At 42.9% G+C, this 117549-nt stretch overlaps 3 protein-coding genes across 6 annotated transcripts; 1 reads left to right on the plus strand and 2 right to left on the minus strand.

The window, feature by feature from the left end:
* Positions 1-456: 456 nt before the first annotated feature.
* Positions 457-64757, minus strand: KDM3B (lysine demethylase 3B). Of its 2 annotated transcripts, XM_074604490.1 has the most exons (24): positions 64461-64757; positions 45720-45887; positions 44045-44158; positions 43484-43589; positions 41791-41915; positions 40181-40249; positions 38750-39328; positions 35024-36269; positions 34469-34670; positions 32894-33108; positions 31653-31805; positions 29855-29962; positions 26062-26189; positions 25136-25415; positions 23862-24118; positions 20542-20808; positions 12405-12576; positions 9213-9303; positions 8997-9127; positions 5634-5753; positions 4991-5130; positions 4490-4666; positions 3791-3925; positions 457-1810 (listed from the first exon to the last, which is right to left on the minus strand). In XM_074604490.1, exons 1-24 carry the CDS (start codon positions 64629-64631, stop codon positions 1730-1732), a joined length of 5235 nt encoding a protein of 1744 aa, XP_074460591.1. In that variant the 5' UTR covers positions 64632-64757; the 3' UTR covers positions 457-1729. The 2 variants fall into 2 exon arrangements, 1 of the variants encoding a protein (XP_074460591.1); XR_012589548.1 differs by lacking the exon at positions 12405-12576 and having other exon boundaries at positions 464-1810.
* An 836-nt stretch (positions 64758-65593) lies between these two features.
* On the minus strand, positions 65594-78861 carry LOC141750048 (C-terminal-binding protein 2-like). Of its 3 annotated transcripts, XM_074604494.1 has the most exons (10): positions 78660-78836; positions 77905-78059; positions 77723-77812; positions 77496-77586; positions 75004-75210; positions 74161-74375; positions 73250-73380; positions 72952-73079; positions 72277-72397; positions 67788-71202 (listed from the first exon to the last, which is right to left on the minus strand). In XM_074604494.1, the coding sequence occupies exons 1-10, from the start codon at positions 78706-78708 to the stop codon at positions 71031-71033; spliced, it is 1359 nt and encodes a 452-aa protein (XP_074460595.1). In that variant the 5' UTR covers positions 78709-78836; the 3' UTR covers positions 67788-71030. The 3 variants fall into 3 exon arrangements, with proteins under 3 accessions (XP_074460592.1, XP_074460593.1, XP_074460595.1); XM_074604491.1 differs by lacking the exons at positions 67788-71202; positions 77496-77586 and adding an exon at positions 65594-67573 and having other exon boundaries at positions 77668-77812; positions 78660-78861; XM_074604492.1 differs by lacking the exon at positions 77496-77586 and having other exon boundaries at positions 67679-71202; positions 77668-77812; positions 78660-78860.
* An 11510-nt stretch (positions 78862-90371) lies between these two features.
* GFRA3 (GDNF family receptor alpha 3) lies at positions 90372-98919 on the plus strand. The gene is made up of 8 exons (XM_074604396.1): positions 90372-90499; positions 93498-93773; positions 94479-94571; positions 94982-95327; positions 95406-95515; positions 96554-96688; positions 97640-97770; positions 98061-98919. The coding sequence occupies exons 1-8, from the start codon at positions 90457-90459 to the stop codon at positions 98193-98195; spliced, it is 1269 nt and encodes a 422-aa protein (XP_074460497.1). The 5' UTR covers positions 90372-90456; the 3' UTR covers positions 98196-98919.
* Positions 98920-117549: the final 18630 nt, after the last annotated feature.

A 117549-nucleotide genomic window follows, 5' to 3' on the forward strand; every position in this document is an offset into this window, starting at 1 on the left:
GCTACGGAGGCAGCCAAAGCCTGGGAGGACACCACTCGTGTGCAGTCACCAACCCCAGCAGCTGCCGGCACCGCACGTGTCAGCGAACAGAACCCGCTGCCACCAGAGCTCCCGGGTCAGAACCAGGGAGCCTTCACCACCCCGTCCGCATCTCCCGTGGAGGGGGCAGCTCTGAACCCAGCCTGTTCAGAGGATGGTGAGATGTGGGGAGCACAGTAGAAGAGATGTTGTTTATGACAAGACGGATCCTCTACCCAAACTATCTCTGAGAACCAAGAATCTGCAGGTAGCTCAGTATGCTCCCAGCACGTACTCAGGACACCAGGCATAAAACACCCAAACCTTCTGGTCAGACACAGGGCAAGAAATCAAGAGGTGGCCTAAACTACCAGAGGGAGAAGCTGAGACAAACTCGAAGCAGGGAGATCAGTGTACAAATCTGAAAGAAACTGCCCAGGCTGTTACAGTAAATGACTTTTATTTTTAAAAAAATGAAATAACCGTGAACATATTAACAGGCCTGCAGGTGGCACTACAGTACAGCTGGATATAAGGTAGATACATTTCCCCATGTACCCGGACAATGAAAACCATTGCATCAATGCTGACATTAGTAAATTCTGAATACAGTTCTATCAAGCAGGAACATTTTACTTAAAATAGTTCTGGACAAAGTTGACACTGAAAGTTAACTTTTCCTTCACTTTGGAAAGGATAGATGTTTTCAGCTAGCACTGGTATTGGGTGAACTATTGCCTGCGGTCACCAGTGCAGGGAGAGATGTACAACATCTCCACATGAGAACAGAGTTTATACTCCTTTTTATTTCTCCTTCTGAGGAAGCAGGGTGGCGTAGGGTGAGGGGGGGAGATGGGCGAGGAATATGGGCAAGGGAGGTGGGGTGTCAATTTCTATTCACTCTCCTTTGGCTGTTTTTGTGCTATTTTGGACTGCTTTCTAAAAATCTCTTCTTGATTTTATTGAAAGGAAGACTAAATGTAATGCGCCTTTCCTTGAAAATCCAGGAACAGTTGTGGTACTTCAAAAATACTAAAAATATCTACTTTCATGAAATATTAACTGTTTCACTACAAACCTAGTTTTTCACTAAATACACAATTCTCCTATTTCTGGAGTCTCCTGGGGAAAAAAAGTGGGTTCTCCCTTTATTTCTGCGACTCTACAGTGTATAGAGAAACGGCTACAAGAAGGGGAGTGCAGAGAATAGCTTTATTCTTTTCCTTGGCCTGTATCTCGCATGGGAAGTTCGCTTAAATTTCTGCAGTTGGGCTACTGTTGGTCACACTCCTTCAGCAGCTATCAACTAAGTCTGCAGCAGGACAACCCACCTCCAGCACATTCCTTCTAACTTCGTGGAGACTAACTAGGCATGAGGAAAAAAAACACATCCACACTCTTTATACCATTTCTAATCATAATATGCAGGAACACCAAGTGGTTTCCATGTTCTTCCAATTTGCAAAAGGCCACAGGAAAGGGACATGGCACCTTTCGTTAGAATCTGGAATTCGGCGTGTAACAGTGCGACCTTCCACTAGACCTTCAGTGTTGAGGCAGCGTAGAAAACAGTGGCTGAAGAGTGTGTGTAATACTGACCACACCAGCTCTTAGTGAGAAGCCTCCGCTCCTGCAGAGGCAGTCATGTGCAGTCCCTGTATATGCTGTGAGCAAGAGGCTGACTTCACAGGGCAGTTGGAATTAGCAATTCCTACGATCTGGCTAGTTTGGATTCATGAGCTTTCAGTGTGCCAACAGCATCTTTCACTGCATGGTAGATAATGTTCTTCACCTGTAACAGGAAAAAAAAAATAAATAAACTTCTACAGACTAACAAGGACAGCCTTAGATACCTATGCAATCAATTTTGACAGATGAATTCCTAATAGCTGGCAAGTATACACAAAATATATACTATTGCTGCTTCAGGATATCAACAGCACAAATTTTATCTGTCACGGTTACACGACAAATATTTTAAGACACCAGCATTGATTTATTAACTCATTTTCTGGTAACCCAACAACATATATTTACTCATGTTATTTTAAGATAAAGTCTCTTTTGTGAGAGGCAAGAGGAAGTACACTATGAAGTCCCTGTGATGTGAGCCACTTACACATTCACATGAATCAAACCCAAAAGGAGCAAGAAAATCATATGGTTTAACTCTATGTAAATTAAGATAATGCAACAAATCATCATCCTGTTGTCTTTGTATGGAGGTTAGAAATTCTTATAACTTGTGCATCTTCCAGAAAGGTGAGCAAGATCAGAGATGAAAAATCCACTAGTACTTACTCACAGCAGTCTGTTCCACACTTAGCTATTTAACAAAGCTCTATCTTGTTGCAGATTTTTCTGATCTGAATTATTTGTATTCAGTTTCTAGGTACTGAATGGAACAGTTTCACCTCTACGTGAGTAGCTTAATTGCACTTGCTCAACTAACTGCCAAACACCATCATTTTTTCCTGATGTACATGTGATCTCAGTCTTTTGTGTAACTTATGTGTGACAGTTAGTCTCTGTGTATTTTTTTAATATATGTAGAGACAAATGTTTCTATAAATACTATAAAAATTACATGAAAAATTACAAAGAAAACCACTAAAGTTTGGCTGCAAGGTACAAATACAGCCAGTAATCCTTTCCACAGGAGCACTGAGTTCCACTTTGCTAGCAGTTACTTTTTTCTTCCTTTTTTTTTTTTAATAATAAGCATTATTCATTTACAACCTATTTATTTACAGAAACACTTCCACATCTGTATCAGTACAGCTGAAGAGGTACAGTGTTAGAAGCTGGATCCCCACAATGAGAGCTGATCCTACTTCTTTAAAGTCATGTGCAAATCCATATAGAAATTTATAGCAACTTTTCACTGAATTGTTTAAGAGACCTAACATGGTAAGTTCTGACATTCTTGGGTGACATACTGAAGAATGGCTGTATGCTGAGTACTCACTTTTGCAAGAACAATCATTGTGTGGATCTCCACCCTCCTTCCTTTTACATGGATGAGATTACCAATACACAAAAAATGCTGGCAACAAGATTTAACTAGATACTAACTTTTCAGAAGCGTACATAGGTGAAATCAAAAAAGGTCTCCTACAGTACTCTCTCTGTAGAACTTACTGTCTTATACATAATGTACTACTTCAGTGCATAGTATGTTCTGTGTATAATTATTAGTTTAAGCAGTCACACTTCTTCAAACCAAAACACATTTAATTTTCCTGTTTGAGACTAATTTAGAATCGTAGAATTGTTTAGGTTGGAAAAAATCATCAAGTCCAACCGTAAACCTAACACTGCCAAGTCCACCGCTGAACCATATCCCGGATTTAAATAAGCACTTTCAGAGCAGTTTTCCTTTAAGCAATAAAGAAAAAAATACAAGCGTCCTTGGTCAAATAAACATCTCTTCAAAACAAAGCACTGCTTTCTCCTTTTTAATATTTTTTTTTTTCTGCTATGCTTCACTGTCATTCAGGATTCGGCCATTTAAAAACTTAATACTGACACATGCACTAGTCCATTAGTGGGAAAGTTCTCTGGAAATTCAAAAGTTTATTACTAATTTTTGTTTACGTAATACTGCAGACATAGGTGCATTCATTATTTTTTAAATACTTATCAAATAAGAACCTCCGAAGTTGGAGAAAGTTGTTACTTTTTCTTAAATCATTGGCCACATGTTTCTAGTGCTGAACAAAGCTGGCAAAGCACAGGATATATTTAGTGGCTACTGTCATAAAATGCTTACCTGCAGTTTGTCCTCATGGTTTGTATGAGTGTTAGACAGATGCCTGAACTCCTGGGTCAGACGGAAGCAGTGCTTCACATGTTCTGGCGATACAAAATCTTCTGCCACTTTAATGCAGCTGTACAAATTATGGACCTAAAAAACCCCCACATCAAACAATAAATACATCAAGATCGAATGAACCATACAAAACCAAAAAAAGAACCCCAAAAACCCATGCCACCACATATGTTGGGTTCTTCCACATTTACTGTACAGAAATAGGAACTTAAGCCTGTTTGATCTCACACAGAATTGTGTCCAACACTAAAACCAGAACAAAATGTGTGGTATCTCACGTTCCCTATTCTCCCACATACATTAGTGTTCCCTAAAGAAAGTTCTCTACTGTTCTCCACACTTTTTTGGAATTCTGTTCCCTTGGCTGAAGTTTTACTACACAGAAGTGTTTTCTCACCATTCCCCCTATTTTTTTTTTCTTAATTCCACCACAGTACTGTACATGTCATTCAGGTATTTATGTATTTTTTACTAATATAATGACTATGATCCAATTCAAATAGTTTCTGTAAGAACTGCATACATAGAAAAAAGAATCTAAGTCAGCAATATTAACTAAGAGTTATTCTGAAATCGCAGTTCTGTTGTGCCTCAAATTCAATTCTATTTGTTAATCCAGCCTAGAGTTGCCATACTTACCTGATGGGGAGCACCTGCAGGAATGAACACAGCGTCTCCAAGAAACTGCACTATTGCCCAGCCTTGTACACCATACTCATCATAGAGTCGCTTACGTAAGGTCTGGTCCAAGTACCAACTTTGGTCATGAATGGGGTCATGATCTGGGGGATTTTCTTGGCCTTGCTCTTCTCCAACCTAGGGCCAAGAGATAGGGTCGGGGTGAAGCCATGATACAGCACCTTGATATTGCTGGCTCACAGACACACAAACATAAACTATTTCAAGGTAGGACATTACTTTCATTAAGCTCATTTAGGTCTTAACTAGTGACATGTGCATTACTATGAAGATTCTGGACCAGGCTGAAAAATCTGGGAACATAATAACTATTAATGTCCTCAAAGACAGCATCGGAATACCTATGCAGCTGATGTTGGTAGCAATTCGTATCATTCAGCTGCTGTAAGCAAGCTAGCCAAAGAATTCTGTAGGCTCAAGCCTCCTTTGTAACCAACATACCTTCCGGAGAAGTTCCCGTATCTTTTCAGCATCCTTAGCAGCATAGATGTGCCACAATGCTCCTGGTTTCTCTCTTCCTTCATGGATTCGCTGCTTTGTTACATCGTCAGCATCTCCCTCATCAATTGTTTTCAGAACCTCTGAAAGGGGAATGCACATAAAAGTGATACGATTACAAAGCTTCTGATTTTTGACACATAAAAGAAGGAGAAGCATTTTGAATCGCTAAATCCAGTCACATTGCTACTGCAACTGCTGCATCACACAGTACCCTTTCTACACACGTCAAGCTTCACCTTAACAAAATTCAGGAAGTGTGTCAACCGAGAGCTAATGACAAAGCTCAGTCATGAACTCAAACTGAACTAACTACAATTATTCAAATACAAGGAGAAGAAAGAGTAACTTATCACCTTTTCTCCTCCTTTCTTCAGGGAGGTATCTAATTTCTAGCAAAACTCTGTTGCTTCCACAGTTGGGAACCAATGAAGCATTACTGCACTTCTAAATATGTGTTGCAGATGTCGCAAACTGCCTTGTATGTTTGGGTTACGACAAGCTTAAACAATAAAAGGTACAGTCTTCTTTCTCACACACACAATTGATTTTTAATGGACAGAAAACAGCCTTCCTCAAACATTACCATCATCATGGGTCCCTTCCCCAATGGGAATCCCAACGTACACCATGACATTAACAGCATCAGATACATCCAAGTGCAGGTTTGTGGTGCCAACTCGTCTGTCTTCTGCAGTAATTAAGCCTATAATAGAGTGTAAAATAAAATCAAATTCTATTTAAGCTCTTTTAGAAATAACCTGCCTGAAAAATCTTTCTAGAATGCTAGATTTACACAGCAATGAGAGCAGAAACCAATGTCAAAGGGCAGCTGAAGTAGCTATTTTCATGTCATGTGTGGCATAAGTAAAAAACTTACTGATAACAAAACAAGCATTTTAAAACCAAAGCCTGAACACGTAGTTTACAATTTTGTCTCTCTGAGGGTCATTTATACAGTCATAGTACGGAACTTAGCTTTCATAGTACAAGTTAGTAGTCATTCTTTGGCACTGTTTTCCTTTGCTTGGAAGTACAAGAGAAACCCCGACTGCTGTAAGTGGCTTCAGCATCATGCCGCGTGCAGCAAGTCACTGGACTGTTACACGCATAACCCTCCAGCAGTTCATTATTTTCACATACTCAGCTGTAAAATTCATATGATCAGTTGAATTCACAGCAGTTACTGTCCAACTCATCATTAACAACGGAGTTACAACTGAGTAAGGAAAAACACCTGCAGACTCTCAATTGCTTATACCTTTGTACATTGGATGATCTTACCCCTCTCAAGTGGCTATGAGTAATGGAGAAAGATTTCAAACGTTTGCTGCTTAATTCTTTCACTTTCTCACATAACACATTCTTCTCTCTTCCTCTGACCCTTCAATAGCTCTCTCTCTCTCTCTACTTTTGCTTTACCATCTCCTCTAGCAAGTAACATGGGGAAAAAAGATTAAAATATTAAAAAAAATCTTTGTATCACCAAACACTAACATAAGTATGACCACAAGACTACTGGTTATATTTTAGGATCACCATCATATTTATCTCTTTTCTATTTAAAATACAAGCTTCTGGGGACAGGAACCCAACTCACTGCACAGTACCTGTCGTTAACAGACCCAGAACAGGAGCTAATTTAGACAGTTTGTAACATGAACTTTAAGAAAGCACAACTGAAATACAAACTTGGATAAACATAATATATAGGTTCAAAAAACAAATTCACAAAAGATTGGTTAATTACTGCCCTCAAGTAAGGGACCTCCACTTTAAAACTGTGCTTTGCCAGATGCAGCAGGATATAATTTAACAACCGTCATTCTTTTTTAATTATTTGCTAGTGGTCTAAGTCACACCGAATATGCTGCGAAACACAAATACAACATCAACGGCAAGTCTTATGTTAAACAGTTCAGGTATTTATATATAAAAATTGGTCAATATTTAAGGGTCCTTTACACACAAAACCTGTTGAAAGGAATGAGATTTCTTCCCAGTTAACTTCTGCAAACAGTCTTTTTATTTAGGTAACGGAATATCACATTAAGAATCAAGCCTCAGTCACAATTTTTCATTCTTAATGCTTTAAAATGCTAAGCACGTAAAAGACTTTACCTTGCTATTGAGAACTCTTTGCCACCACACACTCAGAAAACAAAGCCATATATTTACAAACAAAATACATTTAACAGCTAGAAAAGTTACTCTTCCGCACGACAGACAGAATTACTGTTTTTATATCCAGGTTCGCTCTTTAATTTGTCTGTAAAGCAGCTAAGAGCAAAAAGATACAAAACTCTTTTTGAAGACAGACCAACCTGCATTTTTTTCTTGAAACTTTTAACTTGAAAGTAAACAAAGTGTAATACTTTCTCTCTTTAGATCAAGACCTATACATCTAAGAAGGATCAAATAACAGAGGGTTACATTCTATGCTAAAAAAATACCATCAACACTCCCTCCACAAACTCTAGTACAAAGGAAAATAAAACTTTGACATTTAAGATAAATTCAACAAAATCAATCCATTCCTTCCATTGCTACCAGCCAGCAATACACAAAGACAAGTTCGCCATCACCGATTACCTTGCTTCTTGCTGCACTCATACGTGTATTGCTTGATTACATCATAAGCTCTTTGGTGTACAGCCTTCTTCACTCAACTTACGTGTCAAGTAATACATAAACCAGAACACTGAACACCATTAAATACTGAATAAGCTCAATTCGCCTAAGTTCACAACCCCCCCCCTTTTTTTTTTTTAACTCTTATTTGTGATATCGTACTGCTAAAAACCCTAAAATAACCCCACAAACACTTTCTCAGAACTGCAATATGTTGGTTCATGACTTAAGTCTAATCCACTGAGCTAAAACATTTAAAAAAAAAACAGAGACAAAACAATGAAAAATCTTTCATGTCCTCATGCGAGTAGTTACTGTAGGGGTCTCTATAATTGGAATGCAAAACCTTAAAACCCCCGCACGCCCATCTCATCAACATTCAAAGAGAACTACCGAAGTGACATTAGGGTAAGTTTGCTTCCACATACTTGCTTTGCAAAATGGCTGCAACTTTTTCCTTATCAGTATCACTTGACATTTTTCAGTATATACAAAGAGCAACTACTTTAATTGTTATTTATCTTACTCTAAAATTGCAGAAGTATGTACTTCCAAATCAACTGGTTATTTAAAACTATCCTGGAGCTTTAACAATCATTTGTTTTAAATTAAAAGTCTCCAAAACCTGCTTTTAGCCATGACCTCAAAGTCAGTACATTCAGGAACTGAAATCGTGCAAGTTGATAGGACATGCGTTATTTGTTCATATATCCCCGCCGCTCTGCTATATTGACAATCATTTGAAATTTCATGCTTCATGGCCCCGTGCAGGGTATGTGTTCAGACAAAGGCTTCCTCCATTTCTGTGCTATTTACCTACTACATAATTACAGTCTTAAGGGAACAAAACTATCCAATTCAGGTAGCTGAACATGGTGACGGTTTTGTCTTGCATGTTGTCTGTGGTCTGTGTTGTTAGTCAAGGATGAAGACAATTACAGCTCTAGTTGGAAACATGAACGCACAGATGGAAGCACCCAGAAGCTGGCTAATTTTCCTCTCAAATGCATCAACTGGTCTCAAAAAATAGTAACTTCTCCATGAACCCTGTATGGCTATTATGGTTACTATTTGTATTAAATAATACTTTTTGCAAACTTAACTTACCATACGTACATCTCTTGGAAACCACAAGGCAAAAAGGGCACATCTGACAGAGAAAGGACTAGCATAGAAACAGATCGCAGGACCAATTAAAAAAAATGATAGCGTGCTCTAGGATAAACACTGAGTTCTGATTAATGCCACTGCCTTGCATATGGCCTAGGTATAATAAAGAGTTGCAAAAATGAACATCTGCAAAACTATTCCCACATACCATAGGCATTGTACATTTTGGGACCCAAGTCAGGACGGACAAAGTAGCTTGGCAGCCTAGAAGCCAAATTCAGTCTGCCATCCCTCTTGGTATATTCAGGAAGAGGAAGATTTTCCATTAAGTCCTCAAACCTAGAGAGCAAAAAGAACAAAGGCATGTTTTCCTCCTGTAGTGCCTACAGCAATCCTGTAGGCATTGATACTGAGGTTTACTGACCTTGTAGGCATCATATCTCTAAAGTCCTCCCCTGGAGGCCAATCCTTTAACTTTAGTACCATTGGCTGACCATCATCTGACCTGAGCCGTTCTGCAAGAGACAAATTAAGATTTCTTTATGTAATATCTTTTTACCACAGCCCATTACCTTATTTAAGCTGGAAGTCTTTTGTAGCAAGATCTCTTACATTGCGCAGTAAAAAGGATACTGATTTTAGTTTAGGCTTCCAAGCCTTATCATAGTATGACCAAACAACGCTTTAACAATTAGATATAGATATCATTACCTACAGCAGAAGTCTGACAGATTTTGCACAGCTGCCAAGTTTTAGAATAGTTTGTATTCAACTTTGAAAATAAGCCTTTCCAAAGCATTCTGCCTTACTACTTTTACTAAAGTCTAGAGGAGTTTTGTCTTTCATTTCAAGAGTGGTGCTTCTATAAAATTAAAGTTATTGGTTCATGCTCTGAAATCAACCCTAACTTCAGTATAAAGCAAGAAACCATGGCATACCACACTGAAAAAAGCTAAAAGGTTACTGAGGAAGACAGCCTTTAGTTTTTTAAATTCCTCTTTGCTGAAGGCACTCAAATTAGCTGGGTGCTGAATTCAAACGTTTGTTCCCCACTTCAAGAGTTGTACGCGAGTCCTGAGTGGTAACAGAGAAAGCTGGTAGCACAGAAAGACATTATGTACACAACAGTGGATGTACAATATGACAGCACTGACCACATCAACTGCTGTTTTGCCTCAGATGTTTCAACGGCTGAGAGACTCTATCTGGAGGGGTACGTGCAGCAGCTTAGACAACTCAGCGTTAACATTTAGAGAGAAACAAAGTTCACTCTTCTACCAGACTCTTCACAACTCTACATGAAGCCACCAGTTGGAAAACAGGGTGTGCTGCAGTCTGACACCCTCACATCCCCTTTTCCTCAGAAAGTAACACCCTTCACCACTTCCTACCTTACATTGTTAGCCAAACAAAAAGCAACCGACCTTACCCAGACCCAGCAGAGCTGCTGACAGCACCAGAAGAGAAAGCGTATCTAAAACTAGGACTTGGAGACCTGTGAACCACATCTGTGTTATATATCAACAGGCTACAGAAGACAGCCTTAGTTCGCAATATAAAAATTATTTTATTGACATTAAAAGGAATTAAGAACTGCAGCTATGTAAACCAAACTAACTGATTTTAAGAAAACATATTTTGATGAGCTACGGATTTTAGAGAGGCAAGTGAAATGAAAAGCTCAAGGACTTGAATTTAAAGATGTTTCAGAACTTCCCTTATCAAGATTTTGAACTCATCAAGGATCTTTGTTCCAAACAAGGAGAAGAAACTTGTAGGAAGGCTGTTCACAAAGGATAGAGTGAAGAGCTACCTGGAGAAAAACACACGGATCTGACAAATTACACGAAACTGGACAAAACCCAGAAAACATCTGATCAGCAAAGAAATGCAGGTCTAAGAAGGATCAAAACAAAAAGTTAGATCTGCCAAAAGTCCACTTAGAAATCAAAGATATTAAAAGTCAACAGCTCAAGTTAAAATTAACGAAAATAAAGTATCATACGGAATAATTATGGGATTATCTCAATAACACCTCCAAATCAGTGGCTGTTCTACATCTCTTCAGTAAATGCATGGGTGGGGTGCGTGTGTGTGAACCAGCCACATATTTGAGGAATCTAAAATTCATGTAATGCAGAGAAGTCAGAGTCATTATATCATTTGCAGTTTTCGTATAAATTAGTGTGTGAAATCTCTGGACTAGTAGCAAACAATACTCTTCTGAACTGGGGATTGCACATGGCTGAAAAGCAGTAAATAAAATGTATTTAAAAGAAACTAGCAGAAGTGATCAGATTTTCCAACCCAGATCACTAACATGTCTCATACAACGTATGGTAAAGGCATTGTCTAAAAGAAAGTCAGCAGCCGATTTTGCTGAAAGAAGCATATCCGCCTGGAGACAAACTACACGTAACATTTCTCAAAGATAACTTGACCCATAGACATTTACTATTTTCATGAATGACCCTAGCACAAAAGTGAAGAGTTTGTGAAGTTTACCATTTACCGTTATACACAGGAAGACCACACTGTTATATCCTTCTAGGCTATTTATTTCTGAATAGCAACAGAAATAGTATGAAATTTAACAGTACAAAATACAAGACCCTGTACCTGGAATCATATAAAAACAAGTCAAAAGTTGGGAGCTCTTTGATTAGAAAATGACTAGGGAAGGGAATATTCTTGGTCTACAAATCTATCATTTTGTTTGCTGTTGAACAAACATTCCACTAAGTCATCCAATAGTTCACCATTTCTGCTATGTGCACAAAGCAATAAATACAGAAAACATTTTTATATACAACGCTAAGAATCAGCAGCATTGCAATGAACCATTACACCTCTAACATCTGTAAATATAAGAACACTCTGATCTAGGTATATCCAATCTAAAAAAGAGCACTCTGCTTTTAAGAAGCTCTTGAATCTGACCAGTTGTACCACCAGGAATTTTAACTGGTTAGCTTCCACACCCACGCTTGACAGAAGGTGTTCCCAAAGAAGAACTCAAGCAGTAAGTAATGTGTTACCGTATGAGGTACGCATACAGCATTGCTATTCATAATACACATAAACTTGTGTTTGTACTTGCAGGTGATCTACTATAATGATGATTTGCCATGTTAAGTTTACTTAGTTGATTTATTCAACCAAGTCTGAGTTTTGGCATCAAAAGCCTCAGTCTGTTTTAGCTCTGCAGGTTCCCTTTAGTTTTACAATAAATCTTGAGGTTGGACAGAGAGTAAGGGTAGTCAGTTTACTTACTGTCTTAATAACGGTAAATGATGATTAATTTCAGTGAGGAAAGTTAAAAAAAAAAAAAGTAGTTTCCCACAAAATGGATCATCTTTTGACACACGAAACTACCACACCAACAAGCTGTAGTACAGATGAAATTTTCTTGGGCAGCCCTGCTTTAATCTTCACCAGTAAAGTATTTTCTAGGGTGCGCTACATCTAAGGAGCAATGGCTTCTTTGCATGAGACTGGCAGCTATTTGGATATTTTTTTTAATTATTATTTTTTGAGAAAATAGGTGGAAAAGGAGGAGTTGAAGGTAGCAAGACAAACTGCTCAATTAAACTAGTCAGCCATAGATATTACTTACTAGATATTATCTCAAAGCCATCCCAGAAGTCACGCACTTTCACGTCTGAAATTATGGCACAGTTCCTGCAGTTCACCAAATCTACATCTTGATCTCCAAATTCCAGGCTGAAAGCTTCTGGTTTCCAAAGCTCTGACTTCAACTTCTTATGGACACCAGATACCAGCACGGGCTGAGAATACAAAGATGAATGCTTACTCCACCATAACCAAATTTCTTACACATGCAGCCAAACTTTCTTAAGAGCTGAGACTCCTGGCTACCACCATACAAAAAATACCACAAATCTATTTTCACCCATGTCTGATTTTTGTGCATCAAACAAATAACCAGAGTCAAAACAAACTTCAGTTCCAGTCCACGTGCAGTTGCCTTAGAAGCAGTATTGTATTATTAGACTTACTAAGGCAAGTGTACTAGGTCTACATGGCAAGGTGCTGGCAGCAGGGGTGGGCTCTGTGAGATGAGGCTGGGAGCTGCCCCGTGCTAGACACAGATGGTTCCACCTGGCTCCAAGAGATGCATCGCTGGCCAAAGCTGAGCCCATAATTGACATGGTGGCACTTCTGCGATAAGAAAGTGTAAAAAATGCTCCACCGCTGCCGGAGGGGTTAGACAGGGGAGAGGGAAATGTGAGGAACAACTCTGCAGGCACCAAGGTCAGTGAAGAAGGAGGGGTAGGAGGTGCTCCAGAAACTCCCTTGCAGCCCATGGAAGATACCATGGTGAAGGAGGTTGCCCTCCTGCAGCCTGTGGAGCACCATCGTGGAGCAGATATCCCTACTGCAGCTGGTGGAGGACCCCACACTGCAGCAGAGGGAGATGCCCTGAAGGAAGCTGCAGCCCATGGAGAGCCCACGTTGGAACTGCGGCTCGTGCAAAGAAGCCCATGCGGGAGCAAGATTTCTGGCAGAAACTGTGGCCTGTTGGGGACCCACACTGGAGCAGTCTATTCCTGAAGGACTGCAGCCTCTGGAGAGGGCCCGTGCTGGAGCAGTTCATGAAGGATGGTATCCTGCGGGAAGGACTCCACACTGGAGCAGGGGGGAAGTGTGAGGAGGAAGGAGCAGCAGAGATGAAGTGTTACGAACTGACCACAACCCCCATTATTCTCCATCCCCCCTGTGCTGGGCTGGGGGGCAAGGAGGTAGAAGAGTCAGTGATGAAGAAGTAAAGTTGAGCCTTTAGGAAGAAGGAGGTGTGGGCAGAGGTAAGGTTATTTTAGCTTTGTTTTTGTTCCCCACCATCCTACTCCATTTTTAATTGGCAATAAATTAAATTACTTTTTCATAAGTTCAATCTGTTTTGTCCGTGACAGCAATCGCTAAGTGACCTCCCTGTCTTTATCCTGACCCACCAACTTTTCCACCTTATTTCCTCCCCCTGTCCTGTTGAGAAGGGAGGGGCGAGAGAGTGGCTGCGTAGGGGTCTGGCAGCCAGCAAAAGTCAATCCGCCTGTGGAAGTACAGAGGGTGTTGAGTCCCACCACCTCTCCTTTTTTTATGGACAAATGCAACTACCACTAGAAACAGACTTTGTACTAAAGCCTTCTCATGTGAAATATTCATATTCTGGTAAGGATTTTTTAACTTTTTCACTCATTCTTTATGCATAATCGTGGATCATCGTTAATACCCTAGTACAAAACCAGGTAGCGTAAAAGTGGCTATTCACTTACAAAAGGGGTTTTAAGATGTTTAGGCTAACCACGTATACATACATGTCACTCTGAGATTTGAGTGGCCTCTCCCTATAAATGCTTAAGGCATTTGCTAAACTAACAATACTAGGAAAAGGTATACCAGACAATCCTCCCAATACTGGCCAAGACCTTGTCAGTTCCTCCCACCCTGCAATCTCTAGAGTTACAAGACTTAGAGAAAAGGAAAAGAGGGTATGAAGTGAACTTGCACATGGACTACCCCACCTGAATAACTCTCAGGTTTAGTAACTGCTACCTATGCTCAGATGACAGTTCACATGTCTGTGCAAGTTCGAATCAATTCCAAGCTGTGCCCTATTCATTAACAATGATCTGAAGGTGTTGGGTTTACTCACATGAAGAGCTCAGGACAACCCTGAGGAGCACAGATGCCCCAAAATGTTCTAGTAGTATTGGCACATTAGGCAGATATACCTACAGAGCTACAGACCAGCAACTCCAAAGTTATGTTGTTTAAAAACACTCTAGTAACTAACCACTGCTTCACCTGGATTGCCCAACGGCCTCTAGCAGGACTAGTATCTATTTTAGTCCCTAAGTGAGGACAACTATTCATTCATAAATGAATGGAGGAAAAAACTCAACTTAGGGAATAACAAAAATGGCCTTGGTTTTCAAATATAACACAACATAGTCCTTAAGTTCTAGAAAGCAGCTCAACTCCAGAAGAGTGAGGTTTAAGAAAACAAAAAAGGGGTTAACTTTACTGCTGTCGACTTCAGGAAAAAAAAAAAAGGCAAAAAACCCCACGGAACCACAGAAACAGTCAGTGGTTGGAAGGGACCACCCTCACACTAAAAAAAGTGTTTTCTTGCATTCAGGTTGAACTTAATTGATTTTAATTTGTGCCCATTGCCTCCTGTCCTGTCAGTGGACACTGCTGAGAAGAACCTTGCTTCCTGTTCCTCATTCCCTCTCATCAGGTATTTATACACATTGGTAAAATTTCCTCTCCACACTCCCCCAAGCTTTCTGTTCTCTAGGCTGAACAGTCCCAGCTCTCTCAGCCTCTCTTCATGTGAAAAATGCTCCAGTCCTTTAATCATCTTTGTGGCCCTTTGCTGGACTTGCTCCACTAGTCCACGCCTATCTTGTATCAGGGAGCCCAGCACTGGACACAGCATTCCAGGTGAGGCCTCTACCAGTGAGGAGTAGAGGGCAAGGATTACTTCCCTTAACCTGCTGACAACACTCTTCCTAAGGCAGCCCAGCATGCTGCTGCCCTTCTTTGTTGCGAGGATGCATCCTTGGCTCACAGGCACCTCCTTGTCCACTGGGACACCAATGTCCTTCCAGGGAAAGGACCCTCCAGGTCCTTTCCAGTCAGCTGCCCTGCAGCATGTACTGCTGCAGACTGTTATTCCTCCTGAGGTGCAGGACTTTACGTTCTCCCTTGCTGAACATCACGAGAATCCTCTTGGTCCAGTTCTCCAGCCTGTCCAGGTCCCCCTGAATAGCAGCACCATCATCTGGTGTATCAGCCATTCCTCTCAGTTTTGTATCATCTGCAAGCTTGTTGATGGTATATGAACTCTGTCCCATCTGGGTCATTAATGAGGATGTTAAATAGTACTCAACCCCATGCAGACCTAGAGTACACCACTAGCGACTGCAATCACAACCCTCTGAGCATGGCACTTCGGTCAGTTTTAAATCCACCACACTGTCCACTTATCTAGTCCGTACTTCATCAGTTTGTGTGATGACATTATGATAGTAGCAAAAGACTTAATAAAGTTAAGATAAAAGCCATCCAGTGCTCTCCCCTTATCCACTAAGCCAGTTGTCTCATCACAGAAGGCTATGAGGCAGGTTAAGCATGATTCAACCAGCATTCCTCAGACCCTCTTCTCTTCAGGACCATATTCCATGGGATTCTTCCAAGCAGGTACCTGAAAAGGTGAAGTCTGCTCTCCTGAAGCCCAGGCTTGTGATCTTGCTTTTTTGCTTTGCTCCCTCCTCTCACAATCTTGAACCATACCTTATCATCTGATAGTCACTGCAGCCAAAGCTGCCCCTTACCTTCACATCAACAAGCAGTTCTTCCTTGTGTTTAAGCATGAGGTCCAGCAGAGCGCCCTTCCCTAAGTGGCTCCTTGTCAGGACGTTGCCATCAATGCACTCCAGAAAACTTCAGGAGCGCCCGTGACCTGTTGTGTTGTTCCTCCAGCAGATATCATGGTGGCTCCATGAGGCCCAGGAAATGTGAACATAGGGCTTCCTCCAGTTGTCTGAAGAAAGCCTTATTGCTTTTTCTTGATCAGGTGGTCTGCAGCAGATACTCACCACAACATTGCCCATGTTAGTCTGCTCACTGATCCTGGCCCACAAGCTCTCAAATGGCTCATCATCTGTTCCTACGTATTTTCATGCATTCCAGCTACTCCCTCACATAAACAGCAATGCTCCTTCCTCATCTTCCTGACCTGTCCTTCCTGAAATGGCCTTCCTGAACAGCCTGTACCTATCTCTTGCTTTGCTACAGTTGCATGAGCTATCCCACCACTTCATCGTACCAATGAGATTGTGGACATGCAACTGCATGCTTACATCTTCCTGTTTGTTCCTTGTGCTGTCTGCACTAATGTACAGGCACTTCAGAAAGACACCTAGTCATGCTCATTTCCCAGAAACGGTACAAGAGCTTTCCTCACAATGCTGTGATGTACACAGTTCCTTACTTGTGTGTGTTTGAGGTGGACATCTTTCATCCCTGTTTCCTTGAGTCTGAGATTTCTCCTGTTCACATCACTCCACATTGGTTGCCTGCCAACCCAATCAACTAATCCCTTTTTTGATCACTGGTTATACTCTCCCTCCCTTGTCGTTCCTGGCTTATAGCTCTCCTAATCAGGTTGGCCAGCCTGTTGGCAAAGATGCTTTTGCCCAAGATGCTTTTGCCCCCCTTAGATGGATCCCATCTCTTCAAAGCAGTCCTCAATCCTCAAAGAGGTTCCCGTAACCATAAAATCGCAAATTCTGTTGTCAAAAGCAGATGTGCAAACAATGGCTGACACTGCAGGACTGGTACACCTCTCTGCCCCTCACCAGCAGGATTAAAAAAAAAAACCAAACACCTGGTCTCTGTGGCCTTGACCACTACTCCCAGAGCCATACAGTCACTCTTGATCCTGTCTGGGTCTCCCCAGTAATATTGTTCATGCCAATATGGAAGAGCAGCAGAAGGTAAATGTCTGAGGGACAGACAAGATTTGGCAGTCTTTCCACTATGTCCCAAATCTGAGGCCCTGACAAGCAGCAAACCTCCCTAAGATGACAGAGCAGATACACTGATCCCAAGTTTAAATATATTCCATGATCCCAGCTGGAATCATAACATTAAGGCAACGGAAAGGTTTTTATCATATTCTACAAAAACCTAGGGATCATGGATGAGGAGTAAAATAACAGTACCTTTAATAGGATGGGCGGAAACTGTTGCCAGGTAGACTTAAGCTGATGGATAAACCAGTCTTCTTCAGTCCAGGAAAATAATGACAAATTGTGATCCCTGCTGTATTCACTTGACCACTTGAATATAACAATTAAAAAATAATAATAATATAAAAATCTACTCAACCTAGTGGAACGCTTCCAGCTATTCGGCAGAGAACTTCTCGTGGAAGAAAGAAAATGTTCTCTCCGGTGAAGAACACAGCTAGGGTTGCAAGATAAAAGGACAGCGGATTTGGCTGGTAAACACTTCCTGCCAGATCTGCTCTCAGACTACAAGGAGAAAACAAATAAAAATCTCTCACACCACCCCAAACCTTCAGTACCTCAAAAAAGAGAAAGCCTCGCATGAAAATTCAGAAAAGAACAGGCTGCTATAGGATGAGAATCCTGACAGTATCCCCTGAAGAACAACCACCGTGTTCAGGAGAGTAAAATGCACTCTAAGAACGGCTTCATCAAGAATTAATGCTATGGTCTCCTTGTGAATTCTGGGATCAGACAGAGTTTAAATTATTTCTGACAATTTGCAAGACAAAGGAGTTAGAAAATGTTGCTCTTCTGCATGACGCTGCAAGAGTGCCATTCGTTATCCAAACATTAAGGGAAAAGAATTTTCTCTTTTAACAATTTGGGAGGCTACCAAGGCTAAGGTCTTCATGTGGCTCAGATCTAGTGTCCAGTGTGCATTTATTGTGCTGGGAGGGTAGCTAAGGGGTTTTTTTCCAAATAGCCTTTTCAAGCCCACAAAATGGGAAGGGGAACGTGATTTGGGGGATAATGGCAATGTTCTCAACTTTTAAAGGTACTGCTGGGATCTACAGGAGGATGTCAGCCAAGAGAGAACTGTGACAGAGCAGAGTTTGTTGAGAGAATCTCTGCTTGAAGAAATTCTGTTTAGAATAGCCTTATTAAGACAGCGATGCCTGCGTGGGTCACCTGTGCAGGAATGAAAGATTCAGTTAGGCTGCTTTCCACATTTCAGCAGGAAACTCATGTGTGCGCAACACCACTGGAGAATCCTTGAAGGAGCAAGGGACTTGTTTAGTCTGTTGCTATACAAGGGGTCCTCTGAATGATAAAGTCATCCAAAAGCATCAATAAGCAGATCTTGGGGCAAAGCCTAAAATAGAGGGCCACAAGTAGTACATGAGCGTGACAACTGTGGCCAGAGCCTCAGAGCGTGCACCAACTTGGAAGGCGATGCACACTGCAAGCTACGCAGCTGAAAGAAGGTCAGTAATCACATCTCTAGACTCCATAAGGAGTCTCTCGGGATTCGTTAACAACCAAGAACCCCACAGCCAAGGGCAGCATCTTGCATCTGGTGATTAACCAGTTTCATTTGCAGAGAGACTGACAAGCACATCTTTTGTAAGTAGCTTCCAAAATACTTAGGATCCTCCTCAAAGAGACAGTATTATTTGCTGAGAGAGAGGGTTGGGAAAATAATTAGAGTATACTGACCAGAAACTAAGGTCAAGGCAGGCAGATGACTGACACTACAGCACTGCAAAAGAATGATCCAAAATCCTTTATAAATCAGAAAGATGCAAGAGGTTCAAAAAAAGAAGAGACCCTTGCATACTACAAAAGAAAAAACATCAAGACAAAAAGATAACTGCAGCTAGGAGGAAAGCTGGCAATACCAGCAGCAAGCCAAGTTTCTAGTCAGACAAGCGAGGGTATGCTGCACGGTATCCTCTTCCACATATTAGGAGCTAGCTAGAGGAGTCAGAAACAAGAACTGGTAACTCTCTGGTTAGTGGTGCCACGATCCTCTCCGCAGTTCTCATGACTAGTTATGCTTGTGCCCAGGCAACTCAGAGAATGTGCAGTCCCGTGGGACAGGCTAAGCAACCGAGAAGTACTCTACTTCTGGCAGGAATGGACCCTGAATGCCAGAAGAGGAACATGCAGCCTGATCTGTTCCTCTGCCATAGCTCAGCAGTCTGTATGTCTTGTGAGCAACCACAAATAAGTACAGAATGCGAGCACTAAAAGCATTAGCACAATAACAACAGAACAGCTGACAAAAAGGACTTCTCCAGAAAAGATGATAATGGACGTAACTGTGTAGCACCAATGGTCCCAATTCCGAGTAGTCTGCAAAGGTAACGGTGTCAGAGGTAGCTGCAGAACAAAGTGCCAAGAACACAGTTTGAACACTGATGGACATCACATTCTGTTAGAGCTATGGGTACACTTCCTCTGCAACAGCAGCTACTCACCCATTTCTTAAGATTCAGCTTGTTTGACCAGGCCAATCTTTATGACTCTCTGGAGAAGTCTAAGCTGTAGCACTATGGATTGAGATCTGAAAAAGTGGCTATGCCGGCAGCAGCTCTAAGGTCCAGTCTCTTGACTGAAGGCCTAACTGGTTGATGACCCTTCAGACAATCCAGGAGAGTGCTCAATAAACGAGATGCTGAGTTCAAAACAACACTTGGATTCGCACAGGCTGTAGGCTCAGGATGAGACACTGCATCAAGTACACCAAAAATCTCAGGAGAAATTCAGCAGAAATTACTGCTTGCAGCACTTTTATTCTTGTACATTCTGCAGCTGGAAGGAATGGACCTTTCCCTGAGGCTATAAAGCATCAAGTATGGGGTAGATGCTAGGATGCATGGAAGAAATCATAGTGGACTCATTGCTGGGCTGTAGTAGAGTAGGTGTCGCATAAATCGCACAACGAAAAAGGCTGTCACAGCAAACACCCTCATACTGGTAAGCTGAGAAAAGGTCAATGTGCAAGGGCACATGGGCTCGAGTCAGTACAGCACGGAGCGGAGAGGGCTGCTGCGTCCCCTGTGTCTAGCGCTACAGGTGAAATCCGCATTCATCATATTCACTCAAGAGCAACGGTAAAGTTTGAACGGACTCATCAATAACCAAGGTACAGGTTAAAATCTCAGGATATTTATAAGCAGTAAGGGTTGGCTATTTGTCATCACCCACCTGGCCTTGTTTCCAGCACTCCCTGAAGATCTTCCAGTTGTTTTTGTTGCTGGGATCATGAAGGCAAAGCAGTCTACCATCACACAGCCAAGAGTGGGAAGTGTGTGGATCCAGTACATTTAAGCCCATTACCATTTCCTTCACCTCTCTCTGTGTGTCAGCTAAATTACTAGCTCGTTTTGCAGCATCAGATGTCTTCTTATTTTCCACCACAGAAGCAATGATATGGTCTAAGAAATTAGGCAGGCTGGCTTTACCTTTGGCCCCCTAGAAGACGTAAATCCAAAAGTTAAGTTTAGTCTTGCAACAACATACGTATTAATGCATATCTGCTCTCATTCAGATTTTAGTCACGGACATCTTGCTATTAGAAAAACATGCAACAGTAAACAAATCAGCTCATAGACAGGCAAGTATCCAGAAAGAACAGAAGCAGCTATGGCCCTGTTTTATAGTAGTAAAATTTAAAATAACCTGCTACAGGCTATCTAGAAAAATATTACTCCAAACAATCATGGAGTAGGGAACTTAAGTGATTTAAGCTTTGCTACTTTAATGGTAAAAATTATTTATATTTTTCTTAACTTCATTAATATCTCAACTGTATTTCCCCACTTTCCTCATTCCATGACTAAGTGAAGTCAATCCTGGCACAGGTAAATTGACAAATACAGGAACGTTAAGTAAACAGCGACAGACAGAGAGGAGAAAGTGCTTCCTGTAAGTATAACCTTAATAGAAACATTAGCAGACAGCCTCTCTGGTTGTGGCGTCTATGCTCCTCAAGGCACATTTAAAACTCCTCAAGGGATGTTTAAAATTCAAGAGAGATTAACGACACTATCTTAAATTGTGTTCTTAACTTAAAAAAAAAAAAGCCTGCCTATAGGCCTTGGCTATAGCAAGATACTTAAGACACTAAATGTATTTCATATATTCGACAGAAGAGAAACACTAACTGGATCATTATTCACAAGACATCTATGGGCAGGGGCAAAGAGCTTCTCATTCTAGCCAAAAAAGCCAACCAACACTTCCCCCATAAAAAAAAAAAACCCACACCAAAACACAAAAAAGACAGTGACTGGTGGCTGAGTGAACAGTAACAGCAAAACACTATTACTTGGGACAATTTTGCCATCTTTAAAATAAAAGTTCAATAGACAGAAAATTTACCATAGGCAAAAGCTATCAATCTAAAAACATAACAGTATTCATAACTGAAGATATTCATTCAGTAAATAACATTTATGGAATTATAGAAGAGCCTAGGCCAGAATGAAGACCTAGAGATCACATGGTATAATTTTCTGTTGAAATCAGGTTAAGTTACCCTGGGCTGGGTCAAGTCAAGCCTTAACTTCTCAGAGAAGGGGATTACATCACTTCTCAGGGCAGCCTATTCCACTGCTTGAATGTGAAGTGGGATTTTTTTTCTTCTATTGAGATAGAATTTCCCCTGAAGCAACTTGTGTCCGTTGCCTCTTGCCCTGTTATCATGCATCCTTGTGAAAGGAGTACCTCCATATTCTCTACAACTACCTTTTAGATATAAGATCGATCAGATCCCCAAAGCATTCTCTTTTCTAGGATGAGGAGAACGAGTTTCATCAACGTTTCTTCATGTGTCAAGCTCTCCACATTTTAACCATTCTTCATGCCTCCCCACTGGACCCCCTCCAATTTTTCGGTGTTGTTCTTCAACTGGGGAGACCAAAACTGGAAACAGTGATCCAGGTGTGGCCTAACAAGTGCTGAGCGGAATGATCATGTTTCCCAATGCGCTCCAACTGTACGGTTCCTGAGGAGCCCAGGACAGCTTGCGCCTGCAGGTGCGAGGGCGCAGCGCTGGCTCCAGTTCCGTCCGCTCCCCCCAAGGACCCTGGGCTCCTTTCAGAAGGGCTCTGCGCCTGTGAGGCAGACCCCGGCCTGTTCTGCTGCCTGGGATTGTATCAGTTTTCTACAGCCTGTCTTATGCATCATCCGCTTAGGATGGTCTTAAAAGCATACCTTTACGCTGACTCTCTAGAGGGCATGAAATAAATAAAATGCAGTTTAACGATTACAGTCAATGCTAACTACTCTTCACAACAGGACATCAATGCTCCAGAAACACCGAGATGATTCTCTTCATGAGTAGCAGTTTATTATTCCGCTCTATTTGACCGACACAACTGTTGTTTCTCAGGTATGTTTTGTTCATGTATATTCTATATGAAGCATACACGCATTCAAGTGGGGGGTTGGAATAGAGTTCCCTACAGTTTCTTTCAAATCTAAATTATTCTGTGAAGACCAGAAGTCAAGAAAGTGAAAAAAGACATTACACGATTGATCTGATTCAACGTGGTGAGAGAATTCTTGGAGTTGCACGGATAGGGATGCAGGTTGAGAAAGGCTCTCCCTTCTCAACCCTTGAAGGAATAATTTGCTTTAAAACAAGTGATCACAATTTCTTCACCTGTACTCAGTGATGAGAGGGGACAGGGGTGGAAGTATTATTGGATTCACTTTCCTGTAGCAGTGACATATTTTCCTGTACAGCCGTACAGTTCCCTCTACCAAAACCAAACAACATGAACTATTATTATGGTCCTATCCTTTCTCCTGTCACAGAGGAAAAAAAATTCTGCTACGAGACAAGCCATTTCATCATCTTCCCCACATTCTACATGCCTAAGCTTTTGGAGAAAGTATTCTCCAAGAAGAGCTAAGCCTTGATAAATTCCACAGAATTTGTCTTTCTCTTAAACTAAATGCTTTTAACCATTTCAAATATCATTGATTTTTTCAGTCTTTTTGAAGGTTATTTCCTCCAAAATGGATTAAAGAGAAACAAAGTATCCTTATTCCAGAATAAGCATCCAGGAATAGCAACTACACCTTAAATTCTTAAATTCATATTTTATCTTAAATGCCTTTCAAGTGTACATAAGTTTTTTCCAGGAACTGGTTTGCTCACAGGTTTTTGTCTTTTTCTGTGGTAAGCTTTTGCAATATTTTTAAAGATGTGGAATTTAAAGTGAGCTTTTATAGGGATGCCTATTATCATTTAAACAACTTAAAGACTGCATTTAACTCACTTTCTTGGTATCTTGCAAGGAATAGCTTCTCCACACCAGTAGTAAACCAAACCACAAACTAACAATTAGCATCACAATTCTCTACAACTTTGTGGGGTGGTGAGTTTTGATGAGATATTGCATTTGTTTCAACATTTAGGAATAATATACTATAAAAACATTTAGATGAAAACTGTTAAATCACCATGAAATTCTTTCCTAGAACAGATATCATTGAAGGAAGAGAAAATTCTTTACCGTAGAAGCTGCAGAGAAGACTGGAGGAAAGGGGATTCCCGTGTCTAAAGGGACCTGAGGAAGCTTTCCTGGTCCTGTGTGTAGCAGATCTCTGAGGCTGGAGCCTTCAGTTTTGTTGCTAGATGTCACGGGGCCCAACAAGAGGCTATTGAACAGCTTTGGGGTTAGTGGGGAAACCTTTGTGCTAGAGTTGAAGGAATCCAATCCAAAGGGTGAATGGGATTCTTTATTAAGCACTGACCTCAGTGATCCTGATTCTGCAAGGTAAACATAAACATTTAAAAAAAAGAAAAAAAAAAACACGAAAGAAAAGAAAAAAAGGCAAAGTTCAAATGACCACAAAGTTCTCTGAAATTATTTGCTCTTGCATTAAATACGATATTGACAGAATCTTGTGGTAAATTATCACTGCAACAGTGAATGAGGCACCCTAAAAAGAATCAAAGACATCATATACTTCATATAGATTTTACCCTTAGTATGCTGTTAAGGTTTTGAATAGCACAGTAGATCTAATCTGAACATGTTTGATACACAAGAAACCACAACTTTGTAACAGACTCAATTAAAAAAAACATTTCCTTGACTTTCTGAATTAATGTTTCAATATGAAATATTTCAGATTTTAAGCGTAGTCAAAATATTACAGTGACTAAGCCTTGAAAACTAGTGGAAGCATCATGAACATTTAACAGCGACATATAAAGTAGTTCATGCTAGACGTAAGGACAAGAAAAAATCCCGTGTTAGTCATGCTACCTCTGACAACTGGGAAGTGTATTCTGTAAACAGTTATTTCATATTGAGAATGACACTCAAACTACTGAATATTAAAGAAGTTCCAAGCTTTCATCTGACCCTCCAAAGTGGACTCTTCTCTCTCAATTCTTTGGAAATGCACTCTTCCCATAGCATACAAAACATCTTTATTTACTTCCATAGTTATAAAGTGACAAAGCTGCATCTGAAATTACTTACTATCATTTTACATCAAGATACCAGCTGCTTATTACTTAGAAAATAAATACAAGAACTGGCACTGAAATAAACTGGGAGCGCCAAGACAGTATTTTTATCTTCAGCTGTATCATCATCTTTCCAACTTTGCGTATTTCTAAGCCCGTAAAAGAAAACTGGTTCTAAGAGGCAAAGGAAGAAAACCAACCGTGTTCTTTTCTACTTAGGGCTAGGCACTCCCACAAAGAACAGCAACCAAGCAGTACATTATCATTTATCTTTTAATTCCAACCCCAGAGGGCATGTCTTCTGCTCACCTTTTGTTTCTTCTTTTGCTTTTTGCGTTGCTAAATCTGCAAGCCAGTGTAAGGCTGACGATGGAGCTGTTTCTGGACAGAGTGGTCTGTTAGTCTTTATTTCACCAGTGTTATTGGTTGGTAATGTCTCTGTTTTTGTGGATTCTTCTATCCTACTATCAGCTGCTTCGGATTTTGGAACAGTGTCCGTTTCTAGTTGCCCCACTCCTGCTGTCCCTGCTCCAGTGGAAAAGGTGCTCTCGTTTCCAGAGGCTGATGCGCTAGGATTTACAGTTGGAAGCTAAAACAAAAATATAAACAACTGCTAAATGTTGAATAAAGGGAAGAGTTTGACTTGGGAGACATTTTAGTTATCCAATGCATTACGTTTTATTTGCTGGTTTTGTTTGTTCGTTTGCTTTAAGTGCACAGTAGAGTTTCTCCAAGCTTACGTAGCAGCAGAGTACAGGAGCTTCTTCTCTGTGTACATTAGAGCTTGTGTTGTGGTGTGAATTCTTATCATGTCACCTTTTAGTCATCTTTTAATGCAAACACAGGCTTTTCAATTTCTTTTTTTACAGGTGGACTTTTGTGTGAAAAATAACAGAACTGTTCTAGATTTGGCGTAACATTCCAGAAGCAGAACAAAATAAACGCACATGTTGCAAGGTAGTCATAGTGGTTTAAGATACAGCATCAGTATGAATGGCTTCCTACCCAACTTCCACATAAGAGTATTAGCCCAAATATCCATTTGGTAAATAACAGTTGCAGCACACATCCCTGAAAAATGTCCCGGAAGATTTTTGCTGAGCTAAACCACTCAGAATACACGTGAAGAAAATTAAGTTTGTGTTTCACAACAGATTACTCTTAAGGATCTAACGTTTTAATAGATCTTAAAAATATAATGTCAAACAAGGTAATTTCAGCCTCAAATTACATACCTGTGATATTCCATTAGTGACAGCTGGCCTCAACACCGATTTGTTCTGCCGGTTGATACACGGACAGTTGGCTTTAATACCCCATTTGCCTCGTGCTGCATGAACCATGTCTCCAATATTGTAAAGCGCTGGAAATAAAATTAAAGTCTTTAATATCTCATGTAAAGAAATCTAAAAACAAGGCCTTAACTATAATATATATTCAGAGGGGTGGGGTGTTTTTTTTTTTTAGTATTACTGCTAAGTATCTTTAAGATCACATGCTATAACAAGACATTTGTCTCTGAATAGTGTGGAGAACTGTGCTAATACTAACCTCACAATGTCACTGAGAGGCTGTCAAGCCTGGCAAATCCTACACATTATCATCTGCTCCTACTATTCCATATAGGGTCCAATGAGACCGCAGTGAGGCAACTTCAAACCATTGAGAGACTATATATCCCTTGGAGCAATGTAAAGGATCAGGAGCACAGGTGGTGTTCTCCTCTGGCCTCTCAGTAAGAGAAGGGAGGTAATGAATTGAAGAGGTGAATGCCTGGCTGCGTGGCCGCTGTCATACTGAAGGTTTTGGCTTCTATGATCACTACTCTATCTTTGAGAAGCCTGGTCTCTTGGAAGCTGATGGGATTCACCAGCACAAGCAGGGTAAGAAAGTCTGACTTTTCCCCCAAGCAGGGAAAGAAAGAGGACTGAAATCTGAGCAACAGAGAAGAGGCAGGGGCTGCTGATGTATTAGGAACCAACAGGGAAACACCTGTGAAATGCCTCAAAGGAATTTAGGCATGTTCCTCTAGAGGTGACAAGGTTGATAGTCCCACTGAAGTGCCTCTATATACCAATGCATGTGGCATGGGTAACAAGCAGGAGGAGCTGGAACTTGTTGTGCAACTAGAGCGCTATGATCTAATCGCTATCGCTGAAACGTGAAGGGATGAATCACACGACTGGAGTACTGCGGGGGAGTTGCTCTCTGTGGAAAAGTACAGACTGACTACACAGAGCTGCCTTTGAAAACAGTGATGAACTGGTTGAGAGCATACGGGTAAAAATTAGGGGCCAAGACAACATAGGAAACCTCACTGTTCATGTTTACTACAGGCTGCCTGACGAAGCAGCGCCTGTTGGCAAGGTGTTCTTTCTTCAGCTACAAGCAGCATCACGCTCACAGGCTCTGATCCTGATGGGGAAACTCAATCACCTTGACACCTGCTGGAAAAGCAGCACAGCAAGCTGTAAGCAGTCAAGGAGAGTTCTGGAGCATGTTAACAATAATTTCTTAACCCAGGAGACAGACCGCCCGACCAGAGGAGAAGCATTACTGGACTTGTTGCTCACTGACCCAGAAGAACTAACCAGAGATGTCGAGATTGGTGGCAGCCTGGGCTGCAGTGATTGTGCCCTGATGGAATTCACAACCTTGAGGGATATGGGCCAAGTGAAGAGTAGAGTCAGGATGCTGAATTTTAGGAGAGGGAACTTTCAGCTGCTTAAGGAATTGGTGTATGGGACCCCCTGGGAAACTGCCCTCAGGGACTGCAGCTCTTTAAGAACATTCTTCTTAGAGTTCAAGAGCTCTCAATTCCCACGTAAAAAATCAAGCAAGGAAGGCAGAACTGCACAGGTCAGTAAGGACCTCCTAATCAAATAAAATGTAAGAAGCAAATGCCCAGGCAGTAGAACCAAGGATATGTATCCTGGGAAGAATATAGGGACGCTGCCTGAATGTGCAGGGATGGGATCAGGAAAGCTAAGGCACAGCTGGAGATGAATTTGGCAAGGGATGCAAAGAATAATAAGGGCTTTAACAGGTTATGTTGGCCAGGAATGGAAGATGAAAGACACCCACACTCCACAAAATAAGACAGGAGAGCTGGTGACAGCTGACATGGAAACAGCTGAGGTACTCAACAATATTTTATTTCCCCCCTCAGTTTTCAATGGTATTCCCTCTTTCCACCTCTCTGAAGCACCTGAATCTCAAGGCAGGGACTGGGGGAATGAAGTTCCTCCCATCATAGGAGAATCACAGAATATCTCAAGTTGGAAGGGACCCATAAGGATCATCAAGTCCAACTCCCTGCTCCTTGCAGGACTAAATCATTTGACTAAGAGCATTGTCAGACGCTCCCTGAACTCTGCTGGGGTTTGGTGCCATGACCACTTGCTAGTGAAGAACCTTTTCCTAACGTCCAATCTGAACTTGCCCTGACGAAGCTTCATTCCGTTTCCTCGTGTCCTGTCGTTGGTCACCATAAAGAGGAGATCAGCGGCCCACCCTCCGCTGGCCCCCCTTGAGGAAGGTCTAGACTGAGATAAGGCACCCCCCAGCTTTCACTTCTCCAAGCAACCCCTCAGAAGTCTTGTCCTAAAGACCTTTCACTGTCTTGGTCACCCTGCTCTGGACATATTCTGATAGGTTGATGTCCTTCTTGTATTGAGGCACCCAAAGCTGTACACAGTACTCGAGGTGGGGCTGCACCAGTATAAGGTTTGAACCTGAGGAACCTGAACATACACAAAACCTGATGAGACGCATCCCAGGGTCCTGAGGGAACGGGCTGATGTAGTTGCCAAGTCACTCTCCATCATATTTGGAAAGTCACAGCAGTCAGGCCAAGTCCACAGTGACTGGAAAAAGGGAAACATCACACCCATTTTTTAAAAGTGTACAAAGGAGGACCCTGGGAACTATGGACTAGCCAGCCTCACGGCAGTGCACAGTAAGATCATGGAGCAGATTCTCCTGGAAGACATGTCAAAACATCTGGAAGACAGGGAGGCGATTAGAGACAGCCACACCACTTTGTCAAGGGCAAATCGTGCCTGACTGGTCTAGTGGCTGCCTTCAGTGGAGTGACTGCATCATTGGACAAGGGAAGAGCAACATATGTTTTCTACCTAGACTTCTGTAAGGCCTTCAGTACGGTCCCCCACAACATTCTTGCCGCTAAATTGAAGAGATATGGGTTTAACTGATAGACTATTCAATGGATAAGAAATTGGCTGGATGGCTGCGTCCGAAGAGTTACAGCTCTATGTCCAAGTGGAAATCAGTAACAGGTGGTGTCCCTCAAGGGTCCTTAGTGGGACCAATACCATTTAACATCTTCATCAGCAACAGACAGTGGGACTGAGTGCACACTCAGCAAGCTTGTGGATGACACCAAGCTGAGTGGTGCAGTTGATTCATCCTGAAGGAGGGGAGGTGTAGACTGGACACAAGGAAGAAATTTTTTTATGAGGGTGGTGCGACACTGGAACAAGTTGCCCAGAGAAGCTGTGGCTGCCCCATCCCTGGAGGTGTTCAAGGCCAGGTTGGATGAGGCTTTGAGCAACCTGGTCTAGTGGAAGGTGTTCCTGTCTGTGGCAGGGGGCTTTGACTAGGTGATCTTTAAGGTCCCTTGCAACTCTAACCGTTCTATGATTCTATGACCTTTAGGACCCGTTATGTAAACAGTCAAGTTATTGGTCAGCACTGACCAGCTTCCCTCTCCCCAACAGAAAAGATCTTTCTTGCAAGTTAACCAAATTTACTAATGCAAATAAAAACAGCTGAGCACAAGAAGTCACAGCTAGTATCAGAAGGGTGTTCACTGGAAACCCATAGCTTGATCTTAATTGAAGGGTTACCTTCCCTTCAACCCTTCTGCTGTAGCAAGTGGAAGTCTCCTCTAAATCCATGCTAGAAGGGGTATCACCTAGAATACCAACCATCTTAGTATTTTTTCCATTTGCTTGCTCAGAATTGAGACAAAATTTGGAAATTTTCCTTTCAGGTTTTAAGCATTACCTGTACCAGGAATGATCTGTGTCGGCATAAGATTCTCTGGTTCATGAGACTGACCCTTTGCACACTTCAGCCATGAGAAGACTTCCTCATCACCAATCTCCTCTGTCTCTGGAATAAAGACACACAAAAAAAGTAGAATTTTGTACAAAAGTCACTAAAACTTTACAATACAGAATGTTTCTGCATCAATAATGTTTCTTTACATTCTTTACAGTGCAGGAGATTAACCTGGTGATCTCAGAAATTAACTCTAAGTACAGAACATTAGAACATAACCTACAGCAACTTCTTTGCTTCTTCAGATTATAAAACTACCACAGTCATTTTCCCTTCATCTCCACTAGCCTGTTATTTTCAATCACCCACAAATCTTGGCTTCTAGCCTCAATTTTTAAATATCATGCTCTTATTTTTATTTTGCTTTCCTAAGCTATAGAGTAATTCTATCTTTTCTTGTCATCATCTCCCAATCTTTTTCAACAAAAAGTATCTGCAGATCAGCTCCAGCGAGAAGAAACTAAGATCTCCTGTCAGTATATCTACTTACAAAGCTAACAAGTAGCAAATTAATAGTTCGAGGAGTAGTCTGACAAATTTCTAATTCTTCAGATTTTAAACCAAGTTAGGCCTACAAACATGTAGCTGCATTAACTGCATGCCATGCTCTTCCTTTAAAAAGGAAGGTGGAAGGGAAGGGTGAGTTGGCTAGAATATAAGAAGGATCATAGAACAGTTTGGGTGGGAAGTGACCTTTAAAGGCCATCTGGTGCAACCTCCCCCGCCATGACCAGGGACATCTTCAACCAAAGCATGTTGCTCAGAGCCCCATCCAGCCTGACCTGGAATGTTTCCCAGGATGGTGCAATTACATAAAACTTAATTTCAGTATCCTTTAGACCTGGCATCTGCATAGGTTGTTTCTACAGCACAAACTTCAGAAGCCTCTTGAGGCAAGTAATTGTATTGAAGTAATGCCCTGGGTTCTACATTATGGCCCATTCCAAAACGTCAGACTTGATTAATAAATCCTAATTACCACACTGTTTACAGGAAGACATCATTGATAAGCAATACATACATATATATATACACACACACACACCCCACTACCATTTGACATTGTATAATATCAATCTTTTCAATGCTGACCCTCCTCTCTACACCAGTGAAAACTTCTCATATGCACAGAACGTCTCTTCATTTTCACCTGGCACGGGTAAGGTTATCATATATTTCCTTGATGTGAGAAGAAAATGGGTTTAAGAGACTATTGCCCTTGAATCATGGACATCTTTATACAAAATTCTGTCAGTGATATATTCAGTCCCAAATGCTTTTTCCAAACATGTACAGTGCCAGATACAAGAAATCCTATTCTACTTAGTTTCAATTATTTCCACTTCCCAACCTAACTCCTTGTTACAGAATGGATCTCTGCAATGTCTGCTTACTAGTTCATCCTGTGATTGTTCCAAACTGTTAAGATATTACTTATTTTTTCTTCTATACTCCCTGAGGAAAAGATGGAATTATACAGTAGTCTCTCTCAGTACACAGCCTATGTCTGCCGATGTTGTAATTTTAATAATCAAATTCTAACCAAATAGATGACACATGTATCTAAGGAAACGAAGAATAGAACAGCAGCCTATAAGACAGTAGAGTTCCAAACTTCCAGCCTCCCAAGCTGATACTCACTAACTCTCCCACAAAACCTTCAGCAGCTTCCCAGAAACTAACCCCACTGAAAGCCAGCCAGGTCAAAGACCACAGTGGGGAGAAAAAATCCAGTACCCACCACTACGTGGACGATTCTTCCTCAGCCGGTAACAGTCCAGACAGACCCCAAAACCACACTTGCGGCAAACCCAATGAATATTGAAGAGTGTTGTCTCACATACATCACACATTTCCCTCACACCACGCACTGCTCGCTTCCATGCCACTTTCTCTATAAAGAGAAGGAACATTAGAAATTATTGCTTTAACATTTTGCATTTCTCCCACCTAATTTGAGAATATCACAGTAACATTGATAAAGAAACAATTCACAGAAACATGACTTGAGCTCAGAGCATAGAAACACATACTTTTTACATCCAGAGACACATTCTTTGAGTTGCTAGCCTTGCGACACTATTAAAATCCCCATTTCTAAGATCAAGTAAGGTCAAGTCCCAAAATGTACACTTTATAAGGAAAAGGAGCACCTTAGAGTTCTGTAGTAACTGAATTTCAAGGAGTACTTATGGAACTTACAGCAAAATTATAAAACTTCTGCTAGTTTTATGAACAAATAACATGAAGTTATAAAACTATAAAGCATGCATATTTAGTTTTACTACTTGGACACCTATCAACTCTTTAGATTCTAAAACACCACAATTGTTGAGGAAGGGGAAGTCCTCTCCAAATGGCTGTCCTGGTACATCTCAGCAGCTAAAGGGAAAAATCAGACAGTCAGAGCTATCCATGTGATAGGCTTAATTGGACACCTTTAGGAAATTTTTTCTAGGCCCTCTCCCCTTGCAGTGTCAATGCTGGCAACTAGTTGCTCAGCTGAGTCTTTGCAGGCTAAATGCAGGTACTGCTCCCTCCCTAGAAACCTCTGAGCTTTTATGGGATCTCCCTGGAGCGTAACAGGATAGGAATATGTAAGAAAAGCTGCTCATTGAAGCACAGCTGGTCAGTGTAATAAGCACTGTAGACTTATTTCTGTTTTCTTAGGAGTATGAGTCAGACAATTTCTGCATTTATTTATTGAAAAATAGTTTAATCATGTCTGGGGAAGTTATCATTAGCTTCCCTGGTAGTAATGTTGCACTGATCCAAAAAAAAAAAAAAACCAAAAACAACCAAACCCAAATGCTAGTCCCACAATTACAGACACCCCAAAGAAGTGAATATAGCCTTCTCTTTGGAAGAAAAGGAGAAGCATTTTAACAAAAAATTACATAACACTTTCAACTCTATTCCACTGCATTGTACACACATTACACAGAGAGGGTGGACAAAAAACACGTCAAAAGCCCAGCTTACGATGTGGCTCCACCATCATCATTGCTTCCTTCTCTGACATAACGAGCTGGCAGAACTGGTCCCCAACATTAGCCAGGATATATTTGGAAGTTTCCAGATCGATCCCCTCTGCAGGGGAGGAGGAAGGAATCCATAGGCTCATGGCATCTGGGTCACTCTGTTGAGGGTTCAAGAAACCCTCTACTCGTAGAATACCTTTCCGGGTAAATATCAGCCTGCAGAAAACAGGATGGAGTAATTGAGAAGCTGCTTAATCACCTTTAACTAATCTATAATGCCATCTATGTCAGCATATAAACACAGAAAAGGGGAAAAAAAGGGCTTGAGCTAGAGTGCTATACTATACAGCCAGTACAAATATTATGCAAACACAAATAACACAGAGAGTAAGGTACACAAAGGCGACAGCCACAAAACCCACTAGAATGAATCCCCAGGTCCCAGTAAGCATTGGTGGGAAATTCCACGTACAGGACATCGCTACAGCTTGGTAAGTCACATTTCTCTAGAGTATTAATAGAAAGAGATGACAAAATTCAATTTATTTGGGCTGCTGCACGATGCTGCTTGTAAAATTGTGCGTGGTTCTTATTCTCTGGTTTAACTCAGGAGAAAGTTATTTCCCAACTTTTGGGAAACCAATATTTCAGTTCTGGCTAAGGCCACTAGCACTTGGCAAGTGTTCTAACAGTTCACATTAGAAGACATACAAAAATCCTTATCGTACCTACTATTCTTGCCACTGCTCTCCAGAGACAAGTCACAACTGCTTTATCAGTAGCTGTTGACCCTCCTAGTCTTTGTGCGGTAAAAGGTATAACATAAGTTACAGAACCCTGAACGCCTCCCGCCAATATTAAAGATAACTTCATTTTTGAGTGAAAACAATCTTGTCTTTAGCCTCAAAGCTAGATTAATTTTTAACAGGTTCAGGATGAGAAGCAGCTATAAACCCTCCTGCATGGGTGGCACATACTAAAAATTCACTTGATCCTTTATATGCCAGAAAGTGAACAAACATCTTTTTGGAAAAAAGATGCATAGCAATTGCTAGAATAGGAGGTTAAGGAAGATGAAGAGAAGCAGGACAGGCCAAAGAACTGGAAGACACAGAGAACGCAGAGAGAAAACACAGGCAATGTTCTACTCCTAAAAATCAGTTCTGTACTCAACAACACCTAGTCAAACATTAGCCTCATGCTGGCAATGTTTAGTTACTTGTTGACCGAATTAAAATTTTATCTCTGTTCTGAACTCCTTATGAAAGGGGGAAAAAATAGTTATTGCATACAAACTGCTCCCCAGCAGTGAAAGTCTACCCAATAAAGCAAATTCAATCTCCCGAGGCTGGGCCTGGAGGCTCACTTAGTAGCATGTAGCTGTATCTTCCAACAGCAGCTCTTCTCGCCCCAGTGAGGGACTTCCAGTCAGGCAATGCAGGGAAATGCAAGACACTCAAAATCTTCATTATTGTACCCAAGCACATTAAATAAGTAAAAGATAATTACTTTGTGCTTGGACATGGTCCAAGCTCTGCCCACAGACTACATATGAAGGAAGGAAGAATTTGAGCACCTCCGGAAATGGAAGAAGCGACATGCCACAGTTGAGTCATCCTGCTCTTGTTCCTTAAATTTGCGGTACCGCTCCAGACGGCACTCCCGGCACTTGTGCAGATGTGGAGCTACATTGATGCAAGAGCCATCCTGGAGAAAAGGCTCACCTGACTGCTTCAGCTTCCTCACCTTACTCATATCTTTCAGCACAGACTGGCCAACTGAGTGAGGCAAAGTAGAAGTAAAATCCATTAGTTTACTGCAAGAACAAAAGGATACTACCCCAAATAAACATATTTTCAGAGATCTGTATGCTCATACCCATGCAAAACCAACAAGACTGTTCAAGTCTGCAGCATACCACACTTCTGCCCTGATAAATATATGCTTAAACATTTCTCAAAGTGAACATGTTAACTCACATACGAGAAGCATTAAGCTTGAACCTGAATACCCTGTGTGCTGCCTACTGAGCGTAAGTGAGGTTTACACCTGTGGTTAGTTCATCACACAGGAGATACCCCAGTATCCCACCTCCTTATGCCTCCAAGACACCTTGCATTCAAGTCATCACCTTTTAGGGGAGCTGTGCGAGGCCGGCCCTTTGGGGCTTGCTTCCCTTTTCCTTTCCCCAGCAGCAATTCAGCATTGCGCTCTGCGTTGGGGCCTAGCTTTGCCATCAGGTGGTCTGGGATTCCCTTCATGCAAGCCTTGGCCTGCAACTGGTCTTCAGAGTCACTCAAATCTGACAGGTCACTATTGGTACTGGAGTCCGAGTCCTGTTTGGATGTCAAGCTCCGCTCATCTAGAGAGAACCTTTTCACAGCTTCAAAAGGGGCTTTGTTCTCCTGTGGAAACTCTGCCTGTGAAGAGAAAAAGCCAGGTGGATGTCTGCCAAACACGTTAGAAAAAGTTTTCAGAAGAGGATTGTCCTGCTGCCCAGGCCCAACAGCTGGTTTTTCTTCTGTTGGGCTGGAGGAAAGCGTGGGCATCTCAATAGGCTGCGTCAGGTTGCTGGTCGGTGAGCTGGAACGGCCGTTCCCTACAGTGGAAGGGCTCTGAACACCAGCAGCAACTGTTGAACCAGGAGTACTGGAGATCATCTTTGAGGAGTCAGTTGTTATAAACAAGGTCTTCTTCTTAGATAGAGAAGAGTCTGCAGAGGTGAGCGATTCCGGCCAGCCAGAAGTAGCCTTATGACTCACAGGCGTAGGTGGAGTAGAAACTCCTGTCTGAGATGAAGATGCAAAGCCACTGAAAGGACTAAGTTCTGCTTTCTCAGCAAATGCCAGGAAAGGGTTTGAAGGTTCCTCCCTTGATAGCTTTGGGGGCTGTAAAAATAGGTTTTCATGACTATCTGGGGGGCGAGTATTCAACAGACTTCGTGAAAAGGCTGGAGTAAGGGTAGGCATAGATTCCACAGGCAGCTTCCGCTCCACAGAACTGCCAGACTGGGCTCCTGGTTTACTGTCCGCTGAAAGAATTTTACCTTTACAGATCCCAGAACCCACACCCTCTGTACACTGCTTGAATGAGTCCCGACTAGAGGCATCTTCAGTCAAGCTCTCTGAAATGACCGTGAAGTAGTTACTGGAAGGTAGATTTTGGGACATGCATTGAAAAAACAAGTTCTTGGACAGATCAGAATCTTTCTGAGCCTCTTGTCCAGTACTACAGCCAAAAGGAAATCCGGAAGGCTTGCTTTCTGGAGTCACCACTCCGTTTGATTGGCTCCTTCCACCCCCAAATACCAAGGACTGGGAAGCACTTGGGAGAGAGACTCCAAATCCAGAAGAAGCCAAAAGCGAATTTCGTGAATTCTGAAACAAAATTTAAAAGCATTAGCCTATTAAAGGATTCTTGTCTGATTCAGCAATACTTTGGTTCATCTAATTGTACAATTAGCATTCTCCTTATTCACCTGTAATCGAAACTTCCAGCAGAATTATTTACAATGAAGAAACTTCTTTAAAGATTCTGCTACACTAATTTTTCCTGCCTACAGGCTATTGAAACTAATGAGCTAACGGTGCCCATTACATACTGAAGACACATGGAGAAAACAAACACTGAATGTCTTACCACGATTGAGAACAAAAATGAGACACAAGACAAGGTGAACTGATTCACAAAAAAGCAAGTTATTTAAACTGCTGATTGTTTTAATTCAGATCAGCAAGAAGGGAACCTTAATTGAAACTGCTTGTCAATAATTTCCTGTCTTTCATCCCCCTCAGATCCTCCTGAAAAGATTCTCCTACTTAACCAGCACCCTTGAAATAATTAACTTAGTTTGCAAAGTTAATTAAACAAAGAAAGCCCTCTAGCAGTTTGTGAACAAACTGGTCCCAGCAAGCCGCGCCTGCAGACAGGTAGACAGATGCCTATGGCGTGGTGCCTTCCAGGGGATTACTCAGTAGAGGTTAAGCACAAAGAGCTTAATTTTTACAATCTTTAAATACCGGGAAGTTTTCTGAATTGCAGATTTCTACTAGACCTGTAACTGTGATATGGAATACTCACTTGCTCTCCTCTGAATTTATACTTATTCAGGTTTTCCAATTCTTGCAGTCCTACTGTAACTGATAATATTTTGCAACTCACTCGTCAGTTCTATTCCTTTACTTCGAGTTCCCACTTAGAAATCTTCTCATAAGGAATACTCATGATTAATACACTTTTATTCCAAGGCCATGTTAAATACAACCACAGCCTCCACACAACACATCTCACTGGTCACTCGTGTCACTGCAATAGGTGACTTTAATAACATACTAACGTCCCCCATGACACTTCCAGATATTATAATTTCAGATACTTCTTTTTAGAGCCAAAGTAATTTTCACAAACTGAGTTCTAACAGTTTTTAAAAGCATATAAATACGAAGGCAAACCAAGCTTGTTAAGTAATCTCAGGGATCAAATCACACTATGATAAAGTGGACAGTCTGAAGCAATAATACATTACACAAACTATCTACAACACTCTTACTGATTTATGTCAGGTTTTGAAATGGATTAGTGGTCTGCCTGCAAATTCTGAAGCGAGATTATTAATAATGATTTAAAATAACAATGTGGGGAGAGGGAAGGAAGGAGAGGTGGTACTAAAATTTCTCAGTACAACTGAAGTTATTCCTTAATACCATTCATGATATACAATTTTGACTGTTCACCTACACAATTTTCAGTTGGTCCCAACTCTGACCTGGGGTGTTGGGGGGTGGTGGTGTTGGAAGAGAGAATAGGTTATATTGCTATATAAAACTTAATTATACAACACTCCTGTCTTCTACAGTTCTATTTCTCCTTTACACCTTGCCATCTAGGAATCCTTATCCCAAGATAAACATCTTGCCTTTCCCCCATTCCATTAGCTAATACAAAAGACAGGGATGAAAGTAATCCATTTAATCTCCTGGTAATCACCTTGGATTCTCTAATGTATCTCCCATTTTCTTCACTGTTTTTATACAGTAGATCATGAGTTTCTTAATTTTTGCTGTACTTACTGAGGTAGGGTTTTGGTTTTGTTTTGTTTTTATAAGCCTTCATTTGATTACTTAAAAAGTCTTCTAATTTGATTTTAACAGGGTTTCCCTTTTAGGTTTTCCCTTCTACTTTTCTGCTTTTCCCCTTGAAAACAAAAGCCTTCAAGATCTTCAAGACCTAAAAGGTCTTCAAGATGCTTCTGGACCAAGTTGTTTATTAAAATTTATTCTAAAGGTACCCCTCTCAAATTTTTTACTTTTTTCTTTGTTTTCAGCCCTAGATAGTATATGATGCAACGGGGCTCATTTTTCTACTATAGAGATATCATAGCTGTAACAGACAGGCTGGGCATCTATAAAAGGTCCTTTAAATGTAGCCTCATTGTCTTTCTGGTTTTGAGACCTTTTTTTTTTTTTTTTAAGTAACTTAAATGTTCAACTCAGTGCACATTCTTATGCATATTTGTTTATATAAAGGCAAGAGATATTGAGTAGGTCATCTTCCATATGACACAAAATTAATTATATTAAGTGCAGTGCTTAAAGTGACTTTAAGGCTCCATTTCTCAGATTAAGGCTGAATAAAAATAAGAGTGCTAAAAAGTTGTCTCTTACTACTCCTCCACCAAATATCTTCATTTTCGAGTTTGTTCTTAGATCAGATAACAGAAAGGTTTCCTTTGCAAGTGGAGGGATTAATCAGAGAAGAAATAATTTTCTCAATACCGTGGACACACTTTGTAACAGGAATATGTTGCAGAACATCTGTTGCAAATATGTATGTCTTTGCTGGATTGTGAACTACTCACCTCTCCCTGGGCTTGCGATCGGCCTGTTTTCAGTTTCTCCTGTCCAGTGACAGCTGACAAACTGGTATCGGAGATTCTCACAGTTGTCGGCGTCAAAGCACTTGTAGTAACTGCAGTTGCAGAAGTCACTGTGCCTTGGCCAACCTGTTCCAGTGATTTTCCTGCCTCTTTACACCCAGATCCAACTAGTAATGCTTGTCCAGCCACAGAGGAAAACGGAGTGAAGGGCAACGATGTGTCACCACCAACTGGCTCATCTTGGACTACTAGTGTTCGGCCATTCTCTTTGGTGTAAGTGGCAAAGCGAATATTGCGATTAATCTGAGGAATGAATGAAGGCAACTGTTTGGGCCTTGGATCCAGTCCTGTTTCACTATTGGAGCCTCCTTTCCAAGGACCCCTGCTTGCCTCACCTCCATCACTACCATTGCTATCCACCTCACCCCTCTCCTTTAGCTTCTTTGTCGCAGGATCGCACCCAGGATCTGAAGCATTCTTCCTCCTTCGTCCATCCTTTCCCTCCAGACTTTCTTTCTTCTTTTTCCCTTTAGACGACTTAGGTGCTTTTAGGCCCCCTCCCTATAATAGACAAAACCATGCAATTGCTAAACAGAATAATCAGGATACCTGTTGACAAATTGAGACATCTAAGGAAAGATACTACGTGAACACCGAACACAAGCAAAAGTGCAGTCTTGTCTTTTTTGTGCTAGGATAGGATCTTCACAGCAAGATTTTTAGCTGAGCTACTTTGCTCACATACCACATTCATGGCAGATTTTGGGAAACATGCAACATGGTCATACTCTAACATAGTTCTTACTAATGTATGAAAACTATTTGCACACTAGTTTTCGCAACAAGGCTAATCCCCGCAGTCCTTCTGAAGGGCACACTTTCTGTCCACTACCCAAAGCCTATAATATTTAACTACATAAGATAGCTCGCCCTTTAGCCTAGGGTAAAAACACAGGTTCAAATGCTATCATGGAACCTCTCAACTGAAGCAATGAGACACCACAAGCATACAAGCCTGCTTCAGAGAACCTAGATGTTAATTTTTAGAAATGCCTAAAAAGGTCTGTGAAGAAGGACAGAGTGATCCCATTAGAAAAAGGCAGGGAGCATAGAGCCATTCTTTATCAGAGCATTATCCTTTAAAATAGAGCACAACAGTCATATTTATTGAATACCCCCCAAGATCCATGCTGAACTTAGTAAAACAGGGCTCAAAAAAAAAAAAAAGATTGTTTAAACAAAGCTATGACCATCTCTCAAAGTTGTAAAAAATTTTCCTCTTCCAATTACATTATCAAAAGCCCACAGCGAACACAGCATCAGTTTTCAGTTGTTTCCATATTTTAGATGTTTTATATCTAAACCTTTAGGAAGTTTCACACTGCATATGCAAGACCTGAACTGTTGTAATACCTCGCTTGGAGAAGTGTTATCCATCACCACATGAATCAGTCGAGGATCCACCGACTTTATTTCACCACTCTAATTTTTATGCAGATAGATATTGAGGAGGTAGGAGGAAGAAAAGAAGAGGTTATTTTTTAATTCAGAGTATATAGTATCAACACAAAAGACACTAAATACAGGGTTACTCTGCAGCCCCTCACCCATTTGCCTTTTCTTTCCGTCCCACTCCCTTAGTAATACTACAGCTTTCCAGTTTACCTTCTATCCTTTTACTCCTTCTCTATTTCAAAGACTTTCAGATTTGATTCCTACCACTGTTTCCTTGCATATTTGTTCTACTGAGCATCTCTAGAGATATTCATCGCATCAAACACAGCTCTTCTTATATTTGATTTAGTATTGTTCTAGCCTTCTGCACATTTACTCTGCTAGATGTAGAAAAGACTACTGGAAGGAAGCACATCCATTTGTGCTAACTATCCCCATCAGCATCTCCCCAAAAGTAACCTGGTCTAGTGGGAGGTGTCCCTGCCCATGGCAGGGGGGTGGAACTAAGTGATCTTTAAGGTCCCTTCCAACTCAAACCATTCTATGATTCTATCAAAGGGAGCAATGAATACCCAATGTCTGTAACTGTGCTTGAAGGTTACCTTTTTAGATTCGCAGTAAGTTAGGTGCTTCCTGGCATGTATCTGCTGAAACCATAAACTCCACAATTTCAGTGCCTCTTCAAAGTACTATATTTATTCACCACAACAGTACACTTCTTTCCTATGCACCAGTAACTGATCCAATAGTAAGAGTGCAGGATTACTGCATGTGTACACAGGACTTACTGGGCATGTTCAGTGCACTCGTTCTTGCACATGTATTTTACTGCATATGGTAAAGGCTACGGGGCAGGGGATGTGGAACACAGGATGGGACCCAAAAAAACCCCGAGAAGAGTGCTGCTGCTACAGTAATTTACACACAGCACCACAGATGTGTTCCTTGTTGCTCCTGAAAAAGGAAGCCTTTAGGAGCAGGCTGCTGTAAGACTGAAGTAGCTGTCAGATCACATAGAACCATAAATACAAACCAGACAACTCCAGCAGCGCACAGTTCCTCTGTGCTGTTTACAATGCTTACTAGGTTTACTGATAGGAACTGGGCAAAAGCAAACAGCCTAAGCTAAAATACACCAATCAATTTTGTTTAGACTAAGACTTCCTTGTCTAGGCTACACTTGTCTCAAACCACTTGTACCGCCTGTCAAGCAGAAGCTGAGAGAAGGCACAGGAAGAGCACAGTGTAACAGACCCAGAAGGTAGCTTTCTGTACGTCAGCACACCCTCCTATCAGAAAGCCACTTCCAGTATTTTTTCATATAGCGCTCATTTCCAAAGAAATTCTGATAGCTTTTATAGAAGTGGGCTGTGTATCATCATTTATTGTGGGAAGTCATCATAACAGAAAAAAAAAAAAAATCTGCGAATCACAACATGGATAATGACACACCTTTTAAAGCAAATAACAAAGAACCAAAAGTACAAGTTTTGGTGAAGCTGTCATTCTTCACGAGATATTGAGGAATGGTATTTTAGGAACACCAAAGCAGTGCTTCATATTTTTACCTCAGTCACAGACACCTCCATAAGGCGAGTTATTGGGTCTTGATGGCTCACAACACCACAGAGCCAACTATTTTCATCCTCTGGCTGGTACACCTTAACTCTTTGGCCTTGGACATTGTAAGGACCTGTAAAAGAAGGACTTTGAGTATGTTTTCCGGACTACCTTTCTACCATACTAGTTAAGAGTCACACAATAAAAAGAGTTCTGTGCACATAGTTAAGGCTTGAAGTGTCACCTTTCAGGTGTAACAAAATTAAAATGTGAGGGCTTCTGCTGCAAATCCGGCATAAGCCAAGCATTCTGTTGTAAGAAGTCAATAAGCCCTCATTACTGTAACTCAAAGGTATTGTAAAGACAAAATTAATACAGTTTACAAGTAAAAAAAAATGCAAAAGATCAAAATAAATTCACTCCTTTGACAAAATCAAGCTAGACAGGGGCTCCTTGCTAACTGAACCCTCTTGCTTTCTAACCTACAAGTCAGTAATTATGAAGCATCAACACAGTGGACAGTCATAGAATTCTGACCCAGCACAGATGCATCAAATCCCAGTATAAACTGTGTGCAGTTCAAGATAGAAACATGTATTTGTAACTGTGGAAAATTTAACAGAATTGCACAAATATCCAACGTCTGTACACCAGTCTTAGTTCTTTGACACGGGTAAGAGCTCATCTACAGAAAGGTTTCACAGAAAGGTTTCCTCCAACCCTGCTGTCACTCTCCACATCAGCATGCAGAGCTTTCCTCCTACCCTAAGCCAAGACAAAACACCCTTATTATTAGATCATCAAAAGCCACATGATCCAACAGCCTGTATCCGATACAAGCAGAACTAGGTGCTTCAGAAGGCAGCTCCAAAGTGGACAATTCTGAAGCTACTTGCTCATTTAAGAAGTATTGTCCTCATAGCACTTTTATCAATAAACATTTTATTTAACCAAAAGGCACCAAATCCCCATTAAGAATTACATCATCCTTCAAATGTAATCCAGTGGCCTATATCAAGGGTGGCCACATGCCCCACGAACCCCGAAAATCATTTTAGCACTTGAACTAGAAGACTTCACTCTGAAAACAAAAGCTGATTTCTGGCTTAACCTTCATACACAATCCAGAGAACAGTTAAGGTACGCTGAGCAGCCATGACCACACTACATTTTCAGCTTAAACAATTCATGTGTTAATTATCAAAATGCCAAAATTGCAATTTGACATAACAAGAGGTGGTTTGTTTTGGTTTTGTTTTGTTTTTATTTTGGTTTTGGGGTTTTTTTTGTTGTTTGGTTTTTTTTGTTTTTGTTTTTTTTTCGTTTAAGATCAACAACTACAGAGCAATTTCACTTGCAAATTTCCAGAATTATAGAACAGGACCAAAACTTTAAAAATTCAAAACTATAACTTAAAATAAGGGAAGCTGTAAATATGTGGGCGTTATCAATAATATGTTGTCCTACTTCAACTACATCTTCAATGATCATGCCCAGTAGGTATTTCTGGTTTTATCTCAGCAACTCCTTACCTGCATCTGTGACAAAATAATGCTTCTTTGTAAAGAACTTGCAAAACGATACAGAAAATTGACCTTCCAAATCAACCAGGAACAGATAGTATTACAATTGTCCTTCACGAATCCCAGCGTAGTCTAACTGTTCCACAACGAAGTACTTTTGAGAGAAAAACAGTCTCACCTCTACTAAATATCTCCTGAAGCTTCTGGTCACTGATCAATGCATTGACAGATTCTCTTAGTGAAGGCTGTTCCTGCAGAATCTGATTTTGACTCTCTGTTCCCATCTGCCAACAACAAACAGTTTTAACATAAAAGTATAGTCCTTTAAGGTAACAGAATCATTAGTTTTTAAGGGACAGCTCTTCTTGGACTGCTCTCAGAGACTGACAATCCAAAAAAAAAAGTAAAATTAAGAAAACATCGCTGAACACACAAGGAGGAAAAAAGGACTAGCTATGCAAAAGCTGTTGCAAAACTTCCACTGCAATTATCAGCTACACAATGCTTAACAGTTAGCTCTTCAACTGACCAATATTGAGAGGAACTAGGACTTTTCCAATGCATATGGAGGTTAATCTAAGCACCTGGAAAAGCAGGGAAACAAACACAAACACTACATGGCAGTGAAAGGAGGAAGACACGACTACGTAAGTGGAACAGTAAAAAAAAAAATTAAAAATTAATCTGACATACGCAGCACAAAATTGATTTGCACTTTAACTGAACACAGTTCAAATACCTGAAACAAACGCAATCCACTGGCATCAGACAGGAAACGTAAATGTCTGTCCAGAAGAAACTCCACTGGCACCACAGAGCCTAAACCCAGCTTATCTACTAGAGGAGTGAAGGTCTGTGATGAACAACAAAAAACAAAGGTTATAAAAGTGCCTGTGCACACATCCAGGCCAACAATGGTTGTTCTCATATGCTATTTAAGTATCACAAAGAATAAGAAGTTTCCTTTCTCAACTTGCACCACCCAGTGCCTCAGTTTTAACGCAAATTATTAGCCATTATTGTCTATGCCGATAACTCTTCCAAGTGAGGCATATTACAAGAAGGAATTACAGAAAATTAGCTCCACTTCTTCAATAGAACCTAAAGCAGAGCTGAAAACACCTTTTGTGGTATGTTTTTTCATACGTAAGCACCTTCTGATGCTCAAATTAAAAAAAGCTTTGGTTAATGGTTCAAACTATCCTACATATTTCAGGTATAGCCTCCTGAAAGGAGCATATTCATTCCCGTACAGAAGACAGGTATAATTTATAGGTATATTATTAAATGGGAGCTTTTTTTGCTACTGTTTTATGGAAAATTGAAGTTCATAACAGGTGTACTATTGATAGTCAAGCTGCAGGACAAATCACTAAAAATATCTAGTAGAATCAGAATGAAAACCTTATGATGGAAGAGGAAGTTGCCAACCACTGGAGTCTTTGGAACATGTTATCTGTCTCATGCTCACACTTAACATGATTTTAACACACAAGTATTCACAACATTTTTCCCTTAACAAGCTCTCATCAAGTTTGTTCATGCTCCATTCCCCTGTACCCAGCAGCATTAAACCGAGAAAGTAAATTTTATGTTATGTACAACTATTTCCTAAAAGTGAACATGACCACAAGAAAGAGACAAGAAAGGAAGAATACACATTTGTAAGTTATATATCTAAAAAAAAACCCAAAACAACCCAAACCCATCCCCCTAAAAAAACCCAGCCATCCACTTTGTAATGCTAAATATCTGGCTTCCCAGAATTGTCTACGTTGTACCATGTACTCCGGTGCTTTGGCTAACTCCAGTCTGTATTCCCGTGCAGTTATTTGGGTAGGCCTCCAGTACTCAGGCAAAGCTTGAGTGCTCATGTGCCTATCCAGAGTACAGGGGATGGAAACATTTTTTTTCAGCAAGTCTACAGCTATAGCTTGAGTTATAGTCAAAATACTCTGGGATCTTAGTGGACCCATTTTTGCTTATAACAGTCTTCTAATAGGTTCTGACACAACTCATTACATGGTGTGTGGACTATGGTAACACCCCCAAATCACCCTGATATCAATTTACCTGGGAATCACCTGAAAGAAATTGATCCTGTATAAACACAGTTTCCTAGATGAAATTAAAACTGCAGGGTGGGAATCTCAAGTGTGTTCAATAGAGTGCCTCTATCTCAGGCCTATGTTATCTAAGCGCCGATGTTCCACTTGTCAAGCACACAAGACTAAACAATGATTAGTGTGACGTATGTGTTTTCCTACACCTCAGCTGCAGGTCACTTGAGCATGTTTATAACCCTCCTTGTCTTATTTTCCCTACAGTGCCCTGTACAATATCAAAGCCTTGTGTTTCACAGTACAGTTAATGCAAACCTCTGAGGATATGAGAGATTTTGGCCAAATACTCACCAGTGCAGGCCACTGTGCCAGTGAGACTCGAGTCCCCTGAAGCATAACTGGATCACTTCGAGGTGCCCAAACCAACGATCCTTCCAGCAACAACACTATAACTTCTTCAGCATGGACTTTCACCCAGGCATGTTGCTTCCAGTTACAACCATCGAATTCCACAAAGATCTGATAAAAAAAATAATTAGAAGGCATGTCAGCTCTTTTCAGACACTGATTAAAAAAAAAATAGATTCATACAATCCCTATGGATAAGGAGGCAGCTTTAGGAGAAAAATGAGCAAAAGTATCGTAATGATAACACTGAGAACATTACATCTACATAGCTATCAAACATTACAAAAGAAACGGGAATCAAATTCACAGCAATTACTAACCTATGAAAAATTATTTATGCCCAAACACACACCACTGGCTCCAAACACGGCATTTCCCCATACAAAATTGAAGATGTGAAAATTGTTCATCCCAAAATATAGCTGATGACCCAATGCAAGACTCTTACATCAGAATTTTTTAGAGAATTTAGACACTCTGGCACTTCAACTGACAGCCTCTATCAGTACGGTTAACTGACATTCACAGAATTAAATCCTTCAGCCAGGAAAGTTTGCGTTCGTGAAATCCAGTCTAAATCAGAAGTTTTGTGTTGCCTTGTACATTATTAAATTCCCTGAACCAAATGCAAGTATTTCGGATGGCATGACATTATCCAGAAACAATTACTCACTAGACTTTTCATCACCCTATTTACAAGTGTGACAATATAAACCATGTTACAATTCTAAATCACTATTCTGAGATATCATCCTCTCTTATTCTATCACAAAGGACAAATGTTAAAGTCATATGAAATTACAGGACATGAATGCTAAGAATAAGAATGTGGGTTACAAGTCTCATTCCTCATCCTAACAACCAGGGCTATTAAACGGTAAAACACAGTCACATTCCAATCTTTCATCTACACAACTTACATACTACACAAATATAATCAACCATGCCACATGAATGGCAAGAAATTCCTCATCAGTTAAGAAACATCTTAAGCTGGACAGTCAAAACTGAGTTTTGTAATGATTACAAGATCGCTGGGGGTAAACAGGGCACTAACTGGAGACAGACAGCCTTCTGCTTTAACAGTAATCCTCGTTAAAGAGGTATTAGAGACCAGTCATCCACTCCTCCCCCCAGACTCAAAAGCTCAGACTCCAAGGGGAGAGGGAGAGAATACGAAGCAACTCTCCTGATGAATTCCTGAACTCCATTACTGCTTAAGCTCAAGTGGCCCTGCAGAGAAAGACTGGACCCTTCAAGATATCCCTCCTTCAATTCAACAAATTTCAGCAATATAGTGGAAATTGGACTGAACATCTTTCCCGTTTCAGTGGGCCTGTAACTTTCTTAATATTGTATTTGTGCTACTTTGGCAGTAGAATGTGACATAAAGAGAGGTCTATCCCGTAAGACTAACAAAATGGAATTACTTGCTTATGTGTACAGTGTTAGTGAGGTAATCATCTTGTTATGATTCTTTTATCATAAAGGTTATATGAAGAAAGGTTGTTAAAAAGAACTATCAGAATTATGCTGACTTTGGAACTTATGCCTTTTTGCAAGATATTTAAGAATTTGATAAAAAGGAAGGGATATTTTGTAAGTAACTACAAAGACAGGACCTCTCTCCAGCACGTCCCCTTAAACTAGCTGGCAACGATCACTAAAGGCAGACAAATTCAAACGAGCCATAAAGGGCAGCTTACCGCTCTGTCCCAAATAAATAAGGATACTATTAGGTTTCTGTTTAATTTATTACTTCACACAAGACTTAAGTCAATTTACCTTGTGACACACATAAAGTAAGACTACATGGAAATTTCTTCCAGCCTTAACCTGTAAGACACCTCACATTTCTACGAATCATTATAAATTGATGAGGTTGAACAGCCATACTTTTTAGCTCCTAATTTAATGTGTTACTACAAGAAATACACCGTGGTGAACCTCAAGATGACCATTTCACGTTTAAGAGGCTCACTAAATATTCTGACGAATACTGCGCAGCCATCACATACAAAGTGGTGGCAATGCCATCTGTAACATCCTAGCAGATGTTACAGCAGGAGCCCTTCTCAATCATCTACCAAAGGTCCTGGGAGTCTGGGGAGGTCCCCGCTGACTGGAAGCCAGCCAGCATAATTCCAATTTACAAGAAGGGCACGAGGGAAGACCTAGGGAACTACAGACCTGTTAGTCTAACCTCAGTGCCCGGAAAAAACATGAAAATCACACAGGGTGCTATTAAAAGACATATAAAGGACAATGCAATCATCAGGCACAGTCAGCATGGGTTCACAAGGGCAAAGTCCCGTTTACTTTAATCTCCTATGACAAGACCACCCACCCAGTGGATGAAGGGAATGCAGTGGATGTAGTTTTTCTGGATTTTAGTAAGGCTTTAGATACTGTCCCTCACAGCATCCTTCTGGGCAAGTTGTCCAGCTGTAAGATAAGCAGGTTCACAGTGCACTGGGTGAAGAACTGTCAGGGCTCCAAGGGTTGTAGTGAATGGGGCTACAGCTGGCCAGTGACTGGTCACCAGCGGTGCTCCTCAGGGCTCAGTCCTAGGGCCAGCACTGTTCAATACCTGTACCAATGATCTGAATGCAGGAGTGGAACGCACCATTAGCCAGTTTGCTGACGATACCAAACGGGCTAACTCTCTCAAGGGACAAAAGGCATTGCAGAGGGATCTAGATAGATCAGAGCATTGGGCCATCATCAACAGCATGAAATGTAACCAGAAGAAATACTGCATTCCGTCCCTGGGAAGGAGTAATGCCCAACGCAAGTATAAGCTGGGAGAGGAGTGGCTGGAGATCAGCCCTGCAGAAAGGGACCTGGGGGTGCTGGTGGGCAGCAGCTCAGCAGGAGCCAGCAGTGGGCCCTGGCACCAAGAGGGCAAACCCCATCCCAGGGGGCATCAAACACAGCACGACCGGCTGGTCCACAGAGGGAATTGTCCCACTGTCTCAGCGCTGGTGCGGCCTCACCTGGAGCTCTGTGTGCAGCTCTGGGCCCCACCATTTGAGAAGGATGTGAAGGTCCTCTAATGGGTCCAGAGGAAGGCAACCAACCTGGTGAAGGGCTGGAAGGCATGCCCTTTGGGGAGCGGCTGAGGACTCTGGGTTGGTCTCCTTTGGAGAGAAGGAGGCTGAGGGGCCACCTCATTGCTCTACAGCTTCCTGAGGAGAGATGTGGAGAGGGAGGCACTGAGCTCTTCTCCCCAGGATCCAGGGACAGGATGCCTGGGAATGGTTCAAAGCTGCATCAGGGGAGGTTCAGACTGGACTTGAGGAAGCATTTCTTTACCAAGAGGGTGGTCAAATGGAACAGGCTTCCTGGAGAGGTGGTCTATGCCCCATGCCTGTCAGTGTTTACGAGGCATTTGGACAATACCCTTAATAATATGCTTTAACTTTTGGTCAGCCCTGCAGTGGTCAAACAGTTGGACTAGATGGTTGTTGTAGGTCTCTTCCAACTGAACTGTTCTATTCCATCACTTCACTCGGAAAACAGACCTTATAGTTTTCCTTTCTAAAGGAAACGCCAGACCCACAAACTGTGTCAAAAGGAGAGAAAAGACTTACAATGTTATCATATTAAAATCATCTCTCTCCCCTGCAAAACAGAGAAGTCACGGCAAGTTTGTTTTACACGCTCTATGTTCAATATTCAGTTTTTTTCCGTCTTTGTATAACCAACACAAGCAATGGAGTCCTGCCAAACCTTGACTTACAACCATTAAAAAAGGTATTACTAATTCTAAGTGAATACCCAACAGAGTATTTTCTTACACACAGATATGCAGGGCAGCTGTTCCAGATCCATGCAATGCCACACATGATACTGTCAGTATTGTCAGTAGTTTCCAACAGATCACACAGCAACAAAAAGAATGAAAGCCTCAATATACATAGCGATGTTCTCAGTTTCTGTTTACAGAATCTGCAACAGAAATCATTTTGTGTACTGGGTGCGCAAGAAGCAGAAGATGACTTGCACAGCACACTGAGTGTTTGTGTATAAACCACTTTGTATTACGACAAAAAATAACTACAGCATATTCATGAACTGATGCCCAACATGCTTAGAGTCTATGAGAAAAACACTAAGGGAATCCTGAAAGAGATGCCTAAAGCAAGGAAAGTAAGGACAGATGAGACAGACTTAAGAGTGTATTTCCCTTTGATATTTAAAGTGGTAAACAGAAATATTCAACTTCTGTTGAAAAACCCAGAAGTCTTAAGCAATGCAGCTGCATCATAACTGAGAATTTTCTGTTTTTCTCATCTTAATTTGAAAATTGTGTAGATCTGAGTCAAGAAGGAAATGTCTGTATGCTAAAGCCCTGCCTACATCAGAATAAATTACATCTCAAATGTATCAACGGCCCTACAATTCACAGGTTCACGTCTACCAACAATATATTCTGCTGACCCTCCTAACTCTGCTCACAATCAGTTTAGACAAGCCACTGATAAGAACAGCAATGGCGCTTTGTTAATACCAATGCTTTTGAACAGTGGCATTGGCAATGGCAACTACATACACATTTAGTGCAGATACATCCATATCACATAAAAAAAAAAAATGCTGCTGCTTAGACAAAAATGCACCTGCAGGATTTCCCAAGTTCTCCTACATGGAAAAATGCCTTCTCTAAGCAATATCTAATTGCAAACAGTAGAGATTTTTACGCTTTGGTGGTTTGTTTGGTTTTTTTAATGTACAAAAACAGTTTGTTTTTTTTCCTGACACAAACACCAGAGGGTGTATACACACCTGTAATTCTCCCCCCCGCCCCGCTTTTTTTTTTTGCCTGTCCCAATAAAAAGACACTACAAACCAGACCTGCTGCTCTGCTTTATTTGATACACAGACAGCCTGAAGCTTTTTTTCCAGATGACACATTCTTCTCTAGCTACTACCCCAACATTGAGGCCTTAATATGCTATAGAGAACTATAGTCTGGTTCAAACGGAATTTTCCCTAAAGTTTTCCAACATCAGTTCCACTATAAAAGCAGAAACGATAGGAAGACCATAGTATAGATAAGACAGATATATCGGTCTTTTTCATCATGTGACACACAGGCTCTAAACTTGATTTATAACAGAAAAAATACTGCAGCTTATTGCATTAGAATTTGTACAAAGGTCTATTGTAGATGCCATCTATGAAAAACATAAAATCTTTACATTTTAGGGTTTTATGTATTAGAAAAAGCAGAAGATGGCAAAAAAAAAATCCAAATTCAAAAATATCCCTTAAAATAAATTTTACCTAGTTTTGAAAGGAAGGATGGTCCATCAGTTGCTAGAGAGTAGCCAGAGACCCAGGTTCAATTCCCTGCTTCATCAGAGGCTTCCTGCATGACCTTGGTCAAGCCATTTAGTCTCACTGGCTGAGTTTCCCATCTGTAAATTGGAATAATAGTACTTATGCCCAGAAAGGAGGCACTGGTAGGAATCTGTTGCAGACTACCAAGTAAAATTGGATAACAAGTTGGTCCATGAACTCTTACTCATGATGTAGAGAGAACTACATTGTCAACATATGGGAGAGGGTAGAAGAGAAGGTAGATACTGAGATTTCAACTTGGGAGACACATCGAAGATCTCATGCAGCTAGTCCCACCATTAAATAAGATGAAAAAAATTAAACTACAGTAGTTTTCTAAAGCAATCAAAGTATTATTTTAGAATCCATTATGTGAGACAAAGATGATGTACACTGAATCACAGAATTGTAGGGGTTGGAAGGGACCTTTGGAGATCATCTAGTCCAACCCCCTGACAGAGCAGGGTCACACAGAGCTAGCTGGACATGAACGCAACCAGGTGGGTTTTTAATATCTCCAGAGAAGGAGACTCTACAACCCCTCTGGACAGCCTGTTCCAGTGCTCTGGCACCCTCAAAGGGAAGTAGTTTTTCCTAATGTTGAGGAAAACTGATGCTTAGAAAACTTTTAGCTTCCAATCCAGTAATCATGCTTCAAACTATTTCTTATAAGCAAAGGCAAAAAAAAAAATGCAATCTGAAATATATATATATATATACACACACTAGGTGTTTTACTGCAGCTGATTCCCAAAGCCAGGAAAATTAGAAAAAAAAAAAAAAGAGAAAAATCTTCCTCTGAAATAATTTGTATCAAGCTAGACAAAAAGCAGATTTCATCACAAAGCCAAGAAACCACAGTTATTAGTCAAAACAATTATGCTTAAAGGCCTATACTGATTAAGACAAGATATATTTAGTAAAGACACTACATATATTACTAAAATTAGAAAATATACATAGTTTTTAATGTTTCCTTGGCACTTTCCTATGCTTATAATGCCTAATGATAATTAAGCAAAACAATCAAAAACTCTTTTGACAGGATCTAGGGCAGAAATAGTATTAAACCAGCCAGAGCTAGAGAAATCGTAACTCTACTAAAGCCACTACCTTATGGAATAGCAAGCTGCTAATAAATGGCCACAAATATTTATCATAAGTGCAACTGAAGATGAGCATTGGTATCATGTGAGTCAACACTTAACAACAGCACTTAACAATTTCTAATAAAGATGAACATGTTTATGAATCAATGGGTTCTAGGGAACAGTAACCTTTTTTTGCAAGAGCTTAATAAAATACCTGCCTTCATGTACTTTAGATTTTTTAAAAAACCTTTCAACAATTTCAGCAGTTAAGAAACCAGTTATAAAAAAGGACAAGGAATTAATCTGATTACTAGCCTCAGTGCAGTTCTGGCCAAAATACAGAGGACAGCATGAAAACGAAAACGAAACTCTTAAAATGACAGGTCTATCTCAAATCTGATTTGATAAAATTATTATTTGCTTGACTAATCAAGCTTTTTTTTTTTTTTACTTCTGTAAAATATTACTGTCACACCATACAAAATGCACACAAAAGCAGGAGTTAAACACAAAGAGCGTAAGCCTAATGGATCTCAAGCACTGGAAAGGAGTACTTCACGTGAATTTCAACAGACGTTGGTATCTGGTCCAACGTTACTTGGCTCTGATGCACCGATGACTTGGGAACACATTACCATCAATAAAGCTGGCCGACTATTTAAAAATTTCTGAAGGAAACAACAAGGATGACAGTACACTTTTTCTGGTATCATGCTGATGGTATCACAAAATACATTTTTAGCACTGCCAGTCAGGAATTAGTAGCCTATTTCTTTCTTATAAGATGTTGGACATACAGTCAGAACAGAGAGCCTGCACTGGAGCAGCGAAGAGTGTGGGGAGTCCTCCCCAAAGAGGAAGGAGCGGCAGAGACAGCATGCAATGGACAGACCACAACACTCATTCCCATCCTCCTGCACTGCTCAGGGGAGGAGGGAGAGAAATTGGGAATGAAGTTGAGCCCGGGAAGAAGGAAAGGGTGGGGAGAAGGTGTTTTAAGATTTAGTTTTTATTTCTCATCATCTTACTCTGATCGGATTGGTAATAAATTAATTTTCCCCAAGTCAAGTCTGCGTTGCCCGTGACAGTAATTGCTGAGTGATCTCCCTGTCTGTATCTCCACCCATGAGCCTTTCGTTATATTTTCTCTCCCTGCCCAGCTGAAGTACGCATTTAGATAAACTGGGGTAAGTAGGTAGGAAAGGAAGAATGACAGTGCCAAAACAAACAGAATCTACCACAGCACTCTGTCAGTATCCCATTTCTTTCAGTATTACAGCATTTCCAGCTTGAGCATCACTACTGACCCTAATGCTGTCCAGACACATGGAGGAAAGTGTCAAGTAATGTTGAGTGTCGCAGCTCAAAATCAGCACTAGAAACTACATACAAACCACAAAACCCAAGGGAAGAAGTCTCATCGGAAAGGCCCTACCCTGTTCTGTACCAACTTCAGTCCACAGCCATTCTGGAGCACAATGCAACTGCCACGCTCCTGCTGTAACAAAAACAAGCACCATCAGCCCTGTCACCGCTCTGTGACACAGAGACAGTCCACAACCTTCATTACCACAGGTATGAATGTGAGAGCAATCTGGTTTGGCCTCAATCCATGCTACCTCACCCTTGTAACAAGACACTAGTCAAAAACGACGTACAATTTTTTCACAACACAAGGTGAAGCCCAAGCAGATCTGCACTGAGCCTGGAACTCCAAAGACTCCACCTAAAACAATCCAAATGCAAAAGGCCGATTAAGGATGGCCTCGATACCTCTGCCTCCTCCTTGTGAGATTTAGCCACCGTGCAAACTGGATCATTAGTCAAAGCAAAGCAGTTGTCCAAAATTCAAAATTTAAAAAGTCTTCAAGTAGCACAGTGCTTTATTATCCTGATACACAGCAAGTAACAAATACATGCATTTATAATTCTGTGTGCAAAGTATCTTTAAGATGTTACTTTCAAAACAGCACTTTGAGAAAACGCTTGAGATTCTTTCCAGTTGGTTTATGCAGTTAACATGTTTTTGAAATTTAGATGGCTAAAATGCCTTAGATCAGCTTAGCTAAGGTCAGATCCCACTCCAGCAGCTTGATGTTACTGAGAGCACCAGGACATGGTGTCACCGCTGTCACCACACAGTCCCACCGCTTTCCCTTGCACACGCGACCCAGCCACCTCCACGGCGTGCACCTTTAGCAAACATGTAGAAACTAAGCACTCACAAGTAATGGCTCATGGCCTGCAATCTTCCTCCATGCTGCTTGCTTAAGGGTCCAATGAAGGAAAATGCACAAGAGATGGGAAGGGCAATTAATAACCTTTTTTTTAATATATTAGCTAGCTACTCTATTGACTTAACAACATCATCAGACTGAACTCTTCCACTGAAGTCTTTGTCGACAAGTTTTTTCTTACACGTTAGGAGCAGGAACATAAACTACTGGACTACTCTCTCTCCCATATGCTGCACTGCTTTTTTCCACCTTACCCAGTAAAACTCATGACAGCTGTCACGCAGCTGAACACTTCCAGATAGGAGCTGTTTTGGACGGTTTTGGTTTACTCCAAACAAGAAAGTGATGATGGCAGGTGTATCTCTTGGATAACAAGTGCTATCCAAGTCAAATTTTGGATCTAACAGCAACCTCGTAGCCCTGTGGCTGCATGGTCAACATGAGTCTATCAAGCCAACCAAATCAGAAACTCCAAGCCATGCGCATTAGACACAGTACCACTTTATGCACGCTGTATCTCAAGCCATTTATTTAACATCCCTTGCACTCTGAAATGAATCCAGTAATTGTGGTGTATTTTATACCAGGCAGAGCCAAATATGCTAATCACTATGCTTTGCTTTTTAAGAGGAATTTATTTCAGAAAATGTTTGCATTCCTACAGAAGCTTCCTGCCATCGGAGACCTCCTTGCTGCACAGCCAGAGACAGACTGCCTTTTGAAGCAGCACCAGGCCATTTTGTACACTAAGAACTCTTTCACCACCCCCCAGACCTATCCTTAAAAAGTGACACCTTTTTTCCTTAATTTATATGAAAATTATCAGTTCTCATTTTTCTCTGCTATTAGTAACTTGACATACTTGAGCTATTAGAAAGCGTGAGTTTCGTAAAATATATTTGTTTTGGACACATATACAAATTTTGTCAAATATTGTGCTTTTTGTTGCTATTTCTTCTAAAATGCACCTTTACCTGCTGTCTGCCTGCATCCCAAAGCATCATAAAAAACAACTTGAGTGAAACAATAGCAAGACAATCTTTTTTGACTACTATTGGGACTGTAAAGATGATGATATCTTGTTTCACAAAACACATCACCTAGAAATCCAAGTAAACTGTTCCTAATCCCAAGCATTCTACAACCCAGCAAGAAAAGGATGAGGACCTCCAGTTCAGAACTCTGAAGGAAAAGCAACACCTTAAATTGCAGGTTTGATACCCTGACTTTTTAAACCATTTAAAATAGGTACCTGTATAATTGGCAAGTGGCAAATACAACACTTGTATTTAGAAATAGGAAAGAACGAACCTGAAATTACTAGTCTATTGAGACAACACTAGTGGTTTCACAAATATTTGGCAATAACTTTCAGAAGAGTAAGTTTCAGGTGAGGGCTGGAGGAGGGGGCTGCAAAAAAAAAAAAAAAAAGAATAGCAATAAATGTAAAGAGTTAAAAGACAGTTTTATCTATGTATCTTACGTATAATACGAAGGAATTTTTTTTACTGTTTCCAACCTGAACTTGAGTATCCAAAGCATTAAATGGCACTGCACTAAAAATGAAGAAGGCTGGGATTTACAAAAGTCTAAGGGGAATGGTAAAAGTAGGATGAAAATTATTAGGTTTAAAATGGCAAGTATTGGAGCAGTAGAATTATTATTGCAACACAATCAATAATGTCACTGATAAAGCTGGCATAAAAAGTATCAAATTTCTTTAGACACATTCCTGGCCTCAAGACTAATGGTACCTTATGCAGACCAGAGAAGAATCTGAGGAGCTTTTGGAAGTTCTTACAACCACAGCCTCTGAAAACTCGCTATTCCAATTGCTAATTCTGGTTTCCCTCACTCTTTTCCTTTGCTTTCAAAGTTTGGCATCTTCCTTGAAAAAATATTAGTGATAAAGTAGTAGTACATCTCATTTTTGCTGAGTTTTATAGATTAAATTGGATAAAGTAAAAAATTTATTTTAGGTTATTAGATGATAGACCACATGACTATAGCTAAACCCAATCTCAAAGAAAAGCTTTAACCTGGAGGTTAATGCCACATTCTCAACAATCTGAAAATAAGAAGCCAAAGCAAGTACTTCGCAAGTAGAAAATTATGCTATTCTTTAGAAGGACGCCTAAGAAACTGTCAGCCTCTCTCCAAAATCACCAACTTCAATGTCATTTAGCATACTAACCATCTCTAACAAATGAAACTCGTCTCTGAATACAGTTATTAATGTCATAGTTAACAAGGTGGACATCAACAAAACCACTGCTTTTTGGAGTAAATTCAGAAAGATGGCAAAAGGTCTGCTACACACGCAAAAAGTGCAAAGAAAACTTGACTATACAAGAAAACCTCTCCATCTTTCTTTGTGTTTTGCAAACAGCACCATCCAGAGTAGGTGGGACACTAAAAAGGGACTTCCAGCAGCAAGTACCGGCAACAAGGCAGTCACTGCCAAGCAGCATCACCTCAGAAGGGCACAGTCACTTAATCAATGAGAACAAGACAGAAGCAGTAAGATTTTTTCCAACTACAGATAAGCTTGCCGTAAGAACAGTTTCAAAATAAAACGTACTTAGAAACTACAGCAGAAAATAAATCTGCCCCTGATTGAAAAGTCGAATGCTTTGATTAGTTAGCTCATCTAATCAAAAGGAGGTAGCACAAATTACTAGATGCAGACACCAGCGGCTTCACAGGGAAAGCATGAAGCATTGCGCACCTAACTGAAGTGACAAGCACAGTGACCTCAGGACAATAACTATGTGGAGGTAAAACTCAGTTTTGTTTTGGTTCTGTAATCAGCAGTTGAAACAGGAAACATTAAGACTCCTTAGAGAGCACTCTACCACTACCAAGAGAAGTTACTGTAGGAGCAAGTATATTTTACAATCACATTAAAAAAAAAATTTATTCAACAACCAAACGCAAACATGATATACAGACTTTCATTACACTAGCTAAGTCTTCTTGGAAAGACATTTCGCCAAACGTTTCTATAAGAACGTGATGTGGTTATATACAAATATTTTTGAAGCTACCATCAGCTTGGAAGTTGGTTTAAAAAGTGGGAGCTCTGTAAAAACCTCAAGCACATGGTGGCAACACAGAGAATTCAAAAGATGAGCATGGAAAAGCCCTAGAAATGTGAACAAGCACAAGACAGACCTTGAAGGAGGAAAGAATGGTCAGTCTAATTAATAATCAAGGAATTCACTGAAGCACAGAATCAGATCAGGCAAAAGAAAATAGCTACTAAGCACACAGAATTTGCCCAAGGAATATGTATATACAAACTACATGCAGAAGATTGTTTTCCTACAAAATGAATGCCTTGTACCCTCAGAAGTTAAAACTACAAAACAGGTTTCTTCAAGCAACTGCTTGGTTAAAACACTGGCTTACCTTTTTCGTCCAAAATGTTTAGGAAATGGACTGCCACCAAAGCAGAGAGATGTAACACAGAAATAACTCAAGACAAAAACCCCAAGCAACTTTATGATAATCACTTGCATTTCAAGTAGAAGTTGCTCCATACCCACAAGTCCCTTTTCAACCTCCTACGAAATAATCAGTCTTCCATTCGAAACCTGACAGAAAAAAGTATGCAACTGCTAGTATTCCACAGGAATTTCTGCACCAGGCCTGCAGTCACACCTAGAAGCACTAACAAACAAAAGAAACCTTTCAAACTTCTAGTATGTGCACTGATACCTCCCACTGAAAACTGAGAAAACATCTTACAATGGATATTACAGAAACCTGACTTTCTACAACCATTTGGATGATGCTCAGCTGCCAACCTGTAGCTCAAAACCCTTACCAGTTACAGTGCTGAACTACAGTCATTACAAACTGTCATTACAAAGATTCAATCTTTTGGATTTATTTGAAGTGTGATACATACAACCACCTTATAGAAAAACATACTAACAAATGTGTCAAGACAGGGATCTGAATTATGATTTTAAGTACCAGTATTCAACTTGCTAAATTTTACTTTATTTGCACAGCTCTTACTGAGTCTACTGCTTTCTCTAGCCATAACTAAAAACCCAGCTAAATGAAGTGATGGTATATTCACCAAACAGACCGTAAAACATATGGTTTCTACTTTCCCAGCTTATGGCATTTTGTTTGGTAGAAAGCAAGCCCTGTACGTACCATGTAAACACTGTCCACCCAAGAAAATAAACTGACAAAGGAAAAATACGCTATGTTTTGACAATGATGGGAAAAAAAAAATAATCTAAGGTCTTGCCAAAGCACATTTTATTTTTCTAGCTTTTTCCCCTTGTTTCTGTTGTTACACTTCAACACTACAAAACAATACTCAAAAAGGTCAAAAGAAATAATTTTGATGAAATCTCTAAATCTCTTGTGCCTGTAATTGGAACACTCAACTTCTTCAAAGACAAACAGTTTGGCTGCAAATGCAAACACTTCCAAGGAGCTTCCTGCAGACAGACTTTGCCAGTACACAGTAACTTTCCAGCTTTCACTTGCAAAAGCTCGGTCTGAATACTCCTACGAATTTAACATGCAAGAACACTATAACTTTTCATATCACTTATATCAGCAGAAATAAAACTTGTAGATGCAGTTACCACTAAATATAAAGAGGATGAGTTAACTCTAAGTAAGACTAGATTCCTTGAATATACATTTTAAGCAGTAAGCCTATTCGAGCAGCAATTTTCCAAAGTGAACCATGGTTCACTCAGTCCAAACTACTGAATATGAAATCCTTGATTCTGCTGCTACAAACACCATGCAGAAGGAGGAAGAGACCAACCGTCCAAAGCCAGTCTATTTACACATCAGTGATCTCTACAGAGCATCCACTATCAGATGAGCAAAAGCGTATGTTATAGCCCTTCACTGATGCAAATATACAGCAGTCATGTTGCGTGTAGTTTTACAGCTGAGCATCATTTCAGAAAACTCACACTTGGCAGCCTGTTGCTGGAAGGCTTAACACAGCTGCGTAGGGACATCCCCATCCGACCAGCACCAGAGAGGACAGGGCAGAGGCAGGGACTAGGTGGACCTTCCACCTTGCCCAGTACAGCTTTTCTTTCATTGACACAAATGTAAAATACTCAGACTGTTGCATTAAAGGCAGCATTTCTGTGTCTTGGAAGTTTACCTTCTCAATCTAGAGCTTCTGTAGTTCTACCTAGACTCCCCCAAACATATTTATTTTGTGCAAGTCTGATAGGTTTAAATTATATTGATTTTACTGCACTTGTGCAGATCAGCATAGCATGTGTTCAATAGCATGACACTTCCTAAAATACCAGAAACACTGCATAAACACCACGTAGGCACAGTGAGCATTCAAAGCGGGCATTTCTGTAGTTCCCAGGAACAAAGCAGTTCAGCTGAAACTCCTGCATACGTATAGTAATTGCTACCAGGTGTCAAGAAAAGTATCCTCAAATAAGGAAAAGGGGAGAAAAAAAAAAAAGAGAAGGACAGGAACTTCGAGTGTCTTGGTTAACAGAAACATGGAAGACAGGCGGGTGAAAAGGTACCCAGCAGATACGGAATCAGTGAGTGCTGTGTAAGGACAACTCTGTAAAGGGCTTAATCAAACGCGTGCAGGCCAATTAGCCTCTCTTGCACACTGCCACACAAATTTTGTTACTGTTATTTCTCCGTAACCTGTATTTTGGAGGAACAGTCCTTCACCTCCCGGTCCCACTGCCAGCCCCAGTAACACCACTGCCGAGATCAGTCCTACCAGCTCTTCCACAGCCACCATCTGCCCTGTCCCTCACTACCTGTGAGCTGGGATGGCTCCTTCGCTTGAGTCTCCACCTCATTCCTCACCTGTAACTTGATAACCACCTCAGATCTGCCAGGATCCTTCTGAGAATTTTGCAAGTCACACCAAGTTTCCTCTACTGCAGTTACACCACCAAAGAAGCCAAGACCCCCCCTTTTTTTTTTTGTTTTAAATAAATCATGTAAACTTATACTTACTAAAGCTTCAAATGCAGAGGTATTCCATCCCCCTCATATCATACCCGCTCCTTGCATTTCAGTAGTATAAATGGTTATAAAATCCCTCATGACGCTATTGAGCCTTGAAAAAAGTAATCAGTGGAGCCACAGAAGACATTGCTCACTGTATGAACACAAATTTTCAGTGTGGATGTCTGTCTCTAACACATAGGAAGACAGAAAGGCTATCAGAAAAAACACAATTGTGGCATAACAAATATTCATAATACTTTGTCCCTAGGCCACCAATAAAGTATCAGAGAATAAGTGGAGAAAACATGCACCTACTACTTTTACAGTCAGCTCTCCTTCGAAGAACTGCATTTTACTTGCAACGCAAGTAAAAATTTATTTGAAAAAAATGTTCAACATCCTGTTTGTTCTTAAACATCTCTTTTACAGCAAGAAGCATGAAAGATAGGCCTCCTGGTCTTACCAACATCCATCCAGCTCAGTGTTCTGCCCTCAACAGCAGCAACAGGAGACATGACTTATGGAGTGAGTCAAAGCCTAGGCCACTTTCTGTGGTCCATTCCCCTCATATTCTCCTTTACTACGCAAACACATACAAGTGTCTTGCTGACAGGAATACGATCACCTCTGCAGGACAGAAGGAAATGAAGACAAGTACAGTGGCACAGACATCCCAGATTCACACAACCCCAGCTTGTTGTGAACCTTCCTACCACTTCCTCTGAGTCCCAGTTTCAACTCCCTGTCTGAAAATTCCTCTTTCTGTTATCTATTGCGGTTTGAAAGCCTCTACAAACTCCCCATTCAGCTCCAATCAGAGAGAAGTGAAATTCTGCAGCAGACATGAATGCACAGCTGGCAAGAACCTCTGCACATCCTATCCCAAACAGACAGTATATGCACATTTTCACACATTCTTCTCAACTGTCAAGATGACTTTGAAGTAGCATCCGAAAACAGCTTGAGAGCACGTAAATCTAAATCCAGTCTTGTAGGGTTCCAGCATCCCTCATCTACTACATACAGTCTCCAGACAGGAAGATACTTTTTTCAATGTGACCTAGTTAGGAAAACTAGTTGAAATAACCATAAATATCAGGGTAACTCAAACACTGATGACACTTGCAAAGTAAATTAATCTCATTCCACAATTCAGATCGTTGCTAAATATCAACTTTATTCAATGAAATCCCTAATGAACAAGATACTTTAGATCACTACATGTTTTCATTAAGCTGTATAATCTACATATCATCTAGAAGTGAAAATATCTTCAGAATACCTTGAAATATATGTGCAGATTACTCTAGAAAAGCTAGAAATTTGGACATAAAAAAACTTGTGTGAGACATAATTTACTATCCATAAAGGGGAAAAAAAAAAACCAAAACCAACCCAATCCATTCTCTACCATAAGAAGCATACGTGGATTATTCCAAAACAGTCCTAATCAAAACACCTTGTTTCCTAAACCTCCTGATTTCCATGGTATTTGTATAGCTTGTCTCAGCATTAAAATAGGCATCTCTCACACTTTTTTTTTTCCACATAAGCAGAAGCAGTTGTCCTGCACATGACACGTTGAGCTATTTTGCCACTAACATGCAAAATATCCTTTTACGATATTAGGACAGTAGCGAGCTAAAGCTTGGCAGGTCTTTTGTGATTCTGTCCTAATAGACATTTTGAGGAAAAAGGGTAAGATGTGTTTCTAGTTAGAAGAGGCAAAGCTGTTTTCTAATAGCAGCACAGTTTTTCCTCAGGATTTCTTCTGGGTGCTGTGGAGAGGGCACAACTAGGACTGACCATTATATATGTTTTTGCGGACTAGACATAATTAGATTATTCCACATTTTATCAAATTAACAATATTTAAGAGCTACTCTCTATAACCAAATTTACACCGGGAAAAAAAAAAAGGCAAAACCTTTCAGAGGCTTTACCCCACCAGAAAAAGTAACAGTTTCCTACAATCCAATATTGGGGGGGGAGGGGCAGGGAAGCAAGCTATTTCAGCTGCTTTCTGAAACGGTACGAGTTCTACACTTCTAGTCTATTCCTGAGTTTTCTGCTTTGAAAAATCCCAGCGTCAGACTACAGGCTCGTAAGAGAAACCATCCTTACAGGAAACCATGAGAAAGCACAGACTTCAGTAACCCAAAGGGTAGAATATCTTTTTTTCTAGCCTTTTTCAGACTTAGTCCACATTATTAGTTTACCTCAGATGAGTATTTCCTAAACTGTGGTTGACTGCTTGATGCCAACTCGTCACTTCTTCTGGCAGAATGAGTTTAAAAAGACGACTTATTTTTCTGATAGTACATCATTATCATTGTCAAAGCAGTGTTCATTATGCATGGAAAGTTCCATGGCAACACAAAATATTCCACATTACAGAACTCTCAAAAATTCACCTTGAGTATTATACACAGTTCACATTTAAGAGTACAGATTTGGAGAATATACTGTTTAGAGACAGCTGCATCACTGATACTGTGCCAAGGGGAAGGTTATTGATGAAAGGAACTGGGGTGAGAACTGCAGTGCTGAACGAAGGTAATGAATTCACACCAAAAAAATCCTATTCTTCCCATGCTATCAAGTACAGAAGTTGATTTTTATTTTGTTAGAGTAGTCTAACAGGTGTCACATGGTTGGACAGCAAAGACTAACCAGGAAACAACTGACTAGCTTTTACTGGACGGAGATCCACAGACACAAAAGAAAGTGCACAACACTCCACCAGGCAGTCCTTCCACCGAGACAGTAATAAGATCAGGCACACCAATAATTTGTTACATCATAGACATATTTGGGATGGATGATTCCATAACACAATAGCATTATGGATGATACATATGTCAAATGCAGTCTGCTACACGAGTAGTCCTCCAGACCAGGTCTTAGTTAGCCCCAATATATTTCTATATTTCAGACAGAGTTTCAAATGCTTGTACCATTTTTCTTTTGAAGATCGCCTTTCTGCTTGCTCTTTATTTTCCTCCTCCTTAAACAAATGAGGGAGCAGCTAGAGTGCACCACCACAGCTCTCAACCGCAGGCACAGGATTTGCAAAGCTAAAACCAGCAAACTACTTCCTACCGATAGCCCTAGCTGCAGTTTTGAAACAAGGCCAAAGAAAGCGGCATGACTGTAGGAAGTCAAGGAAGCTTTCCAAAGTTGGAACTCTGCAAAGAAGCCCAAAGAACTTATTGTAACAACATCCATTTTTAAAAAAACTAATCACAAAGAGAACTAACAAAACTCTTCAAGAACACAGAACCTCACTTCACCTAACATGGGTCACCCAGTTCTCAGGAGCAGGCTATCAGCTCTCCAAAGCATGCCATCGCTTACAGCGAATACCCACAGAACTGACCCAGGCAAAGAGAAATGGCACAGATATCTTTCAAGACCTCTTTTTAAACTCTCCACCCAAGCCCCTCACTGAGCTACACTAGAAATAAACGAAACAAATACTAAAGACATTACAGGAAGCAGAAATTCCTACAGCTGAAAACAAAATGTAAGACAGAATGAAGTCGATGAACCCCATTACAAATTACCCCTTCAAACGAGGGGCATCATCTGGGCTGATCCAGGACACCGAGCGCCGTCCCGCAACCCCCGACCAACACCCGCAAGTTTCCACACAGACCCGTCGGCACCAAAGGGCACAAACCTCCCAGATACGTTCGTTCCGCAGCCGGGTCACTCCCAACCCCCGCCCGGCGGCTGCCAGCGCTCCCCGCCGCGGGCCGGCCCCTACCCGCCGGCCGCCAGGGCCGCTCCGCCGCCGCGGGCCGGGCCCGCCGCTCCCCGCCCCGCAGCGCGCCCCGGGAAAGCCGCCCGCCCGGGGGAGGCGGCACCCCGGCCCCTCACCCGCAGCGCAGCGCTGCCCGGCCCCGGCCCGCCCGGCGGCGAGAGGCCGAGGCCCACGCGGGCGGCCCGGCCCGCTGCGTCCCCGCCCGTAGCCCCCACGCCGCCCGCAGCCCGCCCCCCCACCGCCGCCGGGGCCTCACCGCCAGGTCCTGGGGCACGGCTCCGCTCATGGCCCGCACCGTGCCGCTCCGCCAGGCCCGGGAGGGCAGCGCAGGCCCCGGCTCCGGCCCCGCCGCCTCGCCCTCTCCCGGCCCCGCCGCCAGCAGCAGCAGGAGCCGCTTCCCCACGGGGGAGGCCGCCGCGTCCGCCATCCCCGACGGGCAGGAGCCGCCTCCGCCGCCGGCCCGAGCCCACTGATCGCCGCCGACGCCCCGAGACACCGAGCAAGCGACTGCCCCGCGCTGGGCCTCCGAGCACCGCCCGCCCCGATCCCGGCATGCACCTCGCCTGCGCATCACCCCCTCCTTCCTCTACCCCACACTGCCCCGCGCGCCCGCGGCCGCGCGCAGCCTTGAGGGGCGGTGGCGGGACGGGGCCCGCGGCGACCGCGGGGGGAACGGGAGAAGTCGCGCAGCGGAGGAGCCGCCGGGATGGACGGGCCCCGCGGCGGAGCCGGTCAGTAGGGGAGAGCCGAAGCAGGCGGCCTTCCCGCGGCAGGGCCTCTCGTTAACGCCAAATTGAAAATCTGAGATTATCACAGAAATTAAGGCTCTTTTAAGCTAATTTTGGAGGTAAACACCCACAAAACCAGTACGGTAACAGCTTGAGATGTGAGATCGGAGTTGCAGTTTTGAATGTTTCAGATTGGCAAGAGTAAATGCTGTTGGCCCTGGAATAACAGCAGCGCATCCCAAGTCTGGGTGCTTTGCTTTTCTGTGAGGCAGATTTTGAAAAGGCATTTATTCAAAGGGTGATTAAGGTAGGAAATCACGTTAATGGTATGCAGCTGTCAGATTAGCTGAACATTTGAACAGTTCTCATGATGAACAGTGCAATGCCCTAAGCTGCTCCTTTTCAACATACTTGAACACCACAAAACACTTGAGAATCCTGCACTGTGACAGAAATGACCAGCAACTCTACATCTCTCTCTGCTTGTGCAGTAAAGACCCAGTGGCACTGACAGAAACTGGAGTGAGGAGCAGATACCGTACTCCATACCAGAACAAGGATATTCTCGTGGAAATAAGTTGTTTTCTTGTGCATGCACTGTCTCCTCACTCGAGGAGAGTCATATTGACACCAAATTAGCAGCAGCAGGGGCAAATTGCTTGCTTTCGCTTTCCTTTATTCCAAATGATTGCGCCAGGTTGTTTTAAGTAGCTGACAACATTTCATCGTTGTTACTTTCTGGTTAGAGGGATGCAATACCTGTTTGTACGATGTGCCTGTCCTCAGAAGTGTATTTCATCATCTCATCCCACTACTCTTTATGGTGTGATTTTAGTCCTGATGTGGCACAAAGAGAAAATACTGAACAGATTCTAAGACAGATTATCACATCAAGAGAAGGTTCAAAAGGGTCTGCCTTTGGTATTTTGAACGACATAGAACTTAAGAAACACCACCAGAACTCTGCTCTGTCCTCCTCTGCTGTACAGCATCTGCCAGTTTTGGTGTGCTGCACGCCACTGTTTTTACTAACCTCCCCCTCCCTTTCTTTTTTGAATAAGTACAGGAGCCAATAGAAACATTACTGAAGAGTAGCAGAGCCTTTATGTCTTGCGTCTAAGTGATTGCCATGGTAAATCCACGATTACTACGTTCTTTGAAGACCAGGCTTCGCCCTCGTGCCTGAAGTTTCTTTACTGAAACAATAAGATCATAGAATGCGTTGGGTTGGAAGGGACGTATAAATGTCATCTAGTCCAACCCCCTGCAGTAAGCAGGGACATCTTCAGCTAGATCAGGTTGCTCAGAGCCTCATCAAGCCTGGCCTTGAATGTCTCCACGGATGGGGCCTCCACCACGTCGCTGGACAACCTGTTTCAGTGTCTCACCACCCTCATTGTAAAGAACTTCTTCCTAAAGTCTAATCTAAACATACCCTGCTCTAGTTTAAAACCATTGCCCCTCGTCCTATTGCTACATGCCCTTGCAAACAGCCCCCCCCCGAGCTTTCCTGTAGGCCCCCTTCAGGGACTGGAAGGCTGCTATAAGGTCTCCCTGGAGCTTTCTCCTCTCCAGGCTGAACAACCCCAACTCTCTGAGCCTGTCTTCATAGGAGAGGTGCTCCAGCCTTTGATCATCTTCGTGGCCTTCCTCTGGACCCACTCCAACAGGTCCATGTCCTTCTTGTGCTGAGGGTTCCTGAGCTGGACACGGTACTGCAGGTGGGGTCTCACAAGAGCAGAGTAGAGGGGGAGAATCACCTCTCTGGATTTGCTGGCCACAGTTGTTTTGATGCAGCCCAGGATGCGATTGGCCTTCTGGGCTGCAAGTGCACATTGTTGGCTCATGTCCAGCTTTTCATCCATCAGTACCCCCAAGTCCTTTTCCGCAGGGCTGCTATCACGTCATCCCCCAGCCTGTATTGATAATGAGGATTGTCCCGACCCAAGTGTAGGACCTTGCACTTGGCCTTGTTGAACATGAGCTATGTAGCAGAAATAGTACCACCACGTGGAAGATACCAAGTGCTCCTTGTCCCCTTCCCATTCCAACAGCTCCAAGATGGAAATTGCCACGATAAAGCAGGCCAGCATTTCCCATACCCCATCTCCTGAGCACGGTGCTGGATATTCCAAAGCCGCGCAGCACCAGCTAGACAAATAACCCACCAAGAATAATAAAGGGCTTTGTAACTTCCATTAATGATTAATACAGGGAGCATAGGCCATAAAACATGAATTAACTTCAATGTATGAAATGCCTAAGCGCTTTTCTATGCTAATTCTGTTGCACCGACTTTTACTATATGTTAGAAAAATCAGTTTCATGGGCTAATTTTGTGTATTAATTTCAAATACTATCTTACTGTAAAAGGGTGACAACAGCTACTGCTGTTTACGTGTATTTTTAAACTACACACTTAAAAGGCTGCAAAACCAGTTACCACAATTTCAACTTGTGAGAACTCACATAACTAACCACCAGGCTACATCTAAAGCTGTCCCTTAACCACTGAAGATGGCTTCTTTTCCAGGCTGCAACCTTCCCGGCCTTGATTGGTGGTCCACGCTCCGGAATCCAAAGAAAGCCATTTGCCAGAGTGGCTGATCCAGGGAGCGATTGTGTGGAAGATCCAACTTGCCTAATTTGAGAAAAGCAGGACTGATGCAGACACTCGCCTGTAGAGGTTTTCAACCCTCCCCTTCAATATTGTATCTAAGGCCACCCCTTCCATAGACAGCAGCCATGTTCTTTGGAGAACTTTATTAAAATATATCCAAGAAGTAATCAAACATTTTCTAACGAGTCAGGAGAGAACTGAAGTGAGAAAAACATTTGTACGGAGGACAGTGCTGTAAGTTTTTGTTTACATGCTTTATTTCCATGTTTCACAGTTTAGTCATTGTCTACAAAAATATATTTCTGAAACTCTGAGTCCTCTATAAAAAAGCTGGTCAGCAGCAGTGACCCTGACAAACAGAATGTACCTTGGGACAGTGTGAGCACCTCCTGTAAGCAGATTAGTGCAGCTAGGGCACTCCTGCCTCACCCTGGGAGACTTCTGTTCTTTGGGATTAAAGCTCTGCACTAGTTCTGAATGAAGGCGTTAAAAAAAAAAAAAAAAAAAATCCTTCCACTTCTGTATGCTGTGCTAAGCTTGGGAAGGGGAGCTGCAAGTCAGTGTATCACACAGGAGAGTGTGCTAACAAAGGACTTGGCACTCGGGGGGATGGAGAAGACCACAGGGTACTTTAGGTCAATTTTTCTTTGAGCTATCTGTTCAGAACGGCCTTCATCTGGTGATAATGGGTTCAGTCTGTAAGCAGAGGTACAAATGGCATACAAGCAGAGTAATCCTATAAGCACAAAGGGAGTCCTTCTTTCAGGTCACGATAGAGGTTCATTTTTACCTCAGCATTTTCTGCTGTAGCTTTAATCAAGGGGAAAATTGCCTTCATACCCAATCACAAGCCTACATAGTGTTGGATAGAACAGAGCCACTACCAATGCTGTCAGCTTCGACTCCTTAGTATCCATAACTGGAAATACTTCTTATGACATCAATTATTTCATTCCTACGCTTACTAGTCACCAGTATATCTAGGCACCAAAAATAGGAATTGAGAAACTCAAGTGTCCCCCAGATGAGATCTTTCCACTCTTCCTCTGCTCAGTTATTTGACTGGTCTATAGAAATATTTGCAGTTCAGAAGAAAAAAAAAATTGCCGCCTCTTTAAAAAAATAAATCTATCTTGCATTGTGAGATGTCTCTAGAAGAGACAAGGTTAATGTACTCTGATCCTCTGTATTCACAAAGCTCATAACTAGAAGCCCCTTAACACAAAATAGTCTCAGACCTGAACCTCTAAGCAGGGCAGGAATTTTCAGCAGCAAACAAGGAAAGAGTAGTTATTGACAGACTGCTTCCCTAAAGTAGTAACAGACAAAAGACGAGCTCTCAGTCCCTGAAAACTTCTCCCCATCTGCCTGTCAGAACAGCTTTCTGAGCTAGTAGCTTGTAAAATTTAGATTTCCTAGAGATTAGAGAACTCAGGAAAGTGCTGCTGGTTATTTTAGGAACAGCTGCAATCAAAGTGCTTCTGAGCTCTAGGCTTTTGTTCAGAAAAAGTTCTCCTGTAACTTGTGCCTACCACCAGTCCCAGTCCGATCTGCTAAACCTGAGCAGCCAAGGAGGTATATAAATTTTAAGTAGAATCAGCATCATCCATGAAAACACAGAAGCCAAGAACCTTCACCAAGACACATACCTTATCAAAAAAGACACTCAGCACTAGAGAACTAATATCATCTCACTAATGCTAAACAGTTAAAGTGTAAAATCTGTAAGAAACACCTGAAGTGTACTTCTTGCCTATTTTCCTTTCTTGAATTGCTGGGGGAGAGTGGGGGAGCAGAGGAGAAAGGAATGAATCACTTCACTGTATCAGCAGTAAGCCATTTATGAAGGCAGTATTGGAGAAAAATTTAAAACCAGTAAAAAAATCTGAAAACTTAACGACTCCGAAAGCTTTCCTTAGCTTCCCAAACTGTTAACAGTCTAAACAGACGATTTTGTCTACAACCTCAAGGTGTATTTTCAGTCTGTTCCCAGCTGTTCAGCTTCCAGTCACAGACACACAAGCAAGGGAAGAATCAAGGGAGGCAGACAAACCCACACATGGGGATTGTCTGCCTCCCATGCAGCACCTACTTTAATATACCCACACAACATGAACAAATCAATCAGGAATTGTTACATTTTGTGCATGGAAAGGCTATAACTGAAGCGTAACAAGATGAAACTAAAGGAAGATTTGGAATTAAGGAAAATCTTCTGTGGAACCTCTTTTGATGAAGACTCCGTATGCCTCAAAGCAGCAATTCATATTCAATCATTTGGGAAATAGGAAAAGACTTGAGAGCAGCAATCCTGCCTTGGCTTCAGATGACAAACTAAGAGTGTTCTTTAGTATCACAAAGTATCATGTAAAACCCACTGTCTTGCCCTGCCCACTATTGCAGATGCAGTATATACTAGCAGAGCTGAAGCAGAGTAATTTGGGAATTTGGGCAACTCTTAAAAGCCACCTTCTCCATCAGGACAGAGAAAGTGTCACTAGGACTGGTATGTGTCTTCTAATTGATGCAGTTATGCCAAAAAAAAAAAAAAACATCTGTAGCACAACGTTTAGAATTCTAACACAATAGATACTTTGTGGATAAACATGGCCAAAGTGTGTGTAAGGAACCAGCAACTGAAGCTGCTATTGCTACTTGCTGTCTTCCAGTGCAAGTTTTTCCCATTTCCACATTCTCTTGCCTTCTCCAAGTTACACAGATTCCAAGGCAAACTATTCTGAAGCCTCACAAACACGGTGGCCACCAGAACACATTTGATGATATTTTAATCCCTTCTGAATTATTTACAAGGCTGGCCTTGAGACTGTTGCTTTTAACTTCAGGCCTAGTACTGCATAGACAAAACTTTATATGGTCAAGAACTAGCAATGCCTGCACTATGTCTGTTCTAACAGGAAACCTTAATTAAAACAAGCAAAGTAATACACAGAGCTGAGCCTAGGCTGCATTCTACCAAGGGTATAATAAAGACAACAGTCACAACTTCTCCAATTCACTAATATTTTTCTAATATTCCCCATGGCTACACTTAGAGAGGTTCAGCCAAATTAAATTTAAGCTGCAAGTCACAACTGAAAAGTGTGCACTGAAGTCTGGTGTTAGAAACACTGAGGGCCATCCCTGATCAGGCAGCTCCACTTCTATTTTCAAGTGCACAAGAACAGCTCCCTGCCACAGACAACCGAGGCAGATACACAGGAAAAATCATTGGTTAAACCAAGTATTTCGAGGCGAGGCAAGGTCACTGCTGCCTTGCGCCAGAGGAGAAAGATTCATTGAGAGATTAAAACTAAAGGGTTACAAAATAAAGGCAAGAGCTAAAGTTTGCCGGTAATGAAATGCATTCTCCCGTCCTGTATGAACAGGAAACAGTCTCTGTAGGGTGTTAAAGAAGGTCCGAGGAGGAGATACCCTCCTACTTTTTTCTGCTGCCAGAGGAGAGGAGAGAAAGATGCTGCTATTGGTCAGCAGGAATCTCTCTGTCTGCATCCAGTTTGCTCGTCTCTCCTGGGGAAGGGGTTCGCGGTGCAGAGTGAGAAACAGGCGGGATCCCATGAGCTACAATCCCTTCCACTACTGGCGGTTCTGGTAGCCCAGGGGTGGCTACTCCCACTACTCCTGGAGGAAACCTAAACCCAACAGAAACACAGAGATTACAAGCTTGTCCAATAGAGTTATGCAAGGGGAAAGGAGCTGTGCCCTCAGGCACCTGCTGAATACAAATCCCTCTTTCTAACAGAAATGCTCCAAGATAGAACACAGGAAAAGTCTCCAGAGCTGAAGAGTAGCAGTTATATCCTAATACCAAACGACACCTGTTCTCAGACAGGCAGAGATTGTCTCAGGTCACATATGAAGCATTTGGAAAACAGGTGCAAAGTTTTTCTCCAGTGGAAAACAGCGTGAGGCACTGTATGAAGGTACCCTGAAGGGATGAAAATTCCCTCCCTGTCAGCAGAAGGAGTGCAAGCTGCCAGTTATCCTTCACTGGGCTCTAAGACAGAAAAAGTAAGGAGCTGAACTAATAAAACAGCTAGATCTAATATGAAAAACAGGAGAGTGATACACATGAATTGCTAATGAACCATTCTTCCATTCTGCCTGCCTGTGCTTTCTCCATAAATATGTCTGAACCTCTGCAGATCTCAGTGAAGGGAAGACAATATATTTCCTGCTTTGCAGATGGGAGAAAAACAGAAGGGAAGCAACCTGCCCACAATCACTTGGCAGGTCTATAATAGACAAAGAAACTGAAATACACCCTATTTAGGCCACTGCCCAAATCCACTGGACAATGTCTCTTTAAAATAGTCTGTACTTGGGCTACAAATAAGAACTGTGCTTTGTTCATACAGCCCTAATGATACGCACAACTTCTCAATGTTAAGATCCAGACCTCTTTTCAGGCACCCAGCAGGCTTTCTTATATTTGGATATCTCTTGGGCAGGTCTTGCAATGATTTGGAAAAATTTACCATTATGCAGCTGGAACTAAATATGACCAAGTAAACGTTACATCCTAGTACAGCTTCAGAAGTCCTCCTGTTAAGTTTCTGGAAAGAGCTCATATACAGAGTATACAGGAACAGAAACATACCTGCCTGCAGGTACAAGCAATTCTCAAACCCAAAGGGGGATGTTTACCTACTTCAGTAGGAAGATAGGCTTGGAAGCGGTAACTTTGGACAACCTACATATCTCACCTGTACGCTGCAGCTCCGTTGAGTTCTGGATGGACAGTTGCAGGATCAATACTGGACCACTGAGCTGCTAACAGCAAGTACTCCTTATTAACACAGTTCCTCAAAGCATCAGGTATGTGACCTGCAAGAGCGCCAAGAATGACAAAAAACCCAAGACACAAGTAGGAGGGGCTCGTTCCCTGAAGCATTTACAAAGGAATACAGAAAGAAAGCGTGAAATGTTTTCCATCTACCTCCACAGGATAACACTGAGCAGGGGAGATTCTCGTCTGACCAACTGGTCTCTGGAGAAGACAATAAACCGATCTTTCCTTCCCACTTCTGTGATCTTGCGGAAATTATTGGCCACAAACTGCAATTGCCAAGCCTCACTTTCCCCAAGAAACAATATGTACTACTCCAGAAAAGAGGTGTACAGTATAACCATCAAAGGAATTATTGCAAAGGATTCAGAAGATGTACTAGGTTCCAAGGCTTTGCAAGGGAGGGAAAGTGCCACTCCAGCATTAGTTACAAGATTCTTAAAAGGCAAACAGAGAATTATCAACTCACGCTCCAGTTCCAGAAACCAGTTACTGAGTCTAAGTTTTCAGAACAATCAGCATAATCCTTGCAGTGAACTAACAAAAGAATACTAATTCAGCAGCAGCTGCAGAGCACAGTCTTCCTCATTACCTGTAATAGCTCTGCGGATCTCTTTAGCTGCATCTTCTCTGGATTCAATGGAAGCCTGCTCACTGTACCAGGCAGTGTGAGGGGTGCAGATCACATTGGGTGCATCTTTTAAAGGCCCCTGAGCAAAGCTGTGGGTAAGAGGAAAAAAGAAGAAAAAAAAAAAAGTGGTTTCTCTCCAGAAGTGATAACCTTATCTGTCCTCTTGGGTATCACTGTAACTCAAACAACAAAAAACCCAAAAGAATCATCCAGCGTAGTGAGTCACAGGACAGCAGCAGGCATGCAGGTGCAACGTTACCTGAAAGGCTCAGATTCATGCACGTCCAATGCTGTTCCTCTGATTCTCCCCTCTTTCAAGGCTTGTGCTAATGCCTTCTCATCTACCAGCCCTCCCCGGGCTGTGTTCACTAAGAAGCAGCCCTGGCGCATCTGGAAAAAGAAAAATATTAAGTAGGTTGAGAATGAGACTTTTTATGGAAGCTAAGTGAATCTTGGGAAGTCTACTGGAAATGAGCAGGAGCCTGCAGTGATTAGATGAGGCCTGGAGAATTAGGAGTGCTCTCACTGCAAAGCTAACCACAGGGGAAATGCCTGCAAGCAATGCTTGAGAAACTGCTTTAAAAATGAACAAACAAAACCACAAGACAACAAGGGCAAAAGTGGAACTCTCAAGTTCTGCACTCCATATTCATCCTACTACATTAAAAAAGAAAGAGGACATGAATAAAGTATCCAGCTATACAAAACTGGACTACAACGTCCAGATGCCTCTGATGAAAGCACTGAAAAGCATTCATAGACTAGTGGAGTAGAGCCCGAGACTGACTTTGCAGTGGGCTTGGGCAGAGAGACTTTGGCAGAGCTGTGTAAAGAAACTTACACAGTCCCAGCCACACCACATCTGGCTCTAACCAGCAGAGTTGATTATGCATTTTAAAGGTAATTTGAAATCATTGAATCACCTAAAATATTCTTTATAAATGAAATTACTTGGCAAAGAGAGCCAATCCTATTCTTCTCTTAACATGAAATTCTATACAGCACAAAGCACAGGCACCCGGATCCACACGCTCCCAGCCTCCAAAGGCAGCAGGAGGCACACGACAGAGGCAGCAGGATTCACACGCTCTCAGCCTCTGTGAAAGCAGCAGTTTCTGTTTGCATTCATTTCCACAGTGCTCTGTGGGGGAAATCAAGCTCCTGCTGCACCTGTTTAATAGTGAAGTCATTGATGAGGTGATGGTTATGTTCATTCAGGCTGCAGTGCAATGTGATGCAATCGCTGTGCATTAGTAGATCCTGCAGGGTTCCTACTCGTTGTAAACCCAAGGATCGCTCCACTCCATCCGGCAGATAGGGATCATAGAAAATCACGTTGAAGCCAAAGGACTTGGCTCGCAGAGCCACTGCCTGTCCAACTCGGCCTTCACAAAAGAAAACCCACAATCATCAAGGAAAGGTAAAACAAACTTTAAAGACAAGATACTGGGGCAGACTAGGAGCCTACACTGGAGTTTACTGCCAGGGACCAAGGTACTGCAGCCCTGGAAACCCCCAAGACTGCCATAGGGATCCAGAGGAGGTTATTCAGTGCTGATCACATTTGTCTAATTCTAGTCCTTCCCCATGCAATAGCCAGAGCTTAGCTAGCTTAGCCTAGAAGGAGCTGTTTTTCAAACCAAATCTGGACCCTGAGTCAGAAGCAGTAATAATCTGATTACAAGAAACTCGAGAAGGAATTGGTACCTCTCAGGTGGCTTTGTTACTGATACAGAGCCTAGCACAGAGGGAAACAGACATCGAGAAGATCTGTCTGAATGTGCCAATTCTTCTAGCCATTTGAATACGAAAAAAAAAATCCCCAATCCCATGAGACATACACCCAATTCATGAAGATATCCAGCACCACAGAATAGGGCACTAAAATTTCTTATGAGTCAGTGTGTTTCAGAACAAACAGCTGTAAAATTATCACTTTTTTCAGTCTGTGACTCTTAGGTTCCCAAAAACTTTCACAGTTCATTTTTCAGTCTAACAATTCCCATCACTTACCTAGTCCGATGATGCCCAAAGTCTCCCCACGGATACGCACAGCGCCTCCAGCCACCTCTCGAATCTGTTCTACACTTGAGGCTCGATTCCCTTCCCGCATAGCCTGATGTAGCCAAGTAACACGGCGATAGAGGTTCAAGATGTGGCAGAGGGTGGAGTCAGCGGTCTCCTCTACTGAGGAGGAAGGGATGTTGCAAACTGCGATGCCTACAAAGCCATAGAGGTCATATAAGATTTTTAGCATCACAACGCTAAACCAACATAGAGCTCTTCAGGCATAAGTGCTGAAAGATAATTCAGTGCTCCAGAACTACTGCCATGAAACACAGGATTCATTTCAGAAGCTCATTCTACATCAACATAGATCTGACCAGTCAGCTTTTTAACCCCAAGGAAATACCTTTCTTTCCTTATAAATATCCATTTGATTGACACACTTGCCAGAAAAAAAAAAAACACCAAACAACAGGCTGAAATGAGAAAACTGGGTCACACAAGTGATGCAAGAAACTGACTGTTTTAGAAGATCAGCATCCAAAAAGATGCACTCATTCCACAGATACCCCTGACAGATTAACTGGCAGACTGTAGAAGAATTAAGACAGATGGTTGAGCTCTTTCATGGTCCAGATGCTCACTGCAAGCATCAGCTTCCCCAGGAGCAACAATAAGTAACCAACTCATTAAACGCAGAGAGAAGCCACAGGAACCTCTCTAAATCCATTTGAAGTTACACTTAAAAATAGCAACACATAACACTCCCACTCTAGAATAACCACAAGGGACCATAAACCCCATGGTTAGAACTATCAGGTACATTACTAATGCAAACAGAGTAAAAGTCTTGGAAGCACAAATTACTGTGAGGAAAGGGAAAGATGGAAAAATGTAGCAAAATCTGGTAATTCTTGAGCAGTCTATTGAAAAAAAAAAAAACGGGGGGAGGACCTGGCAACGTGACTGCTGCTATCCTTCATTCAACAAACCAACAAAGAAATAAAAATAACTAGATGAAAAAATTATTTCTTCCCAAACATAACCCTAGCCACTTGCCAAACCAAGGAAACTCTTCCTCCTCAGAAGTTTACAACCTATCTAAAAACTAGGAATTAAAATCTAGGCAATCATTGAAGGCACATAAAATTCAGCAATGCATCACTCTTTCATAAGCCTGTTACAGAGGAGAGATTCAACTAAACTCAGACCACGTTCTCCCAAGAGAAATAGAAGAGCAATGGCCACAAACAGTGCCAGATATCTGACTCCTTTTCTCTATCAAATCCTTTTCAATTATGCCATAATGCCACTTGGATGACAGGAGGAGGGGAGAAAGGGAAACATAACTTCTTTTAATCTCACTGGTTACCATCTCATCCAACTTCAGACAAGGCATGTGCATTAATTTCTTACACAGCTAGACACAAATTTTTGTTTACATGCAATATTATTCCTAAATATAAGAAAACACAAACACACACAACAGCCCTTTGGTCTGATTTGAAGATTCAGAACACATAAGGAATAGTATCTTACCTCAGAATGAATTAAAGGGCCTGGCTAAGCATGAAAATAATCATTAATTGTCCACGAAAAAGCAAATCCAGCCACACATAATGGTCATCATCATTCTGCTCCAAAGCAAAAGTGGCATGCAGCAGTCTGACAGTGAAAGAATTCTGACCCATTTCTCCTTGGGTTAAAGAGTGTGGAGTTGGGGGAAAGGGAAAACTTTGAATCTGAATGAATCAAAGACATGGATGGTGACTTTAAGGAAAGAACCCTAAGAGCAGATTAGGTTCCAAGCTCAGCCCAAAAACGTAATGGCTGGATGAGAGCCGAAGACCTCACCAGGAACTCTTGAGACTATTCAGTTGAATCATTCAGATGAGAAGACTCTTTAGACCTAATTCAAGCACTAGACAAATAAGCACTCTTCGTTTATTTGCGATTTATCTGTTCTTACAGATATGAAAATTGTAATGCCTATTTCAATTTTATATATACATACTTGCATTTGATTTAAACTTAATCTGATATGCATTACATTAAGAAAGGTTTCAAACCACTGACACAAACCTAAAAAACAAGGGGCAAGGTACCTAGATGATCCACCTCACCTAGAAGACTACAAGGTCCAAAAGTCTCACTGCCATACGTTTAATAAATAGCACCTTTTTGTCACCTGATCCAAAGACTCTTCACATGCCTAGGGCTCTAAACAGATCAATAGTGAAGTGTTGAATCAGAACCTACCTGCATATAAAAAATTCACTTATTGAGCATTTACAGTGAGTTTATCCTGCATCAGCACGTGCAAGCTGCTTTCAGCCATCAGTTTGCTCAGTTCTTTCTCCACAAACAACACAAAGCTGCCTCACCAAAAGTTATCTAGACAGTGTATTCCAGTTTCTGAATCCCAAACAATAGCAAAGACAGTGACACCTATAGCAGAGCATTCTGAGAACCAAGAATCTTTCTTTCAAGCCACCTACCAGCTCCGATATTGGTCAGCTTCCTAAAGATGACTGCTGAGACTAAGCAGCTCCAAGTCTTTTTTACATAAAAGGTTTTAAATGCACTCAGCTATAAAACAGAAAAACATGTGCAGAGTTCCACTTCACATTCAGTTCTGATCGCAACAGAGCCCTAATGGTATCATCATACCTAATTCTGCAGCAGATTTGATGTCAACATTGTCATAGCCACTGCCAATACGCACAATGACCCTGAGGGCTTTGAATTTCTCCAGATCCTGACGAGAAAGCGTAATGGTGTGATACATCAGAGCTCCTACTGCCTCATTCAGCACCTACAACAAAAAACAGTCCAAATCAATCTCTGCTTCGGTTACTCTAAGAGGCAGACCTCTGTGTCCAAATGCTTGCATGTTTTCTCACGAACCTTTTCATGGATTTCCTGAGTTGACTGAGCATCACAAAACGCCACTGTAGCAACATCCTTCAAGATGGGCATCTCCACGGTGCAATCTCGTCCATCCAGCAGTGCAACCAGCGGCCGCGCTGGCATTGGGCCATTCACGATAGGAGGCCGTATGCCTGTTAAGAAAGTCAGCAGGAGCGATTACATGAAAGACAAGAGTTCTGGAACCCTCATTTGCTAATCCAACAAGTCACTAGTTCTGTTAAAGTTCTATAGTATTTAGGAAGGCGTTAGTAAATGCAAAAGAAATAAACAGGAAACAAACACAAGGAAATGAAGCTAGGAAAAAAACTCCACCTTCTGCCACTACTATGTAAAGAAAAATAAAGCATGTTTTACCAATAACGAGGGAACGGAGGAGATGCGTTCAGGAGCACGCTGTTTAACTCTCGGCTCCTGAAACCAGCTGTAAACTCGCTCCAGGCCAACTCACCCCTGACCTGCCCCCCCTCCCACCGCCGCCCGCCCAGACACCGGCTCTGTTTCCTCCTCCAGCGAGCAGAACAACTCCTGCGTTCGGGGAGCTCCGGCAGCCATTGGCACCGGCGTCCCCCGTGGGACCCCGCCCGCGGCCGGCGGACCCGGGCCAGCTGCCGGCAGCCCTGCTCGCCGCAGCCCGACAGGGGCGCCGCCGTGGCCGCGCTGCCCCCGCCGCCCGGGCGCTGGGCCGCTGCCGGGCGCGGCCCCACGCGGCGCCGCCGCCCGCCCCGCCTCACCTTCGCAGATCCGGTCCAGCCGCTGCCGTTTCACTTTGTGCCGGTCCATGGGCCACGCCGGGCCGCACCGCCCCTCAGCGCTGCGGAGGGACGCCCCGTCACTCGCCGCCACCGGCTCCCGGGAGGAAGCGGAAGGGCCGGGCCGCGGCCCAGCGGCCCCGCCGCCACAGAGGCGCCGCAGCCTGGGGCGCCGCTCGCTTCCGCTTCCGGCCCGCGCCCGCCACCGCCCCACAGGCCTTTGCGGCGGGCGAGGCCCGGCGGGGCAGCGCGGAGCAGCGCCCGGGTTCACGCCTACAGCGGCCCGCTCGGCCCCGGACCCCCCGCCACCCCTCCCGGGAGCCGCGAGTGCTGGGCGGGGGGAGAGCTGCCGCCGCCGCAGAAAGGCGCCTCTGCGAGCCCCGGGATCTTCAGCCCCAAGGGCCCGTACGAACGGCAAGAACGCGCACACAAGTGGCAAAAACTATGCGGCTCCTTGTGCCTTCCTTCTGAGCGCGGCTCCAGCAGCGGCCGGCCCGGCAAGCACGGGGCAGCGAGCCCGCTCCGGGGCGGGGGCGTCTCTTCCCTGCTTGTGTTGTGCTTGTGGAGGCAGGAGCCCAGGCCCCTCCCCCGAGAAGACAGAGAGCGCCGCTGGGCTACCCTGCTGCGTCTGCCCCATTAGCCCTCCAGCGCCACCGCGGTGGATCATCTTGTGTAAGTTGAGTGGGGCCTGTGACATGTTCTCGTGTGCCCCGCAAGGCAGCTGGCATCTCAGCACTCCTGGCATGGAGGCACATGAACTCTTGTGGAAGGGCATAAATGAAAAGCAACAATGAGAGGCAGCAGCACTGTCTGTTAAGATCCAAGATATCTCCAATTCTCAGAAACTCAATGACCGGGAATTTCCAGCAGAGGCCCAGGCTGAAGAAAGGGGGACTGTTCATTACTGCCTTGTGCATGCAGAAGAGAGACACTGGAGGCCTGGCCAAAGCTGAGAACACAGGCTTTTTGCACCTGGCTCTGCTCTGCCTCTGCAGTACCTCTTGGAAAGGGGAACTAAAATCTTCTCCAAAGTCAGAGAGTTCTCAGCAGATGCTTGACATGCAAGTTTGCCTTTCAGAGAGCAGTGTGTCTTGGCTGCCCAGGGACCCGACTTTGCATGTCATGACTGTATCTTCCACAAATCACATACCTTTGCTCAGAAAAGCACAACAAGCACAAGCAAGAGTAAATTCAGAAAATGAGAAAATTTAAATCCACAGAATCAGCGTGGTCAGCGCTGAGTAAAGTGCCTGCCCCTGCCTCCTTTGCAGATCTTTTTGCTTACTGTGTTCCCCAGAAACTCCACAGAGTCTCTGGGAGAGCCTGATCAAGAGAGGCACATCCCTTTCTGTGCCTGACCACGACATAAGACAACATACGTGCTAGCTGACTACAGCCAAGTTCAATACAAGATCCAGCTTCACACCTCTCAAAGACTCAAAATCATGAGTTATTTTTGCCCTCCTTCCCAGACAATGTAGAGAAAAATCTTGATCAACGAAACTGATCCCATACCACATCCTAGAATCTGCTAACTTTAGGATCAGTCCAGGTAACTGAGAAAAAGTTACTCACCCTGAGAATCCCCTACATAAATTAGGACAAGCACAGGGAAAGTAACATTACTAAGCCAGTGCTCTACAGCTTATTGAAGAAATTCAAGCCATTTATTCTACAAACAGAAATGTACTTGATCTGAAGTCCATACAATTGATCTACTTTAATGTGGCCCTTTTCTTCAATAGCTCCAAAATTCCATTCAGATACACCACTGTATGTTTTAACAAACCTGTGTGCTTTTCTCCTACTGTGTGTTGGGGTTTAGTGAGCAAAAGGCAACATGGTGATAACAAGAACTGTGAGCTGGTGACTAGGGCAGTTAAACAGTAACAAGGTAAGAATATTTGGCAAAGATACACACAACAAAAGCATAGAAAGTGCTTAGAAAAATGTGGTATTTTCAGGCTCACTGGGTCTGATGACTCTTAAATCTAGCTGGGCTCAGACATACTGGCCCCTCCACGGCTCCTCCTGGCAGGGTTTCTTGAGGTTGCGAGTCGCTGGAGCATGCTGCGGATCCAAAGAGAGCAGCCAGCCCTCTTATTCATCAGCCCAGGCAAGAAACAGCATCGAGTTCCCTGATGCCATTACAAGCAGGGCTGTGTCTCTGAAATGGGGTGGTAAGGTCCCCTCCCTCTATGCCGCAGCAGAACACCTGCTAGGTGGACATCAGGATAGCAGATGCCTATAGCTTGGGTCGGCGTGTCCCAGAGCGTGTCAGACTCCAGCCCCCACAGCACTGACAGGACAGAGATGGGAGACTGTGCAAGCACAGGAGACTCTGCACTTTATTCTCCAGTCTCAGAAAGCAGCTGGCAGGATGGCAGAATTGGTGCTGAACACTGCAGAGAGGGAAGTAGGGCTCAGAAGAGCTGGCAGGCATCAGGACAATGTCTTAAGCTCTCCGCTAAAGAGGCCCAAGGTCCAAAGTCTCACAAGACGCCCACTGCGCAGGCTAAGTTTGGTCAATATGCTCGGGCTGCCTGAGAACAGAAGTGTGACAGCCAGTGTCACATGAGAGCCCAGAGGAGGATCCTCAGGTTTGGAGAGGTCTACGATTAACATGGCTACACTTCCCCCATTCTCCCTTCCCTCAAAGGGCATCTGCCTTATGTTTGACTGAATGGGCACCTAGGACAAGGCACAGAAGTATCTTCCAGAAGTCCTTGTCCAACTTGAGCAGGATACCTGCTAGAAGGGTCCCAGACGTGCAGAGCTCGTCTCCGCAGCTTGATCTGCACGTCCCAAGAGCAGCAGCTTTATTTCTTGTACTTGTTTGGAGTATGAGGATGAAACAGTCTGCCAGGCAGCCCTGAGAGCAAAGCACAGCACTCGCGAGTGACTAGAAACCTTCTTAAACCCCTCTCATCTGGCAGTAAGCCGTCCTCCTCTCCCCTCACATCCTTCCAGGGGGATACAAAAGGGCAGTGAAGTTGCTTTTAGCTCATTCAAAACGAAAGGGAATGCTTCGAGTGACATTTTGGGTCCTTCTCCCCAGTAACACCTGCAACTGAAGCAGAAGGGCTGCAGGAGAGTGAACAGACCCAGAACTGCCTCACCTGGGGAACTTGCTGAAGGAACAGCCTGGTAGCCCACAATGTCAATCTGCTTCCACCTCCCCTGAGGGAGGAGCTCATCCCCCACGGCCCGGCCCGGGGCGGGGGCAGCCAGCGCCAGGGCACTGCCGGGAGGCGCTGCAGGCGCGGAAGAAGGTCCTGCGGGACGCCCCGCCCCGCGGCGGGCCGGGGCCTCCTGATAGGCTCGCTGTCCCCGAGTGACGTTGGTGGCGGCCCAATCGGAGCGCTCCTCTCGCACCGCCCCGAGCGCCCTCTGGCGGCCGCCGCTGTGGGCTCTGTGCGGGGACGCACCGGTGACAACTGCGGCAGTTGCACCAGGGACCGCGGCCACGGCCTGGTGCGACCAATCGCCTGCCCAGCACATCTCACTACTAGGAGAAGGGGATTAGGGCAGGTCTGTCCCGAGAGGTGGCACAAACAGAAACTGCAGAGCCCGGCAGAATAGCTCATGTTTTTGTTCACCCTGCAGAATAGCTCACGTTCCCGGGCCGCCTTCTGCCCGCATGAGGGGATTTTTGTTCACCCCAGGGCATTAGGTGGGTGCACGGCGGCCCCTGTGTACGCATGTTTGAGAAGGGACAGTTCTGTCCTCCTTTGTGTCACTCCAGCTCTCCTGCCTCCCCAGCCCCGCGCCTACCCCTGCGCAGGGCACTGGGGTTCTGGCTAGAACATAGAATCGTAGAATTGGAAGAGGCCTTTCAGATCGAGTACAACCATCAACCTAACACTGACACCACTAAACCGTAGCTCTAAGCACTACGCCTACCCATCTTTTAAATACCTCCGGGGACGATGATTCTACTACTTGCCTGGGCAGCCTGTTCCAGTGCTTGATAACCCTTTCAGTGTAAAAATTTTTCCTAATACCCAGTCTAAACCTCCCCTGGTGCAACTCAAGGCCGTTTCCTCTTGTCCTATTGCCTGTTCCTTGGGAGAAGAGGCCGACGCCTCCTCACTACAATCTCCTTTCAAGTAGTTGTGGAGAGCGATAAGGACTCCCCTTTTCTCCTGACTGAACAGTCCCAGCTCCCTCAGCCGCTCCTTGTAAGGCTCATGACATCTTCCACATTTATCACAAATTACCTACGTTGCTGGGGTAAAAGAGATGCATCAGCATACCTGCGATGGTGCCTCAGCTATTGTCACAGCTTCCCTTCAGTATGGTCTAGTTAAAATAAAAAAAGACAACACCACAACAGCGCTACCTACTGCTACTATAAAAAATGGACAGCCTTACCCATTTGGCTTGCATGCAAAATCTCAGAGGCAAGCCTTACCTTCTCACTGATTAGCCAAACAGCCTTAGTGCTCTGGAGCACACTCTCTATGGCACATGGAGTTTCCCCTCACATTTACACTGACCGACCTTCACCTCTGTATAAAAACCTTAGTTAAAACCTCTCTGAGCACAGTGAGGTGTCCTCCTGCACTGCCAATAGTATCTTGCTGATAGCTCTTAAGGCAAGTACTTTGTTGGATGCTTAAAAAGAACAGCAGGAATAGGAGGGAAGAGAGGGATTTTTCTGAGGACAAAGAAATTGGAAATCCTAGAAACCTTGTTGCCAGGGGCAGAACTAGTAGAGAAAGCCGTGTCCATCTGGACACAGCAGCTCTATGCTGTGGTCCAAAGTCCTGCCATGTGGGAGCGGCTCGTACCTGGGTCTTTCCTGGTAGACTCTAAAGCAACTAATGCTGCTGATAAGATGTAAAGTAAACAGCCCCTGCGCTGCTGCCCTGCCATGTGCCCATCTCTTTTACAAGCAAAGAGGAGAAAACGTACAGGAGTGATTAAAATACAAACATACCGCAAGCAGCTGGAGCCTGCTGCCTCCTGTACTGTCTTCCGCAGCACTGAAAGGTAGCGGGACCACTAATGCGCCTTGGGGTCCCCCATCTCATGGCTTGAATGAATGGAAACCCAGTCCATTTCAGTGTGGAAAGCAGCTGTAGGGCTGCTACTGAATCACGGGGAAATAATCTAATATATGTTCTGTAACTTGATTGCCCTCATACCTGTTGACGTACCCTGCCAACCTACAGGAACAGTAAAATCTTGTTTTCAGTTCCGTTATTTTTCTGTCTTTTATCATGTTCAATATAGTACACGCCTCTGAACAGTTGCTACCCCAGGTCTGTCTCGCCACTGCCAGATCCACTGTCCTGCATACTAACCGAGCTTCGCTTGAGACAAGGAGTGAGCGGGTAGCTGCTCTGACAATATGCATTGTGGATATACCAGGATCAGAAAAATGTGCTCGCAGTGCATCGCTTAAATGTCTTTGAACCAAAATCTACTGTAGTGCATTGTTAAAGCTACTTACTTTGTCTGGTTTTGTTTCTGAAAAAAATTAGACTTAAGGTAGTATAGCAGTGCTGTTCTAAGGAGCTCCTCATTTCTTCTCTTGAAGAAATATTTTGGCTTTCCTTTTACAAATAATTTTTCTTCTGAGCTGCTCATGACTTGGGTTGCATCTGAATCTGTCATTCGAGCACGTGCATACTAACCGTTACCCTGATGAGTTCGTGTGAAGGGATTTAGAGTCTCTAATCCAGAACCTGTGTGATAGGCAGTACTACCACCAACACAAGAGCAAGTCAGCTGTGGCTTTTTCTACAAGCTTGGATACAGACACCAATACATCTTTGGATAACCTGTTCTAGCACTGCAGCACCAGCTTCTTAGTGAAAAAGTTTTTCATAGTATTCATCCTGAACAACCCAAGCTAGAAACTGTGGCTATCATCACTTCTTGTATCATCTGACACTGCCAACATGAGTTTGTGTTTGTTGCCTTTGCAACTCACCTTCAGGTAGCTATAGGTTGATAATAGATCACTTCTGAAACTCCTCTTTGCCAAGCAAACAAGCCCTGCTCTGTTAACCTGTTCGTAGGTCACATGCTACCACCTTGGTAGCACTCCACTGGAGTGTCTCTAGTTCCTCCACATCCCTCTTGAACTTCAGGGTAGGGAACCACGCACAGCAGTGGCCACACCACTGCTAAGTAGACGGGAATGACTTCCTGCAGTCTTTGTCCATGTTCTTCCTCATAGTGTGGTGTGTGGGTTGTCTCATTCAGGATCAGAGCTTACTGGTATCCACAGCAACTTCCAGGTCCTTTCAGCAGGGCTGCTCCTCACCCAGTCAGTCACCAGCCAGAACAGAGGCTTGGGGTCACTGCCCTGGGACAGAACTCCACTCTCCTTCCAAAAATTCACACGGTGCCTGTAGTCTCAGTCCTCTCGTTTCTCAAAGTCCCACTGGATTGAAGCTCTGTTGTTCAGCATGTCAATTGCTCACCCTGAATTATTATCATCGTAAATTTACTAGTTCCTTTTTCCTGTAGGGTAACTTACAGACAGTTATTCTCCCCAAAGATACAGTCTATCCATTAAGCTATATGACTTTGTACTTATCCAGACAGATACTTAAATGTCTCTGATCTTCCTGCTGTGAACCACACTGAGGCTAAAATACAAGAGCAGCTTTGAATGCTTTATTCATAGGAATAAAAGAATAAAACTATCATCTGAGCCAGAAGTGGCCAAATACCACAGGTACTGAAGCAGAAAACTGGGCAGCTGCTATGGATGTCAAACCCCTGAACCTTCTTTGGCAATGAGCAGCCAAAGGTCTATGGGGCACTAGCACACATGCTAGGAAATGAGAGAGGTTTTTATTTGGTTTTCTATGAATATAGACATTAACTTCTGCGGGGCTGTTTGCATTGGGTTAATATTTCTGTAGTGTACAGGTGTTAATATGAGCTGTGAGTGTCTGCTGTCTGTCTCCAGGCCCGCAAAGAGCAGAGTGTGGCGCTGTAAATATTAGCCCAGGCAGCATAGTGTTTGCACAGCCCTCCTCCGTGCTGCCTTCTGCAGCGCTGCTCCGATAGTGTCCCTACAAACAGCCCAGGATCAGCTCTCAGAGCCTCAGCATCTTCGGCATTGCACAGTGACATGCTCTGGCTTTGCCTCAAGAAGGGTTGCAGTGATCAAAGCCTGAAAAAAGCAGCAGAAGCATCAGTGTGCTATAATCTTCATAAGATTACTAATATTCAAAACAAGGTACAACTAAGTAACTCAGCACATACTGCAAACAAAATACTTGCTTGGTCAAACCCACTCTTCACTGGCTGTAGCAGTCGCAGATGGAGAGAAGAAATGCCTAGCACATCACTGGAACTGCTACTTGCTTTAATACAGTGATACACAGTCATTTCAGAGAGATACCAGTGATTTCTGCTCTCGGTTTGTTCCAAAGGGCTCCCCAGTAATGGAAAGGACTGTTCATTGCTGTTGATTTGAACAGGAGAGGAAATTATCCTCCTGCAGGTACTGAAGGGATCTTCCTGCCACCAAGGAGAGGAACAACTAATGAGGAAACAGCACCAGGATGGTGAATGGATGTCTTGTTTCACAGAGAATCCCGCATCCTTCGCACACACAATCTACGATGACATAACATAGACATGGCCTGACACGTGTCCGAACCTGCTGAATTAGTTCTTAACGTATTAGAGGAAAACTTTCATGCACTGCATCAAGTCCTTCACAGCCTGAAAGCGATACGAAGATGAACTGCGATAGCTCCAGTGAATTTCAAGAACATGAGGTTTGGTGCTAGTATTTTGTATTAGAGGCAGTTGGATTGTAATCTGCGCTGCAAGGACCAGAGGACCCAGACTTGTGAATGATAAAACAAAAATGAAAAGTAAAGTAAGGCAGTATTCCAGGGGGGAAGGTGGGGCAGTGAGGGGAGGACATGTCCAAAGCTACACTGCTCACGCTGCCTGTAGTATACCGGGATGGAGAGAGAGGTCCTACGACTGCTGTAGAAGCAGTTCCTCTCTTTGGCTGATGATTCTCAGTCAAAACCACAAAATCTCCATGAGGACAAAATAACAATGATGGAACAGGCAATGCAAACCTGATGCCTGATCACCTTGCATGCAGCTGTCCTCTCCAATCTCAATGCACACCAGGAAGAGCAGCATTTACCTACAAGAATAAAAGCAGGGGAAGATGGTTCACTCTGGAGTCGGAGCACAAGTTCTGTCTTCATGGGATTCGGTAGAAAGGAACTGCAGCTCTGTAATAACATTGGCTCTGGTTCTGTAAGGCAATGGATTGCCTACTTGACCATGACAGACTACTGAATGTTCTCCTCAGCTTGTTTGAAGTGACAGCCCATCGCTCATATAGTGCAGGGATGACACCCTCCAACCAATTGCTGAGGAGCAAACTCTTCAGACACTAGGAAAAGAGTGTGATCACGTGAATGTGACTGTGTAGCTCTGGACTCAAAGAATTTGCATGCAAATTGACTCCCTTGATGAGTGTGGGCAACTCTGTGCCTCAAGGCCAAGCGTGTAAATGGTAACGGTTCTCTCGAGCTTGTGTTTAAGTGATGATAGACTGCCCCAGTACTGCTTAGCCTTATGAATGGAATGGTGCTTACTGCAGGAGGTGTCAACAAGATGCTATGGACAAATCTGCCAAGAAAAAAAGGAAAGGAACAAGGTGTGTTTAATCCCCATGCAACCTTGATGCACAAGGTTAACACTGCAATTTTGGGTAAAACAAAATATTGGCAAAGATATGACAAGAATTTACTTACTGTGAGCCTTAGTCACACATCTGTTTCATCACAGGACCTGCTGACATCACTAACCCCGAATCAGCCAGGACATAGATGGACCTGCAAAGAGCAACAAAGGTAACATAACCTTTGGAACCGGTGCTAAAAGCTGAGGAAATCAGATCAGAGTTGATCACTCTTTCTGCAGCTGTCTGAGAAGGTCAAAGGCCTGGACCTTGCATGGAATTAGAGAAACTGATTCCTGAGATATTATACAACACTGGAAGATGACCCCCTTAGGTCAGAGCTGGCCTATACAATTTCAAATGGAAAGAGTGATGAAAGCTCTGGTCGTGAGAGACTGGTAATTATCCAACTCTCTGAGACCTGTAATGAGGTTACAGTGCTGCCCTGCGTCTGCGTGGGGAGGGGGGAATAACCAAATAACCTCGTATGTCACGGGTCCAGGCAAAGATACATATAAGCATGCAAAATCAAGAAAGGGACCGTTCCACTGCAGTCATAGGCTGTGACGAGTAAAGTGTAGTGAACTGGCCAACCCTTCACCAGACGTTAGTTTGGGGTTCCTCTACTCGGCCCATTTGCCAAGGCAACCTGAAAACACTGCTACAGCACTCAGCTTTAACACGGGAGGAGGAACTTCCCTTTTGCTTTTTTAACTGCTGCAGAGCATAATTCAAAGCTGAGTTAATGAATCATTTCGGTGGGCTTTGGGTGGAGACTTATGAGCGCAGAATCAGAAAAACAGTCTGGAAAGGAACTTGAAAGATCTTCTAAACTGTTCTCTCGTACCAAGCTGGACTGACCCACCTACAGCTGTTCTTAAAGATCCCCAGTACATGTGATCTCCCTCCCCACAAAAGTTGTTATCCTATTGTAGAAGAAATTGTATTGGTCCTTGACAAATCCATCTGGGAGACAAATAGCAAGCCTTTTGTTTTCCACACACTAACAGATTGTTTATGCATTCCAGAATTTTCCTAGAGCTTGAAATTAAGACTAATGGTTTATACTCTTCCCTTTCTCAAGGCACACACACCATTTTCCCTTCTCCAGGCTTTTCTCCTGTGAGATGCTAGCTATCAATTCACTGAGTTTACTGAAATCTGTCTTTGCTTAGGAGAAGCGTAAAACCACCAAAATAGAAACAACAGACTAAAGACCACAGATTGACAACCACTGCCATCCAAATTGCCCTTTACATTTGTTTTCTCAAAAAGCTGTATCTGTCAGCTACACCCAGGTCTAGTGGAGCTTCGCCTCCTGTGGCTGCCACCATCTTCTGTACCAAGAAAATCAGTAACACATTCCACAAGCTTCCTGTACCCCTGGCGCTCCTGTAACGAGGCACATCTGGGCAGCTGTCATCTCCCACTGCCCTGCACTGGGTGGTTCTGCTTGGTTTCACTGCCAGGCAGCCTGCAACATAAATGTAGTGTCCCGTTTTCTTCCCTTTAACGATCACTCACGTTGCTTAGGAAAGATCTTCCTACAGTCTCAAAGCAAGTATACAAATCCATGACGGAGACGGCAACATCTCCTCTTCTCCTGCCTGTTATTCCTCACAGGTTCACACTACTGTATTAATATTCCAGCCATACATCATCCAAACAGGTCTCTGCTGTGCCACAGTTATAATCTGGATCATGAATAAAAACTTGCAGATCCATTTGTTTATTCTTATCATTTTCCATAAAAACACAGAGAAGTTCGCAGGACCACGCCACCACTTGGGTTTTTTTTCACATGTTGTCTTTATAAGTAAACCTCTTTGCTCGCAGTTTTTCTTCAACTTAACTGCTCTGTTTCCTCCCCCGGTATGGTAACTGCAAGCAATTCACTACAAAGTTAAAAAGACTCTGTCCCGTCCACCATTTTCCTTAAGCTCCTCCAACTCTTAGACTTTGATTAGACTTCGAGCCATGGTGAGAAAGATTTCTCTCTCCTCCTTAAGCCTGCGGTTAAGAGCCTGCAGTGTTTGTGGACAACTTGTTCACATTCAGAAGAATTCTCTCACAGCAGCTCCCCACAGTAAGCAGCAGGACTAATCTGTTTCAAGAGGGGGCCACCACTGAATTGGACTCCGAACGCTCGATGTGTCTGCACAATTATTACCCTTCCTGTTGGGCTTTTCGGGCAGATGGGGTCAGTCCCTGCTTGTGCAAACAACCGACAGACAAAAGGTTTGCCCCATTTTCATATACTACCATTTGACGTGCCCATGTTGGACTGTTGCTTTTTCACATTGGCTAATTCGAGCTCAGGATGCAAACTAAAAGGAAGGATCTGTTCAAAAGGCAGCATGGCTGCCTAAACGCCGTGTAGGTGCTCAGAAATGCCACCCTCGGCGTGGATACAAACAGATCAACCAAGGCATGGCCAGCAACACCCGAGAGAGTGGAATAAGACCCTTCCCAAGAAAGTGCCCAGGAAGGAGCCAGAAGCTCTCTCATCCCTCCTGCAGACCAAAGAAGCGCCAAAGGAATTTATTAAAAGCCAGTCGGTGTCTGTCCCTCTCAAGAACGCTCCTGCTGTTTGAGCCTCACTGTCTTTTACAGAAGCGCCCCCGCGGCTTCTCCTCGCCGGGTGATCACAGCTCCGCGCTCCGCACCGGTATCCCGGGAATCGACAGACCAACGACCAGAAGTCCGTAAACCAACAGAAAACGAACTATCGAAACTCCCCACGGCCCCGGTCACACGGCCCCTTACAAACCGCCCCGCAAGCCTCGACGGGGGCCGCGTCCCTGCCCCGCCCGGCCGCTCTCCCGGCCCCGGCAGCCCCACCGGGCCCCCTCGCCACCAGCCCCCGCGCTCCCCCCCGAGCCGGGCCCGGAGGAGCCGGGCCGGGCCGGGCCGCGGGGCGGCGCTCGCCGCCCGCACCTGGACGGGGCGGGCCGTGCCGTGCTGTGCCATGCGGGGCCGGGAAGACGGTGCCGGGCAGACGGCGCCGGGCCGAGGCGGCGGCAGCAGCATGTGAGCGGGCTGCGACCCCAGAGCGCGGAGCGACCGACGGCCGGCGCCGGCTCCATCTCCATCATCATGGGGCTCGCCCTGCTCCTGGGGCTGCTCCTCTCCCGAGCCGGTAACAGCGCCCGCGGCGCGGGGCGGCGGACGGGGCGGGCGGGGAGCTCGGCGGGGCAGGGCGGCCCCGGGGGGGCGGCGGGACGGTGCCCCCCGCTGCTGGCCGGTGCCCGTCTCTCCCGTCACCGGCTCCGGCTGCCCCGGGCGGCCGCTCCAGGGGGGAGGGGGGCAAGAGCCCGGGGCTGAGCCCTGGCCGCGGCAGACGGGGCGTAAACGGGCTCAGCGCCGGCGGGACCCTCCGAGCGGAGCCCTCCTGCCCCTCTCGCTGCCTCCCCGCGGGCCGGGGCCGGTGCCCGCGCGTCCCGCTCGGAGCCGCTCCAGGCCGGGGGCGGCTCGGTTCGCGGGGACCATCACGGGGCCCCTCCGAGATGCCGCGGTTCGTTCCGCGCTGCCTCGAGGAGAGAAATGACTCCTCTTTCCCGTTCATCTCTTGGGCGGTCGTCATGGCTGATGTGACTAGAAATACAGAAACGACGGCACTGCCCGAAGCGCTCCTAGTCCCGGCTTCGCGATGTCAGTGCTGCACGTTCAGAAAAAGCTGCGGCTGCTGAATATCACGACTGCTATAAAAACGGGCTGTTGCACCGAGACCTCAGTAGCACTTGCAGGCGCATGATTACAATAGATTTCCCGTGTCCAAATACTAATGCTTCTTTGCTAACTGTGCTTAATAAAGGAAAGGTTTCCCTTCTGCAATTGTCCTCTCAGTAGCATGGTGCACCGGGGGCAGCAAAATAATACATATATACATGGCAGGACATGGAGCGAAAAGGAGAATAAAGGGGTATTGTAATACCTATCCCTTTTTTCCTAAGGTATAAATATCATAGTCTATGAATTGATTATTACGTTTTAACTTTTTTCTTTTTTTTTTTAACTACAGAACAGACTGCCACTTAACACATTCGGCAACCTAGACCATAGGTCTAGGAAAGAATTAGCTTTCTCATTCTTTCAAATTATTATCTGGAATACTAAAGGGTTTAGAAAACGAAACAACATGTCACTATTAGGGTTTAAGACAATGCATAGCTATTAAGTGATGTCTGTAGAGGAGGACTGTTTTAAATGAGGCTTACAGCAGCTTCACCTGAAGCGTCTGGTACAAACCTGTGGTATAAACACAGTCCATCCATTAACACCCAGCTCTGCTCTAGCCTGGCAATTACCATATCATTTTAAAGTTTTAAAAATGCCACTTCAAGCTCAGGTGCTTGCTGAGCAGAATTCTTAAGGCTGGGAAAATACATCCCATCCTGTTATGAACTTCCTACGGCAGCTGCTGCAAGCCACCGTTGGAGATGGGGTGCTGGGGGAGATGGTACTTTGGTCTGTCCTGGTGGGGTAGATCAGTTCGCTGATGTTCACTAAGGTTGTGCCTAGGTGTAATGCCTAACCAAAACCCACTGTGCTGAGTACAAAGCACTTCTGATGAGAGATTGTTTTACAGGGAGCTTACAAAGTCATCTAGTCTTTACGTAACAGCCAGATGAACAACAAAGTACAATAAGTTGCTAGAAAAGCAAAGAAATTTGTACAAGTGCGACAGAGGCATCTAGATAGTATTACTGGGCTGTAGGAAAAGTAGAAAGTTTGAGAAGCAGCCGAGCATAGAATTATGCAGCCTACTACTTACAGCAAATAAACTGATGAACCAGCAAAAGTGAAAGAAGTGAGAGAACAAATTAGATGGTGAAGACAGTACACCAGGTAATACGAGCTGTACCAAGACTTTTTTCCTCTAATCCGTAGTAAAGGCAGACTGAAACACTACTACTAAATAGTACTACTGCACCTGCTGAACAAGAGAACGGCAGGTAAGATCACGTACCCAAAGAACATTAGAGTAGTTGTAAGGCTCAGCACAGTCATTTCCTAAAACCAGCCAAACAATATTGTCCTGAAGGGAAGAACCATACTAGCCTATATATAAATTTTATTAGCAAACAGTCTTTTTCCAGGTCTTCATTGTACTTGTACTGTAAACACAGATTCATATACTACAGAAATGAAGAAAGATTACAGACTGAATTCACCCACCTGTGCCAACATAATGCTAGGTATCACCCCAGTATTATCCCTAGGAGACAACAGTCCATATAAAAATTTTAAAAAGCTGAAAAAAAAGTCTAGTTTTAAAGATTATATTGTTAAATTGAGATTATTTAATACTTCCATATAAGGTGGTGCATATGTATGTGTGTGTGTATATATAATCAATGCATGTGTTACACAAATATACACACACACACACAGATATAGTCAAGAGTTCATAATCAACCAACAGATGAAAGCTGGCAGGCCAAGCCTACATCCTAGCATTTTTGGCAGGGATTTCAGGGGCTGGGTTCTATATTCTTAAATTGGTTGCGTGCCAACACTTCTATACAAAACTACTTGCATCTTATGTTAAGGATTTCTTCTATTATGCAAAACCCCCACATTCTTACTCTTAAGTTTCCAAGCTCAGTAAAGTAGTTGTTTTTACACCCTGCAAATGGCTTTCTCAGTACATCTCTTAATGACCAGCATATACTTTAGCAATGGCAGCAGCACTGACTCACAGCACGCAGTACGGTGTTGCTATGTGCTTATTGTGCTGCGGTTTTCATTACCCAGATAGTAGAGCTTCTTCAGAGCCAGCCTCAGCAACGCCAAGGTTTCCACAGGGATTTGCTACTCCATAAAATACAGAGCCATCCCTGATCCTGGCCAAGGTGAAAGAGTTAAGGGTGATAAAAAAAGGTTTTATTAACCAAAATTATTTTTGAGACTTTTCTTTAACCTTTTCTTCCCTCTTTCATACGTTGATACTCATCCTTTTGTTTCTAAATGGAGACGGCTCTTGTTCCTTACTACTCCATATGAAAGACCCCAACCAGTTCTGCCTCTTGAGAGGAGCCCTTGCTGCACACAGGACGCCCACAGGACAATGACGAGGTGCCCGTGTGGCATTCATTGCGACTGTAATCCTAACGGTCTTTTCCCTACTCGAGCAGGACACCTCCTGGCTCTGCCAAGGAGCGACTGCATCGCAGCAGAACAGCAGTGCCTCTCCGACTCTACCTGCAACGCAACCTACCGGATCCTGGAAAACTGCGCCCTGGCCAAGACTCGCCTCCTTCCCCTGGACCATGACAGCAGGGTCAGGTGTCTGAACGCGGAACTGGACCTCGGGAACAGCTCTTTGCTGCACTGCAGGTGTCACCGGCGCATGAAGAGACAGGAGCACTGCTTACGCATTTTCTGGACCGTTCACTCCAGCGTGACAGATGGTGAGATGAAATAATATGAATTTACAAGGTACTAGTAAGGCTCGGCCCTGCCCCCCTCTGAAAACAACTGCAAAAGGCCACTTCCCCGCCCTGCAGGTACCACTCTGGAACCACCTCTCCCGGTGTGGAAGAGTCATTACTGGTCTGTCTGATAAGCAGAGAAAACTGCTCTGTTCTGGGACCAGCCCTTCAAATACACTGGGGACCCTAAGAAACAAAGATAGCTACTCTGAGACAGATTTAGTGCTGTGAGGGGAGACTGCTGTGAAAATCGCATCTAAATGGTCACGTCTGTCCATCACTGAAAACAGATGTGTGATTGTGACACACGCTGTAATGGCACCCTTGAGCACGCGGCTGCTTTCCAGCCTTGGTGGGATGCTTCTACCTGGCCTCCCACTAAAGGCCACCCGTGCTGCCCATCTCCTACTAGTGCTGAGCCTGAAAAACCCAAATGGCAACACAGACCAAACTCCAGACAGGAAATCTGATGGCGAAATGTAATGCTGTTTTTACACAGTAATACCTTTGCGTCTCCAGCAGAACCATCCTTGGCATTTGGCTTGGAGCAAGACAGAGCATCTCTGAACTCCAGCCTGAGGAAACACCCAGGCACAAATAAGAAAAAAATCAATTAAAAACCCAAAGAAATACTGGTCACAACGCATTTCTCCCACTGCATAAGGTATCTTGTATCTCACCTAGGTTATTTCAATTTGGAGACCTCTCCCTATGAGAATCCAGCAAGTGAAGAACACTGGAAGACAGATTATAATAAACTGGCAGCTCTGTTATCAGGTAAGGACTGTAATGGTTACATGACATAATGCTGCCGTTTCTTATCTTTTCAGGGGCTGAAAATTATTAAGACGACCGATTTGGGGTAATGGTCCCTTAAATCAGACGGATGCTTACTCTGGATACTTGCCTAAATTTGTCCCCCCCCACCAAGTGTAAACATAGCCATGGATCTGAATAACCCACAATGATGCATTCTCTGAAACAAACACCCCAACACGAACCAATAAAAATACGATTTTGTAACTAGGGTAACTGCACCATCACACTACAGGCACAAAGCAGGACTAACTTGCTTTGTTCTTTTTGATTTCCCAATCTGCCCATCAAGTAAGGGCTACTCTTATTTCCACACAGAATCTCTTCTGGAGACTTGCTTCATTGTTTCTGGGTTTCTTTTGGCTTTACAGGCTCACAGTTAGCAGGAGATGCAACAAATCCATGCCTGAAAGCAACTCACGTCTGTAACCTGAGCAAGAAGTGTGTTCGTCTGCGCACAGACTACGCCTCCATCTGCACCAGGGGAGCAGGAAGCGAGGACACGTGTGACCGCCGCAAATGCCACAGAGGGCTAAGGAATTTCTTTGAGAAAGTCCCTGAGGATTTCACCAAAAGGATTCTATTCTGTCCATGTCAAGATGAACTTTGTGGAGAACGACGCCGGAAAACTATTGTTCCCGATTGTTCCTTCCAGTATAACACCAAGCCCAACTGCCTCTGGCTTCTGGACTCCTGCTTAGAAGACCATATTTGCAAGTAGGTCCAGCAGCAGTGGACATTAGCCAAGAGAAGAGAACAACATAGACACTGATAGTCTCCTTTTCCTTCCCACAGATCCCGGCTGGCTGACTTCCAGCAGAATTGTCAACCTGCAGACACATCTCCAGATGGTTGCTCGCAGCACAACCACGCTGCGTGCCTGCAGGCTTACATGGGGATGATCGGTAAGTGATACCCACAGCAACATACAGGGAGGATGATTTCAGGCCACAAACTTGCAGGCACACTCTGATGGTGTGAAGGACCCACTCTGCTCTCCTGCAGGAGACAGCGCTCAGTCTACCAATGAGTATGCCTTAGTCTAATTGACGCTAGTGCTCCCTCTTGGTTCCGAGGTAAATGCAGCCCAAAGAGAGCTCTTCCATGGCATTTATTGCTCTCCTTTGTCCCATCCTATGCTGTCAAACCAGCAGCACCTGCCTGACATTTCTGAGCACCTGCCTGCACCATCAGCTGGCGCAAAGTGCTCTGAAGGCCTGGCCACCAGGGCCTGCAGGGACCAAGTCATTCCTCCTGCAGGAGTCACATCCCGTCACAGGGACTAGACAGGACATTCCCCGATGATTTGACTCCTGATGGTTTGTTAGTGTTGCACACACCATCTTCTCAGAGCCAACCAGAACACGGCACCACCAGCTGTTAGAAGGGAGGTCATCTTTGGTTTTAGGCATTCGCTGTCAGCCTGCTAGTACTTTTGCAGAGCGGCTGCAAAGAGGAGCAATATCTCAGAAACTTTAAGTCCAGACTGTGCCTTCTGCTTTTCCAGATGTCTTCGCTATTTTTGTGCTAAATGAACTCTGGCTGCGTGGCGCACTACAGGTCTGCAGCGTTTGGTAAAAGGCATTTGGCCGTGCAGCATGTCCAGCTACACGAGAAGAGCAGCTTTTGCTGCCATGTGCCAGTACTGGTGCCATGTGCCAGTCCCGGCTGATGCTTCACACCTTTCAATCCAACACTTGCAGCAGCTTCAGTTATCGGTACAGCTCCCCACCGGATTGCCCGAGTCAGGGGTAGCAACCTCCACACGTCCTCACAGCCCAGCAGACTTCACGTAGATTCACCAGGCCTGGGTCACCTGCAGGGGCTCCCAACGGAAGGCACCTGCCCCCAGGGCAGCATTCCCTTTAGTATAACAGGACACATGAGGCTGCTTTCATTTGGTGACGTGAATCCTGACTGCAGTTTCTGGGGGCTTGGGACAGGCACACCCATGACACCCAACTACGTCAGTAACTCCAGCGTGGAGATCTCCCTGTGGTGCACATGTGAGAGCAGTGGCAACCAGAAGGAGAAGTGTGACCAGATACTCGGCATGTTTGAGAACAACAAATGCCTTGGTAAGCATCAGTCCTATCACAGAAACAGAGAAACAGCTCAGCACGGGGAAATTCAAATCCTGTTGATTTCAACATCCTACATTGCATTGCTCTTGTGTATAGTTCTGTCTTCTGCAGCGTCCCCATGATCTCCTGTCCAACCTATGGGACCGGTCTGCATCTGCTCTCGGAACTGTTTCTGTATCTTTTGGCAACGCTTTTGTTTATCCAAACACCATGAAGCTATTTCCAAACAGCATTCAAATGAAGGGGTTGCAAAAAACCCCCACCACGTGGGGAGGTCAGATATGCGGTATCCATAGGTTGCTGTAACCACATCAGTGCACCAGGATTATGGGTCTGGGTTCCCTCCTTTCCTGTGCTTGCCCTTGGCCCTCACTTAGTCAAGATAAGTAGCTTCTGACAGAGGTTACTCGATTCAGCAGCACTGCAGTTACAAAAATCCTGTTACATGCAACCATGTAATCCTGAGTCTGTATTTCTTTTATCTCCCTAGCATTTTAGCAACAGACCTTAATAAGATTTAAATATTTTATGTTTGTAAAAGCTTCCAAAGGATATCAGAGAAACCAGCATCATTAGATAAATGATTAATATTTAAGCCTCCCTCCTGCTGTATCGAAAAACCTTGCATCCAGCATTTCAGATACACCTTCAACCTAAACATCCCATCTGAGATATAACATACCTGTCCCTTACAAAAAAGTCCCCCCCCAGAGGGACCCAAAGATCCTCAAATTGGCAAATTGGCTTTGCAGTCTGCTCGACCTCACAAGTAAACCCACGAGCTAGTAAGCCATTCACTGAACAGAGAATATGTATTTTCTAAATCAAAGCCATACAGCTTGTGAGTGCATTTCCTAAAATAGCTTCCCTAGACTTCTGTTCGCTGGACTCCAAGGTGTGCACAACAAAAGCACAATAAGACTCCTGCTTTCCTTCTGTTTGCAGAAAATACCATTTGGTCTCAAATGCACCTGAAGCAGACAGCTCTAGAAAGACAGGAAGACTTATTTTATTCATCTTCCCTAAGCTTCCAAGGAGACAGTGCCAGCACAGCTCTTGCTTCAGAAATGTCCCAGGTATGCATTGCTTTGTTCCCTTCACAAATCAGCAAGTCAAGTGGCCTAGTAGTTGAAAAACCTTGGATCTGGAAATGTTTGATTTTGGACATGAAAGCAAGGGATGCGACGTGCATGCAGAGCCCTGGCCCACTTTACCTCGAGCTATTCCTCCCGCAGACAAGCGGAGACAGGAGACCACAGGAGTTTCCTACGGTCCCACATTAGTGCTCAGAACTGGAGGCTCTGCAGCCAGGCATTTGAGCATAAATGTGTCTAACTGGGATTCATTCCTCCTTGTCATTTCCTAGGTGGCTGAAGGGAAGACACAGCGAGACATGTCCGAACACAGCAGTATGCCCATGGCCTCCTCTGTATATTCTGGAGCTGCTGTTTCTTGGCCGTCTCTGACTCTGTTCCTGCCCCTGTTGCTGAGCCCACATTAACTTGGGTAAATGGCATCTTTCCTTCCCATATTATTAATCAAATTCCATATCCAGGCATCTCCCACTACTCCAGGCACCTCCCACTACTGATTTACCTTTGGGAAACAGGCGGCTTCCAGAGAAAGAGGAATGGAACAGCCTTAACCCAGAACAGCAGTCACTTAAATCCTCCCCCCAACTTTCACCCCACTTTCCCCCAGTCAGTTTGCACCGAGCTCTGCAGATACAGTGCCCACCATTGTATCGCTTCTGCCATGTTAGCATTTTGAGTAACAGTCAGGCTAATATTCCAGTGCAATATGTTAAAACAAAGGTCTGAGTTCTGTCAGAACTTGTGCAGGGTTCAGTTTCTCACTGCAGAGAGGGACCTGACACAGTGTGTCCTACCACCCCAGCTTCTGGAGCTCTTCTTCAGGCATACAATCATAGGATAATTTGGGTTGGAGGGGACCTTTAAAGCTCATCCCGTGCCACCCCCTGCCCTGGGCAGGGACACCTCCCACCACATCAGGTTGCTCCAAGCCCCGTCCAACCTGGCCTTGAACACCTCCAGGGATGGGGCAGCCACAGCTTCTCTGGGCAACCTGGGCCAGAGGCTCACTGCCCTCATTGTAAAAAATCTCTTCCTTATGGCCAGTCTAAACCTACGCTTCTTCACTTTAAAACTGTTACCCTTCATCCTGTCACTACAGACCCTGGTCAAAAGTCTCTTGTCTTTCTCATGATCCCCCTTTATATATTCAAAGGCCACGATAAGGTCTCCCCGGAGCCTTCTCTTCCCCAGTCTGAAGCAAGCCAACTGTCTCAGCCTTTCTTCATTGGAGAGGTGTTCCAGTCCTCTCATCATTTTTGTGGCCCTCTTCTGGACCCAATTCAACATGTCCATGTCTGTCTTGCACTGGGCACCCCAGACGTGGACGCCGGACTCCAGGTGTGGGGGGGTGGGGTAGGGTAGGGTAGAGTAGAGTAGAGGGGCAGAATCACCTCCCTCGCCCTGCTGGCCATGCTTCTTTTGATGCAGCCCAGGATACAATATGGTTTTCTGGGCTGCAAACACACATTGCTGGTTCGTGTCCAATTTTTCACTGCCCGGTACCCCCAGGTCCTTTTCTGCAGGGCTGCTCTCAGTCCATTCCTTCCCTAGTCTATATTGATACTAGGGGTTGTCCTAACACAGGTGCATGACCTTGCACTTGGCCGTGTTGAACTTCATGAGGTTCACGTGGGTCCACTCCTCAAGCCTGTCAAGGCGTAGAATACAGCGAACCATCCTAAAGACTACAAGTCTGCGCTCCAGTGTGGGTTGCAAATTAAGCTCAATAAACATTCCAGTTTAAGGACACTATACTACAATTTATACTCTTGCTCCTTTCTGTTTTGCCCCTTGCAACAAACATATATATGTGTACGTATAATCCATTATCATGGCTAGCAACTGACTTGGGTTTTGTGGGTAAAGATGGATTTCTGTGCTAAACCCCAGTAAATTTAGTCTTAACTAGCAAAGGATGGCCTTTCCTGGACTCAGGACGAACCTTCTTAGTAACACTTAGAGAATACGTATAGCTCATTGGAGTTGTATTGACCACAAAACCCCTGGGACATTCAGTTGCAAAAATCTCTGGAAGCTGCAGCTACCTTGTACCTCTCCACGTACCCAAGTTGTCATTGTCCATCCCACACTGCCTGCCCAATCTCCTCCTCCTCTGCCAAGCTCTATTTCATGACCTGTTTATTCCGAGTGTAAATGTGTGCACTGTGTAACTGCTGTTATTTTGTACTGCATTTGCCTGTTAAAATGTGGTGTTAAGTGAATATTGATTTCTGGGCCTAGGTTAATAGTCCACAATCAATTGCGTGCAAGAGTTGCCTCATCAGCCAGCCCAGGCTTTCAGGGGAGCAGCTGAAAGCGGCTCCTCTGCACACGTGTAGTGCCCCTTGCTCACGCTATGAGATACAACAGACCTGCGCGAGACCGTACACAGCCAAACAATATTACAGTCCTCCATAGATGCAGAATGGGTGGGTATTTCTTTTTACCCTGTGCTTTCCCTGTTGCCAGGGGAGCACCAGCTGGGTAAATGTCCTTCTGCGGTGGCAATATTTCCATTTCAAATTCCAGCCTTGTCTTTATGTCCTGGGCAGGCAGGGCAAGGAAATCACTGTATGGAGCAGAACCGTCTCCTCTGTTGCACAGAGAAGCAACATCTTATTTCCATGCAGTAGGAACAAATATCATGTCTTATTAATAAAGAGGAATACGAATGCTCATAATTACCTACTGAAATACGGCTAGTTGGATCAAGAGACAGCACCGTTTCCACGTTTGCTAACACTCTGAAATGGAAACAGAGTCCATGTTACCATATTCTAACATCTACATTAGACCATCCTTCTTAACGGTGGGACTAGAAATGTGTCAAGACTCCTGACTGGAGTGTAGTAGCACCTGTCATCTCCAGAATTTAGTGGAGAGTGACAGCGAAGAAGAAAATGTTTTTCTTTTCACTATTCCACAAACCAGTGACGATATCTGTGAGAATAATGGAGTAGATGTCCCTGAGCCGCCTGTACCACACACACGGAGTACTGCATCCATCTTCCACTCGTCTGCACTGTGAGCTTTGCTCTTTCCCCACTTTAGTGCTCTAAGACAGGTTGATATGGAAAAAGGTATTAGCGTTTTGTTGTTCATATTCCTGGCACTGTGGACCTTTAGCCCCATACCCCTAAGAAGGTTATTGATTGCAATTCCAGCCTCCTGTCATGTCCTGGATTACACAGGAAAACAGATGACACTCAGACAAATCCTGCTCTAGACTGAAATTAAAGCAAAACATGTCAGTTTGGGTTTTTCTGCAAGTGTCCCGTGTCCCTTTTGCATGTACGTATGCACCTTTATATACACGGCTGCCTCTTTGTTCATCAGTAACTGCAAAGAAAATTCCCCTCTAAAGACACCTGCGTTCACAGGTACTCACACTGCTCTGAGTACAAACCCAGTTTCACTTAGACTTTTTTGACACCTGATCTCCAAATATCACAGTTATTCGACTACGCAGCACACATGCACGCACAAGTATAACTGCTACCAAGAAACGTCTTGCCAATATCAGTATCAGCTCAGTTCTGTTAGTGCCACTGACGATCAGAGACTGGCACAGTTACCTAGACCCGTTCAGAACAGTTCTTACGAACCCTACGACTGTGCAACTCACAGAAACCCCTCGGCTTCTATTCCCCAGAAACTGGAATACAACATCCCGTGAGTACCTTTGGTCTAAATACAAAAACAACCTAATAGAAATTCTCTACCCGACAGTCTTAACATTGAGCTCTCAGCAAGCATATAAAAGGAGGGAACCTTCTAGTTGTAATGTAGATTATTTTTAAAAGTGTAAAATAATGCCAAATCTCACTAATAAAATTTATCTTGCAACTCTAGAAGTCTCCTGCCTTCCTTTGCATTTAATAGAAGCAACATGCCTTGTCTCCTCCTGCTGGAGGTATTACGGGAAAGAAATTTAAAGAACAGAGTTCAACAGAATCTCTTACGAAGGAGCCTTAACAACAACTTTTGCAGACATCAGTCACTGTCAGGTACTTCAGACGTGGCTTCTAGGACTCTGACATCCCTTTAGATCCTTTAACGTGGTCTAACGTGGCATTTATAAAGGGCATTTGTGTAGTCCTTCTCCAGCAGTGAGCTCAGGCACTGTGTTAGGGAAGTTGTGTCTTGTGTGACAAGCAGAAGCAACGCACATTTCTTGCCCGAGGTCATAAGCAAGGTGTTGCCAGAGATAAGCCCTGAATTTGGAAGTCCAAAATTGTTGTGTCCTTCCAGCATTAAAATAATTCCCACTGCCTCCAACAAAGGCATGTATTTCAGTTAGAATCAAGTGACTGCACTTTTCCTTTTAAAGGGGGGGCACAATATCTACCGCAGATGAATTAAAACTAAGCTTTACTTCAAACAGTAATTCCTGGCTACAGAGCCCTGGCATGCCTCTTAAAACCTGCGGGCAGCAAGAGGCAACTTCAAGTTGACAAGACAACAATACAGGTACTGAAAATATCTTTTCAATACATCCTAAAAATCACAAGTCACTCCATTTGCCAAAATGGTAGGCAACTCTACACAAGAACAAGAATAAAACTTGCAAAGTAATCTTTGAGGAGTCCATGAACCAGCCAAAGCTTTTGGGGATGACAGCAGGAATCCACCCAGCCCCACCATGGACTCAAACCCGGCTGCGCTTCTACTTGCTTCCCCCATGGAAACAGCCTCTGGTAAACACGATCAGCCGCTAATCACCACCACCTTGGGGATTTTGTGGCTGAACCTTTTTGCAGAAGCAGGAGGGTGGGATGAGGCGGAGCGCGGGTCGGTCTCTAATGGAAGCTCTTCTTCCAGCCACCAGTGCTCCTCCAGGAAGCGACTTGGGTCTGGGTTTCTGCAAACCCCAGGGTTGGCAGAGGTCAGGGTGCGGCACTTTCTCCAAGTGCCTTCATGAAAATAGCCCCGCACACTTTCCATTTACAGCTGATCACCTCCATTATCCCCAGGCTGGGAGGAGATGATCAGCAACTGTTAAGTGCTTGAATCAGACTAATAGCTCACTGCTAATTCCCCCAGTAATGTGAATCTAAATTCCTGGTAAACAAACTGACTGCTTTTCACACACAGGGATGAATGCCAAAAGCCTAATATTAGAGCTCTAGAGCTAAAGCTTTTAGAGCAATCCTGTCCACTCAAAGATGTTTAATGACATTATATTATGTACTAAATAATTAGAAAATGAAGGCCCACTTGGAATCAATGGGTTACTGTCTAATTACGATGAAAAAGGGGCTCTACCCTGTTTTAAACAAGTTTATACTAAAATGGTGCACCTGATAAATGGCACTGATAACTACGTCTTTTTACCTTTGGGCAGAACAAGGCAGCCATTAAGCTAGCACAAAATAATTGCGTGATTTTTGGCTCATCTTTCTTCTTATTGGTCCCACCTGTTTTCCTGTAAGGCATGAGAGTCAGCTGTTCTTCTCCTCCCCCCACCAGATGACAAAGTTTATGAAGCAACATTCAAATAGCTTATCCTGATGGAGAGAAAAATCATCTTTTTGTTGCCAGAATCCCTGAGTTCACACCACTAGATGCTCGAAGAGCTCAGAGATGTAGAGTGGAGCCTCTAGAAGCACTCCGCAAGAAGAATTGCTAGTGAGCTTGAGAACGCGGGAGAAGATTACAGTTGTCTCTGTCGGTAGATAAAAAGACTGAGAAGACTGAATTAGAATTAATTAGTAAGTTAGTCTTCGATTGAATTATATCTCAGCAACCTCTGATCATAATAAAGAGAAGAATTATAGAAAAGCACTAAACAGAGCAATTAGAACTATGTATCTAACAATTCTTATTCCACTTTTATTACACAACACACACACACATATACCCTGTTGCAGGTATCATCCCCTTGAAGATAGTGCAAGAATAAAACAGTTGCACAAGACTTCAGTTGTCTTTCTCCTGTCACAACAATCGAGGATTCCACACTCAAATCCAAAGCTTTTAATTAAAAGATTTTGATCTCTATATTCCTGTCTTCCTCCTTCCAGTATACTGCTCAGGTAAGGAAAACAATGCTTCTTGTTCTAAACTCTGTCCATTCCTACTGCTAACTTTTTGGCATTTGGTCAGGGAGAAACGTTACATGGAGACATCTGCATTGCAACACGTGCAGAGAGCCAAAATTAAAATTCTGTTTTACAGTGACATATTCAGCAAGAGAAAGATGCAAGCTGGCTTATCGTGCTGGAATTGCTGTTGCAGATAAATTCCCCTGGCATCCACAAGTGACCCTACTGAAATAAAAACATTTATTCTGTTATTGTGAGACATATAAATCATAACACATTTGTTCTCAGAAAAAACAAGTATTATGCGACACGTTATATGTATGAATTTCTGACTATGATAACAGGAGGTTCCTTGCAGTCTTAAGTCCCCAAACAAAGCAAACGGAAACTTTTCAAAACTGTTTTCCGCAGTATTTGTCCTATTTTAGTTATTCTGGCTTTGTTCTTATAATATTGGACATTCCAATGGGCTACAGAAAGGGTGATTCCCCTCCGAATTTCTCTTAAAATATCTAGCACTCAACAGTTAAAAGCAGAAAATGTGTTTTCTCCTAGGAAAAGGGACACTATTAAAACCAAGCTGACTTCCAACCTACACGCCGGTTTAGAATCCCACACAGATTTCACCATGGGCTCTTAAAAAAAAAATGCCGAGGACACTTTCAAGAACTGCGGGGTATCAGTTTTAATTCAGTGCTTCCTTTTACCTAGGACTACAGGAAAATGGCACGAGTCGGAATAATGGCAACTGTTGCTTCATAATAGGGCACGTTAATATTCCAGATCACGCACGCTGCATCATTCTGTTCTCTTTGCACCTATTATTGCTGTAGTCTCTTATGTGCTTGCAGATTCATATACAACTTGCTCAAGAAATGTTTTAATAAAGGGTGAGCAAAATGCCACTGTACTCCCCTACCTTTCACTTTTTTCCCCCCACCCGTCTAGCACTTAAATTACTTTTCCTTCTATTTAAGTTTGGCCATTAGATACCGTCGTTGTAGGTCACTGAGCCCCACTGCAAGGAACAGAAACTTCTTTAACCATCTACACACAGTTACTTGTTCTGCAGCTTTCCAGACCAGCAGGGTTTGTGCTTTTGGTGTTTTTTTTTCTTTTTTTTTTTTTTTCCCTAAAGAATCTTTTGATTAACTGAAGTCAATTTTGCTAAGTGCTAGTGGCTCTCAGAAGCTTGTTGTGCCAGAGATCCCCAGGGCTCCATTATGTTTTCAGGGCTATAAAACAGGAATTGCTCAGTCTTTTTGCAGAAATGTGAGATTAGCAGCTAATTCTTCCAGCCTCAAGCTCCCATCATGCCAAATCAGAGCATGTGCGTCTTTTATGGCAGTTCTAGCAGAAATTAGTGAAGCGATTTCCCATCTTTTTTCTCAATTTCAATCCAGCCTTGTGCCATATTTTTAATGCACAAGTAGTCCAGGTCCACAAATACACTACACAACTGGTTGCTATTCTGCATCCAGCTTGGGGCTGCAGCGGTATCGCATCAAAAGCGCATTTTTAGGGCACTGAACACTTCATTCTTAATATGCAAATACAAATCACAGTGCAAACGGAACTCATAGGGAACTGCAAATCACAGTGCAAATGCAAGTCTTAAATATATCTGCAACACAGAAAAGGTCCCTAGAGAGAGATTATGACTTCTCATGAAGAAATTTACTAAAAAGTTGGGAGTAAAATCTCAGCTGTTCTATTCATACTACACAGGACGAACCTGCCCTCTATGAGGCTGAAACGCTGACACTAGAAAGTTGCCCTCTGTTCTCAAGCATCACCAAGTTACATCTTCCGTCTGGTTAATCAGGCACAATAAAATGCTACGGAAAGGGAAAAGTTGAACAATTTACCAGATTATTGTTAATTTCTTTCTGATCAATCTTATCTCAGTTAGTAGACCTCACCAGAAATCCTATTACTCATGATATCATAAAATCACTCGGGTATCCACCTGAGTCTGTATTTTAATTCAGATTTTCAAGCATGAACTTTCCAATTCAGAACTCAGTTGCCTACATTAAGGCATAACATTTCCAAGACTTAGTCTCACACCCTCTTTTAAGACCCAAATAATTTTTCTTCTTCAGGTATCTTTTATGTTTTAGTTCTGATTATGTCCTCAATCAGCAATGCCACAGACACAAGTAAAAATGGTCTGTGCGCTTGCTAATCTAATCATTCACTACTGCTTTTGACATAAAGTTCACATAATCTGATATGCTGCAAAAAATACAAACACAACTTTTCAAACTAAACTCAACCACCTCCCATCCTGCTGTGACAGAACTGAGCTAACTAAGGGCTAAGGAACACGTTCTGTCAAAGGTTACACAGCCGTGTGATAATGTTTTAACCCAAAAATCTTAAAATGGATATTTTTCTTCTAATCACTACTATTGCTCACTGAGCAGAAGTCTGTATCGTCTTGGCCACAGCGACACCTGGATTTTTTTAAGTGGTTATAAGCAATATAGACCCCCATAAGCATGAGTATTCCAATGATTCCTTCTTGTATGTATTCTCCAACATCTGCCAACACCAAATTTCATCACTAATCACGTTGCCTACTCCTTCAGCTTCATTAGATCCCTTTAATGATCACAGATCTCAAGTACCCTATCTAATTCCTTGCCAATTACCTTTCTTTTAAAATTGCTGATAAACCTACCTTTTGGGACTCATGTTAACCTTTTGCCACACTGAAAAATTGTTAAATATTGCTCTATTTTCTGGATTGCACTGTTTCCTCATTCCTCTGCTGCTCATAGCTACCGTCTGGAAAGAAACCAGATTACGCAAAAGCAATGCCATGACCTGGCAGAATATATCATCATCGCTACTATGACAGGTACAGACTTTCTATTAACAGAAGGTGACAGCAGTAATTACACATCCAAGTCTGTGGCAAATCAAAAGTGACGGATCAAGAATTACATCAGGACTGGTTGCATTGCTTCAAGTAAAATTAATTACTCAATATATGCCTAAGAGCATAACTAGGAATCAATAAGACTTAAAAAATAAAAAGAGTTGTAGACCAGGTGTTAGGTCAGTTTCCTGAGCTCTACTTGCCAGTGAAATAGAGCCACAGCAGTCTAGGAAAGTCACTTCTGCCCTCTTTCACCGATAACTTAGGCACATATTTCATTATTAGTATAATTTAAAAGCTGTCCTAGTTGACCTCTCCACACTGAATAACAACTGGAAACTTCATTGTGTATTTGTCAGCACTGTTCCATTAACGCCTTAAGGGAAAAGGTAAAGCCTTCTCTTGGAAAGGACGATGCCTGCTTTCTAACCAGAGAGTTACAGTTCTCAGACAAGATGGTGACCCTCAGATCCTCAGATCCTCATGAAGTACAAGCCACTCAGCTTCTGTTGAGATTTTTTTCTGGAAGACAAAAAAAATTCCAGTACTGAAGTTGGAATGCGATGCTATTACATCCAGTAATTCTCAGCCTGCGTAAAGCAAAAATACAATAGCAAGACTGATGCATTACATCCTACTTAACCTGAATTTTCTTGTTTTTACATAATCAGTACACTGAACTTCAGGTACTGACTGTATTTTTGCTCCAGTCACTTTTTTGAAAGGCAATGTGTACTGTGCAATAAGGTAGTTAATTAGGGAAGAGGAAGTAAAGAGAAAGGAAGGGAAAGGCTTGGAATCTGCAGAGTACTGAGTAAGAAATTTTTTTTATTATTATATGACTAGAATAACATGGGAAACAACTTGCTCCCTGAACAAAGGAACCAATGAAACCTGCTTTCACAGCTCTATTGTCATCTTTGAAGTAACAGTGTATATACATATGTTGTGGGGGGTGTGTGTGTGTATATATATACACACACACATATATACAATAAGCCTGTATTCCTAACAATATCCCCATCAGGCCAGAACTGGAAAATGCTGTGAACCCCCTGAGGATTCTGCACGTGCTGACCATTAAGTGACATACGCACGTGCTGACTCAGGCTGAGCTCTGCCAGAGTTTTACCCCTCAGCACTGATTCTCATCTCTCCTCACAGGCACCAGCTTCAGAAGTGCACAGACACAGAAATCATCGAACAGTTACTAGCTGCGAAGTTTGGCTGAACAGCCACCACCTGAACACTGGAAATGCAATCACACATACCTCTGCTTCTCAGGAGATGGTTCAACCCCACAAACAACACAGAAAAACAAGAGGCTCAATCAGTATTCAAAGAAAAAACTCAACATTTCTTACACAGAGTGAGAGAAACCAGGTTCCTGCAGTGCCTATCACCGAGTATGAAGCTTCCACAGAGGTAAAAACATGACAGAATCCTGACTTCACATGATCTTTACTAGTTAGACTCACAACCTTCTCCTGAAGCAAATGTGTACACACATACATGGCAACAGCACACATAAAACACAGCTGCTTGTGCTGAACTTCTGTAAACTAGCAGCTTTAACTTATTAAGTGCTGCAAAAACAGTTTTGCACTAAAAACATGCATTTTATTTTTCAGATGCTGAAATCAAGATTTCCCAATCTGAGAACTGGCAGTTTGTATATTTGGCAATGTGGTTTCACAAACAGATTACCCCTTCCAATCCAGCAATGCTTCTGGCTTGATTTAGTCATTTACTTCACGGTTGCTTCAAGACCTAAGACATACAAAATGACTCATTTATCTTCAAGTCTTCATACCCCACCTTCATCTAAATTTGCACCTTTCTGAGCAGCCCCAAATGAGTCAAAGGAGGAAATAATCCATTGAGAAGGATTAGAAAAGCGTACAGTCAGTGGACCAGCTCTGGCCAGGCGCAGCAGAAACACACCCTGCCTATGTAGGCAGCAATGGAGACAGCAGAAAGACAAATTTGCTTTACAAGATATTTAAAAGAAAAGCCAATCCTTTAGACAATCTATTTTGCACAGATTGAGCTAATCTGGACAAAATCTAACATAAAAGGAGGACACATTTCATAACACAAACAAGCAGACAGCTTCAAGCAGGGGGCTCTTGTTCAGCCTAATGCAGATGTCAGTTAATTAGAGTAGAAGGTTATATCATTAGCAGCCAAATCGATATAAAAGGAATTAAGAGCTCGGACAGCAAGCTCCCCTGCTTTCCAGCACAGCACCCGGGGCTGTATTTAGCTAAAATTCAATACACATTAGCGGACAATCAATGTAGTCTTGTACGGGGATGTCTTCTTGAAATACTTTAATTGGACTCTCTAGTGTTATCAGTGCTAAACAAGATGTCAGATTAACGTAGAAGCCTTCCCAAATGGCACTGGCAGCCCACAGTCTGGAAAAGCCACATTTACTTCTATTAAAACCTCACTGGCTTTCCAACATGTATTAATATTACTATTTTCACAGTTATCTTAAGAAAGAGTGACTGAAAAGCATCTTTACATACAGATGCTCCATCCTGTAAAACTCAGCCATCTCCATACCGGCAACAGCAGATCCTCCCCGTTTTGCAATTTCAGCCCCAGGCTTCATTAATCAAGAACCTGTCAGTCACACTAGACTGACAGTTTTTACCCTGAATTTATAACCTCTGCGGAGAATACAAATCGATATTGAAATCGGCAAGGGTAAAATACTCCATCGATGACTCTCGTAACTGGTATGAAATTTGACACAGCAATATTATACGTAGCAGCATACACTTTTTGTGACAAAAAATTAAAATGCTTTCCATTCAGTATATTCCCTATTTAAAACTGTAATACTGCCCTGTCACCTAACCAGGAAGTTGTTTTTACTGTATTGAACTTTACCTTTGTTTTAAAGGTAGCACGCAGCAACCACCTTACAAATTTCCTGCTCAACAGAGTGGATGCTACAAAACAAAACATTTCAGAGGAAAGATTTGGCTTTATCTAATAAGATAAGAAATGAGTAGATCTATGAGAGGAGAGTACTAAAAGAAACAAGGGTCACGCTGACATCACACAGATGTGTACAACCTAGGGCTTTGAGATCTCAAACAGAATAGAAGCAAACAATAACTAAATCTAAAATGCCAGAGAATATGTAGTTTAAATATTTTGACAGATATTTACATTCCATAGCCGGCTAGGAATGGGCAACGCTGCAGCTAGTGCTGACTGGCACTAAAACCTGACAAGAGTGGTTACAGCATCCGCACCCTGCTAAGCCAAACCAGTATCTGCAAGGCAGAAAACAGCAGTAACACGGCATTTCCGTTATTGCTGTTAGACGGGCAAACACGATAGCACGGAACATTATAGCAGACTGAGAAACACCATTATCAGAGATATATCAGAATGCAAAAACCAGAATTAAAAGCCAACTCAGGAGTTTTAACTACACATAAGAAATACTAAGCGCATTCAAAGCGGAAGTGCCCAACGTCCCTGTCAGCTTCTGATCACCCCAGAAGCAGAGATTCCTTCAGAAAGAAGGCAGTCTCGATAGGTAGAATGGCTTTGACAGTATGGCTTCTACAGACCAATTCTAAAAGTTCTGGGGGAGACAGAGACATGAACCCAGTTCTGGTGTCCTGTCCCCCCTCTGTCGGTGACACTGCGCAGCTCAGAGCACGGCGCCTTGTCTCAGTGATTTGGATATTGCGCGTCTGGCTGAAAGAGGTTCCACAGGGGCAGGTGACCTACACACTACCCTGTTGTCAAAATCAGTGATCAAAACACCTTCTGATGCTCTAGAACTGAGTAATAATCTGTCTAACGTACTAAATGAAAAGAGTGACTTCATGGTCAAAAAAAAAGCAGAAAGGTTTCATGAGGGAAGCCCACATACTAGAGAATGGAAACTGTGAAGGGTCATGCAAGGTTCTGGAGAGACTATATTAATTACTATGTAATGTAAAACAGAAAGAATGGTTTTTTATTGGACTTTTTGAAGTCAATGTACAGAAATGCATCTCTTTAAATACGCAAAATGTTCCTAAAGTAAAGGATCAGCAGAGCTCACTGCACAGTGGACTGTCAAGAGAAGGAGATTTTAGTTGGAAAGCAATTACAGCCTAGTCTAGGAAGAAAACTGACATTCACTCGCTGCACGGCACCTTATTGCTGTGTAAACTTGAAGGTATTGCTCAATTAACCCCCAGCTACTATTGTTTTTAAAAAATTATGACCCTGACAAATGCATTGCAAAGATCAGCTTCCCCTTTTGCACCTTGTGTAGAATACAAAGCGCATAATTGCCCAACAACATAAATCTGCAGCACTGTACATCTCCAGCAGCACATTCACCCGAGTCGCCTCCACCAAAAAAAAAACCCCAAATCTCAGGGGGAGGGGGAAGAAAACAAAGAATGACAAGTGTTTCTAGGGAACCACAGAAGTATTCTAACAGACAACATACTATGACACAACAGTATATTAAGGAAGTGTTATGCCTATCAAGCACTGGTTATCAATTCACGAAACACACACTGACACAAGGAATCGGATTATAACCCATGGCTCCACTACTGACTTTTGTAGTATTTGTCAAACATGCTTTTTAAATAACAGCACCCCAAACTCTTCACATGGGCCACCAGAATTTATTGCTTTTGGATGTACAGTCCAAAAACCAACTCAGCATAATAAAAATTCTGAAGGTTATCCCAATGTAGCCTGTGTAGCTTTCAAACTTTGTACAGCACTGTCCTGGAAAAACATGAATCCATTATTTCTCCCCAGTAATAAATCATCTAAGCCATGTTGTACTTTCTATAATGGAAGAGCTACACACTCTATCGTCCATTACCTTCCAGTTTAATTAAATGTTCCTTGAATAAATCTTGTGCTTACACTCCTGCGACATGCTACCAGCGCTGACTTCTCCATTTATAGACTGACTGGATTCAGTCCAATCATCCCTGCTTATTGTACCCGTCACTCACAGAGAACTCCAGACTCTTAGAATCAGTCCTCTTTGGGTCCTTCTTTGCTAGTTATTAATTTGATATGTCTGTAGAACTGAATTAATTATACAAGATAGGTACCAACAGACCTCTTTTAGCTTGCTTTATTTAGAGTGGCCAAGAGGTTGAAGGAGGACAGGACACCAACATTCCTTGAAGTGAGACTATTAGGAAAAATTCGATTTACTAAGCAGAAATACATGCACTTGGTTTAGTTTCAGTTTTCAATTAGGCAGAAAGCATTGGTTCAGGGAGCATGAAAAGCCTCCTCTTTGCCTTTGAACACAGAATCTTCTTACTTACCTACCCTGACAGCACAATAGCAGTGTGGGAAGATGACTTCAGACAAGTTAAAGCAATTTTAAAACATGAGTATCCTTAAAATGGCTACATGTTTTTAGTCCACTGAAACACCATGGTGATTTAAGCTAACCTGTTTTACTTTTAGTTAGAACAGATGGGAGGAGAATGTATGTTCAACTGCCATCCTTCAGCAGGTGAAGGGATATATTCCAGAGGAGATGCAGTAATATTTAAATCACCACTAACATAATCATTAACAGTCATCTGACCAAACGCCACTATGCAACCTGGGAAGAGAAGGTATCAAGTGCCATAAAAGTTCTTCCAGATCATGTCAGCACCTAATAAAACAGAATGAGAATAAGCAGTAAATCACATACCACTGGCAATAAAGGTACATAATGTGTTATTTTCCTTTCCTGAACCAAGACTCTTACCAGGAATTTTTATAATGTTATATTTTAATATGCACTCCATGATAATCAGGAATCATCCTAACTTTTCATGATAAGAACAACAAAGTAATCATTGAAAACATCCCTACAAAATCCCTTATATTGCATCTCTATTATATTAACCTAGTGGGATTTGTGGGGTTTTTATATTTCTTGCACTTAAGAGGGAGAAGAGCCATATTCTGTATATATGTTTAAAACTTTAACGACCTGGGCATCTAGACGAAATTCACAAAATTCTCTCAGAAACAGTTTAAAAGCATAGATTACAGAAATTATTAAATTAAGTATTTCAATGACGCAAGCTGACACTCAACATACCAGTGGTGGAGCTAAACCACCAGTTAAACTGAAGGTCCCTAACACCCCAATTTCTGTTGACCTGTGGAAAATTAACTGGAAACAATCTATGCCGTAGTAGTCACTATTGGGTTTCTTGGACTTTCTAATCCATCATAATGCGGCTAGCACCAGACAATTCAGATGTACTAAATTTTGTTTCAGAACGGCATCACTCTCAATTAAAGAAAATAAAGTCAATTATGTGCAGAACGTACTTTAGTAACATTTAACTTCATTTTCCTCAGGATGTCTAATATGATACACTGATACATCAAGGAAATAAATTTTACATTTGTGTCAGATCCAGTGACAGCAGAAACCACTTTTGCAGCAATTCATCAACATGGTAGAAGTCTACATGTGCACTACTTTATCTTCCATCTGAATCAGTATAGCTCAGTTAACAAGCTAGGAATTTTAATCCAATTAGCACAGGTAATAAAAGCCCTGTAATCTAGTGTTGTTGTTCACTTGGATATTGCCAATGTCCTCAGAAATTCTTCACTTGAGCACGGCTTATGAATCATTGAGTTCCAAAAGAACTGGTGAAATCTGAGAAGTCATCACAACTATACCGGAAAGTTAATTAAAATTCATTTTATCACCACCACAGTAGAACCTAACCTGCTAAAAACCATTTTTAATTTCATTCTACCACAAGGCGTACGAAGCAGAAAGAAAATGACTTTCTTAATACAAGCACCAATACCTGCTGGGGGACCCGGGGCTGGAAAGCTGCTCTGGGGTCCTGCTGGGCACCAAGCTCAAGACGAGCCAAGAGCGAGCCCTTGACAGAAGGCCAAGGGCATCCTGGGCTGCACGAGGAAGAGCCTTGTCAGCAGGTCAAGGGAAGCACTCCATGATGCTACAAGCATTCTGATTTTGAGATGTGCTGAGCAACCACAAGTCCCTCTTAGAAGCAGGAGGAGCTCTGGGTGCCGGTCATTTATGTATTTTGTAAGGTCAAAATTACTACTCCAATTTGTATAAAGTGCTGCTGCCTTAAAACATAGCAATGGATTCCTGATCACCATAAAATATCCTCCTCTTTTCTCGAACAGTAAGGATAGTGAAAAAGGGGAAAAAATGCCTAGACAGACAAAATATAAATAAGGATTTGTAGAAAGAACTTTTGAAGTTTCCTGACATTAGAAGTCTGCACTGCTCAGTAACAAAGCTCTGATGCATAAGGAAACTACCAGCAGCTTTGACCGCTATTTTACTATGCTCAGTTCCTAGAGGGAGGGGAGAAAAAACACATTGTCTATCAATAGCTTCTGCTTCCAGCACAAACTTCCACCAGTAACGAAAGGGGCAGTTCTGCCTTACCACATTCACTTCCCTCACTCTTATGTTTACTCCAGTGGCCCCATGAAAAAACAGAAATGGATTTTCAGCCCAATTAGTTATTTCCTTACCACCTATGTAGGCAGTCATTAGCATGAAAACAAGGATGGAAGGTACAGGACCAGCCTTTTCAGCTCACAGCACTGACACCCGTCAGACAGCGGTGCCAGGGGAACCGCAGAATCTCAGTACCCACCGGTCACAGATCCCTACTGCGCACCTACCAGGTGGAGACCACCACGCAACGTACCGCCTCCAGTCTCTCTTCTCCTCAATGATTTGTAGGGTGCACATCAGTGTACCAAATGCAGGCCAATCGAACTAATCTCGTTCTTACAATTCAGCCTAACCATAATTTTTGAAGACTGGTTAAAACAATTGTCTGGGCCTCTTGAAAAGGGAGCACATCTATTCTCCGTTAAGTCAGAACTGCAGTTAGCAACAACCTGAAGGGTCCTGAATAACAGAATCCTTAAGAACCTGCATGGTTCTTTACAGTTTCACTGTGATATCCAGGGGTCTTAGGGGACGATACGCTAAGCAAACGCTGTATGCTGATTTCCTCAGAGCATTTGGGCTAGTTATGCATGCATAGCTGATACTGCATTCAAGCTCATCTGAAGCTCCAATTAAATAAAGTCTCTTCAAAACAGAAAATATATGGCATGAGTCAATGGATTTCTCAGATACAGAGAAGTGATTCAGGCACAGTAAACACTTTTGCTGCATGACTCCAGGGTCCTCGGAGGCATTTTATGTCACTTCATCTCAATTAACCTCCCAAGAAAGCAATTCAGATCTGAGCAAGAGAGAGGGAAAAAGACATTACTGACAACACACAAAAGCCTACTCTGATGTCATAATGCTGTATTACTTGAGTCATAGGCAGATTTCCTGGAATTCAGTTTTGAAGCCGGAAGGCAGATGATAAACCGTATAGAGAGAAGAACAGCTACCTGCTGTGAACCAGAGGAGAAATTCTTTCAGATGCCGATGAAGTTGTTATTACGGCTGAAAGTTAAAGCTTTCCGAATGGCACCTTAACACATCATTCAGCTTTGAAATGTTCCCCGTCTCAATTTCGCACATACTGCGAATGAAGAATACAATACTTATAACTCTCTCAGAGTAGCTTCTGGGTCACAAGATGGTTTTCTATCGCCTCACTTCCACACTACAGCCACATTAAATCCGTTGGCTATCACAACCCTAGGTTCTCCTCTTGGACACAAAGTTAATCCCTATACCACAAAACACAGATGCACAAGCAAGGTATGAAAGGTTGCTGCCTTGCTACGCACGCTGTAATTTTGTGGGCAAGGACTACGTGCTTTCCAGGACTATCTGCACTGTACCTGTCATTTAAATTCTGATGAAAGAGAGTAAACAACTGTTGCAGTGAATGATATTATTCTATCATGTCTGTAATGAAGACACGTCTGTTTTCAATCAGGGCAGTTATAAACCTCCCCTGCAGTGTATTCCATCACCGTTTGTCGCCTAAGGGCAAAGGGTAGATAGCACTGCATCAAACAGCCGGGAGAAGAGATCATATTCTGTGCTCCATCACTCATGTTAACACACGCTCTGGACATCAGACATTTTCGATTGTACTGGTCAGCGCTGACTGCGGACTATAACGCAACTTTGTCACATCAAATATCCTGCAGACAATTCCCCATTATTAATAAATGGCTCCCTGTTTTTGTTATCCAGCATATATGATTTACAACATTAACAACTGGTATATACCTGAAGAAATAACGGGCAGGAAAAAATATCACAAATTAAAGATGGGAAAATTGTATTAAAAACCACCCCTTCCATTCTGCCCAAAGATTGCAGACCCTAACGTCCCATTTTTCAGTGCATTTCAAGTGTCATTTCACAGCACAGAGTGTCTATTTTTGTTCCAACACGGTCACTGTCCACACTAACACACGTCACCAGGAAGCTTCGTTCTGCCTTTTTCCCCTAACATTCTTAATTTCACGTCACTTGTCAGATCTCCAGTTTATACTAAAAAATTCTTCCTCCTCCTGTGGGTTTGCATTCTTTTCATGTTTATTCAGTGTTCCCACTTTGTCCACTCACAGATCTGTCTCGGACTTGAATCGTACCATTTCTGCCGTCTCACAGGGGAATCACACGAGGATGATGCAGTTTAATCAGTTCACTGAACAAGCTGTTTAGAATACATCCTACAAGGTCAGACCAAACAAACCCTTTCTGAGCTCTGCTCAAAACAGTTACAAAAATATGGCAAGTACCTACCAAGTTCTTTTATTTTTTTTTTTTGGCAGAGAAAGAATCTTCTCAAAAAATGTGCTGTTGTCACACTAAGACGTTCTGAGGTATAATTTTTCAAAAGGCAGAAATTATTCAAGGATTTTCCATTGGCGTTAGTGGCAGTCTTTGAAATGGCATCACCTGGTAACCCATGTCCCGGTCTTGAAGAATGAGAAACATCTGGACTGCTACAGGGACAGAATATTTATATAACGTATATACATATGCATATATAGCAAAGTTTATAGTTCTAAAGAAGTTACCTCCAAATTTCACTTGAAATAGTACAACTCACGTATCCAAACCCCAATTCTAGGATAGACAGTTTAAAAGGATTCATACTACTTTTTTTATTATTTTTTACCCAAAGGTCACTTCAAGAGGTCTAACATAGCGTACACATAAAGTGCAGACAGAAATACAACTCTTGTTTCTGGAAGTAAGGGCACTATTAGAAAGAAGAAATACAAAGGATGTTAGTAAGAAAAGCTAGTGTCCATGGGATTAGAAGTTTGACAAGAATCCCCCTAAACAAATAAAAGTAATTCCACACTCAGGAGCTCAAAAAATGCATCAGAGTTGATACAAATTTCTGGGTAACCTTTTTCACTTCTGACAGGCAATCTCCTGTCTTTTGAAACTATCCACAGTTTGTGAGAATTTATTCTTCAGTCTTCATGTAAATCAAGTATAAATGATTTCCTTCACATCTTAGGGTCACATGGTTTCCAAGCTCTAACCTTAATGATGTCCTGGCAAAACGTACAACAAGCAAAAGCATTAACTGTGCTAAACAGAGACAACAACCAACAGTAGAAAAGAAATTCTTAGAACATCAAACTTCTCAGTGTAAAATTATACAAGAACCTGTACTCATAGCTGATTTTTAAACAAGCTGAAAAACACAGTTTGATAGCATCATAATAGAGAAGTTGAATTCAGATAATGCAGAAGTCTGGCTTTTCTCCAACTGTCAACAGATGAAATTCCCTGTATTGGCAAGACACTTAATGTGGCAAAGGCCACTTACATTGGATTTCACTGAGCATCAGCTGTACATTTGGAGATTTTAA

The sequence above is a fragment of the Larus michahellis genome, chromosome 11 (genome assembly GCF_964199755.1).
Source record: "Larus michahellis chromosome 11, bLarMic1.1, whole genome shotgun sequence".
In the NCBI taxonomy this organism is placed as follows: domain Eukaryota; kingdom Metazoa; phylum Chordata; class Aves; order Charadriiformes; family Laridae; genus Larus; species Larus michahellis.

What these genes read in the sequence shown, in the direction of transcription:
- KDM3B (XM_074604490.1), bottom strand. Translation starts at nt 64,631, where the DNA reads ATGGCGGACGCGGCGGCCTCCCCCGTGGGGAAGCGGCTCCTGCTGCTG. An exon ending in CCGTGCCCCAGGACCTGGCG is followed by an intron (nt 45,888 to 64,460) that starts GTGAGGCCCCGG and finishes TTTTTTTATCAG; the next exon opens with ATCTTTGTGGAATTCGATGG. An exon ending in GATCGCAAGCCCAGGGAGAG is followed by an intron (nt 36,270 to 38,749) that starts GTGAGTAGTTCA and finishes ATTTTGTTTCAG; the next exon opens with AATTCACGAAATTCGCTTTT.
- LOC141750048 (XM_074604494.1), bottom strand. Translation starts at nt 78,708, where the DNA reads ATGGACCGGCACAAAGTGAAACGGCAGCGGCTGGACCGGATCTGCGAA. An exon ending in CTCAGGAAATCCATGAAAAG is followed by an intron (nt 77,813 to 77,904) that starts GTTCGTGAGAAA and finishes TTTTTGTTGTAG; the next exon opens with GTGCTGAATGAGGCAGTAGG. An exon ending in CATGAATCTGAGCCTTTCAG is followed by an intron (nt 73,080 to 73,249) that starts GTAACGTTGCAC and finishes TCTTACCCACAG; the next exon opens with CTTTGCTCAGGGGCCTTTAA.
- GFRA3 (XM_074604396.1), top strand. Translation starts at nt 90,457, where the DNA reads ATGGGGCTCGCCCTGCTCCTGGGGCTGCTCCTCTCCCGAGCCG. An exon ending in ACTGGCAGCTCTGTTATCAG is followed by an intron (nt 94,572 to 94,981) that starts GTAAGGACTGTA and finishes TTGGCTTTACAG; the next exon opens with GCTCACAGTTAGCAGGAGAT. An exon ending in GGCTTACATGGGGATGATCG is followed by an intron (nt 95,516 to 96,553) that starts GTAAGTGATACC and finishes GGCTTGGGACAG; the next exon opens with GCACACCCATGACACCCAAC.